This window comes from Haliotis rufescens, unplaced genomic scaffold (assembly GCF_023055435.1).
Source record: "Haliotis rufescens isolate VD_foot unplaced genomic scaffold, xgHalRufe1.0.p SCAF_17, whole genome shotgun sequence".
NCBI lineage: Eukaryota > Metazoa > Mollusca > Gastropoda > Lepetellida > Haliotidae > Haliotis > Haliotis rufescens.
In genome coordinates, this window is record NW_025963857.1 from 31906744 (window position 1) to 32050922 (window position 144179).

At 39.0% G+C, this 144179-nt stretch overlaps 7 protein-coding genes across 10 annotated transcripts; 2 read left to right on the top strand and 5 right to left on the bottom strand.

Moving 5' to 3' along the window:
- The first annotated feature begins 13171 nt into the window (after positions 1-13171).
- Positions 13172-15391, top strand: LOC124142542 (tubulin alpha-1A chain-like). Its single transcript, XM_046511086.2, has 3 exons — positions 13172-13282; positions 13533-13755; positions 14109-15391. Exons 1-3 carry the CDS (start codon positions 13280-13282, stop codon positions 15236-15238), a joined length of 1356 nt encoding a protein of 451 aa, XP_046367042.1. The 5' UTR covers positions 13172-13279; the 3' UTR covers positions 15239-15391.
- A 3330-nt stretch (positions 15392-18721) lies between these two features.
- On the top strand, positions 18722-21058 carry LOC124142543 (tubulin alpha-1A chain-like). The gene is made up of 3 exons (XM_046511087.2): positions 18722-18858; positions 19368-19590; positions 19804-21058. The coding sequence occupies exons 1-3, from the start codon at positions 18856-18858 to the stop codon at positions 20931-20933; spliced, it is 1356 nt and encodes a 451-aa protein (XP_046367043.1). The 5' UTR covers positions 18722-18855; the 3' UTR covers positions 20934-21058.
- A 7877-nt stretch (positions 21059-28935) lies between these two features.
- On the bottom strand, positions 28936-46199 carry LOC124142545 (sodium- and chloride-dependent glycine transporter 1-like). Of its 3 annotated transcripts, none has more exons than XM_046511091.2 (15): positions 45933-46199; positions 45023-45185; positions 44764-44895; positions 44187-44460; positions 43314-43446; positions 40352-40486; positions 38937-39040; positions 38654-38778; positions 37781-37893; positions 37425-37556; positions 37161-37260; positions 33185-33285; positions 31517-31684; positions 30311-30475; positions 28936-30001 (listed from the first exon to the last, which is right to left on the bottom strand). In XM_046511091.2, exons 2-14 carry the CDS (start codon positions 45171-45173, stop codon positions 30338-30340), a joined length of 1806 nt encoding a protein of 601 aa, XP_046367047.2. In that variant the 5' UTR covers positions 45174-45185; positions 45933-46199; the 3' UTR covers positions 28936-30001; positions 30311-30337. The 3 variants fall into 3 exon arrangements, with proteins under 3 accessions (XP_046367047.2, XP_048253843.1, XP_046367046.2); XM_048397886.1 differs by having other exon boundaries at positions 28936-29996; positions 30323-30475; positions 45897-46199; XM_046511090.2 differs by having other exon boundaries at positions 45897-46199.
- A 6883-nt stretch (positions 46200-53082) lies between these two features.
- LOC124142544 (sodium- and chloride-dependent glycine transporter 2-like) lies at positions 53083-79596 on the bottom strand. 2 transcript variants are annotated; one of them, XM_046511089.2, is made up of 14 exons: positions 79505-79596; positions 72501-72713; positions 72123-72254; positions 70194-70467; positions 68549-68681; positions 67644-67778; positions 66933-67036; positions 66673-66797; positions 66176-66288; positions 56849-56980; positions 56455-56554; positions 54316-54416; positions 53768-53935; positions 53083-53607 (listed from the first exon to the last, which is right to left on the bottom strand). In XM_046511089.2, exons 2-14 carry the CDS (start codon positions 72673-72675, stop codon positions 53467-53469), a joined length of 1833 nt encoding a protein of 610 aa, XP_046367045.2. In that variant the 5' UTR covers positions 72676-72713; positions 79505-79596; the 3' UTR covers positions 53083-53466. The 2 variants fall into 2 exon arrangements, with proteins under 2 accessions (XP_046367045.2, XP_046367044.2); XM_046511088.2 differs by lacking the exon at positions 79505-79596 and adding an exon at positions 73954-74025.
- A 1446-nt stretch (positions 79597-81042) lies between these two features.
- Positions 81043-98978, bottom strand: LOC124142596 (sodium- and chloride-dependent glycine transporter 2-like). Its single transcript, XM_046511170.2, has 13 exons — positions 98778-98978; positions 89844-89975; positions 88475-88754; positions 87305-87437; positions 86840-86974; positions 86521-86624; positions 86015-86139; positions 85128-85240; positions 84272-84403; positions 83612-83711; positions 83082-83182; positions 82308-82475; positions 81043-81774 (listed from the first exon to the last, which is right to left on the bottom strand). Exons 1-13 carry the CDS (start codon positions 98959-98961, stop codon positions 81631-81633), a joined length of 1851 nt encoding a protein of 616 aa, XP_046367126.2. The 5' UTR covers positions 98962-98978; the 3' UTR covers positions 81043-81630.
- A 4209-nt stretch (positions 98979-103187) lies between these two features.
- On the bottom strand, positions 103188-120122 carry LOC124142547 (sodium- and chloride-dependent glycine transporter 1-like). The gene is made up of 13 exons (XM_046511093.2): positions 119835-120122; positions 117927-118058; positions 116099-116369; positions 115237-115369; positions 114282-114416; positions 113727-113830; positions 113434-113558; positions 113050-113162; positions 112306-112437; positions 112019-112118; positions 106590-106690; positions 104318-104485; positions 103188-103500 (listed from the first exon to the last, which is right to left on the bottom strand). Exons 1-13 carry the CDS (start codon positions 119968-119970, stop codon positions 103381-103383), a joined length of 1770 nt encoding a protein of 589 aa, XP_046367049.2. The 5' UTR covers positions 119971-120122; the 3' UTR covers positions 103188-103380.
- Positions 120123-125562: 5440 nt separating this feature from the next.
- On the bottom strand, positions 125563-140636 carry LOC124142546 (sodium- and chloride-dependent glycine transporter 2-like). Its single transcript, XM_046511092.2, has 13 exons — positions 140395-140636; positions 136167-136298; positions 135037-135316; positions 134362-134494; positions 133840-133974; positions 133589-133692; positions 133088-133212; positions 132161-132273; positions 131165-131296; positions 130286-130385; positions 129768-129868; positions 126755-126922; positions 125563-126284 (listed from the first exon to the last, which is right to left on the bottom strand). The coding sequence occupies exons 1-13, from the start codon at positions 140576-140578 to the stop codon at positions 126141-126143; spliced, it is 1851 nt and encodes a 616-aa protein (XP_046367048.2). The 5' UTR covers positions 140579-140636; the 3' UTR covers positions 125563-126140.
- Positions 140637-144179: the final 3543 nt, after the last annotated feature.

Below are 144179 nucleotides of genomic sequence, written 5' to 3' on the forward strand. Positions count from 1 at the left end.
CAACTGAGGAGCAAGCTGCTCACCAACTATTCAGCAGAGATAATGCCGTCAACTGAGAAAAAGGAACTTCTAAACATCTCTGTCTTGTTTCGGCCATTTGCCATTCTAGGACTTGACTTTGCTAACTCGGTGTTTACATTTGCTTCAGTGGTTAGATCACAATGGATAGATCCTGATTTGACATGGGATATCGACGACTATGACGAGCTTGACGTGATTCTGATCTCTCCAAAAGATATCTGGACACCAAAACATATTATTATCAACGGTGTCAATTCAAAGACTTTGCTTGAAGGTGAAACATTTATGGGAGTGTTTAATAACGGTACTATTTACCAAAAGGTTGTTGGCACGTTTCAAACCAATTGCAAGGTTGATAGCACATCATTTCCATTTGACAGTCAGATTTGTCATCTGAACATGATACCTCCCGCTTTATGCCGAATACTACCAACTGTATCATTTGATGCGGTCACTGATGTGACGGTGATGGACAGCTCTTCGGAGTGGCGTCTTATGAATGTGTCTACAAAATCCGACTCTGGCGTGACATCTTTTACAATGCATATTACACGTCAGTCAACGTTTTATGTGACCACCATTTTGTTTCCCATGTGTCTGTTGTCTCTCCTGAACGCCTGCTCCTTCCTACTGCCCATCGACTCGGGAGAAAGGATGTCGTACCTCATCTCCATATGCATGTCCTATTCTGTGTTTCTTGTCTTCATTATTGATGTGATGCCCAGGTCGGGGCCCCTGTCTAGAATGGCTGTGTACCTGATCCTGGTTCTCAGTCAGAGTTGTCTCTCCATTATAACAACCCTGATAATCATAAACCTGCAACACTACAACCGTGGCGGACTATGTGTTTGTGCTCGAAATGTCACAACTACAAATACAGACCAAGCCCGTGTCTCACCGACAGGACGGATATGTCATGCTTGTCGTACTTATACTCATGACAGAGTGTGCTTTGTCGTTTTCCTTTTATGGTGGGCTCTGAGCATACTTGTATTTTTTATCTAATAATTATTGTATGATTTACACATTTAACAAGGTTGAGGACAAAAAAATGAAACTGTTGTAATGTATGTACATGAATTATTTTGTCTTAAAATTTACAATTATCATTGCACACATATTATCTCAAAAGAACAATAGTTTGAAATATTTTAAAAAGACATTATTAATGTTTTAATTCCTCAGGTTAATCAATACTGAACATATCTGTAAAGCTTTAAAATTTAGAATGATACATGTATGTTGGGCATTGGCCATGGATGCCAAAAGCCTGGGTTCGATTCCCCACATGGGTACAATGTGTGAAGCCCATTTCTGGTGTGCCCCGCCGTGATATTGCTGGAGTATTGCTAAAAGCGGCGTAATTTTGTCATTTTCTTGTAATGCAAATGCAAATGTTGCAATCGTTGATGTAACAATGTTTGCTGATCTGCATATGAGTCGGAATTTCTGCTCGGAATGGCAAAGTCAAAACAAGGTTATTTGACCAAGTAGTGTAACTTATATTACAGATTCAGGTATATTGATGATCTGATGTCCAATAACCATAAAATAGCCAATTCCCTTCCACTGATACCCATCTGAGCTAAACATAAAGGAGACCAGTAGGACCGTCCTATCTGTTTCATATTTAGTGCATGTATACATAAAGAATCAATGTGACAAAAGCCTCTCGACTGTATGACTAAAGAGCTCTACTACAACTTTCCAACAGTCAATTTTCCCTTTATGTCGAGCAATATTCCTGGCCTCAGTAAAGCATTCAATTTTTTTTATTGTAGACATGTGGAGGACATATCCAAATTTGATAGCAGGAAACGCTTACCTTTTCGTGAACACCTGGTACTATTTGATAGTGATCCATAAACACATGCTCATGATGCAGCATCGGAATCGAACAATCGACTCTGCTTTTGTCAGATATCTTATGAATATGGTAAGGGTATTGTAGCTCTTATTTATTACTGAAGATGTCACCTGTCACATGAAAAAGACAGAAAATATACTTCAGAAATAAAACTCACCAACTTTCGTTTAAATGTAATTACAATGTATAGTTATTTTTAAAAATGTAATGTTCGTCGTCTGGTTTCATTTTTTCTTCGTTTTCTGGTACTTTTACACTATATTTCATCCAAATGTTTGTTTCCTCATGGTAGTTATTTTATTATAATCTACGAAATTCTATGTTCACAGGGAGAACTAGACTATGCACCGCTCTTATTTGTTTTAAACATACTAACTTTAGAAATAAATAGAAATTTAAATAGAGCTTTGGTCCTTTACCAGTGCGTATGTGTTTTTGAGAGCTCTTGATGTGATCTGACCTTACTAGCAGTCACTGTGTAGATAAACATAATATGAAAGGAAAATGGCATCTTAAACCTCGTATTATCTTCACATATTGAAGTGAACTTAATTCGTTAATCGGTGAATACAGTATGTGTAATGAGTGCAGAACGTTTGAACGAGAATACTACTGACCTTGAACTGGCGAACCAGGTACTCTATGGTGCTTCACTCTGTTGTGTTACCCTCATTTGTCAATATGAGTGAATCATCGCACACATGTTGTAAGCAACATCCGATTTCACTGATTATGCCAAGCTGAATCAACTTAATGTTGATAAAAAGCTTACTGATGACTACAAAAATGTATAAAAGGATGTATTCCTGGACATGTTGTCAAAATCAAGTCCTGAGTCGTGGAAAATATCATGTATGCTCTAATAGTACAAGTGGAGAAAGGTTTACTGGCAACAATGGTGTGTGTGAAGATCAGATGAATAAGGATTTTATATGTTACATCGTGAGCAAACTTATCAAGTTTCACGATGATCTGAAAGAACAGATGAAGTTTATTAATGGTAGACTAGACGATTTTATTTTCAAGGTAGCTAATGGAGTGACTCAAGACAACTGATCATGATAACGGCATGGGAGGAGAGAAATGGCGAATTTACAATGCATGCAGTGGAAGTGCAGAAAAGAAACTCCCCTGTGGAACGACAGAGCAGTGAGATTACATCATTAAATGGTGAATTAAAGGACAAAAGCTGTGAAAATGTCCTATTGAAAGACAATCTGTTTGGGACAATGTCACCCATCAACAAGTGAACATGCGCAATTGATGGTAACATAGACTGCATGAATACGAGGGCTAAGCTACTCTTCTCAGAAGCGGAATATCCCGCCTTGAAATTGAGATAAATGTTGAAATCCTCGTCCTTGCGAGTCAGTCTCCATCTCACCCGAATGAACCTCCACAGATCGGTCACGGCGACAGCTTACAGATAACAATGGATCACCAGTCCATTTAGGGGCACAGTCAACTTCTCTCAAAAACGGAAACGTGCATTTTCATGGGCCTCACGTGTCAAAACTTAACGTTTGGTACTGTCATATATCAGTGCACATCAGACGTTTGATATTGTTCAAGATGCTATTACTAACCATGCCAAATAGAGAGGTTTAATTATTCATAAGGTTTCCCGGCTGAAACATTGGCAGATATATATTTTTCGACTTCTACAATATCAATCAGTGAATCTCTTCTGTTTGGGAAACTCATTCTTGATGATGATACGTTTGGATAAGGAAAGGCAAACTGCCGTGAGCGGATGCCAAGGAAACACTGGTATGGTCAAGACGACGATGGTTCTGCTTCATCCAATAATGCTCACAACCAGACTTAGCTCATGGAAAATACGAGGCATTGTTAAAAGCGAGCATAAACATTCCTCAAGATTAGACCACAGACATCTTAGTTTTGTGTGAAAAATGGCTCGATAGACTGAAGATTGAAGACCAATTTGTGGTGTTAACTAAATGTTTTATGTATTATATACCAGGTCAAAAAAGTGAAAGAGGCGTGGCGATATTCTTCTGGAAGTTTATACAGACCAAGGTCACACTACTGGATACACGTATGTTCGGGCTGAAAATTCAAACAGACGAAGATCTCATCTATGGTACACATCTGCCATCTGCCAATGTTCTGGATAGTGTGTATGAAGGAGCTATAGACTTTTCCATGGCGATGTATGTCCAATATCCACGCACAGGTGACACGATTCTCCTTGGGGATTTTAATGGAGATCTGCGCAAACATCTAACTGATCATGTGTTTGTACCTGAAGATTATCTCCCTTGTGTAACTGGTCAAATGATTAACTCTAGTGTACCAGTGAGTGTGTCTGATCACTTGCCTAAAAGAGTGTATTTTAATGACGTCGGGTCCAGTAAAATTCTATGGTGGTGACGGGAAGAAAGTAAGCGACGTTGACTTGGTAGCCTAGATGTTATTACTATTCAGGCATACATTGATAAACAAGCTCTGGTAAACTTATTTGGCAAACCATGTCTTTATGTTCGTGATGTCTATTTCAAGCAATTGTTTACTGGCAGACTTACACCAAAGTATTGACGAGAGCGATACACCTCAGGCATCTACTGACATCGGTATAGGATTCCGTTGATACCGGTTGGTTTGAAGCAGTTCAGTGTTTATTGTGCGACAAAAGTAGTAAGTATAACGCCTGTCTTTAAATGCAAACAATTCAGAGTAAATGTCGAGCGGTGAAGATCCGGGGTAGAATAGGTATTCAGCAACCTAGTATGCTTGCCATAAAAGGCGACTATGCTTGTCGTAAAAGGCGACTAACGAGATCGGGTGGTCAGGCTCGCTGACTTGGTTGATGCATGTCATCGGTCCCAATTGCGTGGATCGATGCTCATGATGTCAATCACTGGATTGTCTGATCCAGACTCGATTATTTAAAGACCGCTGTCATATAGCTTGAGTATTGCCGAGTGCGGCGTTAAACAACAAACACACAAGAGTAAATGTCATTGTGCCAATTCAAACCCTTTTTATGTTCATGATTGATGACCCTGGTAGAGAGTAAACAGCACTGGATACTGCTTTATCGAACGTATTTTGCACATTCATGAAGATATGGGTAGTGCTTAGTTAATTCCTGGTGTATATGCATTTTTATGTCTTAAATCATTACATATCTAATTGTAGTGTTCCCAGTAAATGTAAATGTTTTTAGATAATGCCATAGAGAACTGTAGCCCATGACAATCAAATGCATGTTTTTGTCAGGTACTCTTAATATGCAAGAAAGAAAGGAAATGTTTGAAAACATATTTGACATTACCGATGTGAAATGCTTTGACACGTGTCATCTGTTGTTCTGTTTACAATATGTCGTCACTCATGATGTGTTCAGATGTGCAGTAAATGTGTATTCATTTCCATGCTTATAATCTGGATATGTGTTTTGAACAAGAGTAAGCCACACTAATACACAAAAGACTAGTTAAGAAAGCCAACTCATTGTGTCATAAGAACGTGTTTTTGCTTTTTACCAAGGTTAAATTGCCTAATGGTCCAACTCAAATCACTTTGATTTGAACCACTGTTTTATCAGCATCAAACACAAGCACAAACGATATCGATTGCGTTGAATGGCTTCAAATGCACTCCTGGAATCAGAGGTACATTATCGTAAATTCTAATTACTGATTAACAAGTAAGAATCTAGAATGATCCAAAAACACAAACATGTACATGTACATAATTTCAGTTTCGGTGTATTGTGTAGTTTAAAAACAAATCAATATTGACTTTAATTCACTAATATCCCGAACCAAATTAAGTTTACTCTGATCTAGAAGACATGTATTTTACCAGGAACTTTGTTCATTCTGCTGATGTAAATATTATCAGAATAGGCATCCGCCCTCCTCGTGTCTAATGTAAGACTTCGAATTTGGTGTATTTTGTCAGTCCAGCAATATATTTATATACATGTCTGCATATTCATGTTCGCACTTCTCATGCCATAAAAGCATCAAACAAAAAGAATGCCATTATTCTATTTGCATGTTATATCGAATCATATCTCGAAGTATGAAATACTAAGATGAGTCGAAAGACATGCTTTTGACAATCGCGTCCTTTGCAGTGGCAAAAATATTACGCAATCTTGAAACTGAAGGTAGAATATGTCAAATGTGAACCCGTCGCAAAATTATAAATTCATCTAATGAGTCTTCCCCGCCACCCCCCTCCCCTGAATCGTTGCATTAAGATCGCTTTTTGGAACGAGGCTTTGACAGTCAATATGCGATTGTTTAGACGCAAGGAACTAATTATGACGCGTCTTTATGCATGTTTCCCCTTCGGAGGGAAAGCTGCATCAGTTAACGTCAATATGTTGCATACATGTATATCACATTTAGGTTGTTGTGAAGATTACGGGTGAAGCGCATCTACATTAGTCAATCAAATTTTCAAAAAACAATAACCACCTTTGATTTAAGGATCGCATCACCGCGGAAGCAACCATCAGTGAGAAATACTTAAAATATTTCTTTCTGAATCATTGTCGGTAGAAAGTTTAAAATAATGATGTGTACATGTAGTTACAAAACGCAGAGTTGCGTTTAATTCAGTATTGAAAGTACGTGTGAACCGCTTTTTGTGCAGAAAACGAGAGAGTGTATTTGAAGTTCAGGGGAGAAAATTAAGAAAGCCTTTCTGGACTGTGTCTATATGTTGCTTAGGTACATTTTCGCATTACATTATCACAGAAAACGATTTATGCCTCGTAGGTCATAAAGTCAATAATCATGTCTGCTAAGATGCGTTAATGAACTTATTCAGGGAGACCGGTGTATGTACTGCACTTCATGGACGTATTATATTAGTTGATGGCGTTATGCAGGAGAGTGGTAATCAAACAATGTTAACTTGGTAAAACACTTCCCAAAATAAACATGATTTATTGCTCTTAGGGTATGTGAACAGATAAGTGGAACTTGGTGTCAGACTATCATTACAACGTGTTGGTCCCAGTAGTCGAATGGTATAAAGTGAAAACCATGAAAACGTTTGTTACAGTTGTAACAATGCTCATTTTTATCAGCAACTTTCCATCAGCCGATACCATCAATCGGCAAACTCACCAACAACTGAGAAGCAAACTGCTCACCAACTATTCAGCAGAGATAATGCCGTCAACTGAGAAACTGGAACGTCTTAACATCTCTGTCTTGTTTCGGCCATTTGCCATTCTAGGACTTGACTTTGCTAACTCGGTGTTTACATTTGCTTCAGTGTTTACATCACAATGGATAGATCCTGATTTGACATGGGATATCGACGACTATGACAAGCTCGACATAATTCTTCTCTCTCCAAAAGATATCTGGACTCCAAAACTATTTCTAGTCAACAGTGTGAATTCAAACACTATACTTGAAGGTGAAACAGTTGTGGGAGTGTTAAAAAACGGCACTATTGTCCAAAGTGTCGTAAGCACGTTCCAAACCAGTTGCAAAGTTGATAGCACATCGTTTCCATTTGACAGTCAGATTTGTCATCTGAATATGATACCTCCCGCTTTATGCCGAATACAACCAACTGTATCATTTGATCTGGCGACTGATATAATGGACATCTCGTCGGAGTGGCTTTATATGAATGTGTCTACAAAGTCCGACCCTGGCTTGACATCTTTTACAATGCATATTACACGTCAGTCAACGTTTTATGTGACCACCATTTTGTTTCCGATGTGTCTGTTGTCTCTCCTGAACGCCTGCTCCTTCCTACTGCCCATCGACTCGGGAGAAAGGATGTCGTACCTCATCTCCATATGCATGTCCTATTCTGTGTTTCTGGTGTTCACCATCGACGTGATGCCCAGGTCGGGGTCCCTGTCTAGAATGGCTGTGTACCTGATCCTGGTTCTCAGTCAGAGTTGTCTCTCCATCATAACAACCCTGATAATCATAAACCTGCAACACTACAACCGTGGCGGACTATGTGTTTGTGCTCGAAATGTCACAACTACAACTACAGAGCAAGCCCGTGTCTCACCGACAGGACGGAGATGTCATGCTTGTCGTACTTATACTCTTGACAGAGTGTGCTTTGTCGTTTTCCTTTTATGGTGGGGTCTGAGCGTACTTGTATTTTTTATCTAATAATTATTGTATGATTTGCACTTATAACCAGATGCAGGGGCAAATAATGAAACTATTTTAATGTCTTAAATCTCCTTTCACTTCTGTTCAATTACTGCCAAACATATATTTTCACCCTGTGATATCATGTGTGCCGTTGTTTTGAATTGCATATTTCACATTTTCTTGTATACAAATGTTATGATAGTTGATGTAAGAAGGGTTTATTGAAGATTATAGATCTAATCTGTCATATTTGAAAGAGTTATAGAAATAACTCACCAGATTTGTTTAAAAAGTAATTGTGTTGATATTTTGAAATAGAAGTGAATTTGGTGGCGTGTATTAATACGACTCAATACGTTCAAAAGGTGCTTGATAGGGTTTTTAGCATTCAATGCCTCACTAAATCCTTTATGGAAGAGCTTGATGGTAGACAAGTGTGAGACATTTCTAAATTTGACGCATCAGCGACCAAAATGATGTCTGATACAAATCTGTATTTGTGACTGTTGCTGGTATGTCCCATGCTTTGTTTAAGCGGACACTAGCCTCGTCCTTACATGCGGTTGCAACCAGTGGGGCAGGATATGCGCACCTTTTCGCGGACACCTGGTATCGTTACCACAGTGATTCATAAATACGCATATGATAAAGTCGAAATCGTACAATGGGGTAGGCTTTAACAGAGGTTTCTCATGATTATGGTAACCATTTTGTCACTTTTATTTACAATGTTCGTCACTCACATGGTTGTTTACACAGCACATAGTCTTTGTTTCTAATAATCTATAGAATAGAATACTCGAGTGTAATGTTAATGAGAGACACACAACTCGACCGTGCACTGCTCTTTTATTTTTCAATATTTACCCCAAATGCATTGAAATGGTGACGTTGAGAATAGTATTACGTTTTAAATATTACCACGCAATAATGATTTGACAGATAGTTCTATCTCGACACCAGTTCCAATGACAATCGACTCTGTTTGTACAGAGATTTCTTAAGAATATGGAAAGGGTTTTGTCGCTTTTACTTGTCATTTTTAATTCCGTGTAATATTTCATGTTGGACTCGTGTCCTATGTTGTCCTGTTTCCAATATATTATATATGTTTGTTTACATTATCACATGGTCTTTGTTTCTAATAATGGACTTTGCTTTTACTGAGAGGTTTCTTATTATTATGGGAAATGGTTTTCACTTTTATTTACAATGTTCTTCTGGTTGTTTACATTAGCTCACGGACTATTTATCTAAGAAAATGTACGTTCACAAAGAATTCTTGAGTGTGATGTTAATGAAGGACACATCACAACTCAACTATGCACTGCTATTTTATTTTCCAATACATTAAAATGGTGACGTTAGGAATACGTATTCATTATCACTTAATAAAAATAGTATGACGGCTTTCGCTTTTATTTGTCATTTATAATTACGTGTAATGTCTTCATGTCGTCCTCTGTTGATCTGTTTCCAAACGAATCCAGGTTCGCCCCGATTATGTTTCTAGGTTTATCAGCACCATATCCGTGCTTGTGGGTTTCACCGAAGTGGTAAACATCTGAGACCTGTATCACTTCGGGCTTTCCTCCCACATTAAGCTGACACGCCGTGATATAACTGGAATACTGCGGCGTTAAACCCAACTCACTCACTCACTCTGTTTCCAAAATGCATGTTATCACGTATGTCGTGTCCAGATGTGCAGTAGATGTGTGTTACACCCTACACTAAATACGTAGATATGGTTTTTGTAGAAGAGAGTATGTTACATTAAACACACTAGTGTTTTGCTCAACATTAAAATAGTTACATGTCATTACAACTCGGTTTTGTTTTCAAACCAAAGATGTGTGAAACTTGCTTTGCTTTTTTATAATAAGTTCATGTTGCCTTCACTACGATTAATGTTTCTAATTCGCTCCGATTATGAACGCTGTTGTGTCAGCAACATATATGTGCACGTCGGTTTCATCAAACCCGTAAAATGTCTTATACACTCTTTCCTCCAGAATTACGCTGACCCGCACTTAAATGACTATCAACTACAAATACCTAATACTATTTTTCAAACTAGCGGAAACCACAATCTTGAAAATTAAGTGTAGAAACAAGATTGTTAATGCATGCATTATCTGGTGTCAAAGCCGGGAACAAGATCTTAAGGTAATGGATGTGTACTGATGTATGGTGTCACAGTTTGATACAGTACCTTCTGATGATGCATGGAAACAGGTGCGTGGTGTCAAACCGGAACAGGATCTCCAGATGTTGAATGCAAACAGGTGTTTGATGTCACAAACCGGAACAAGGTCTTCAGCCGCCCGATTTGATTGATACTCGATGTCCGTGTAGAAAATGATCGCCAGATGCTAGATGTTTACTGCTGATTGATTTCACGGTTTGATACTTGATCTTGGGATGCTGAATAATTACTGGTGCGTGGTGTCACTATCTGGTACTTGATATACAGATGCTGCATGTGTACTGTTGCGTGGTGTAACATTCCAATACATGGTCTTCAGATATGCTGCATGTTCACCTATGCGTGGTTTCCCAGCCTGGTAAGGATATTTAGACACTCAATCTTTACTGGTGTTGGGTAGATACACAAACAGATACAGGATCTTTAGAAATGCTGCATGCTCACTTATGCGTGGTGTTCCAACCTGGTAAGGATATTCAGACATTCAATCTTTACTGGTGTTGGGTAGATACACAAACAGATACAGGATCTTAAGATGCTGCATGCTCACTTATGCGTGGTTTTCCAGTCTGGTAAGGATATTCAGACATTCAATCTTTACTGGTGTTGGGTAGATACACAGACAGATACAGGATCTTCAGATGCTGCATGGAAATAAGTACGTCGTGTCACTTTGTGGAACAAGATCTCCAAATGCTGCATAAACAGATTCGTTATGTCACAGTCAGGAAGAATACTTTCCGATACTGTATGTTTACTGTGTATCAACTATGTAGCACCGAATGATGCTACTTAACTGTATGTACATACACTGCACTAGATATTGGTGAAATACTCAATTACTTTAGATGTTCCAAGTGTGAAATACATCTTAGAAAATGAAAATAATCACTACACCAACATAAGAGGGTGTGCATAACCCACATGTAGCCATCTCTGTTCAGAAAACACAGGGTGGACCCACATTTGGAGGAAACTAATATTCACGAGGTTTTTATTTCATTGGCAAGAACAGTTTTTAATTTGCTACAAGTTATGGATTAAAAAACGAACATGAATAAAATGCAGTAAACTACGGTTATAACGAACTCAAATTAACCACTAATTTTATATCGTTATAACCGTAGTTCGTTATGAGCATTTAATTTTGGTGTGAAAGTATTAATAAAATAACTTTCTTTTATCTTTCTCAGTGCATCATTGTCACATTTGTAAAACGGGAATATCACAAAATTTGGTGTTTTATTCCCAGCACACTGATCAATGTGTTGACTGAGTGGGATACACCGGCAAGAGGGGTCCCTTATTTGTTGTCGGTGGACCCTCACTCTCGCTCTTAGGGTGTCCCCTGTCTGTCCAATGTATTTGGCCTTGAATCCAACACATTGTATGACATAAATCAAGTTTTTTGAATCACAATTCATATTTTTACGGACATAGAAAGTTTTTCCGTCTTTGAATGTAAAAGAATAACATTGTAAAACATGAGGGCAAGTACAACAATTTGGTGTGTAACACTTTTGTGCTGTTTTCATTCTTGTTTTCCATTTGAGAAAGAAGCCCTAATAAGAATCTGTTTCAGATTTTGGCTCTGTCTTTCACTTTTTATAAGTTTATTTTGTGATAATTTTTGTTTTAGTTCTTTACACTTATTTAAGGAATACAGTGTTTCCCGAACACTTCCAAATATTTCCGGGTTTTGGGGATTAAAGGTTGTAACAAAAGGGAGAATATTTATATACAGCTCATCTTTGGACATTTGTATTATGCTATTTTATTTATGTGGCCGTCCCAACAGTCATTTATACGCGCGTCGCTGACTTCCTGACAAGCCGCCCTTCATGACAGCAGAACCATTTTACTCTCATGACGCTATAAGCAGTGTAAAGGATACATGGACGTATTAAACATAAACAAAATATTCTTTCATACGTAGATGTGTATGTTCATTATGTACACAAATATAAAAATGATTTTCTGGAGGACGCATACATAAGTAATTTGTACTCATTGGGTATTATTGGGTTAAGGGCAATTTTAATATACTCAGTTATTTCACGCACAATTTTGAGAGTTATAACATATTTTCCTGTTTCATTTGTATTAAATATATTACACATAGCATGCACACTCACACACACACGCGCGAAAACTCAACGAAAAGGAGGGTCCACTGCACGACTCTGACATTATCACATGCATGCGCCCAGGCGGTCGTGTCAAGCGAGGGTACTCCGCCCCGCCACAGTGTCTACTACAGTTGTTCTGGTCGTTAAATGAAAACCCTGACATGTTCTTGACTTTAAAGCACGTTTCTTTCTTTGTTACAAGGCGGGTGAAGTGGATGCATATGCCGACTTCATTGTTTGATGACTTCAATGACGTGGAGAAATTCGAGTTTAGATGCGGATGATGTTTAAGTGTTTTATCAAGTGCATGTTTGACGTTTCGTTTTCGGTGTTGGTAACAGCTATCGCAAATCTATCGTATGTTTAGAAAGATTTCATTATGTACTCCGGTTACCACACTAAAATATCACCATACACATATTACTTTCTATAAACCAGTCTCTCTATGGGGAGTCATAACACAGACATAAAAGTAGAACTAGCATATCAAAAAGCCTTTGAATTTTTGCAACGGAATTTCATTTATTGATGTCAGGTCACTGTGATATGAGCTATATATATAAATGTGTGCAATTGTTTGTTTTCATATGACTAGCAACGCGCACCTGTCACCTCTGCACTCTTGCTCTGAAACATTGTTGTGTAACTGTTATGCATGAATATTTTGTCAGGATTTTGAATAAGATTCAATGACAGTTTTCTTTCAATGAATAAAGCCTTTTGTAAGTTTCTAAATCTGTGCAGTTGATATGTGCATCAGTTTAGCGTCACTAGCAACACCGTACATGGCCAGTAATGTGCAAGTATTTGTCGTCACATGACTAGCAACGTCTCTCTATATGAACAGCTTGTGTGTATCAAACACTCATTCGTCTTGTCTCCCTGGACTCGTAATCGTCTCAGAGAGTGCAGCGTCATAAAATTCTAAATCATCATGGTAAGTTGAAGTTTCATATTTGTGTACGCAATGTAATGTTGATATTGGGCGACAAGAAAACATTTTTGAATCATACATTTTGTGTTCTTGCTGCAATTGTAACTAACTTGAGGACTTTTATCATTTTGTGTATATTTTACCCTCAGTTGAAACTATCGATTACTATTAGGTGGGTCAGTTTTATGATTTAATATTTGGACGGTGTACAGTAACTGGGTCCATGCGATCATGAGTTCATTTTCGTTTTTAGAGGGAATGCGTCTCCATCCATGTTGGTCAAGCCGGTGTCCAGATGGGCAATGCCTGCTGGGAGTTGTACTGTTTGGAGCACGGTATCCAGCCTGATGGTCAGATGCCCTCTGACAAGACCATCGGGGGTGGTGACGATTCCTTCAACACCTTCTTCAGCGAGACTGGAGCAGGGAAACATGTCCCCAGGGCTGTCTTCGTTGATCTCGAGCCAACTGTTATTGGTAAGGACTTTCATTGCACATAAGATAGACTTTTTAAGTCATGTTTAACCCTTTTCGAAATACTTTTTGACGTTTATAGCCAAGACCTTAAATTATTATATTGTAATTTGTTCCAACGATATCAGTAAATGTGCTATCGTGTCTGTGGTTTTTAAGTGATCCATTCATATAATTTTCACCGCTATTTTGCCTTTTACGCCAAATTGAATCTGTTTCGGCGGATAAGCTAGACTGTTTATTCTCTGGTGTTAAAACCATCAAGTCATTTCTGAAGTCAGTAATACATAGTACATCATGTGTGCGTAATACTTATTTGTTAATAAAGTCTTAACCTTCATTTTTTCTTTCTAAAGATGAGGTCCGTACCGGAACCTATCGTCAGCTGTTCCATCCAGAACAGCTGATTACTGGGAAGGAGGACGCCGCCAACAACTACGCCCGTGGTCACTACACCATCGGCAAGGAGATTGTCGACCTCGTCCTTGACCGCCTCAGGAAACTGGCTGACCAATGCACTGGACTCCAGGGCTTCCTCATCTTCCACAGCTTCGGTGGTGGCACTGGCTCAGGTTTCACCTCTCTGTTGATGGAGCGTCTGAGTGTTGACTACGGAAAGAAGTCCAAGCTGGAGTTCGCCATCTACCCTGCTCCTCAGATCTCCACTGCTGTGGTCGAGCCTTACAACTCCATCCTGACCACCCATACCACTCTGGAGCACTCGGACTGCGCCTTCATGGTCGACAACGAGGCCATCTACGACATCTGCCGTCGTAACCTCGACATCGAGCGTCCAACTTACACCAACTTGAACCGTCTGATTGGTCAGATCGTCAGCTCCATCACTGCGTCTCTCCGTTTTGACGGTGCCCTGAACGTGGATATAACAGAGTTCCAGACCAACTTGGTGCCCTACCCACGTATCCACTTCCCTCTGGCTACCTACGCCCCTGTCATCTCTGCAGAGAAGGCCTACCATGAGCAACTGTCAGTTGCTGAAATCACCAACGCCACTTTCGAGCCCGCCAACCAGATGGTCAAGTGTGATCCCCGTCACGGCAAGTACATGGCATGCTGCATGCTGTACCGTGGTGACGTCGTCCCTAAGGATGTCAACGCTGCCATCTGTACCATCAAAACCAAGAGAACCATCCAGTTTGTGGACTGGTGTCCCACTGGTTTCAAGGTCGGAATCAACTACCAGCCACCGACTGTTGTTCCCGGTGGTGACTTGGCCAAGGTCCAGAGAGCTGTGTGCATGTTGAGCAACACAACTGCCATCGCTGAGGCATGGGCTCGTCTTGACCACAAGTTCGATCTGATGTACGCCAAGCGTGCCTTCGTCCACTGGTACGTTGGTGAGGGTATGGAGGAGGGCGAGTTCTCCGAGGCCCGTGAGGACTTGGCAGCTCTGGAGAAGGACTACGAGGAGGTCGGTGTTGACTCCGTCGATGGAGAAGGCGAGCAAGAGGGCGAGGAATATTGAAAGTGAAATGACTTTCTTATAAATAACTTATTTGGTGACATTTTTGGAAGAGGGAAATCATAACCATTAAAGTAAAAGAAATGTCAATGTGACAATACTCATCCATGTTAAAATAAATGAATAAATGTAATAAACGTTTTAAGTTGCCTTCAATTGATCCTCTTATTGACGTTAAATCATTATTGATTGTGGGGATACATTTCTCATAATGGGACAGGAAGTCGAACATATATATGGTTAGAATGGCAAATGACCACTCCATGGGCTTTGTATAATTTGCATATTATTTTTGTTGTGATCAAACTTATGATGTACCTTTCCGTACCTTCAGCTGTAAGAATTGCAACTGAAGGACTGTTACTGAAGATTATTTTCCAAAGAAATCCTAAAGTTTCTCTCTGCACACTGTTAGAAGAACTTTCTGAATTAGAAACTCGCCAGACTAATGTGATTCGTGAGGTTGAAAACAATGAAGCTATTGATTCATTTGTTTATCAATGTAGCTCGAAGTACCTAGTTTCATCAGTTCATGGGTCGTTTTGATTCACTGTGGTGGTTAATAGTTTCCTTTTTAGAGTGGGTTGTTATCCCCTACAAAATCAATAGTGCTAGCCTTGGATGTCCCTACCTTAACATCATGGACTATGGGATGCTTGATTTACCGTATGGCATCCAGTCAAAATAATCCTTCTGTGAATCCTTTATACAACGGGAAATGCCCCAAACAGACGTTCACTGTACAATTCTTGTCAGAACTAGTATTACCTTCAGTGCTGGTTGAATCTCTAGTGAATCGTTTCCCTCTTTTGTCGTCATTTTGACAGTCACCATGGGAACTACCAAACATTCTCTTTAACCGTAGGGTATAACTATTGCCTGCATTAAGCCGGACTTCATTAATTTTACATTTGAAGTCATACATTTGATGAGGCAGATTTGCAATTGATTGGTGTTCAATTTATAGCAATAAAGTAATGATTGGGGACTGTTTCTGGCCAAAAAGAAAGTCACTTGATATACTAAGTGTTTACAAATTATATATTTTAATACATTTCTCAATTTTCAGACCCGTGAAGATTCCGGGGTAGAATAGGTCTTCAGCAACCCATGCTTGCCGTAAATGGCGACTATGCTTGTCGTAAAAGGCGACTAACGGGATCGGGTGGTCAGGCTCGCTGACTTGGTTGATACATGTCATCTATCCCAATTGCGTGGATCGATGCTCATGATGTCTATCACTGGATTGTCTGGTGCAGACTCGATTATTTTCAGACCGCCGTCATATAGCTGGAATATTGCTAAGTGCGGCGTTAAACAACAAACCAACCAACCAAATCTCAATTTTCACTCAAATACTAGTATACGAGAGATTAACTCGCAAATGTAAGCACTAAGATCTGATACTCCTGACGTTAATTATGAGATGATACACATTTTCATCCCAAGGATGCAAATGCTGCTACTTCAATAATCAGCACCAAGATGACCATACACTTTCGAATGATCTTTTTAGTACCATTTTCCTGGACTCAGTGGATGCACTATGCATCAATACAAAACAAATGAATCACAAAAAGGGGAAAAATATTTCTTTCATCCTTCAAACTATCGGTCTAATTTTGAAACGGTGAAGCGCCCATAATGAAATAATCAAAAAGTGCGGAACCCACTTGTTTGTAAGTCTTTGGTATGCATTTTATAACTTGGATGTTTCACTCTTCCTGTCAGTGCTTCGGCGATAACGACCATCAGACCCCTTGACGTGAAATCTATGAGCGAAGTTTCGAATTCCGGTTCGCCTTGATTGTGTTTCGTAGTTTGTCAGCACTTACTGGTGCTCGTTGGTTTAAACCAAAGGGACGCGCAAGACCTGAATAATTTTAGGTTTACCTCCCGCATCAAGCTGACACGCCGTGATTAAACTGAAATACTGTTCAAAGCGATGTTAAAGCTAGCTCACTCACTCACTCACTCACTCACTCACTCACTCACTCCATGAATCTAAATAACGCACCAAGACACAACACACAATACTTACAACAACTCACTTTCTACTTAAGGTGATACTATCAACCTAATATTACCGATGAAACTTTTAATTCACTTGCAAACAAACAACAAACACAATCATATGACAGGACAAAGAAAACTCACCAATAATCTCATAAAAAAACTCTATACTCCCTCAAGCAGATGACACCCCAAGTATCTTCCTAATACAATATATATATATATATAAATATATATGCCAAGTACTGAATTGTAATTTTCCCTTCCCGGAAACATTACATGCTATCATTATATTTTGGGTTCATCATGGTTGGTGATTGAGTGAATGTTTGAGTTAATGTTTGCGTGAGTATTTGAGTGCTTTAGTGAGTGAGTTGGTTGATGCGTAGGCGGGTTGGTGGGTGGGTGACTGAGCGGTTGAGTGAGTGTGTGTGTAAGTGAAAGAGTGTGTGAGTGTGTGGATTGCGAGGTGGGTGCGTGAATGCGTGAATGCGTGAGCCAGTGAATGAGTTAAATATTGAGGGAAAGTCATTTGATTATTATCATTAGGTTGGGGGTGGGGTGGGGGTGGGGGTGGGGTGGGGTGGGGTGGGGGGTGGGGGGGGTGGGGGTATCATGGTTGCTGGTTCGACTGAGTGTTTGAGTGAGTGAGTGTGAGTGTGGATGGATGGGTTGGTGACTGATAGTTGTGTGAGCGGGTGTTTGTGTGGACAGGTGTTAGGGTGTTTGGTAGAGGGGTTGATAGGTGGGTGGTGGGTGCGTGCGTGAGTCAGTTAGTCAGTGAATGGGAGAGATATTGAGAGAGAGACAATCAATTTGTAAACAATTTTCAAAGTTTCTTCTCTGTGAAATGACAGTTTGTTTCTTTATATGTAAGTTGACATACATATGAATACACTTATACAATGCTCACGCAATATAACATTAGTTAACAATCTATACAAAATGAAATGTAAAGACAACGTTCCATAGGACCCGCTGATTTATCCTAACTGACACATTTATAATTGTCTAGATTTATAACAAGTTCATTGTGCATCTCGATCACTAGTTATTTTCTAGAAATATAATTTGTGGTTAATTCGAACAAACGAACTGATCATTGCATGCTGACTAACTCGTGGTCCAATACCATTGTACAAATGCAAACATTGCCTAAGTCTTAAAATCGAAGGAGACACATATTATGATATGAGTTGACTTGTTGCAAAACGCATTTCGATAAAGCGGTTCGAGTGGCTAAATACGAACTATGTGCTCACGTGTTTGGAAGTAACATCGACGGTGGCTTTCTGTTCACTTCAATACATATATATGCTGTAGGGTGTTATGAATACGTTTCAATAACGTTTCGGTTCTCTGAAAAGACGCTTTCAAAATGTGTAAAGTCATTACAAATGTACTGTTATAATGTGTATGTGAGTAGCGTCCTTGGTAACACAACTCTGCCCAGTATGTGCACGTGTTTGTGGTCACATGGTTAGCAACGCGCTCCGGGTCTCCCTTTATATATACACAGTTTGTCTGCCAAACATTCTACACGTCGTCTCCCTAGACTCCTAAACGTCCCAGTGAGTACAGCGTCATCGTCAACTAAAAAAGGCACCATGGTGAGTTGATTTTTGAAGCACTTGTGACTTATTTTCATGATGATACCAAATTTGAATGCTATGGGTGAAGCATCCCTTTAAACCGAATTCGCTATTTACAAACCATACATGTTGCCCCGATAATGTGCCGTGAAGTGTGTGTGGTATATACAATACAAAACGAGCTCCCGTTTCATAAAATTGGTATTGCACAGGAGAGAGTTTATTATTTTATTTAATACTTGCCACTTATAACTTTCTATAATCTCATGATCGACCTATGGGAGTTCCTTCATAAACTAAGTCAAGCGTGTGTAAATAGCCCGTGAGACATAGACACGATCCACAGCATAATGAGTGTCACAGAATGCTGCAATTGTAACTAACTTGAGGACTTTTATCATTTTGTGTATATTTTACCCTACGTTGAAAATATCGATTACTATTAGGTGGGTCAGTTTTATGATTTAATATTTGGACGGTGTACAGTAACTGGGTCCATGCGATCATGAGTTCATTTTCGTTTTTAGAGGGAATGCGTCTCCATCCATGTTGGTCAAGCCGGTGTCCAGATGGGCAATGCCTGCTGGGAGTTGTACTGTTTGGAGCACGGTATCCAGCCTGATGGTCAGATGCCCTCTGACAAGACCATCGGGGGTGGTGACGATTCCTTCAACACCTTCTTCAGCGAGACTGGAGCAGGGAAACACGTCCCCAGGGCTGTCTTCGTTGATCTCGAGCCAACTGTTATTGGTAAGGACTTTCATTGCACATAAAATAGTCTTTTTAATTCTCTAACATTATACTGTGTTAACTACGTCTTGGTAAGATTCTTTAAAATGCAAACTGATTTTCTTTTTGTGATTTTTGTATTGACTGTTTATTTAATATGAAACATATGGTTGGAGTGTATTGAATATACACATTGAATGAACACAATCTTAACTTAATGCTTGTTTCCTACAGATGAGGTCCGTACCGGAACCTATCGTCAGCTGTTCCACCCAGAACAGCTGATTACTGGGAAGGAGGACGCCGCCAACAACTACGCCCGTGGTCACTACACCATCGGCAAGGAGATCGTCGACCTCGTCCTTGACCGCCTCAGGAAACTGGCTGACCAATGCACTGGACTCCAGGGCTTCCTCATCTTCCACAGCTTCGGTGGTGGCACTGGCTCAGGTTTCACCTCTCTGTTGATGGAGCGTCTGAGTGTTGACTACGGAAAGAAGTCCAAGCTGGAGTTCGCCATCTACCCTGCTCCTCAGATCTCCACTGCTGTGGTCGAGCCTTACAACTCCATCCTGACCACCCATACCACTCTGGAGCACTCGGACTGCGCCTTCATGGTCGACAACGAGGCCATCTACGACATCTGCCGTCGTAACCTCGACATCGAGCGTCCAACTTACACCAACTTGAACCGTCTGATTGGTCAGATCGTCAGCTCCATCACTGCGTCTCTCCGCTTTGACGGTGCCCTGAACGTTGACCTGACAGAGTTCCAGACCAACTTGGTGCCCTACCCACGTATCCACTTCCCTCTGGCTACCTACGCCCCTGTCATCTCTGCAGAGAAGGCCTACCACGAGCAGCTTACAGTTGCTGATATTACCAACGCCACTTTCGAGCCCGCCAACCAGATGGTCAAGTGTGATCCCCGTCACGGCAAGTACATGGCATGCTGCATGCTGTACCGTGGTGACGTCGTCCCTAAGGATGTCAACGCTGCCATCGCTACCATCAAAACCAAGAGAACCATCCAGTTTGTGGACTGGTGTCCCACTGGTTTCAAGGTCGGAATCAACTATCAGCCACCGACTGTTGTTCCCGGCGGTGACTTGGCCAAGGTCCAGAGAGCTGTGTGCATGTTGAGCAACACCACTGCCATCGCTGAGGCATGGGCTCGTCTTGACCACAAGTTCGATCTGATGTACGCCAAGCGTGCCTTCGTCCATTGGTACGTTGGTGAGGGTATGGAGGAGGGCGAGTTCTCCGAGGCCCGTGAGGACTTGGCAGCTCTGGAGAAGGACTACGAGGAGGTCGGAGTTGACTCCGTCGAGGGAGAAGGCGAGGAAGAGGGCGAGGAATATTAAATGACTTTCATTGCATAACCTATGACAGAAATCATGCAACTTGATTTAGTGTTATTGTTGAAAGAATAAAATTATTACCAGTGAAACTGAACTAAAACAAAATGGCTGAATAAATTTATCAAAATTATCCTCTTTTCTTCATTTGTTTTGCTGCAAGGATTATGTATGTGCAATTAATTACAGTCGAACCTAGTCGTTTTGAATTCTCGAGTACCTGGAAAAAAGTACGAGTTATCCGTGGTACGAGGCATCAGGGGACTTTTAGGCTTAATTTGGACTCTCCAAAATGAATTCGAAACAACCAGGAATTCTACACATTCAAGTTCGACATAATGAAGTTCGACTGTATTGCTATTATTTATGGTATACATTTGCTGTCACTTTCGTTCCGGGCCATATAAGCTGGTTCCTTTTTATTGTGCAGAAACTGTTGGTGGTCTTCTTTGAAAACCGTGCAAATGAATTGATCGTGTTTTGTTAACGCCGAGGTCAAAGCCATATTGCAGCTTTTAGTGGACGGTAAAATATCAAGCCTGAACGAGCAATTCATTTATGTAACTGAATACACAACATCAAGACGACGTTTTGAGTTTGTAAAGAGATCTCGAAATAGATCGACACGTCGGTCGGTCCTGTCAAAACATATGTTATTCTCAACTTTCCACTTCAGCATTAGCTTTCACACATACAATGTATCGTTTGTCACAAATAATTTCTCAGTGGCTGTACAAAGCTCCTCGTTTCATATAAATTTAACAGTCACGATGTTGTATAAGTGTTTTAGACCTCTATTTGGATATAGTGACACTGATACCATGATACATGTAATCCCTTATCGCCGGTCTAGTCAGACAAAATATCAATCGATACACGTGACCAATGTGATATATTACAAACGTGTTTTATCTCCTGGGTAGCTTATTGGTTAGGGGGTTCACTCGATACTCAGGGGCCCTTGTTCTATACAGATGCACGAAGCCTTTCTGCTGGAATGTTGATAAAAGAAAAGCGCAAAACCATACTCACTCACTCTAAAGTACTGATGGAAATGTTAGAAAAATGCTTTTTGCCCGGTAAAACAAGATTGAATGTTTCACAGAGTGTTGCTATTGAAATAACGAGTAACTACCGATTTACCTGCCTGTGGTTTTAAGTATTTAGATTACAAGGAGTCTTATCGACTACTTTACAGTGAAGAAATTAAACCCAAACAGCAAGTTCTGAAACGGACTATAGAAATATACGCATGCGACTCCGTCATAATACAGGTTGTGCGAATGCGTGAGGTAATCTCTTTAGGAGAGGTGTTAAGCAATAATATTATTATTACCCCAGGTTTCAGGCTGTTTCATACATGCATGACAACACACGAATATTTCTGTGGTGGTCATAATTATATTTGTAAAAGTACCTTTTTAGGCTTATCACAATGTCAGTGAAGGTAGGCTAAAATAAGTAGATTTGTGTTATTTTTATATATGATATTTTCATAGCCCTATGATTAGTATTTAAGTAATGAAGCCAGAAAAGCATTTTTTTAATATTTCCGTAGGTACGATAGTTCAACCCTCTGCATGATGTAGTGGATGGGGCGTCTGCCAGGAGATGGACAGTGTTCCGATCCCCTGACAGCGTCCCCGTTATACTAAAAAACGTTTAATAATAATAATGTAGTATGTTCTAGGCAGTTAAATGATCTGATAGAGGATTTTGATATTCTGGACCCTTCTCTTTTATCGTTAATATTCACATTATTACCCTTGCAATCAAATCCTGTATAGGCTATTTTAACCTATAAAGTAGTCATCAGTTTCAGTTTGCATTTCGATCTCTGTAATTGCCGCGACAATTCATAAGCACAATCAACGATATTGGTGGTGTAATTGTAGGAAGGACAGGATAGGTCAACATGACTGTTTTTGTAAGTACGTTAGGACTTATTATCCGACGTATTGATTCCGCTTCATGTGGTGAGGACACTGAATCTTGTTCAACATCGCACTCCGTACTCTTCTTTGCTGTATCACAGAGGTCTGTAAATAATCGAAGTACGGGGGGGGGGGGGGGGTATTTTACCCCGTTATCCGTCACTTGTTTACCCTGCAGCGGTGCTATTACCAAGCCCACTTAAGTCGTATCAGATTGCAAATACTCGTTGGGGGCTACATTAAAAGTTACAATATCCACATTGTTTTATTATTCATTAACACCCCCGCGGGGATTCCGAGTTAATTCCGAGGAATACTGCTGAATTGCGCGTTCAAAACAAACGTTTATTAATGTTTTAGTGAGGGATTTGCAGTTTTACTTATAATTGGCATCTCCTTAACGACCCGATCAATTATGTCAAGAACAAGTCATATGAATTATAAGGTTACTGATTTTGTTTTTGACAATATGTGGGTACACAAGTTCAGGACTTTGGAATGTAACATGCTATCAAAAATTGTGGTTGTGTTGCACGAAACTTAAGATATTCAGAAAACACTTAATGGCTTCCATTTTCTGTACATAACGGATGTGGGTGTACTCAGGGGTGACGAAAGCAAAATAACACCAGCGACAAAATCCAACAACGATATCTCCTTACAGTATTTAACATATGATTGCAGAAAGCACAGACAGAATAGAGACACATTTTCACTTCACAACAACGGGTAACCAAGCATTAACGTTTCTGTAGGCGATATAAAGTGTGCTCTTTCAATAGGGTTTATGCAAATATTGCAAGTGTTGAAAGACATTATTCCGCTAACACTATTGACACCACACGATATCAAGCGAAAGCCATTAGAGTCCGTACTACACTCAGCTGAGTGAGTACAACGCAGACAACGCCAATAACAATATCTGAAGCGTGGATAATAAACGGGGCCTGGTGAAGTATTGCATGAATATGCAAGTTTTGTGTTTGGGTTATCGGGTTCCGTTCAGGGATAGTCATACTTCTGTTTTGAACTTCAGAATCAAAGTATGTTATTATGAATATAATAAGGTTGTTTCTTGAATATCAGAAACTTACACTTTTGGTCTCAAATGTATAATTTACATTTTTCAAATTAAAGATAACATACCTCAAAATTCGGTCATATCCAGTCTGCCATGACTGTGGAATGAGAGTTGTAATACCAAGCGATACATGTGAATATATATCAGTAATTCATACAGTGAGTGAGAGTGAGTGAGTAAGTGAGTATGGTTTTACGCCTCTTTTAGCAGTATTCAAGCTCTTTTAAAGCATTACAGTAATTAGAACAGATATGTTTAAAGAGACCGGGTATGTTTATTGATATCGGTTGCTAAAACGGGTATGTACAAACAACGGTTGTGTTTAAATATACCCACGGAAAAAAATAAAACGTTTTAAAAATGAAGCAAAGAAGAAATGGTTATTCGATGGTGATGTGTGAATTTGATACGCGTATCATTGAGTTTTGAACCTTAAGTTTGCAGTGTTTCGGCCAGTGTGTTCAGTAAAGTAACGTTTTTACAGAGTTTGCATTTGTTTTAGTCAATTCCAATTTTAAAATGTATACTTTTTGTGTCCCGGCAGTTCAGGGTAGCAAATAAGATAAACAATTATGGTTAAACACATCAGTAATTATACGGATTTGTTGGAAGCTGTCATTTGTGAAAAAAACTTGAAAGTTTAATAATACCAATTATAAAAACGATAATTAGAATACTTAATTACAACAGCCGTTAAAGAGTCAGTAATTAGAAAACACATGTGTTTTATAAATCAGGTATAAAAACCCGATATATTTTAAGCGATTGGTAAAAAGGATATGTTGAAAGAGGTCAGTAATAAGAAAACGGGTATGTTTCACAATACCACTAATTAAATGAATGGTTATATTTAAAAGATATCTGTAATTAAAACAAGGCATATATTTGAAGAGATCAGTAAATAGACAAACGGACATTTTGAAATAGGTCAGTAATTAGAACGGGTATGTTAAATAATATCAGAAATCGAAATAACGAATATGTTTAATAATGTAAGTATACAGAACAACGTGTTCAATAGAACAACGGGTATGTTTAGAATAAGGGGAATGAGGGGAATGTTTACAGAGATTGGTCAACAGAACGGGTATATTTCAATATATCAGAAATTATAATAACGTGCATATTTAAAGAGATTAGAACAAGGATAGTAAGAAATATCAGCAGTTAGAACAACAGGTATTGTAAATAATATGAGTAAGTTGAACAACAAATTTTTTAAATAATCTCAGCAACTAGAACAACATGTATGGTAAATAATATTAGTAAGTATACCATTAGGAAGGGTAAACAGGAATGGTAAATAGTATCAGTAATTAGAACAATGGGAACGGTGAGTAATATAAGCAATTACAACAAAGATAATCTCACCCGAGTGTCTTTTGATATTAACTATATCAACACGAGTTTAAAAAGGTTAAAAAATCAAAGGCTTTCTATTAATGATCCCAAATCCTTCATCCAACTTGTTGGCAGATTAGTGCACCCGTTAAGGTCCGGGTTAGAATGGGTCTTTAGCAAACCTTGCTTGTCTTACGAAGCGACTAACGTGATCGGATAGTCAGGCTCGCTGATTAGGTAGATGCATGTCATAAAATCCCATTTGCGTAGATCGATGCTCATGAGGTCAATCACGGGATTGTCTGGTCCAGATTCGATTTTAATGTGATCTCATGGTAACCGATGACGTCACAATGATCAGCAAGGCATTTGGGTGCAATTTCATGCTAGTAATATCTCATATGAGGTTTTGCGTGATCTCGCGATATATCTTGTGTAAGCCACTTTTGAATGATAATCATATATTAATATTTAAGTATTACATTAATTTGCATAGGGGGTATGTAGAACAACGGGTATGTTTAATAATATCAGTAATTAGATAAGCAGGTATGTTTATAGAAATCAGTCTTAACATAAATGTAGAACGGTTATGTTAAAAGAAAGAACAAGTAGAACACCGTTCTAATAATGTATCAGTATAGTCACAGTCAATAGGATTTATAACCACATTTTGTTAATATGTCGGTAGAGTTATCCAAAGACACACATTCTACAAAGTAGCATGACATAAAGGTGGTGTTAGACCCGTGCTAAATGAGCGAAGTAAGTAAAAAACAACGTAGTATTAAGAGCTCATACTTGAAACGCCACAAACCTATATATATTGATTTGTTTATATGGTGTTTTGCCAATACAACCTCAACCGAGTAATTCTATAGGCAACGTATTCAGAACTGTATCTGTGTATATAAGCTATGTTTATTCAGACCCTTTCACAGTTTCCAATGACAATGATATGCCAAGATCAATATGGACTTCTGTTGGGCTCGCAGAACGATCGGTAGCTATGTCCCTAAGTATTTTGGCGATTAAGGATCACAAAGTATAGATATCTTTCTTCAAAGTATCTGGCTTTCAGTCTCGTGATCCCGCCACATAGCCAGTATGTTTGAACTGTAGAACCTGTCCTATTCAATGTTCTACTTCACGAACGACGCCCAACATATAGCGTCACCTCTTTGTCCACAATGTTTACACACTGTGTTCTTTGCGTTACAACAAATGCGCCGTGGACAAATGGAATGGATGACGAGAATATCAACCTTCAGGAATGACTAACCTGGTGTAGAAGGTGTGTTTTCCTGACGACCAGCCTTTACATATTATGTTGTAGGTGGGGTGCTTCCACCACGGCATGGACACAAATACCTGCAGCACGCAATACACGCTGCTTGGGAACCATGCATGAAGCAGGGGTTATGTTAGTCCCCATTGTCCCCTGGTAAATTGCGAACCTTTGTTTGTTGGCAAACTAGAGCATGAAGTGTATATTGCATCGTTGTTTAATAGTTACATCCTTTGGAATACTCTATCTTGTTTTAAATGCTAGTCTGTTATATACTGACGTTACTGACTATTTTACTTTTCTTTGTCCACAGGCTTTTATACATGAAAAGGTATGGAATGTTCCTGTCTCAATATGGCTGAAATACTGCTAGCGTGATCATAAAGTTGACTCACCCACTCATTAATTCGTACAGTGAAGTAATTAATATTCAGTAGTAGGGGTTTTATTTTTTATTACTTCGTGCATGGCTCTGCCGACTTTAAAACAACATTTGAATTCATATAATTCACTTCTTATTACCACGAACCTGATATTGCTACCACAAACCCCGTGTGACATCGTTCCAATGTAAACACTTTAAAGAATTGAACATTACGTTTTTTGTCATCCTACCGACGCAAAATAAGAAAAACAATAAAAATTGACCCTTCTAGTGTTTGTTTGTTTGTTGTTTAACGCCTCACTCAGCAATGTTCCAGCTATATGACGTCGGTCTGTAAATAATGGAGTCTGGACTAGATAATTCAGTGACTGACATCATAAGCATCGATTTACGCAATTGGGATCGATGACATACATCAACCAAGTCAGCGAACCTGACCACCCGATCCCGTTAGTCACCCCTAACAAGCATAGTCGCCTTTTACGGCAAGCATGGGTTGATGAAGACCTCGGATCTTCACGTGTCGACCATTCTAGTGATATATGAATGTTGCATATGAATATAATGTTAATAAAAGCACAGTTTAAACATAAAAGTAATATTCAAAGATTTTCAAGTTGGTATTTTCGTGTCTTTTATTTCTCTGACAAATGTAATATTAAAGTAATGTTCTACATGCAAGATGGATTTCTTGGCAACAAATCTTAAAAACTCCGGGGAATAATAATAATGTACTTCAATATTCTACCTGTGATTCTAATCAAAGGCAAATACTGAACGCAAATGAAAAGGTGCGCGTTTCAAATACTGGCCTGGTGGGTTTTGGGGTAGGAATGGTTTCCGTGATCCGTCCAAACTGTAGTAAGAGGTGAGATTATCTGACATCGAGCTCAATGCGGCGTTCAAGATTATTTCCCTTATATAGCGAACATAAAAATATGTTAGGAACGGTAAGCGAGTGTGAATAATACCTGTACGCCTAAAGTTATCTACGTAGCAACTCCCCGATCACAACTAACATCATGATACTAGCATTGAGGGAAATCATGCAGATAATGACGCGTCATCACACTGTGACGTCGTTCCTTTTACGTGCGCTTCTCTTAATAAAGAAAACGGTGTTGTCGCGCCCGGGGGTTTGTAATACATGAGCAAAATGCGAAACAACAGTTACAACACTATCACGACAACATATTGAATGAACAGTACATTTGACCATGACGTTGACATTAAGGAAATATCCATGTCTTTGCGATGTTTCCTGTACGATGTACTAAGGGTAAACGTACAACTACATTGTAACTAACTCATTTGGTAATATGGTAAACGTTAACGCCAGAGATTATCCACCGAAACAGATTCCACTTGGCGTAAAAGGGAAAAGAGTGGTTTTTAAAAGAGTAAGTGTTTGTTTGTTGCCTGATCATGACACCGCACAGCGGTTCTTCTGCCAATCGAGGGCGGCTTCTAAACCAACAAGATAATCAAGAGATGACACACATGATTGTATGTTAAGTTCTGTCCTCTCTGTATCCGCCATTTGCTTGAAATATGCATGACCGCTCCATGTGCGACAGCACAAACCCTGCTGCTGGCTAAAACGGTCCAATATTTCGCTGACGGAAACGGACCCACTCATCATTGGCAAATATGGACCATGGAAAAGCAAGAAATAACATATCGGACACGGTTATGTACGGGATTTATACTAATATTTTTTCCAGGCGTAAAGGCCATTGCCCCTACTTTCGTTGTTAAGTGTTAGGCATATTCACACAAGAACAGTTAAACGCATTAGAAAGGGTGTTTGAGTACTTTATCATCCAAAACTGGCCCCCACAGGAGATATCGCTTGGGTGAGATCAAGAGATATACATTGTAGATATCGGTGCAATGAAATTGCTTTACAATGCTTTGCAGACCATTATGACGTCAATTTTACCATGACGTCACAATCAAATGACATCACTAATGGCTCTGCTACTGAGGCTGTTAGCAGTACTTTTTACACTGAAGACTCTGCTTATTACTGTCTACAAACTGAAAAACATAAAGAATGGTGTTTGATGATAAACAGAATCTCACCTTTGTGTCTTTTGATATCAAATATATCAACACGCGTCGATAAAAGTTTAAACCTCCTCGGCAAGCCTCGGAGTTTTAAACTTTTGATTGACTCGTGTAGATATATTTGATATCAAAAGACACTTGGGCGAGATTCTCCATATAATATCCAATTCCCGTGAGTTAACATTTATTCACTGTTCATATATATATAGAGAGAAATACCTGAAACCATAAAGAGTTTCCAATAACTGAATGTTGATTACGTGACTAATGACACGCATAAGGACAAATTGGCTACTGTCAAACTCATCCTTGAGGCTATTATGGTGACATCTTCATAAGAATACTAAATCTACATCCCCCGATTACCAGCTGGTTACCCACAGACACCGTGCGTCCAGCTTTGTGCGGACGGGTTGCGATGCGTCTGCTACAGAATGGAGGTCATATAGTGAGGATAACTTGTCATGTGTAATTTGATTATCAACAGTTAGATCTCGCTGACCAACATATGGATAGTACTTGTTCCTCTACGGAGTTCCGGGGGCAGAACGACAATACTCTTTTCACTGATTTGCCAATCGGATTTCGTATCCATGGTCGTAATGTCAACTCATTCTGGTGGCACTGATCGGAATTAAACTCTGGGATTCTATGAAAGCATTTATGTAAATAATCTTCTCACAACAAGAGATGTTATTATTGTGAATCATATGTTAATATACACCTACGGTTTGGAAAAAAACCATACCAAAGGTGGTGGGGTACAAAAACACCCTGACTTCATGAGAATCAGAGAAACCATGCTTTAAGACGACTGAATGCTGACGAGACTGCACGAATGATTACCAATGTTATTAAAGTCTACGTGAGAACCATCTACAGATTACAGCAACGGTACCAGGTCACCAACAGCATGCAGTTCTCCGAAAAAAAGATCAGTGTTTAGTTTGGAGACTTGCCATCATTTTCTCTGAAAGGAAGAACAATTTAAAATTTTTTTCTCCCATGTCACAATACATTTGAAAACATCAAGAATGTGCAGTAAACGATTTCTGCTTTATTTCCTGTCGGACCAGATTATATTCTTAAAATATCACAGCGCTCTCCCCACCCCTCCCTAATACACACACTGTATTTAATATTATTAGGAGTAGATATTGTAGAATTTCCTTATTACTTACTTGCCCTAAAAGGACAAGGGTTAGGTTCCCAGACTTCGAAGATACCCATTGATCTCTCCTCATCAGTAACAAGACTAGTCACGTGAATGTATGTATATCTCAGCAAATTATGTACCCAAATTAGATTGGTCTACTCCAGGCACGCAGGGTCCATGGCCACCGGCACCATAAGCACCCCATGTTGATGATCTCTTTCCAGATACAGTTTCCTGTGTTCGGTCCGAGCAGGGCCCCAGGCAAGAGAAGGCACAGTTGCGAGTTTGAGACGCTGGATAACAGAAAAATATCATTTACATAGATTCCAATATGATGAAAACAAATGATTAGAAAATATATCAGTGATAGTTATCAAGAGTAATAGTAGAGTACTAGTAGTACAAGAGTATATGGTTCTTGCTAGATTTAGCAAGCAAGAAGGTATTAAAACCAGCAGCAAATGAAACTAAACCTCTTAGTTGTTTTTATCGTAACTATGTTTTTTTCCCATTTGAAAATATCTTAAGTAAGCGACATTACATCCAGTCAGCACTCAACGAATACTTCTACATGGTTTTATTTATCAGAATATATTTTGATATAAACCTATCAAAAGTTACAAAAAAACCAAGAGCTTTTCGCATTGTCCACAACTGCTAATGAGTATCTTTGTCATCTGATCTTTGACAATCAATAATTTGTTTGTCTTTTCGGCACAAATTTACAACATTTCAAACATGGCAGGGGTTGCTGTGATGGCAAATTCATTTCTTACTACAGTCTTCATTGAACTAGTATAATTTTACACTAATTACCAAGCTACAGATTACATTTTACAAACTGTTGCGGGAATGAGAGATAGTTAAATAGACATAATCAAATAGTCATAATCAAATTTAACAAAATATCTTTTAATTTTCAATAACATAATAAAAAGCCTCGGTATACTCGGGAAAACATAACTTTAACGCAAATGAATGTGCTGAATGTGCTGAAAACAAATCAATGTAAACAAGATGTATTTAATGTGTGCTCACATTGAGTAAAGACGAACAGAACGGTACTGATGAAGTACGCAAGATAAGGCACACTTGCACTTTCAACTGTGATGCATCCTTTTCCTTATCTTCCTATTATGTTTATGCAATGAAACGTGTGCATCGTGGAAACGACCACCATGTTAGTTACAACAATTTGTTTTAGATAGATTTATCTCCTGACAGCAAATTATGTTTATCACAACTTAATATACAACGTTTCGTGCTATTGCCTCCACATAGTGCTCATATTGTGCTCATTAAACTTTGCACACCGCCTACCAAGGTCAACATACCTGTATGATGGTCCCGTCCCTCTTAACGATCTGGTAGATCATCATGAACAGTATCGGTAAAGTCATGACAACTGCCATAAGGATTCCAACAACTTTGGCGTAATCTGGATATACGTATGCCCCGTAGCTGGGCGGGTCGTACATGAAGAGAGACAGGATTAGGGCCGCCTGTTGAACATAAAGTAACTGACGTAGCTGGGCGGGTCGTACATGAAGAGAGACAGGATCAGGGCCGCCTGTTGAAAATAAAGTAACTGACGTAGCTGGGCGGGTCGTACATGAAGAGAGACAGGATCAGGGCCGCATGTTGAACATAAAGTAACTGACGTAGCTGGGCGGGTCGTACATGAAGAGAGACAGGATTAGGGCCGCCTGTTGAACATAAGGTAACTGACGTAGCTGGGCGGGTCGTACATGAAGAGAGACAGGATCAGAGCCGCATGTTGAACATAAAGTAACTGACGTAGCTGGGCGGGTCGTACATGAAGAGAGACGGGATTAGGGCCGCCTGTTGAACATAAAGTAACTGACGTAGCTGGGCAGGTCGTACATGAAGAGAGACAGGATCAGAGCCGCCTGTTGAACATAAAGTAACTGACGTAGCTGGGCGGGTCGTACATGAAGAGAGACAGGATCAGCGCCGCCTGTTGAACATAAAGTAACTGACGTAGCTGGGCGGGTCGTACATGAAGAGAGACAGGATCAGGGCCGCCTGTTGAACATAAAGTAACTGACGTAGCTGGGCGGGTCGTACATGAAGAGAGACAGGATCAGGGCCGCCTGTTGAACATAAGGTAACTGACGTAGCTGGGCGGGTCGTACATGAAGAGAGACGGGATCAGAGCCGCATGTTGAACATAAAGTAACTGACGTAGCTGGGCGGGTCGTACATGAAGAGAGACAGGATTAGGGCCGCCTGTTGAATATAAGGTAACTGACGTAGCTGGGCGGATCGTACATGAGGAGAGACGGGATCAGAGCCGCCTGTGGAACAAGGACTGACTGACCTAGCTAAGCTAGCTTAGCAGGTCGTACATAAAGGATAAAACACTCCGAGGTTTGGGTTGAAAATGTAAAAACGGAGGCAAAATATATCTTGCTGGCGTACATATTCATGAAAAATAGAGGTTACATGTACGTTTAATTGGAGCAGTGAGACTGAACACAAGTCGTCGGGTATTGATTTACCCGTGCACTTCGCAGTTTTGACCACAATAACTTACTATAGCTATCAAGACATTGTAAAAGGAATGGGTGTTTGTATGACGATCAGATTGCCGATCCATTTAGTCGCCTCCTACGACAAACATAGGCTGACTGGTACCTGTAACCTTTCCCGGAGTTCACGGAGTTGTTTTGTGGTTGACCTCAAATGTTAAGTCAAAATCACATGATATGAATTCAATGATGGTCGTCTTGAATTGACATACACTAATATTGATCTATCCCTAACTGTTAAGTTCCGGATTAGTGTTGGTCTTCAGCAACTCAGGGTTCAGGTGGTCACGCGCCCTGACTTGGTGGATGCATGGTATTGTATCCCTTTGGTGTAGCTGGAATATTGCTGAGTGCGGCGTTAGAGAGTAGCTATAACATGCTGTAAATTAGCAGTAGTGATTGTGTTAATCATTTAATAACGCCCCATGTCAGTAGTCTAGGTTTACTTACAAACAGAATGACAGGAGTGATGTAGGATAACATAATGCTCAGCACTAACGGGGTTCGTCGCCCAAGCATCATTTCCACGTCAAGAGTGAACCGTTTAGAACCTGAAATAGATTTTCATTGATCTATTGCTGGTATAGATATCATAGTCAAGGTGTAAAATGGCTGAAATTTTCACTTGCAGTTTACAAAACACAAAAATATTTCAGTTATTTTACAATTATTTTTCCATTTATAATATTATCCTTAACGAATTCGAAACCTGTTAATGTTATATTTCATCACACAATGACTGAAAATTATATGATTAAAAGAAAACAAAATTCAATGTATATTTGTTTTATTTTATGTCTTCTAATCCTTGCATAATTAGTCAAATGTGATGTTTTGTCAAATGTGATGAAGCGCTTTTGAACTTCTTAGTAACTTGTAGTCAATCTGACGGAAACAAAAATGCAAAATCTTTTGGCGTTTTGTAAATTGCCAAAGTGAAAATTTCAGTAATTTGACTGTGACATATATAATATTCTCCGTTAGGTGAAATCATTTCTGATGATTATTTGGACGCACTCTCTATTTTGACTGGATGTTGAAGGTCTGATGTTAACTCTTGTAGGCACATGGTATGTGTCTGGATCAATAACAGTTGACCTTCTTTTGACGAGTGACGTCCAACTTGGTTTCGAAAATATTTACCCTGAGCCTCCAAAAGTTAATATAATGATATAGACTGAAGAGCAGTAGAAACTCTTCCTCTCAGTTCATTTAAAAGAAAAATATAACCATATAATCTGAGGAGAAAAAGAAAACGATATATCTCAGTTGATGTTACCATATGTTTAATTTTCAATTGAAAATATCTCAAGTTAGCGATATTATCCAAAACATGAAATGTACTGGCGCCTAGTCATCACTTAAACATACTTCTGCATGGTCTTATTAAAAAAGAATTGATAGAAAACTTTTATAAATTTAAAACATATTTGCTAAATACACAACTGCTGGTGGGTATATTACTAGGCATCTCATCGTTGAAAATTAATATTTTTTCTTTTTTGTTCAGCACAGCGGTTGAAACATTATAGGGGTCATGTGGATAGAACTTCATTTCTTACCCCGGTCTTCATTAGACAAATGGGGGCGGTCGGGTAGCCTAGTGGTTAAAGCGTTCGCTCGTCACACCAAGAACTCGGGTTCGATTCCCGACATGGGTACAATGTGTGAAGCCTATTTCTGATGTCCCCTGCCGTGTTATTGCTGGAATATTGCTAAAGGCGGCGTAAAACCATACTCACCCACCCATAATGTATTTGTAAAATATCCCAGGTTACTTTTTACAAACTCTTGCAGGAATGAGTGATGTTTAAATAGACATAATCAAATTTGACAAAAGTTTTGACTGTATATTTAATTTTCAATGACATAAAAAAGAAGCTCGTTATGCTTTCTGTTGCCCCTCGGTCTTTGTTAAGTTATCGTTTATCGCTGATGAAACAATGCTTGTAAATATACATAATGATATATATACCCATACATTGTTAGGTAAAGGTATCCGCACACATCCGGAATGATGTTCACCACAAGCCATATCGGATGTGATCTAACAGCTCTGTAGTTACAGCTAGACAAGTGGATGGTAATAATATCATAATATCTTATGACAATAAATCTATAACAACAATCTGTCTGCATGCCCATCCGGTCCTAAATTACCATTCAGCTAGGTCTGACCTGATCGTTTTGAAATGACCCGAAATAGTATGTCTTCAGATCTTTGTCTAGCGATAGCGAGCACAAAGATCTGATTCTAATGACATTGCGAGAAGACATCCTTCCCTTCCTGTGTCACCCGTCACAAACACATGCAAAGGCAAGTCAACTGTTCATCTGAACAACTGGGAACAAATGGTACAAGTCAAAATATGGAATTGAATCGGACATTACTAACATTATATATTCTGATGCATCACTGTTAATTAAACAAAGGCTACAAACACCATTTACATTATCATAAGGGTCCATTTTACGATTCCGACCATATCATAAGAATATGTTTATTAACCACTATCAAATACTGATAATGACAGGTATTCGCGAGAGGTGCCTCTATCCTGCCCCACCGGTGGCACCCTCGTTAACTTGCAGTACGTGGGATCTCTAACTTATCTGTTTGTCGATATTAGACTATAGTGCCGGGGACATACATTTACATTGTCTTCAAGAATATGATATATAAAGGGGTTCGAGATAACAATTTTTGATGAAGCCGAGTTATTGATGACTGAAGTGTCACAAGTAATTGATGACTGAAGTGTCACAAGCAATCACGAGACAAAGAAAACTCAAAACGTGCAGGCAGATTATAAGACACATAATACTTATAAATAGTTTATATATATGATAATGTGTATTTAAATTATAATGGGAATATGTTGATTCAAGGTACACACATGTATCTATTGTTTGTAGTTTTCTAAACGTGCACAGGGAAGGTGTATAAGCATGAGCAGAAGCCTGTACTGACAATGTTTACCGTCATACATTTTCAGGTATGCTGCAAACAAATTGTAACAATAGGTACTTCCACATTTGAATAGTTTTAATTATGTTACTCGCCCATATTTGTTAAGAATAATAAATTCCTGTCTTATGTATTGAAATCAGTAATCGTTCGCATTTCAAGCTTCGACTCATTTTCTACATTTAGAAAACATTAGGGCAATTTAAATGCAAAACGATTAACGAAACAAATACTATTTTTTCAAGCATCTGTTTTGTTTTCTCCGCCGTATTTTATGTTATTGATAGAAAACATATTTCACACAATGCACAAATTAAATTGATAACTATATTAAAAAACCTAATCTATGTATGTCTGATCCTAATTTTAGCTATTTAAAAAAATCCCAGCAGCCTTGGTTCTAGGATGACTGTATGTTGAGGCATGCAGTCCAAATCTGTACTCCTGAGGTCACGCATTCATTTTTGTTCTTCTTTTTCTGAGGAGTAATTTGACAGACTGAACCTTCTGGATATCTTTACTTTGAAAATGATAATAAATCTATTTTTACGATTCTGTATAAAACGCTTGTAAATTTACATAATGTGAAACATGTTCGAGATAAAGTGATAGATTAATTAACATTGGTCTTGTAATAACTGACCGGCAACCTTTTTTAACACTTATCCTATGCAATTGCTTCATTAATGTTTTATATCATCATCCAAAATATTTGTCCTACCAGCAATTCATCCCCAGATTTATGAATAATTTCAGCAGCAGAATGCATTTTCCTGGTTGAAATTCTACCATGAAGTTGGGAAATACTAGATTCTGATGGGTCAGTCAGAGGCATTTTGAAAGAACGATATGCACACTTACAGGTTACATAATGCAGACTTGCAGTTACTATAATATACACTACATGTATGCGTGGCAATACATTTTGGGCGGAAAATACGATACAATACACAACTTACTGTGTATCTTTCTGCAGGGTATCTAGGGTAGGATACGATACGGAAAAGAGATTGTATTTCAAGTTTTAGGGACACCGGAGAGTTTGATATTTGGTGTTTTCTGTATCTGCGTGTGACGCCACGTCTTGTACGTCACCATGAGTGGCGTTACGACGTAAAAGTGACCTTGGGAGTAGAACGAAACCGTGTAAAGCTTGATTAGTTCCCTTTAGGGGTGTCCACATTAATGGTGGCTAACGAAGTAGCTGTGCTACAGAGTGTCAATGCCTATCATATATTCGAGTGAAATATTAGAAAGTACATTACATTGTTTGAGAATATACAGCGTCTTACTTTGTCAGTGTTTCTTTAATTCAGATCGACAAACCACTTGTCACGCAAGGTCCCAAATTCCATTAAGCGCGGTTAAATCTTCAATCTCAAAATTGAAAACACAATATGTTTATCTCCTAAAGAAATATAAAACAAAAACAAGCAGCTCCGTAACACTATTCCATACCATAGATCCAGCTGATGACCAAGCACTCCAGGCATCCAATAAACAGAACGTTAAAGGAGGAGGCATACCAGTCCAGCAGTTGGAACAGATAGACTCCGCCCTGGGTAGAATGGAAATGGAATGAATGATTCCCGAGGCATGTTACTCCATGTTACTCCGTTACCAAAAAATAATAAACACTTTTAATATCATGACAGCTAACAGAAATAATCATTTAGATCTTTATCCGTGACGATTAACATGGTAGGAGTTACTAAAACATACCTGTGTCGCGTAAGGAATAGAAAGCAGAAAAATGCACAGACAAACGCCTGCAGTGACAAGAATTCTTCTCTTCATAAGATGCTTTGGGAACGCTTCTGATATTCCGGCTATGATGGTTTCCATTGCTCCAAACTGTAATAAAGGAACAAAATCCAAAGTGGATACAAACAAGCATCCACATATGGTGGTCTAGGGCGCCCAAATCAAAGCTCTCTATGTAGCTGTGATGGTCATTGTAGCGTATGATATGAACGACGGTCCTCAATGTCATTGGAGTAATATTTGTGTGACAAATTAAATAGTAATCTTGAACAGATGTTGAACTATGAAAAATGGTTTAAGGACGTTTTATTTACCAAAGTGTCGATCCCCAAAGAAAGCAGCGTGAGGAAGAACAGGACAGACCACAGTTGAGGCACAGGCAGTTTGGCTATAGCTTCAGGGTAGATGATAAAACCAAGCCCCGCTCCTGTTATTTGGGAAATAAGACAATCTCAGTTACTTGGACACAGATGGCTAAATATGAGAGAAGATATTCAAAACGGACAAAATGTTCAAAGAATCAATCAAATTCCATAAGCCTTATAAATGCATTTGTAACCTACAAACAGTGTGACGTGTTGCACACATGATGTATTTTTCTACTGTGGTTGAATGTTGAAGACATTCTACATAAACTCTCTCAGCGCTAGACTTCATGTTGATATCTTCAAAAGTGCATATACATAATTGTCAGTTCATTTACATCGTCATGTTGTGAGTTCATATACATAGTCATGTTGTCAGTTCATATACATAGTCATGTTGTCAGTTCATATACACAGTCATGTTGTCAGTTCATATGCATAGTCATGTTGTCAGTTCATATACATAGTCATGTTGTCAGTTCTTTTACATGGGCGGGTTTATCAGGTCATATACATAGTCATGTTGTCAGTTCATATACACAGTCGTGTTGTCAGTTCATGTACATAGTCATGTTGTCAGTTCATATACATAGTCATGTTGTCAGTTCATATACATAGTCGTGTTGTCAGTTCATATACATAGTCATGTTGTCACTTCATATACATAGTCATGTTGTCTTACATTGACTTACAAAACAGGAATCAATAAACGTTATCCAACATGGACAGTCTGAGAGGTTCGGGTATCAATGAAAACTGCTGGACGAACAGCTTCGTGCTTCACAAGACAATCGCCAAAATGGAGCGGTAAGCTAAGCGAACCTGAAGACACCACATCCGACATAGGGATCTGAGCCTCGTGAGCCATGAATCCTAGAGTAGAGAACACAACCAATCCACTGAAAATACTGCTGGCTTCTCCGCTGATGGTCAACATTGCCACATCTCTGAAACACAAAATATGAAAGAAATACAGGTGCATCTGAAGAAGCACACATATATAAACATATATGATAGGAACATGTACAATGCACACGTCGCTGTTAGCACATTTGCTGTTGCTTGAAATATAACAGATAAATGTCTCCCTTTTAACGAGACTTACCTAAGACAGTTGTTATGGAATTTGTTGTAGCTGCTAACAGTGTTGAGTGTCCCGAAAGTTGTACCCATGGAATAAAACGCTTGGAGGAGTGCTTCTAGCCATACCTGTAATGGACATGTCTAGTGGCAGTGTGAAGAGGTCTCTCAAATGTAACCGCTTTGTCACGATGATCAAATGCAATATATTTCAAAAGATGGTTCACAATACCTAAATATTATTCATGTAACAAAACTAGAACCGGTGTATATATCACGAATGGTCATCATTTGATAGGTAGATTTGTTAATGCCAGATTAAATTCCTGATTTGCCACATGACCAAACTTAGATTACTATGTTAATCGACAGAACCTGAGGACACGTTCTTTGTTTGTTGATGAGCTCTGAGCATAGATGAATAATCATAATTAATCCACACGAAGACATTATCTTGCTTCAGTAGATTTATCTTGAACCTTTAATGTCAAAAGACACAATCCGAATTAATATAACCTGATGTTCTCACCACCAGATGGTTATTCCAATAATATAATATGTACCAAATCAAATATTATGATCTCTTCAAAAGTGATCTGGCACGACAATCATAAAAGTGGTGTCCATATATATGGTAACATGCCTATCTTCAAAGTTTAGGACAATTTGTCACAAATGAAATGTCATCTGAAATACACCGAGAAAATGTGAATTATTGAAATACTGGCCGAAGCCTTCATAGATTCATAGATGAATATTTAAGAAGAACGAGGTGCTCCCCTGCTTACTGACCAGTTTCTTTATACATATAAGTCGGACTTTCCGCTCGGATTGACTGATTTACTGACCTGGTGTCTAAATTTTAAGGTGCAATCAAGCACGTAGTAAAGTTTTTAAAAAGTGTTCTGGTAGACATGTGTAGGACATTTACAAATTTGACGCTTCAGTCATCGATCCACTGGCCGCGTCATAGCAAAAGACCAGAGAGTTTTATATTTGGTGGTTTCCTTATCTGACTGTGACGCCACGCCTTGTACATCAACATGAGCAGTGTTACGTCGTAATAGTGACCATGGGAGTTAAACCGTGTACAGCTTGATTAGTTTTGAGGTATCCGACCGCCTCCGAGGTCTGGGTTTCGATCCCCGGCCGCGACATACCAAAATAAGTTAAAAGATGGTACTTGTTGCGGTGTTCAAGCCGTGTAAGTGCAATGAACTATTGTCAATGAAAACGTTGTCAATCGTTAACTGATCTGTGGATATAGTCCTTTTGTCCATGACGAAACGGTGTAGTTTTTGTGCGTCATACCAAGCTGTGGTAGCACAGAGCATGACACAGATTCTTAAAAATGAATAACTAGTTGATGACATCTGAAGTGTTTACTCTGCTTTATGGTTTAGTTAATAAAAATAATATCCATAATAGAAAATATCCAACCTGAACCGATCCAAGACGCGAGAAGTCTGGACGAAGAAAATAAAGTAATCCATCGACCGATCCTGGCATCATGCACGACCTGATCAACAGCACCGTTAGGAGAATGTACGGCATCACAGCGGTCACGTACACGACCTGTCACATAGATTTTGTAGCTTTCAAATGTATTCTTGAGAAAATCCTAACAATCCATAGATACTGTATCAATTGGTAAACGCGGTTTTAAAGAAACATCTCACTCTAATAATTTGCCCTGTGAAAGATAATTCCCCATTTACATTGCCTGGCTGCTTAGCTATACTATAGAATCTTTTTGCAAGGTACTAAGGGCAGTATGAAGTACCAAATATCCATCTCTCTGCAAGATACCAGACACAGGATACAGTAACCACTGTGTATCTCTCTGTGGGGTATCTAGGGTATGATACAGTACCCACTGTGTATCTCTTTGCAGGGTATCTCGGGTAGGGTACAGTACCCACTGTGTATCTCTCTGTAGGGTATCTAGGGTAAGATACAGTACCAACTGTGTATCTCTCTGCAGGGCACATAGGGTAGGATACAGTACCCACTGTGTATCCCTCTGCAGGGTATCTCGGGTAGGGTACAGTACCCACTGTGTATCTCTCTGTTTGGTAGCTGGGTAGGATACAGTACCGACTGTGTATCTCTGTGGGGTATCTAGGGTAAGATACAGTACCCACTGTGTATCTCTCTGTAGGGTATCTAGGGTAAGATACAGAACCAACTGTGTATCTCTCTGCAGGGCACAAAGGGTAGGATACAGTACCAACTGTGTATCGCTCTGCAGGGTATCTAGGGTAGGGTACAATACCCACTGTGTATCTCTCTGTGGGGTATCTAGGTTAGGATACAGTACCCACTGTGTATCTCTCTGCAGGGTATCAAGGGTAGGATACAGTACCCATTGTGCATCCCTCTGCAGGACACATATGGTAGGGTACAGTACCCACTGTGTATCTCTCTGCAGGGCACATATGGTAGGATACAGTACCCACAGTGTATCTCTCTATGGGGTATCCAATGTAGGATACAGTACCCACTGTGTCTCTCGCTGCAGGGCACATAGGGTAGGATACAGTACCAACTGTGTATCTCTCTATGGGGTATCTAGGGTAGGATACAGTACCCATTGTGTATCTCTTTGCAGGGCACATAGGGTAGGGTACAGTACCCACTGTGTATCTCTCTGCAGGGCACATAGGGTAGGATACAGAACCCACTGTGTATCTCTCTGCAGGGCACATAGGGTAGGATACAGAACCCACTGTGTATCTCTCTGTAGGGTATCTAGGGTAGGATACAGTACCCACGGTGTATCTCTCTGCAAGGCACATGGGGTAGGATACAGTACCAACTGTGTATCTCTCTGTAGGGTATCTAGGGTAGGATACAGTACCCACGGTGTATCTCTCTGAAGGGTATCTAGGGTAGGATACAGTACCCACTGTGTATCTCTCTGCAGGGTATCAAGGGTAGGATACAGTACCCATTGTGCATCCCTCTGCAGGACACATATGGTAGGATACAGTACCCACAGTGTATCTCTCTGTGGGGTATCCAATGTAGGATACAGTACCCACTGTGTCTCTCGCTGCAGGGCACATAGGGTAGGATACAGTACCAACTGTTTATCTCTCTATGGGGTATCTAGGGTAGGATACAGTACCCATTGTGTATCTCTCTGCAGGGCACATAGGGTAGGATACAGAACCCACTGTGTATCTCTCTGCAGGGCACATAGGGTAGGGTACAGTACCCACTGTGTATCTCTCTGCAGGGCACATAGGGTAGGATACAGAACCCACTGTGTATCTCTCTGCAGGGCACGTAGGGTAGGATACAGAACCCACTGTGTATCTCTCTGCAGGGTATCTAGGGTAGGATACAGTACCAACGGTGTATCTCTCTGCAAGGCACATGGGGTAGGATACAGTACCAACTGTGTATCTCTCTGTAGGGTATCTAGGGTAGGATACAGTACCCACGGTGTATCTCTCTGCAGGGTATCTAGGGTAGGATACAGTACCCACTGTGTATCTCTCTGCGGGGCACATATGGTAGGATACAGTACCCACGGTGTATCTCTCTGTAGGGTATCTAGGGTAGGATACAGTACCCACTGTGTATCTCTCTGCAGGGCACATAGGGTAGGATACAGAACCCACTGTGTATCTCTCTGCAGGGTATTTAGGGTAGGATACAGTACCCACAGTGTATCTCTCTGCAAGGCACATAGGGTAGGATACAGAACCCACTGTGTATCTCTCTGCAGGGTATTTAGGGTAGGATACAGAACCCACAGTGTATCTCTCTGCAAGGCACATAGGGTAGGATACAGAACCCACTGTGTATCTCTCTGCAGGGTATTTAGGGTAGGATACAGTACCCACTGTGTATCTCTCTGCGGGGCACATATGGTAGGATACAGTATCCTCGGTGTTTCTCTCTGTAGGGCACCTAGGTTAGGGTACAGTAAGCACTGTGTATCTCTCTGCAAGGTACGCAATATATGTCTCTCTCTGCAAGGTACACGGGATAGGATACGCCCACAGTAGTTATTGTTTGTCTCAGAGATGGACCAAGGCCGAGTACATCATGAAATACCCCATATGTGTCTTTCTTCAATGCACTAAAGAATGCAACAAGAACAATGGATGATCATACCATCCAAGCATCAAATACTTTTTCTTTTCCTTGGTAGATTTATGATGGGTAATGCGCCTAATAATGCAGTTTATCTTTATATACTTCACAGTGTGAGGAAACAAGTACGCCCCATAAAAAACACACATGTCTCCCTGCAAATAACAGAACAGTATCTCGTGGGAATTCTCCTGTCGAGATTTCATAACGCCTACTGCCTCAACCTCTTTTTGTCTTTATCAGGCTTGAGGTAATTTTCCCAGAAACAACTGGCGTAGAAACCAAACTGACCTACCTTCCCTACCGACCGCACTCCTCTCATCAAACACAGAAACACAATGGTCCAGGAACACAGGAGACTGAGAAGCATGTGGGGCTGAACGGTCCCAAATTTGTCTATTCCAGTTGAAACTCGAAGGGCGTTGAACCTTTGAGTATAATATAGTATTGTTGTAACAATGTACACACACTTTGAAATACAAATATAGGACCGAGGCCGATGCCCGCGAGGAAGAGTGGTAATACAACAGACAAAAACATCACTCTGATGGAAAGTACAGCCGATATGTGCAGCCAATATATGCAGTATCTGTTTAAACACCATTTGATATATGTTTTCATATATATATATGAATGTTCCAGGTATTTCAGTAATCACGTGACATAGTGACGTGAAACACGACTTACTTGGGCTAATTAAAGTGCTCTCGCCTTTGTCACTAGCGATACCTTCTGCTTTGATTCGCTTTTGCGTAGATACAAATAGACCAGTGACAATGCTAACTTTAGTCAATGCTTACAATTTATGTGTACATTCCTTCTCCGTGTAATTTATGACATAATATGCCAATTCTTGAGCCTGGGAATGTATGATTTGGCCATGCTTACCTAGCTTTGACATGATGATTCTTTGAAATTACTTTCTGTAAAGCGACTTTTAGAGAATTCTGGTATCGTCTTGTCACACCTAGCAACACGTGTTTCCACGAGAGCGTAGTTAATTTCATCGTGTGAACTGCACCTGCACAACATGCGTACATCTTCTCTACCTGTTACAAACCAAATATGTTTTCCCATTTTCCTCTGCACCGCCTACTTTCCTCAAATCCGATTTGTGAGATAATTAAACTTATCCTGGATTACCAGAAGATTACATTAGTAAACATACTGCCAGTACTCCTCCGAGGCAGTCAATGTTGAATTTGGCTTTCTCCATACAGCGTTGTGGAGAAGTTGATGTTCCACAGTACTGTTGAAGAAGACATAAGATGAATCATTGGTGAGTCTTTTGATACACACAGGAGTATTCCACCAGTTGTCACACGTTGTCCAGGGCAATACAGATCTGAAAGATTGGCTCAGATAGTAAATTACCCAGGTCATGATGAGAGCATCCGGTATGACTCCAAAAATAGTTCTGAGTATCTGGGAGATGCCAATTCCTGAAACATAGGTGGAATATGCAATGAATGGTCTATTTTGCTGCTAGCTTGTGAGACAATGATCATATGAATAATGAATAATGAATAATTAGGCTATGGTATAGTTAACTGTAAACTGGGTCGCAGATAGGAACCTAGATAAGTGGAATGGCTGTATAACAACTGCATATTCTCAATATCACATCTAGCAAAAAGGTTTACACCGTAAAGTACAGTACAATCTGGTTATAATGCCATACTTTCCAATGTACAAAAGGTGGCATTATAACTAGGTTGCACTGTACATAAAAGCTAAAAGGTTACCTTTAAATAAAGGACAAAGAACCCAGACATGAGTGGCACTCCTGCTGGAAAACTGACTGATGGACACCTCCAGGAAGAACAACGGAACACTGCATGCGATGATTGCAGTGAAATATGGGATGAGGAAGGCACCTAGTAAAAGATTAAAATACCAAAAGAACCATTGATTATGCGTTGTATCTAAAGATCATGACTACCCTTATGTTATTAATATTGATCAAAACTAAAGCTGAAGTTAAATTGTCAACATTGCACTTACCGCCACCATTTCTGTTGCACAGGTAGGGGAATCTCAGGAGTGTGCCAAATCCTACACTGTAGCCAAGCATAGACAAAATATATTCTCTCTTATGCGCCCAAGTTTCTCTTTTATCGCCAATACTTTCCTTTGCATTGACGTGGCCCTCCATTATTAACTTCTCCTGAAATGAATATGTAATACGCTAAGTAATATGTATGTATGTATGTATGTTTGTATGTATGTATGTATGTATGTATGTATGTATGTATGTATGTATGTATGTATGCATGCATGCATGTATGTATGCATGTATGTTATGTGCGTGTGCGTGTGCGTGTGCGTGTGCGTGTGCGTGTGTGAATGTCTGCGTCTGTGTGTGTGTTTGCACACATGTTTTGGAGTAGGTATTATGTGTACCGGTTCTATTTTTACATGCTATGGCTAGATTTACTTGTTGCATTACTAATAACACCTTTTGATTAATATTAATGATTATGACAAGCCTGTGTTTTAAACAAACGAGTACTTACAACATTAATAATTACAAACATGACTTCTATATTTCTACAATAACAGGACACAAGCTGGCTGGTTGAATCTCATAATGAGACACCAAAACGTACAGTAACTGTTTTAGAACAAACGTAAACCAAAAATAAGTTACTCTTCTCCGACGGTGTGACTGACTACCAACCTAGATATACACAAAGACTAATCATTATAATGATACAACTAAACGAGGATAAGGTAAACAGAACTTTTCGCCACAACACCCAAGTAAATGTCCAAAAGATCTCTCCAGTGTCAGCGCAAAACGTACAGAGTCGGACAATTTCTACACATGTAAACAACAAGGTCAAAATCGAAGGGGAACATATTCTTTAAATCCTACCTCAAAAGATATGATCCCGGCGGTCGAAATACGTACATGTAAGTCCTATCTAGAGCCGGCCTGCTGGTAATAATGTCAAGCATGAAACGCGTCACGTCTGGTTGATGCGCGGAACAAACTGTCAATGAATAGCAGACATTGCTCCAATAGGCATATATGGCGGACATGCTAACGTAAACTATGATGCTATGTGACAGCTGCATGTTCAACCACTCTCAATCCTTGTGCTCCCAATATGATAACATTAAAGTTTATGAACAATGGAAACTTTTGCTTTCAACCATTGTCTGAGGTCACTCATCGTAACGGTCATATTCTATAATTGATGTTTAGGATACTTGAAGGAATTAGGCTGCCGTGCTTCGTTTTTCTTCTCCTTTGCATGATCTGCAATACCGACCATGTTGATGTATTCGCAGTCAGGTACACTTCTCGATTTCAACCCCTGGGTCATCTGTACATGTCTCTCATTTTCAGATATATGTTGCATTTAAAACCAACACATGTGCCCCCCTGTGTACTGACAAAACACCTGCATGAGTCATATCATTACCTTCCTGTAATGTTCAGCTTGTATACGTAGACATCCTATTTCAGACTGACTCCAATCAGAGCAGATTGCACACGATTTCTTTCTCAACTGTGTATTTCTGACTGGCAAATAAGGGTTATAATATTTATTAACTTTCGTGGTCTACGAATGATCCAGTCAGCTCATATACAGTTAGAAAAACCATTTCAAGGGTTATTCTTAGTCATGACGTTATTACTTCATCTACCAATAATAATTTCCGTTTGAAATGTATTAATTATACATTTTTTTAAAACTTTGGACGGACATGTTTTCCAGTTCATTATGATTGTACTTCACATGATAGTTAAATTTACTCATTAGCGACCGTTTGCGATTGACTACTATATCCTACCTTTACACATTGATACCACATTACAGATCGGTTCGTAATTTTCTATTCCAAGTTATCACACTCCTTGAAGTCGGTAGGATGTAATTAAACTGTGAACAGTATTTTATGTACAAGAAGACCATGCCATTGGTGAAAAGAGAATCAGAACAGGGAATGCTAAAGTGTTCTACCTGCAGAAATGAAACAAACGGTACAGTGTGATTGTGATGTAGAGAGAAAGGTATCACTTGCTGAGTATAGTCAATCCACATACTTAATGAAAGTTAATATTCTCCTGGGCACAACGTAAACAGTCAGCTACAGCATCACAGTGTTACAAATTTAATCAGTGGTTGGTTGGTTTAGCCTCAGTCACACAGACAATGCGACCGCGATGCAACCTCCTGGCGACCAAAATATTTGACAATCGCAATAAGGTTTCAGGGGTCTCGGAAAGGTTTCACTGAGGTCACCACAGGGTTCAGAGCTGTCCCAGAGCAAAACCCATTCGGTCGCAACCAGTCTTTTAAACATGCACAAAAGACTGGCTGCAACCGATTTGGTCGCTCGGAGGTTTCATTGGTCACATAGGGGTCCCCAAGTGGTGTTTTTTCTAATACACAAGGGCGTTGACGCTTTGCAACCTAGTGGCGAACTATAGGTGATTGTATCAGTGATTGACTGGTTGTCGATCGGTTGCAAATGGTTTCCAAGCGTGCGTCGATCATTCGCCGTTGGGTTTGCAACATGTCACCGTCTAGATAAAAAGTGCATTACAGCATCATTTTGTACTCAGATAGTTCACATCAAGTATTTCCATTCATCACAATGGTCCGTAAAGACAGGAACACAAACGAAGATAGAAGATACAATAGAGACAACTGCTGTGGTGCACAGGTCTGCTACAATTGAGCCAGAGCCAACAATTTCTCTACAAAAGAAGAGGCGGATACCTGATGAGGAGGAAGACCCAGAGATGTCCGATGTTGACAGGTTCCATTCTGAGCTAGCCCATGAAATCACCACGACTTTCTCTCTCCAACTCTACCATCAGATTCTCCTAGTCTCCTAGTTGTGGCCTTCTCGCGATCCAAGATCACAGCCAATACTGCCTTCATCTTCTCCTTCTCATTCTTCTGTACATCATCATGGCAGCAACTGCAGCATTTTGATTTATTCTTTGCATGCGGAGCAACTGCAACTGTTCTGCTGTTAACATCTGGACAACTTGCAAAGAAATGATTTGATTAAGAAAAGCACTCTTTTGATACGCATTCTGTTTTGATCGGTAATCGATCGACAACTAGTCACCGACCAGTCCCCGTTCAGCTGCAACAAGTCACCGAAGATTCGCTGACTAATCACTGATCCGTGTGTGACTGTAGCTTTAGATGATGTGTAATGTGTTTATCATTAAGTAAAAATAACACACCACACATGACCGAACACACATGCCGATAGTTTCTATCATTTTATTTACATGTAGTAAACAGAGCGACGAAACCTTTTCCATATTATTTATTTTAAGAACAAAATTTGTAACAAATGCAAATATGTACCTGACAACAAGTAATGCATGCGCACGATATGCACATGCACACACACACGCAAGTTCCTGAAAAGTGTAAATGAAATAGAAAAGAATATACATTATTATGGCCTGTACAACCGCACATGTTAATTAGGGGGACATGACATTCTAGGTTACGAGGGGGCACGGGTGGCCCAGTCGAAACGATTCGCTGTGTAGAGCGCCAGAAACCCATGCTTGTGGGTTCAAATCCCGGTTCGCCCCGATTATGTTTCTAGGTTTGTCAGCACCATACCCGTACTCGTGTGTTTCACCGAAGATGTAAACGTCTGAGACCTGCATCACTTCGAGCTTTCCTCCCACATTAAGCTCGAAGTGATGCAGTGATGCACATTAAACCCAACTCACTCACACTAGTTCTATATTTAAAACACCGAGTTTGTATCTCTTAATTTGTGCGAATTATATAGACTGGTAGAATTTAAAAGTAAACGCGAGAGAATAATATGTATCTAGTCTCTGCCGAAACAGATTCCATTATGTTTAAAAGGCAACATAGTGATGCAAATTATAGGAATGGATCACTAAAAACAATGGCACCATGTTTTCGCGAAAAGGGTATGTCCCGGTCTTACGGTAGAGAGAGAAGTATGTTTCAGAAAAAAGAAAACTATACACAGGATTGGATAGCCTGTTTGTTTCCGCCTTTGCTTAAGGTACTGTCAGAAATGTGTCGCATTTTACGGCTCGTACCATTATAATGTTCGCATTATATCATGATAGAAAAGATATTGCATTGTAGGTTATTGGAACATTATAGAACATGTCTACAGAATGAGGTTAATGAGTTTAAAGGGTGTACATCTCTGTACCTCATATCATGGACGTATTTGTTGAAGGTATTATTATTAGGAGTGTGGTCACTGCCCTCGCTAAACATGACAAAGATGAATTTAAACCGATCAGTAGGACAACCACATTTATCAGAGATTATTTTGGGTCGATTTTCCATCGACTGCAAAACTGGAAGATTTGAACATCTTTTTCTTGTTTACGCCATTTGCCATGCTAGGGCTTGACTTTGCTGTCGGCTGTGTTTACATTTGCTGTTGTGTTCACACCACAGAGGCTACGGCAGAAAAAAAGCAGACGGCTTGCATACAAAATGGAAGAAATAGAAAATTTGAGGGTGACGATACCTGAATTGAAACGACCCCATATTGATTTACAAATGATACCCCAGTGGAACAAGATGAGAACTTCGAAAAACACTCTATCATTATGGGCAGAGCTCACATGATGAATCCCTCCAAAACCGTCAAACAATGACCACAACTGGTTGTCTGTTGCTGACAACAACTATATTGTAGAAATAATAACGTGTCGCTATAATAATTATGTCCATTACGCCATACATCATATGTATCTTGTGTCAAAAGTCAAAGTCAAAATAAAGTCTGTCCGTCCGTGACTCATGCAACGAACTTGACTCGCTGTGGGTTAGACATATGTAACCAGCCTGTACATTTTCCATATTTAGATAACTATAGCTTGACTATGAACACAACTATATTTTTCATTCTGCAAAGGATTAATAACTTAAGAAAACGCATAGAGTTCCCTTTTCATCTACTGGGTGTTGAGAGGAAATATAAACAACAACATGTTCCAAAGCAACTCACAGCTTGTGAGTGAGTGGGTGTGTATGGTTTTACGCCGCTTTTAGCAATATCCCAGCAATATCACGGCGGGGAACACCAGAAATGGGCTTCACACATTGTACCCATGTCGGGAATCGAACCCGGGTCTTCGGCGTGACGAGCGAACGCTTTAACCACTAGGCTACCCGACCGCCCCTAGCTTGTCAACTGAGAGTAAAGTATTAATAACAAAGAAAATACTGGTATGGACTAACCCACATTTAATGTAAGGTATTCATTTTTCATAGTGAAGGCAAATGCATTGAAACAACTTTCGACACTGTAGGCAAAATGCACTGTAGGCAAACTGAGATGGAACACTTACTTCAAGTCAAGCCTAATTGACCCTAATATACTGATCAGCATATAAAAGTATACACCACATATTCAAACTTACATCAGCACACACAACAATATGTACAGACTGTTAAGCAAGTATTAAGAATAGTGTTATTTAGAACGCTTATCTGGAACACCACACGTCTTTTGATTTCAGAATATCAAATGGCCCATCCCTAAAAACATGTTTCACTATATCTACAATCTTGAGGGTCGGAATGTATCGATGTACAAGTAGAAGCGAATACCGTGAAGGAATATAAACCTTCAACTGAAACATTTGCAACAAACTAGGTGTGTGAATGACCGGGTGTGATCTGTGAATACATTGTGTGGTTTGTGTACGGTAGCCGTGGTGTGCTGGTGCTGGTGCTGGTGCTGGTGCTGGTGCCTGGTGCTGGTGCCTGGTGCTGGTGCTGGTGATGGTGCTGGTTCTGGTGCTGGTGCTGGTGCTGGTGCTGGTGCTGGTGCCTGGTGCTGGTGCTGGTGATGGTCTGTGACAGTGTTGTAGTGGAATTCTAGTTTTGTAATGGTAATATACTATTAGACTTGTAGTGGTAGTATATCGTCGTAATAGTATTATAGAGTACAGGTGTCATGATGGTTGGTTGGTTTGTTGTTTAACGCCGCACTCAGCAATATTCCAGCTATATGACGGTGGTCTGTAAATAATCGAATCTGGACAAGACAATCCAGTGATTGATATCATGAGCATCGATCCATTCAATTGGGACCGATGACATGCATCAACCAAGTCAGCGAGCCTGACCACACGATCCCGTTAGTCGCCTCTTACGACAAGCATAGTCGCCTTTTACGGCAGGCATGGGTAGCTGAAGACCTATTCTACCCCGGATCTTCGCGGGTCCAAGAGTTTTTGTGTTGTGCTGACATAACAAGAGACACAATCGCGACCTATATGGTATTCAAACTCACAAACATGGGTTTTCTGGCATTCCTGAACGCGTTTCCGACAACGGGGCCACTCATTCCCCGCCACCTATATCCAGAGTGTATTTGTATGTCAGCGAGCCTGACCACCCGATCCCGTTAGTCGCCTTTTACGACAAGCATCGTAGACCCATTTTACCCCGGATCTTCATGGTAGTATTGCGTTGTTATTTTAGAGAGAAAAAAATCAAACGTTGTCCTGTTAGTATTGCGATGGGATGGTAGGGTAGCATTGTAGTTTAATTGTAATGTTTCAGTGAATGTATATCTCGTCGAGTCTGGGCCAAGCAAACCAGCGTTGAGAGAATGACAATAACTCCCATTTGGATCGGTCATAACGAGTCGGAATGTCCACAGGGCTATACTATAATTAAATAAGTTAGTTGTAGTGCATGATTTCAAGGTATTGTTGTGAGGCCGCAGTGGTATAGAGGTACGGTGATGCAGTGGTGTATAGTGGTGTTACGTTACCACGGTAGTGTGATATCATATATAAGGTAAGTAAACCGTTGGTACATTTCCATGGTCCCAAAAATGGCACCAACCTAAAATGTTCCAAAATTGAACACGACGCTGGCCTTGAAGAGTACTCTTCCTTTTCACCTCCCTAGTGGCCATGGTTATGCTATACAAAGATATATGTTGATGTGGTGAATCAGAAAGCATGGATGATTGTGTGGTCCTATGGTTCCCATAGATGTTTGACAAGTCAATATGTCCATTAGGCTGCATCATCTCATTACAAAAGAAATACATGTATATAAATACATGCATGCATGTCCTTGCTTTATCCCTTTAATACCTAGCGCCAGGCAGGTAACAGCATGTACCATCTTTTTAATGTCTTTTGATATTCCCATCACAACCAACTAACACTCAATAATGCACGATGAGCGTTGAATCTATACTCATTCGCCATAGTATTTGTCAGGTAGGCTGCAAACCGGCAATACAACTGCAGCGTAATCTAATGTAGCTCAGTTTACGCGTGCTTTTCATGATAAAACGTGACATGTGGCATGGCATAGCTGAAGTTTACTATGGTAAAGAGGCGAAATCCTAACTGATCTAGTTATGACATTTGTGTGACTAGAACCCTATGCCTGGTACAACGATGTCGTTATCATCTAGGCTGTCCAATATGCTCATTCAGGATCACTCGTTTGGCTTAGTTCCCCTGAAGCCGTGACGAAAATATGGGTTGAAAATTTGTATTTGTTGCGATTGATATTTTGAGCAATGATCCACGCCATTGGATTACGTTGACACGCCAACCAATCATGTCAAAGTGCTTCGTACGTCCAGCACAGGTTGCTTGGGACCAATTATAACCCGGACTCCCCACAGATTCTGCCATATTATCAGGCTAAATAGGACATATATTTGATAGCTTCCCTGATGCTTTATAAAAAATGTTCACTTTCTACGTTGACAGTCACCCAGCCTTTCTACTAAAGGTATTATATTCAATTAATATGTGATGGTAAATCTGCAACCACATGATCATGTTGATATCTACCTTGAAAGTGTTATATGCATGTATTAACATTCTATGTCGTCTTATTCTATATATTGCTTTCGGATAAAATATGATGTGTATTGTAACATGACCTCTTTGTATTTTAAGTTGAGATACCTGCATCAGCAGAGTAACGGTTCCTTTTTTGGATAGAGACAAAGACAAAGGACAATATTTTGTAAAGGAATTTAGTATTATGTTCGTTATATAATACACGACTCCCTTAATTTATAAAGAACTGATATGACTAATTAAGACTTTCAGCTTTTGTGAATAATTCTTTTGTCTTCCTGTTGAATAGAATCCCAATGACATCACCGTGACGTATTTCTTAAAATACTAAATAGGAACGCATGATACCACGATTTGAAATATGTTTAATATTTATTTAACTTGAGGTATTCTAACATGCAGAAAATATATCTACAACTAACAATATTGATAAACCAAAAAAAAGATGATTATGGTATTCAGAAGGTACAGTTACCAAGCCGTTCTGAGTATAAAATTCATATGTACTTCCTTATTTGTAAAATATAGAACGTCCACGCTAGAGAAATTCCAACTATATATAATGTAGACCTAATGAGTAATCTACATCGCTCCATGGGATCTACTACGATCATCAGGGATCCATGGGATCTATTTTAGGCAATTGATCAATAATTATCTCTTGTGGTGTATGTTCTCTTTCAAGGAAGATTATCCTGTGTTCGGGTCGGGCGGGGCCCCATTCAGGAGACGGTAGACTTGCACTTTTGATACGCTGAATAACAGAAAATAACATTTATGTATGTTCGAAGGTCTTGATAAAAAATTATAAAGTTGATCCAGTTAAAAAGTACTTTGACATTGGGAATTCAAGTAACTCGTATACTCTGTCTTATCGGAAAACAATGGCACACTCCATAACAAGGTAAACATACCTCCATGATGGTTCCATCCCTCTGGGCGACCTGGTAGATCAGCATGACCAGTATCGGTGCAGTCATGAGAACAGCCATAAGGATTCCAACTACTTTTGCGTAGTCTGGATATACGTATGCCCCGTAGCTGGGCGGGTCATACATGAAGAGAGACAGGATCAGAGCCGCCTGTGAAACATAAGGTATGCATGTCATTTATGATGTAACGAACATACCTTTTTTACATCGTTATTTCGAAAACCCATTTCATTCCATTTATATATGATCGGGTGATGTTGTTCAGTCCACTCGGTTATTTTAAGTGTGGCAGGAATGAATTCACTGTGTTTCTATTATCAAATTATGAAATTACTGAAATACAGACAATGTTTACTTTGCAAATAAAGGTAATTTACTTTGTGAATAAAGGTAAGATTTAATGTTCCCTTATACTATATGTAAGCCCAGCCATTGTGTTGAACATGTTAGAAGAAAATAAAGTATACTGCGGGATAGTAGCAGTGTTTTAATAAATGATTTGATAACCTGTGTCAACTTGAGTTACTTACAAAAAGAATAACTGGAGTGATGTAGGATAACATGATACTCAGCACTACTGGGGTTCGTCGCCCAAGCATCATCTCCACGTCCCGATTGAACCTCTTAGAACCTGAAGTAAACATCCAATGCTATATGAAAACTAATGCTCATCCGTATAACTCAGTCGTCTAAGCTGGAAACATTCGCTGAGCGTCACTTAACGAGGGGTGATTGAAATGTTCAGACCTCAGTACAAAGATAATCTAATAATAATCTCAAAATAATCCCTGTCCTCATGAATACTTTAGCCAACAATGTTGGAGGGATGGTATCCAAGTTTCGTAAAAGTATTTCTCTTGGCAGTGGAAAAAGTACTCAACAGCTGCTATAACGTCATGAGGTCCATGTTTGGGAACAGAATGAAGTCTGACGGAGCAAGATCTCAATCAGGGGAATAAAGTGGGTGCTGTGGAAGTTCAAAGCCACACTATTCGACTGTAGCCACTGTTTTGATTGTTGTTTGGACCTATGAAACCATAGTTACAAATCGTTGCAAGAACCTGTTCTGGATCCACTTCAAACAGAACTATATTATCACAATACATGTTGTGCCTGGTGCGTTTTTGTTCATATGTTTGGAACCCAATGATCAGATACGTTCTTCATTGCCAAAATTTCTGTGATAATGGAATGTACTCTCTTCTGGAAGATGCCTACAGAACTAGCAAAATGACGCCCAATCATTCACGGTCGTCATTACCATACTATAGGACGTAACAGGCCTTTCAGTACAGGGGTCGTCTTCAAGGCTCTTCCTTCCACACTTAAACTCTGCAGACAACCTCTTTATGAGACATATAAAGGCTGGTTCTTCCCTGGTGTTCTCATGCAAGTACTTGATCACTGCAAGATTGTGGGTTTGTTTTAGTGGATTTACTTCAGTGACATCATGTAATGTCCACAACAAAAGAGTTTACTATTACGCAACTCATTCTATGTGACGCTTAGAACTTATCAGTCGACAGTCGTATACGTGCTGGAGTCCTATGTTGTGGGTTGGAATACAAGATTTTTGGTTTGTCTACACCTGCCTAAGGGCGCGTTTCTCACCAAATTGGTACTACTAACAATAACAAGAAAATAGCTTCGTCACGAACCCCCGCCATGGGGCACATTCGATTTTTCTTTGCTCATATACAGTCCGTTTGACTCCAAATGAGAACGATGAATTGCAAAATAACTCGAAATCCAGAAAAGTGTATGAAACATCAATACGGTACTTGACCATGAATACCCTGTACCCAACATAATCTGAATTTTGTTTAATTTAAGACCAATGACGGATGAAGTTCTTTAAGAAACTATCATGTAATTTTGTATATAAATGTGTACATGACACGTAGGGGGACAAACCGTGGAAGGAACAGCGCAAGCACGCAGGCACTGCATGGTCTGTGGTAGGGGAAATGACAGAGCGTTAGAGGGGCCGTCTCACAGTTATATCTGAGAAAACTTGTTTCCATTGCAGACGCTATGCAATAAATAAAATAACAAGGAAGAAGGGCAGTAATTCTGTAAAAAATGTAATTTACGGGACCAATTTTCGAACTCAGTCTTGCCAAGTCAGTATGCACTAAGTTGTAAGGAATGGAGCAAGTGACATAACTCTCTAAAAATATTAAATGATGGGACCAATTTTCGAACTCATTTGAGATTATGACCAGTTACATCAGTGTTTATTTAATTTGTCTGACTTAAATAGTTTTTTGAGAACATGTTTCTCCTTTGAGAAGTGGACGGACGGAAAGATGGACAGACGGACCCGTTCCTATATCCCCCGTCCAAATTCGTGGTGTGTGTGTGTGTGTGTGTGTGTGTGTGTGATAATGAGCCTTTGTCATGGTTAGTTAAGGAATTGTCAGATGCCTATGACAGAATCTCTTTTGTAACACAGGGAAATGAAAAATATACATAAAAGGGATGACACTTTGGAGCTTTATTCAAACTGATCACATTTCGTTAGTTTTTAGGTTAGTTTTTCGACAGTCATCTTTTAAATGATTTTTCGCCTTTGAATTTTTTTCATCTCGTCGTAAACATTCGGTCGGTATGATTTTAAGAAACACGAGCAAAAAAAACCCCAACACAACATCTCCCTTATTCCATACCATAAATCCAGCAGATCACCACACACTCCAGGCAACCAATGAGCAGGACGCTAAAGGAGGAGGCATACCAGTCTAGAAGTTGGAAGAGGTAGACTCCACCCTGGGAAGAATGGAATGGGAAACCACAACTGCCAATGAAATCAATACAAATATGTCAATGGAATTGCATGTACCCGTCCATCTTTGGGCATGACCACATTTAACAAAAGCAAATATACACTAAAATATTTTTACTAGTATGGAAAAACAATTTGATTGATGTGATATTGCACTGCCAAAATGCAAAATAACAAATGTTAGTAACTGTGTGAAACGTGTGTCTTTAAATTGTATGCATCAAAAGGATATTGTAGCATGAAGTGCTTGTAAACACACAATGTTATCAATACTTTACCCTTGTCGTGTACGAAATAGAAAGCAGGAAGATACAAAGACAAACTCCAGCTGTGACATGAACTCTTTTCTTCTTCAGATACTGAGGGAAAGCTTCTGATATCCCCGCTATGATCGTCTCGATTGACCCAAACTGTAACAAAGGATCACAAAGAAGTTATGCATTCAAGGCAACTTAGCATGTAAGTGATTGGCTATAGTTCACACATCCATTTGAATTGACGTGTGGTTTTTTTAACGAATACCTATTGTGTACATGCAGTGGACAGAAATGCAGTCTTAAAACTTGGCTATGTAGCCAAAACGATTAAAAGAAATATATCGCAACATTCTATGGCAATAGTCGTCTCTGTATTTATTAAGGTCAAAATGAAAAACGAGGCTATGACCGCAAACTCTCAAAATGGCATCGGACCATTGTCGTGTCCCCGAATGCGTGTCCTTGCGAGATACGATAAATTGTTGAGATAAAACAATCTTGCCAAACAAAAGTTCCATCCTTGAGATGTAGGAAAGTTTTTCACCCCAGGTTTTCCTTAAAATTTTGCAAAAGTGATGAGCGACTGTTGCCTGCCAACTACTGATTTTATAAAAGATTACATGACATACTCAAAATTCTTCTTTAAACAATATTGATTTTTTTCTTGTCACATAGAGACAACATATAATATATATATCATATATTATTCGACTCAAAATAATCGTCTGGAACGTCTCAACAATATGACATATCAATTATGAAAATGCCAATCAAACAATCACATTAATTATGGTCAGAATTTACGAATTTCTAGATCACTATTATATGAACGTATCTATAAACATGAATAAATAATTTATAAAACTCTCTATATATACTTTTTATTAATTTATGCTATTGTATTATCACATCTTTACAATCTCAAATATATGTTGTGGACTTAGATAAAGGTTTTATCTCATTCTTAGATCAGCAAGAAGGCTACAAGTACACTCTGTGAGAAGAAACACTGAAACCAGGGACAGTTGCATCCATTTTTGCATGGACTGTGGCCACAACAACAAGGAAGGCCCCCCTCACACCTATAGGCCAGAACATAGTGTAAGAATTAACAACTATTTACAACTATAATAACATGTTTCATTCTGAAATTAATAATAAAATATCTGTATAGAATCAGAGGTTTGTTAAAGGCGTGTGTCGTTTCTTCCTCGTTATATGTTGTTTGTAGGTGTGAGGAGATTGAGGAGAACCTGTGTCCAGTAGGACGGGATGGACGTGAGGCTGAGGGGAGTGATTATACCATACAGACTTATTTCAAATCAGTGAGATGCAGGCTCGCACTGAACAACATGAACGAGAGAACCAACTACTCAATAACCAGCTCAGAAATTCAGAGACATTTTGTGTTTCAAGATTTCGTATTCACTTATTTTTCATTGTAATATTATACGTCATTTACAGATTATGATAGTTCAAGTAACTTTTAGATTTTGTTGACCCAGTGCCCCAAACACGTGAAGCATGTATCATGTTTGTTCTGACACTGTTTCTTTAGCTGGAAGACAAAGGACAATGCCGTTGATTGATGAAGTGTTCATGTGTTTTGTAAGACTAAAGCTTGGTAACCCCTACAACATTTGGCTGTTAGATTTAATTGTCATCTTTCAACTGTAAGTATGAAAATCATCACTTGGGCCAATTTGTTTTATCTTGTGCTGGGATCTCAGCCCATATGACATTCACGAGATCAGGCCAATTGCCACATGCCTCAAGAGTTCCGACTAACCTATCCATCAACAAGAGTCATTCTGGAATACAATGGAATGATAATTCAAATCCCATCTGCCTTAGTACTGATAGATCATACACAATACATATCAATTTATAGTGTCATTTAAATATGCGGGGGCGGTCGGGTAGCCCAGTGGTTAAAGCGTTCCCCCGTCACGCCGAAGACCCGGGTTCGATTTCCGATATGGGTACAATGTGTGAAGCCCATTTCTGGTGTCCCCCGTCGTGATGTTGCTGGAATATTGCTAAAAGCGGCGTAAAACCATACTCACTCATTCACTAAAGATGCGTTTTGTTCATCATATTAAATCTGATCAACTTATCCTAAGTCAAAAGATATCAAATAATATCTAAATCTGCTAGAGGAATTGAAAATTTTTGAAAATGAAGACAACATGGATTGTCGTCATAACCAGGGGGCGCTTCATACTTGCTGAATTATATACAGCACTGATGCAATTGATCCTGAATAGATTTCTGTGGTGCTTTTTTATAAATTTACCAGATGATTATGATATTATGAGTATATATTGATATCATTGGAGATTTCAACCATATTGGCGGTCCAAATAACCTCCCTTTTCTTATTTAACTATGGTCAAGTTTCAACTGAAGTAGTAGGAGAAACACAAGCCATAGCATCCATTTAGTTGACTCTCCAATTTCTATTGCAGAATTTGGCACCATCAATCAGGCGTTGACGGGTGCTTGTGTACATGTAGCATCTAGTTTCCAAGGCCCACTCATAAAGAATTGTGCTAAAGCTCCTGTTAGGTAGATTTGTCAAAGAGTGCATCTCAGAGATAACAGTATCAAGTCGTTTGAAGCTGCAAATATTTTATTACACAATGTACATGCATGTACTTATACTGATGGAAGAAATAAGGGAACAATGTGTGTATTGAATACAAGTATCAAATATATATGTTATTATAATTGCTCTTTATTACTAACAAGGTTTATCGATTTAACTATATAAAACATACACCAGCGCCACATTTTAGAGAAAACTGTAACCATATATTTATGTCCGGATGCACTCAGTGGATGTAACATAAATTCAGATTTATGTCTGACTAACCCTTTCCTTTCCACACAACAACGATCTTTGAAGACACTTAATACCTCTAAGCTTTATGTACCATACTATATCACTAATCCCTGTGTATATACGAGTATGTATACATATGATTAAGTAATTCGTCATGCTTTCTTGGGCTCGATGTCATCGAACAGTTGGTACTTCAAGATTATGAGCACACGTTTTACAGCAATACAGGATTTATTTCTGTAAAATCATCACAGTCACGAGATCTGAGATTTTATTTATTTAGACATCTTAGTTTATACATCTGCGTTTCAACTTTGATAAATTTATGGGACCAGGGTGCAACCTGGTTTTGTCTTGTGCAACACTAGAATTTTATTTCAACATGCACCTGGAGTAGATGAATCAAGTTCCTTAGCCCCTGACTAACTAGATGAGTGTTTGGAGGACACTACATAAACATCCATGAAAACACAATACTTGAGGTAAATCCTGATTTATGAATGATACCAGAGAAGTCTTTGAATGACAAATTCTGTCATATTCTGGACATAATTGTTAATTTTAATTGTTTAACTTTTTTTCGCTTTGATATTACTCCAACTTTGAAAGCAGTAACTCAGTCTCTTCCTCTTGTTATCTGCAAACTGCAGCCTGGAAGCTATCTTAATCTACACTGCCTCCTCCTTGCTGACTGAGAGCGAGTCAAGCAGGGTAGCCTCCCACCTCTACCTCCTGAACTGACATTCCGTGAGTATTGTCTTTCCTTGGTATATGGCTTGTATTTGGCATGTATGTGGCATGGATGTCTTGGAAACGTCTTGAGGCATGGACCTCACTCCGATCTACTTGCAATGAGCAAAGTCACAGTAACGTGTCCATGGTACTGACAGAAACCAAAAGTACACGGCAAGCGGACTGACACTCACTGGCTCACAGTGGAGAATAATCTGCATATATGCAGAAATAAATCAATTAATACCAAGCATTACTTGTCTGCAACATAGCATCATGTGGTCACAATACCGAAATTAATACAATTCCATGGTAGTAATGGTATTATTATGGTGTTATTTCCATTGACAGCAATATTGAATACGTGTAATTAATTTCAAACGCTGAAAATTCCAATCCAGCAGACTAACTGGTTCCCAAATAGTGATAGTGTTAATAATTAATAGTCTTTTCACATTTTCAACCAAGGTGCAATCTTCGTGCACTCATGTCAAATAACGTTTGGCAACACGGTGACAGAGATAAACTCAGGCAATTTTGAGATTCATTCGTACTTGAATATCATGTTTTCGTTTTTTCCCGCTGTTCAAAGATTGCTTTCAAGCGGCAACAATTGTCATCACAGGAAGCTGAAAATTTGAACGACAAATTTAAATACATCATTCTATATCTACATATTGGTATGTAATGTTTATTGGCTTAATAAATTAAGAAGAATATTTAGTCCTAGGCCAAATGCAAGAAAAGGGCCTATCTTTTAGGATCCCACAGAAGCAGTAAAAGAGTTATCCAGTAATTTTGATGACACCTCCCACCCTCCCTCTCAATATGGAACTAGACACAGAATGTGTCAGGTTACTACAATAAACAAACAAGGTTTTCCCCATTACTTGACCCACACAGCCCGTTTGTTGAACATTTAGAGCACAGTCTATGTTGTAGTGGGGTTGTTGTTTTTATGTCTTCCAAGTTCTGTAGTTAATTGATGGTTACTTAATCTTAGTTTAGATAAGTGCCTTCGATATTTCCTTATTTTACAGTGACTGAGATAAGGTTCTAATTGTATTTTATTTTTAACTGCCCTGTATGCCCCAAGGTTATTTCCTTTGCCTTTGGTTGCATAAACATCTGAAGAGTTTCCTTGAAGAGGGAGTCTAATTTAGACTTTATCGTCTCTTTGAATGCTGGTGATATTAAATCTGAATTAGTTATAATATTGTGTGTTTTTCTAAGAATAGATTGAGTTGGTATACCCATCCTATTCGTTTTTTTACATTTTCCCGAGGCAAAAACTGACTATAAAAGTCCAGTTTCCACCCTTGCCAAACTAGACTTGAATTCTAGACTCGATAGTAGCGCAACCAATGGCTTTTACGAGTTATGCCCCTTCTATGTCCCTCTTATTTACCGATCAGATTCCACCTTTCATATCACTTGCAATTGTTTCAAACAAAATGGCGACGCCAAGTCAAGACGATCTGATCGATAATACGTAGATCCGACCGGAAGCCATTTAACCAATAGGGCGGCACCTCGTCCCCCAAGCACTAACGTTATCCAAGGCCTTTACATGACATGTACATATATTGGTTTTGTGGCACGAAGGCGACTTTTTTTAAAATTTTAGGTATTCGCATGAAGGCGAATCGCGGTGAACTTTGGGGTTTCGTGAATATGGACGAGGTCTGAAAAGGGTTCAAAACACTCAAGGATGCTCTGGCACACGCCAATTTCGTAGCGGCGATGTAAGCGCATGCGGTGCCTAACTTTTGACGGCATTTTGAGGTAACCATTTGAGAATTCGATTATGGAAGAGGTCGAAAATGGATAAAGAACACCCTGGGTCTCGCGAATTTGATAGGAGCGATGTACTGCAAGCAGTGGCATACTATTGATGACGTTGGTACTAGCAAACCGTTGGGGATTTGAATATGGCCGAATATGTTTTCGTACGTTCGTACGCGCGACACTTGGAACCTGCCATTGCTGCTTAATCTATATTTTAATTTAGATATATAATTTGCTGAAGTTATGTGCATCACATTCTAGATTTCTTCCCACGCCCCGATGGTGGTTTCATGTATACAATCAGCAATCTAAGGTCAAGAAAGGTTTATTGTATTGGAGATGCGGGATCCACTACGAAACATTGAAAAGGAACCTTGAGAACTGTCAGCGACATACCGACGCAACAGGGAGCAAACCATACATGTCAGTTACCTATTCACCACGACTAGTGTTATTTTACGTGTAAGGTTGTATGGGCCTTACCTCGCGAAGATATCAAATCGCCCGAGCACTTTAATTAAGAACATGAAAAGATTTGCAAAATATCTGTCGACGCCCAGTTGGCGGTAAACATGGGTATATTTTAGTTAAGAATGGAGACTGAAGATTGTGGTAGGCCTTAGGGCCTTTTTCAGGAGAGGTTTAGCACTATTTTTAAATTTGCCATTTGCTTCAAATGTAATTCCTAAGTAATTATATCTATCCGTAACTAGTATTTTTGTATCACAAAAATATATTTTGTCACCATTTATCTTTAGTTAATTTGTTGCTCAAAATATACTTCCATCAAGTGACACTTGTAGTGTGTGTTTTTTTAATCGGTCAGTAGTACTTAGTCATCGACAAACAACAGTGTTATACTATAACTTTCAGAGTTGATATGAAGTGGAAGATCATTGAGGAATATATTAAATAATGTGGGAGACAAAATGCATCCTTGTTCTTACCCCGATGTTGGAGTTAAAGGATTGTGAAATGCCCTTGTCGGTTTTCACTTCATCAGAGATATCATTATATAGTGATAATATTATGTTTAATACATTTCCTCAGATTTTATTTGATCATATCTTTGTTAGGAGTAGTGATCTGTCAACTGAATCAACTGTATATTCTTTTCTGTTTACTTTTTGTAGAATATATAAATGTTCCAAGAACAAACATATATATTATCTGATGTTCGGTATCCCCTTCTAAATCCAGACTGACACTGGTCTTGTAATACAGGAGCTGGCTAGACTTGCTTTTGTATACATATCTAGATTTTTTCTTTTTTTTCATAAAATATATATGTTCCACAGTCATGGTTAATGACTAAGCTCTATAGGAAGTGACTACTATTTAAGACATTAACCAACTGGCCTATCAATGTACAATATATTGATTTTAAACATTAATTCCTTAATTCCTCTTCGCCTGGAGTTTGTTTGTTTTGAATTGTTTTATTAAAGTGAGAATTCCATGAGATGTTATTTGTTTTTTAAGACTGTCACATATGCAAATCTCTTTGTTTAAATTTTGTACATATTCCTTAAGTGGTTAGTTAGCTTCTCATGATCAAGATACATCAATTCTAATATTAGTTAATAGTTTCCAGGATTGGTTCCTGTTTTGATGAGGTTCCCATTTGTTCCAGCTGAGTTTGTTTATATACACGTTGTTTTCATCTCAGGAACTATTCTATTTTTCTGTTGCCAAATTAGACCCCTATTATTAAATGATATATTGTTTTCTTGTTGAACCCATGATATTTTCCCCCCATGTTACGTTTTGCCTCTTAACATTCAACTTCATACCATTGGTTGTTTTTTTTACATTTGATTTATTTTTGTAAGGCGTTGTTGATAATTTGTTAACGGTTTGTAAAATATCAGAGAATGCACCAACGAGTGCTTCACATTCAGAGCTATCTTGTGAGCTGGAGGTTAACATCAAATTGTTTATGACAGTTTGAATAATTAAGCTAGAAGTAGCATGTTCAACACATATGTGACTGTTAGAATTTTAGCGTCTTCTACCCCTGTATTTAGTGTAGGTTACATTTTTGGCCTTATAAAAAATATGCACATTATATGAAAACATATATTTAAAGCAGTTAATGCAGAATAGAACATATAAATAGTATGATTGTACTGTTAATAGATATTTTAACTTTTCATATGTTTCATTCACATTGTGAATATATCATATAACTACCATTCTTTCTTCTCCTCACTTCGTTTAAAAAGAGCAAACCAAACTCATGGAGCCTCTTACTCTGTGCAGGGGGCACTGGTGGCCCAGTCGTCTAAGGCGCCGCGATTCGCTGTGACACGCCAGAAACCTATGATTGTGGGTTCGAATCCCGGTTCACCCCGATTATGTTTCTAGGTTTGTCAGCACCATACCCATGCTCGTGGGTTTCACCGAAGTGGTAAACGTCTAAGACCTGCATCACTTCGGGCCTTCCTCCCACATTAAGCTGGCACGCCGTGATATAAGTGGAATACTGTTAAAAGCGGCGTTAAACCCAACTCACGCACTCACTCACTCTTACTCTGTGCTGACCATCAGCATTAATTTAAACCATGTGGTCTCATTGAGGCTGACAGGCACTGGTGCTCTATATGGTCCAGCTATGCCGTGTGGGTGATATGGCAGGAGGTATCATATTACCTGATTTTGATATTATAGATATATTTTGCGCAGAAGTATATTCTTGTGATACGTTTATGGGTACAGTTGACATCATTTTGTTTTAATCATCAACTCAGTATACTTCGTCATGCATGCAAGGGTAACTGTGCGACCTTCAACATGCACGGAAGCCGGTACTCGTGATATGTATAGGACTTTGAATTTTTGAATATGTTACAACTTACAATTGACCATAATAATATTTATTATACGTCTTTGAGTTCATGTAAGTATCAGCACTTGCAAGCATATGAATCTAACGTGGTCATTGTAACCAGTCAAAGTAAAGTGATCGTCAAATTGGTAGACATGAATGGAAAACGTACACTTCAGATATGATATGTATTCGATCCATTTTTCAGTTGAGAAGTTCCTGAACTCCTGGCGTTATCGTGAACAAAGTTCTCCACCAATGCAAAGGTGGTGTGCGGTACGCGATTGACGTCGCTTCCGGGAATTTGTTTTGCCGCCATAGTTGTTGAATGTGGGATAAGCCTCGTTTGGGAATGCTCGTTAACATTCATGAATAAATATTAATAGAGGTCTATATTCAAAGGATGAAAGTTTCGAAATTAACAGTCACTCAAAACGTTTGAATGAGCATGCATTCCAAGGCTTTTATTTCCTTATAAATGATTGTGATTAAGTGACCGTGTGCACACATACACTTCCCTACATTAGTGTTGACAAGGTACCAAGTGGACAACATGTGTGGCGCCTGTAACACCATGTAACATTTAGGCTTCCCAGAAGTGCGAAAGGGTGAAACGGTATAGATAATGATATTCATATTGAGTCCATGTGATTGCCCCGTATAGACCCGGGGTAGAATGTGTCCCCAGCACTCCATTGCTAGTCATCAATGGCATCGCAATTGAGGACCTGTGGGAATTCCGGCTCATAATAGGTCTCTGGTCGTAAGAGACAACTTAATGAATAGGTTAATCAGGCTCGGTGGTTTGGTTAAAGACGTGTCATCGTCCTCAGACGGCGTTTACCTTTGCTTACAATGCCATTATCTCGTTTGTTTGGTCAAGACTCGATTATTTTACAGATCGACGTCAAATGGCTGGAATATTGCTGATTGCTGAGTTAAACAATAAGTAAACAAGCAATATTTGCGGATGGGTAACAGACAATTACGAACATACTGTGAAGTTTATCCTGAAGCAAACACACACAAACATAAGTGAATTAACATAAGTGAATTTGAATGATAGTGTTGTGACAAGTAGAACATTTACCCTCAACATGTGCTGGAAATTACAAAATGAAGAAATATGAATATTGTTGAGGGAACCTATATTTACCAGTGTGTCTATCCCCAAAGACAGCAGTGTGAGGAAAAATAGCACTGACCACAGTTGAGGCAAGGGTAGTTGGGCTATAGCTTCAGGGTAGATGATAAAACCAAGTCCTGCTCCTGTCAGTAGGGAAATAAGACCTTTACATTCAGTAACTTTTATAAGAAAAAAGTTTTAGGTATGTCTAAATTATAAACATAAAAAATAATTCAATAGTATAAATATCTACGTATCCACGTCCAAAGTTTTTATTTTCTAAAATAACTACACCACAATATTTATTTAGAATATGCTTCACTCACATAGGTATGTTATAATGGGAATGTGTTTCGGGTTTGCCTATTTTATGACATAAAGACTCGAAATGCTGCCCTGTGTTATGTTCAAATCCATGTTAACATCCCTTATTTTTACAAATTACTTCGCAGTCAACATTGCACTATCCACTACAGCAAATTGTTAAAATAAAGTGTACACTGTATCGCTATACATAATCCTCTGACCTGACGATACTACCTCCGATATAGGTATTTGAGCCTCGTGAGCCATGAATCCTATGGTCGAGAAGACTACCAATCCGCAAAATATACTGCTGGCTTCTCCAAGGATGGTCAACAGTGCCACGTCTCTAAAGTATATTAATATGCGTTATATCATACGATAAGAAGGATGACGTATGTTTAGTACACATCGACACATAACATATAAACAGGTGCACATTGTGGTGACTTAAGAAAAATATTTCCATTTTTTCGAATATCACCTGAGACAGTTGTTATGGAATTTGTTGTAGCTGCTGATAGTGATGAGTGTGCCGAACGTTGGGCCCATGGAATAAAAGGCTTGTAGGAGAGCTTCAAGCCATACCTGCCATGAAAACATACAGGGAAGTATTGATGGTCTGCTGCTATGGCAAAGGGTGCTAATTCTTTCAGTTCTTGGTCCAAACTTGTACTTCAAGAGGATGGACGTGTATGATAGACAGTGCTTTATATTGGCATGTGTCTCAAATCAGATTTCCAATAAGGGTTTAAAATGGTTTATTCTGATATTTGGTTTCATGTTTTGTGAACATTTTACCTGTACTAATTCGATTTCAAAATGTATACTGCTTATGAAATGTAATCGTAGCAATATTTCGCAATAATGAGGTTTCCTCTTTTTCGTTTCCTCCACAATTCCTCTGCTTTGAGCAGAGAATTCGTATGACTATGGTTCGAATTTCTCGCGTTCATTTATATATTTCCACGCATAGTAAATATAATGAGGTCCTATAGTAACCGATGAAAGCACGATGTAATGACTTGTGGTTAACAAAATACATTGTAGTTGACAGGATTCCACATGCCTCACATGCTCTCATAAGGACTCAAAGATTTATGTGTGATACCATGTTAATTGAAGAACAACAGTAAACGGAAAGCGCGCAGTTCGTAATAAATATCATGTTCAATGTCCTCGAACAATATCCAACCTGAACTGATCCAAGTCGTGAGAAATCGGGACGAAGGAAATAAAGAAGTCCATCGCCAGACCCCGGCATCATGCACGACCTTACCAGTAACACCGTCAGGAGAATGTACGGCATCACAGCGGTCACGTACACAACCTATGAAAGATATTTATAGCGCACACGTGAAATTCATATACCAACTATTCTTTTTTCTACACAAAATCCGTTATTGGGATTTTACGGGCAAATTATTCCTGTACCAATGTTTGTTCACAAAATAATACCTTGTGCAAAACAGTACTAACACACAGACGTTACAAAGAGCAGAATACACACACAAACACCCTTCGTGATATATTCCTGTCATCCTAAGAGTCTGTATTACCCACCACACTACGAGGCAACTGATACAGAAACATTATTTTAGCCATCCCACAAGCCGCCAGTGATATAGAAGATGTTCGCCTCTCCATATGCAGGAGACCTCTAAAACCTTAAGCTTGCCATTCCACATGCACCTGATGCAAAACACATACATTTGTCCATATGCTTGTCATCCTTTAAGGCACCTGATGCAAACGACGTAAACAGACAGAATCTTATGGCACATGATGCAAAACACGTACACCTCTCAATTTGCTTGCCATCCAGCAAGGAATTTCGGTCAGAATCGGGCCACCCGATCTTCACCTGCATGTATCAAAATGCAATATAACCTCCAAATCATACTTGAATCACTAAGATTACCCCCAATTCCTTTCCCAGGAATTACTAGTATATCACGAAAGGAAGAAAACGATTATGTTGCCGTGTTGCAGGAATGATAATGTCTTCGATGTTCCAACAATCAGCCAAACCTAAATCAGTCACCCATTGACATTTGTTCGGTACCAGACAATCAGCCTTTAAGTGGTATCGTTACCCACCTTCCCTACAGACCGCACACCTTTCATCAAGCACAGAAACACTAAAGTCCATGAACACAGGAGACTAAGAAGCAAGTGTGGCTGCACAGACCCAAAATCGTCGATCCCAGTTGACACTCGAAGGGCGTTGAACCTTGCAAGACAGCCAGAGAGTATACATGTCAGTACATTGGAAGCATTCTATAACACACAAAGATCTGATAAGAATACTGAATTTATCATGAACTCATTAAATAAACTTGAGGCTCACTGGAGTATAAATATATTTCGAGCAATGTTTATCCCTGTAGTAATCAGGTTTTCACGTAGCTGTAGCTTGTTCAGTGGTTTACAATAGTAGATTTAGTATGTATACTAACGGAAAAAAATAACTGTGCTTCTTATAAAGAGGAGTAAATGCATGCTATTGAAAATAACATCATATTCTGTCATTCCTCTTAACAATGTGTTATCATAACAAATGTATTGACGAAAGCCACACCTGGTAGAGGAAGCAGAGCAACACACCCAGAAAGAGGGGTGGTGTAACGTACGAACGCAATTCTCAATGTCAATATCGGTTGTGATCACCATTTGCGTTGATACAGACGAGACATCGGCGACGCATTGAAAACCGCCTGGGTAATGTTGTTCTCACTGACAACCAATGATTGGCCTAACTGACCTAACGTTACCGGCTTGTTATGGTCCTGTCGTAGGCGTCGACCTATGATATCCTAGAGAAATCTTGAAAACCAGTCGGACATGGCAGTACAGCAATGCTTTGCTGCCTCAAAATGTGGACGGGAATTATCCTGTAGCCACGTAAAGTTTCGTTCCTACATTCGCACAAAAGGTAGAGCATGATCTCGAACGATGTCGCCCCAAATTGCCATTCACAATGATGAGTTGTGTTCTCCCATGAGTTGTAATGCCACCATATACCATTACATTTGCACCCCCACATTGACGACTTTGAGTAACGCAAGAGCCGCTAAAACGTTCACCTTGAAGCCTGTGCACCTTTGTACGATGGTCAGAGCTGTCCGGATGAACCCTAGACTCACCTGTGAACAGTATAGTGTCTCAGTCTTGCTTTTAGGAACTTCAGGTGCTGTGTACACCATGCAAAATTGGAAGCAAAATTTGGCACATCGCTGAACATTGGGGCCGGATGTTCGGCTCCATACGGTTCTGCCACTAATTGGTCTCAACCCTGATTGGTCCGAGCTGTTTAAGTGGCTGTTTGGTATCGATTCCGTAGATGCACCTACCGAATATGGTTGTCTTGGACGGCATGTCCGTGGAAAGTCATGAGTGTTGCCCTGCTTTGTTTTTCAGCAAGCTGTGGCATTGCGTAAGCGTTATTTATGGTTAAGTGTTTTATGAGCCCCTGATAGATAAACAAACATTATGTGCTGTTCACATTAGAAATGCCAAATGTGCGAGTATCATGCTCCCAACAAACACGCAAACATCCAAATTGTGAGCCATGCATCAACGTGCACATGTAAACTGTGACTCACGACCTTAAAGTCGAGGAGATGTCTTCAGGAATATGTTAAAGATGCATTTTTTAATTTCTGAATAAATATATTTTTATTGAACTTTATATGAAGCACAGTTACGTTTTGTCGTTAGTATATACATGTATTAGAAAACCAACTGCCAAAACTCCTCCGACGCCGTCAATGTCGTGTTGGGCTTTCTCCATACGGCGTTGTGCAGAAGTTGTTGTTCCACAGTGCTGTTGAAGTAGACGGCAGATGAGCCATTGGTTACCTTATTGATACACACTGGGGTATTCCACCAGTTGTCACACGTTGTCCAGGGCAATAAAGACCTGAAGGATTGACCCAGATAGTATATTGCCCAAGCCGTTATGAGAGCGTACGGCATAATTCCAATTATGCTTGTTAACAATTGGGAGATGCCAATTCCTGAAACAACAAAAGTAAGTAAGAAAAGGCATAGCTGAAAATATTAAATTTCGTGTCTTGGGTATACTATATACTATATGTTATCCCCGGAATGTCTGCTGTTCGATGTGATTTACTTTGCAATCAGAAGTGATGCCATTAAAATGAAACTGCATATAAATTTGTTAGATATGTGACTTTCTGTTTTAAGTTGTATTCAAGGGGAAGTGCATGTAAAAGTGTTCTTAAAGTAGCTCGAACTGAAACTGGGCACCCTCTGTCGTACTGCATCAAACATGTTAGATATATCTTTTCCCACACCGGAAGTCGTATGACATTGAGTCTTGTTATTAAGGATGCTAGAGGGATCTGATATGAATATAGATACATTGGTACGGTCAGATGTCATTTGGTTCAATAATGCCTTTGGGTGGAAGGTTTTGGTGAATTCAGGAAATGCGTTTGTGTGTGTGTGTGTTATCACATGTAACTGTGGAGACATACATTTGAGTGACTTCATGCCCCGTAGCCACCAGATTAGAACACAGGATCTCTGTTGCCAAATATGACATGGAACACCTCATAAAAAATGATGACCACGATACTGGCTGACAACGAAGCAAAATTCTCCATAATCGCTACTGGCTTCCTTGTTATATTGTCATCTTTGTACATTAATCCTACCTTGGATAAACATATCATAATTTACGTATGTTAACTCGATATGCTTACTCAGTATTAACCAAATGAAGGGTCGAGAATTTAGCCGTGAAACGTCGTTGCAAACAATATAGAAGTTGTTGTCCATATTGAGTGGCGGGTGCTACCGGTATAACAGGACACCTGGTGTGACCACTGGTTTTCAGTGATCCATTCATAAAGTTGCCATTACTATTCTGCCTCATAGGCCCACTAGTATCTGTTTCGGCATATAATCGAGACTCGAGATTATTTTCTGTCGTTGACGTTATATTTTCAAAATCACGAATATGTGGGACGTAACACTTGAGGACTCCCACTGTTTACTTTGTGTCAAGTTACTGTCACTTCTTACATATTCATATCTATTCAGCACATACAACTCCGCCAAGCAATACCTACACTCTTGTGGCACGGCACGTCCATAATCCCTGCAAAAAACTGAACTGTGCAACTTATTCATTTGACTTTCAGTTTTTCTTCTGTGTGTATCAGAAATCTCCATATTCCTTAATGAGGTTTTAAAGTTTTACAATAATGCTCTTACAGTTAAATAACATCAATTCAGGTTTGGACAAATACATCCAAAATCCCATGCCTCGAGCTTTGTTCGTTTGTTTTTTAACGCCACAATATTACAGCTATGAGCTGACGGCCTGTAAATAATCGATTCTGGACCAAATCTGGAAAAACCAGTGGTTGATATGAGCAGCATCACACGCCGTCGGAGAACAATGACATGCAATATACAGTCACCGAGTCTGGACACCTCATTCATTAAGTCGCCTTGTGTGGCTAATAGCGCAAAGTTTGCTGTTGATGACACCACCTCGGGTGTAGATGTTCTGACAACATTCACTCAGAGGTAAAGGCTTGACAAGGGTTGTATGAGCAATGCCATCGTCGTGTACAGTTGGTAAGAACGTAAAATGTCAAACAGGGTCATTGTAAACCAATATCAAGAAGAACAGAGTTACCTTTAAGTAAAGGACATAGAACCCAAACATGAGTAGCACTCCTGCTGGAGAACTGGCTGATGGACACCTCCAGGAAGAACAACGGAACACCGCATGCGATGATTGCAGTGAAATATGGGATGAGGAAGGCACCTGGTCAATGCATTAAATATTATTATACTGTGTGAAACAAATACATGATAATAATAAGAGTAATATTACTATTTCAGGTTTTCAAGGAGAGGCTATCTGAACGAACCCTACATCGAGTTTATCTGGGTAATGCAGAAGGCTGCAGTGTTGTAGAGTCTTCACATTCTCCGAAATTTTGACTGGGCATAATTTGTCTGTGAAGATAATAGTTCAAGATCATTTTTACATTATTGTTATTGTACTTACCACCACCGTTTCTGTTGCAAAGATACGGGAATCTCCAGAGCGAACCAAATCCAACACTGTAGCCAAGCATGGACAAAATATACTCTCTCTTCTCAGCCCAAGTTTCCCTCTTCGACCTATCTTCCCCCTCCTCTTTCACATTGTCCTCCGTGGATAACCCTGCATTCTCCGGCATCGTGATACAAGCTCTACTCAAAACGACAATCCAAAGACCTGAAAAGTAGGATCTGTGAGGTTATTTACATTTATCTGCTTTCAAACAGACGCGGGCAAGCATAAATAAACTTGCTCTCTCTACCGATGCTCTCTGTACTTATGGCATTTAGAAGTGATACACATTAGGAAGAGAACTTATGGATGTCAACTGCTTCATTAGGAAACACAACGTTTCGGGGTATATACTTACTCCTTCATCAGGTAAATAAATGCTATGAAGCAGAGAACATATATATGTACTTGGAAGAACAACAAAGGTAATGAGCCCCGTGAAGATGCTTGCCGTAAAAGGCGACTATGCTTGTCGTAAGAGGCGACTAACGGGATCGGTTGATCAGGCTCGCTAACTTGGTTGATGCATGTCATCGTATCCCAATTGCGTGGATCGATGTTTACGATGTCAATCACTGGATTGCCTGGTCTAGACGCGATTATTTACAGACCGCCGTCATATAGCTGAAATATTACTGAGTGCGGCGTTAAACAACACACAAACAAAGGTAATAAGATCACAAAGGTGGAAACTTAACAAGGGAGGCAAACAGTTAAAGCCGACATACACTAGATTTTTAAACACGTTTTGTTTGGAAGGTACCCGGAAGGTATCCGGACCAGAAACATTCCGGATCCAAAATGTGAAGGTATCCATCCGGAAGGTTTCACGCTGTGGCATGAATAGCGTTTTGTTGATGATTGTATCGGCTTAAAATCTGCTGAGAAGCAGAGTACATTGTACGATTCCGATTTTATCATAATTATGTGTTTATGAATCATTATCAAATAGCTATAGTGGTGATATCAGGCTTTTGCGAAAAGGTGTGCATATCCTTGCCCATCGGCAGCACTCGTTACAAACAAGCACTCGTTACAACAAATTGTTCAGCTGAACAAACACGGGCACATATAAGAATTAGTCAATATATCGAATTGGTTAAGACATCAAAGGCATACGGTGATTACTGTTCTAAATTCAAGTTACTATATACGAAAGTTTGAATGAAAGACTGAACATTAAACACAATAAGATAACACAATGTCTTCCAAAATAAGGATTTTTTTGGGTCTGCATGTCTACCAAATCACAATTTGAATCTGTTGAGTTTGGGAAGGCTAAGCACGTGTTGCCTCCGAGGAGGAAACTTGGCATTGAAACATGTAAATAATCCATTTATTGCATAGGTGTTGTTTTTAGTTAAAACAAGTTTAAGGTTAGGTTTTTAGAAGTTCGTTTACTTACAGTGAAGAGGGAGACCCACCAATGCATGAAACTATAATACAATGCTGTCACACAGTGGCGGCGAAGGTCTTGTTTAACTTGCTTATACTGTGTACATAAGGATTTGAATACATATCTCATCCGTGAGTAAAGCTGACCTGGATCTTTGGTATTGACATAGAAAACTGTCATGTCAGCAAGAAATGATTTATTAAAGATGATTGTTGTAAAGGGCGACATAATAGGATTAATTTAATCACTATTTCTGACGTCGTCACTCTGCTATCAAATACAAATACACACTGGATAGGTGGCTGGGGAATGTGTCGCCCCGTTGTCTGAAACGCGTTCAGGAATACCAGAAAACCCATGTTTGTGAGTCTGAATACCATATAGGTCGGGACTGTGTCTCTAGTCATGTCAGCACAACACCAGAGCTCGTGGACCCGTGAAGATCAGGGGTAGAATAGGTCTTCAGCAACCCATGCTTGCCGTAAAAGGCGGCTATGCTTGTCGTATAAGACGACTATCGGGATCGGGTGGTCAGGCTCGCTGACTTGGTTGATGCATGTCATCGTATCCCAACTGCGTTGATCGAAGCTCATGATATCAATCACTGGATTGTCTTGTCCAGACTCGATTATTTACAGACCGCCTTAATATAACTGGAATATTGCTGAGAGCGGGGTTAAACAACAAACCAACCAACCAACCAGAGCTCGTGGGGTTCATCACAGTGATACAATCTAAGACCTGCATCGCTTAAACAAAACTAACGGCGTTAAACCAAACTAACTCATTCACTTGAGTAGCTAATGTTCATTTTGAATGTGTATATAATTTGGAATGTGATTTACTTTCAGAAAAGTCAAGTTTGTCAATATCGTGCGTAATAAATGATTAAGTGGTTGAGTATGATTTTACGCCTATTTTAGCAGGATTCAAGCAATATGTCTGTATTAAATTTTGACCTCACACATTGTACCCATGTAACGACCAAAACTTGACGCTTCGGCGGAAGTCCCTCGCCCTCTGTATACACATATGTTACGAATTATATCAATTTATTATTACAAGTATTTAAGAGCTTATGGCAATGGTATCTTCCTAGTATTTAGGCATATATGTTAAGACACTCAGCTCAAAAAGTAATATTTATGTCAGTACATGATTGGTGCGCAGTTATAGTGCGCTTTTAGCATGATACTAGCATGGGAAAAGGGCAAAAACAAATGGACTGTTATTGTTATTATTATCCTTATTATTTATCCCCTTCTTCTGTGATGTGACACAAACCCACATGTACATAAACATCTTTTTGAACCCTTTTGTGAGTTAAAATGCATCGAGTAAACATGGTTACCTGAGCTAATGCAATTTGATCTAACATACACATACCCTTCTGCTAGGTACATGTAGGCCCTGTGTGTAGTAATGCCATTATGTATAGTGGCAGCCACATAAAGTAAATATTTACTAGCCAGTGTTTTGTTTGTTTGTTTTTTAACATCGCGCCGAGCAATTCTTCAGATGCTAGTATGTGACAACGGCCTGTAATAATATGTTTCATATATATCGGTCATATCCTACATAATTCATAACAACCTTATGCTGATATATGATGTAGTTCTATATTTTCAAACGTAGTGTGTTTAACTTTTATATTGTTATCTGTGATGTTAATAATTAGGGGCGCAAATACACATTACATGTTATCCGAATCACTTCGAATGATTGGGAGAGCGTATTATGACATTATATTAATGAAAGTTACATGTCAACAAGTATCATATATATTGTTCGACCCGTGAAGATCCGGGTTAGAATTGGTCTAATGTTTGTCGTATGATGCGACTAACGGGATCGGGTGGTCAGGCTTGGTTGATGCATGTCATCGTTTCCCAATTGCGTTGGTCGATGCTCATGTTATCAGTCACTGGATTGTCTGGTCTAGCCTCGATTATTTACAGGCCGCCGTCATATAGCTGGAAAATTGCGGCGTTAAACAACAAACAAATATATATATTCTTCAGGAAAAACTGAGTTGGTGAGTGAATATGGTTTTACGTCGCTTTTATCACTTTTCACGAAGGAGGAAACAAAATAGGCTCACATGGTATCCAAGTGGGGTATCGATACATTGCCTTTGTAGTGACAAGAGAAGCCATTAAGCCAATAGGTGACCCTATTTAAACTGGGACCTCAGGCCTATCCACAACGATCAAGAACTATTGTAACCCCACGCGCAGTATCGTATGCCTTCTGACCTTGTACTGCCTTTGACACGAAAATAAAATATTCTCCTAAGTCTTCTATATGTGGTGCAAGTTTATAGTTCATTTTAATAGTAGCTTTAGAGTGTACACGAATGCTTTCCACACGTATATGTACTTTTCTCACTTGAACAAACTGTCTCCTTCTGACCCGTTTTGCCAGATAAACAACGCATGCTCATGTAATACGACGAGTACTGCATGGAGAATGCTCAAGGTCGACGTCGCAACAACCGCCATACAAAAAGGCGCTGTAAATGTCAATCTTGCCAATCATCGATGTACTCGCAGCTACACATATGATTAAGTCTTAACCATATGATTAAGTAGACTTTAGTGTAATTTCCTATCATGGTGTGGGTTTTCAAGAGCTTTCCTCTATAAGGGGGTCATATCTCTTCCTCGGCCTTAATAGGCGGTTCACTGGTCAGTATCCAGCCTTACATGTATGAAGACTTGTGTCCCGGGCCAATTTCAATTTACTAGTAGGTACCATCTTATACTATAGGTTTTGAGGTAATGAAAGTATAAACATTTGTGTTGGCCCTCACATACATGATTTGCAAAATGTCGACAGTCGTTTATTTGAATATGTAAACAATGCAGGGGTGTAAGTTTGAGCAATGTCGAACAATCTCAATCACATCATGCCTATAGTGTCACAATCATATTCCATTGAATATAGCACTCTGCTGTCATCGGGTGATGTCATCGGGAGGCCAAACTAGTGACCATGAATTAATTTAAAATATGTATTGTTATTGGTTTTGAGGTTTACAGATTTGTTCATTTCACAGTCGAACATATATTTAGGGTGATATTATCTAGGTAGCATCAATCATACTTGGAATTAACCAATGACCCGCTCCTTTTCTGATATATGAATAAAATCCCCTGGCCCGTGTTTGACTATAAAACCTTTCAATACAGATAGACATATTGGAACACATTGATCAACTATACATTATGTAACTCTTACAGCGCTTTCGGGTCCATATATACATCCCAGTTCTAGCATTCAAACGTTAGCCCAACGTTGGTAATGGTTGGCAATGCCGCCGTCGTATTTACTACGTTGCCCCAACGTTTTGACAACGCCGGGGAACACTTCAGAAATTTTATTCAAGGGACTCCACATTGACAGCTCCTCCTAGTTAGCGATGTTCAGACAACGCGATATCAGAAGACACAAGCACGGTCACGGACACAAGTAGTGCTTTCTTTAATATGGCGGTAACTTTTTAATTAATGCGTTTCTATAACATTTCCAAACAGTACCCGGGAAAAAGCAAATGTTCACTTTGAAATATAACCATGAGTCATGATCATTTATTTATAGAAAATTGTAAACACCACGTTCACTTACTTCATAACTGAGCCGACAGACAACATGTCAACCTAACAAATACTGACTGGTATATTGAAATAAACATTGGTTGTTTATAATCTCGCGTATGGTTGAAGACAATGATCTCATTTGAAAAGGTCAACTTCGCTTTTACTTGTCACGGCGGTCAGTGGACGTGGGATGGTTTTTGTTGTTATTTTAGATGGGTCGATGGCACATTCGCTTGCAATTACTTGTATATTTTTAGCAATTATTAACTCCCGCGGTGAGTTATGGTTAATACTAAGGGTACATGTACGTACTAGATGAAGTAAATTGGGTATAAAATGGTAATGAAATGTCTGGCTGTCCAGATCTGTTTCGGTTTCGTCTCTAAGACCCTCTAAGATATCTCATATTTTCCCAACATAAATACTTTTCCCAACATTAATACCATTGTAAATATTAGAACATATAAAATATCCTGGTATAGTAATACAGAAAATGTGAATAGTAGTATGTTTAAATGCTAAATTATCAACCAAAGTGTACAGACAAAGAAAAAAGTCTAAAAGGAGGAGGCAACAAATTAAAACAAATCTAAGGTCATGTCATTAGATTGTACTTGTGTCATTGTTTTACTCAGTGGCCAAGGCACATGGGTCCATTGATACAGTTGAATGTTTTTTTTTTCTGACTGAACAAATAGTATTCATTTGACGATTAAAAGGCTCCTCGGCCACTCATCCCAAGATCTGACTTCAGCTTTAACAATAAAATAAAGGGTCGGCGCAACCAGAATTATATATTGCTAATATGTTGCTGTGATATTCACTTTTATTGTTTTTTTATGGATCATGGGGAATCAAATACATTAACTATTCTGGTCTTAATCTTGACCTCAATACTGAACGTATGAGGTAAGGCCAAGAACAATTCAGCTGCAAGTTTTTAGGAAAATCAAATATCATTTAATTGTACTGACATATTGATACATATAATCTCGATTCATCGATATACTCGTAGCTTGTTACAAATTATCTTTAGCCATCGATATACTCTTAGCTTGATGCATATAATATATGGTCATCGATAAAGTCGTAGCTTGTTACATGTTATCTTTGGTCATCGATATACTCGTAGCTGGTTACATATTATCTTTAGCCATCGATATACTCTTAGCTTGATGCATATAATATATGGTCATCGATAAAGTCGTAGCTTGTTACATGTTATCTTTAGCCATCGATATACTCGTAGCTTGTTACATGTTATCTTGGTAATCGATATACTCGCAGCTTGATACATTTCACCTTTGGTCATTGATATACTCGTAGCTGGTTACATATTATCTTGGTCATCGATATCCTCTCAGCTTGATACATTTCACCTTTGGTCATCGATATACTCGTAGCTTGTTACATATCATCTCGGTTCATCGATATACTCGTAGCTTGTTACATATCATCTTGGTCATCGATATACTCTCAACTTCAGACATATCATCTCGGGTCATCGATTTACTCGTAGCTTGATACATATCGTCTTCGGTCATCTCTTTACGAGAAGCTTGATAGATGGCTTGGGTCATCGATTTACTCAAAGTTATTCGCGTATCATGTTGGGTCGCTGATTTACTCACAGCTTCTTTTTTACACTTTCGCTTCATTGTTTGACATCAGGGTACTGTCCATAACCGCTTATGTAGGTAGTACATTACCCGCTGGGAATACCGTTCACAACAGAGCGACGCGCATTAAGTGGGTCTACAATGACACATCGTTAATTCTCGACGCCAACATGTGTACGCCAATGGGAAAGTTCTCATAATCCACGTCTTTGTCTTATTCAAACAGAGGGACTATTCCACTATGTAATCATATGGCATCCAGGTGAGAAAAGAAACGAACGTGGATTCATTCCAATATGATTCCTGACCTATACCAAACATGCAACCAGTGACGTTACTTACAAGCACCAGTGCAGCTCCTCGTTCATTGTCAAGCAAGATATATGTAGGACATCACATATAGTGTAGTTAAGCACTTCTAACCTCACTGTATAACTGTATGTACATGCACGTCTGCATAATATCTGTGTGTCAAAGGCCCCATTTAAGGTCAGTCATTGTGTACTTTCCTCATTTCTATGCACGTAAGTTAATGAAGTCTACAGTTGCTGGGGTTACCAACCATGATGGCATCTATTGTTAAGTTACATGACGTGTATATTCTTTCTGTTATATAATACATGTAGTTCCTGATATATATTTGTTATATGATATCACGTGTTCTTTATGGACACTTTATAATAATCGTCCATACTTGAGAAACGGGCTATCCAAAAATACATTTCCCGACCCAAAATCAAAATTTGATACAGGGATTCCTAAAAAGGAACCGTAAAGTAAGTATATATTCCCGCATAAACATTTTATCTCCCAAAGCGCTGTAAAAGCTGGATATTTACCTTCTCTTGGTTTTCTACAAAATATCCACAGAGCATCTGTGAACTAAAGACACGTTGAGAACAAAATCAACGAATGTCGAGACTTCTTCCACGCATATAGAAATTTTATTGAAAACACGTCTGTCTATTATGAATGCAAGGAATTCGTAAAGGACTTGCGTGAGGTGCTGGATAAACGGTGAGGGCGAAATTCCTTTCGTACTGGGCCTTCTGAACTTCAGGGAAATCCGAGTTTTGTTGAGTGTGAATTCAGAGCACGTATCGGCATCTCTTCAGTATAACTGCTCATATTTTAAATCATTTTAGAAAGCTGAATATAATGCTTCTAAGTTAAGTACTGACCACGTATTGCGACTAGCGACGTCGAGTGTTTTCAAAAACAAGAAGAATGGACAGTCTGCTGATTGTGAAGGTGGATTGAATCTTCTTTGAAAAGGATGTACTTGTCCTAATGAGATCAAGGGGCGATAGGGGTCGCCTAGATCGCCCCTCACATCAAAAGCCGGCGTTCGATTACCCACATTGGTACAATGCATGAAGCCCATTTCTGGTTTCCCCGCATTGATTGTGCTGAAATGTTGAAACCTTTCCTTGTTACGTGATCTGAAATCATTAGATTTTCCGCGGTTTCCAATCACAACAACAATCTCTGACAGCTGCATCACAGTAGAAGCTGAAATGTCTCTCAATTAGGTGCGGTAGTCAGTGTAAAGGAAATGTAGAAATGTAATAGGAACTCGTCAGTTAAAAATGGAAAGCCAGAAGTTTCTAGATTTTCATCCAGAATTCAAATATCTAGTAATGAATTTGTTACGACCTTACTGAGAAAATTCAAAGCCTGCGTATGGAATGCATAATGGTTGTTAAACGTAACCTGAAAAACATAAAATCCAATATTGTAAACACTCAAATTTTTAGACTTCACATGTCATAAGTTGATTTGAATATTAAAACGTAAGAAACCTTCGGATTGGTGGTTGTAGACCGGGTCAGTCTTGAAAAACTACACTGTTTAATATCATATAAAACTTTATTCCAGTCAGAAAGCCTTATATATTGTGACAAGATAATCAACACTGTATTTCTAATACATAGAGCATCCGTGATATACTGAGCACATCAAATATTGGCAATTTAGCTGAAGCGAGCCATACATCATATAGGTTAGTACAACTTTTCTAATAACAACAAAGCAGGATTGAGTATCGTAACACGACAAACATGGAGGAACCAATACTATGCACTTTTCATCACCGGTGCCTAAAGATTGAATACCATCATTAGTTCATGTACAACGAATGTATGAAATGATAGATTTGTAATTGCTTAAACGTAACTCCAGTCGTAGAGGAGCTGTATACATTACTTCATTAACTCAAAGGGAAAGGTTGATGATGAAATGATTTATAATGTTAATGTTTACTTCTGTCACGAAACTGTTAACATCGATACTTAAACGATCTGCAGTTGTAAATAATTGCTGACGGTGGCGTAAAACAATATTAAGTCACTCACTTACTACGTTAAAGCTGATTCTGAAAAATACTAATAACATACTTGGCAAACATAATAACTAGAAATGCTTCAATATTATCCTGAGCATATAAATCGTCGTTGTTGTTTTGTGCGTCATGCAGGTTGTTTGTTTTTCGAGTGTAATAGTCGCATAATAAGACTTTCTGGTTGCTGGTGCATCTCCTCAAGATATCGTTCTTTGTCTTCAGAACGCGAAGGACCCCAGTCAGTGGCCGGAGAGCTTGCGAGGCGGAGACGCTGTTAAAGACATAAAACTCACTTTCAGTGGTGTATAAATGAATCCAATTAGGTATAAGGACACGTTCTACATAAATTATATAAAAGCGACACGTCCTTTTTCATAATTATAAGTTTTGGTTTGGTTTGTTTGTGGTTTAACGCCGGACTCAGCAATATTCCAGCTATATGACGGCGGTCTGTAAATAATCGAGTCTGGACCAGACAATCCAGTGGTTGATATCATGAGCATCGATCCACGCAATTGGGTAATCTCAGCTGAAACTTTTGTTCGATTCCGAATGTATCACGAGAACTTGTTTATGAATCACTATCAAAGAGTAATAATGCCAGGTTTTCGCGAAAAGGTAAGCGTATCCTGCCCCACCCGTGGCAAGGGTCACAAAAGTCAAGTGTTCAAAAACATGTTGCAACTCTGATCAAACAACAATGTGAATGACCTATTTACGACCCTTTTGCAATATATGTGACGTTCAGTCGAATGTTGTTATTCATATCTCGTATATCATGGTTCGTTTGATATGTACACCTACCTCAAGAAATGTTCCTTTCTTCTTGACAAGCTGGTATACCAACATGACAGGTATTGGCAATGACATCACTACTGCCATTAAGATTCCAATCACCCTTGCGTATTCAGGGTAGATGTACTCGCCATAGCTTGGGGGGTCATAGAGAAACAGAGAAAATACCAGCGACGCCTGTGATGGAAAAGAAGAAATAATATTATTGGCTTTAACGCCAATTTGAACAGTATGACAGTAATATTAGAGTGTCCGCTTGATATGAGAGAAATGCCCGAAGTGATTCATATCCGTGACGTTTACCAATTTTGTGAAAGCCATGAGTTCGATTGTGGTGCTAACAAACCATGAAACATAATCAGGGCGAACCGGGTTTCGAACACACGATCACATGTTTCAAAGGGGCGCAACTCTGCACAACGAATTGTGAGCCCTAGATGACTGGGCAACCCATTCCCTCAGTTATTAAAAGAGTGCTACTTGGGATTTATGTTGCCAGAGAGTCTGGTTCGATATATCCTAAGAACTTACTTACCCTCAATATCGGAACAATATCGTTGTCTGACTTTCTATTTTGTGTACTTGTTCCAATATTTTCAAAGGTAACGAATCACATAAGTACTCAAATTAGCATGACCAAATTTAAGTTATAACAAAGAATGAACAAATGCAGCTCAGTATAGGAAACATAACACGTTTTGAACCAGACACTCCAGAAGGACGTTCGATAGCTGTATTGGATGGCGGCACTACCTTAAAGTGGCTCTGTGAGGCTAAACTTACAAAAAGAATGACCGGGGTGAAGTAGGAAGACAAGACTTTAAGCACCATCGGGAAACGTCTTCCCATCATCATTTCAACATCGTTGCTAAATCTGTCAGAACCTATAAAATTTCAATTACATAATAAAATTGACAATGGATGTTAAAATCAACATCATAGGAAAACATACATAGAATGTATCATCTGTAATTTGTCGTAGGCAATAACTCCTGAAAGTACGAAATGACGGTTTCCAGATAATAATTACCCATAAGAACACCTGTAAGCAAATAATTTCCTGTCATTTGCAAGCACAGTTTAGAAGATATCACATTTGATGTTCTTATTGAGTACAGGATTCCAGGAAATAGCATAGTAGTCGCAGTGAAAAGTCAGAAATACGTCTAGGATTCAATTATATTCATCATCGTTTGCCAACCAAATTGCAGCACACGTTTCAGTCACATTTATTTTCGTTTTCCTGCATGTACAATGTACGCGTGTTCAATATTTGCAATATTTGGTAAACTGCTCCCGCAGACCTGACGTACCATAGATCCAATTAATTGCGACACACTCCAGACAACCGATGAGCAGTGTGTTGAACGAGGATGCATACCAATCTAACAGCTGAAAGAGGTATACGCCACCCTGTAATAAGAACATATAAATTGTACGTTCAGTCATTAAAAGTCATAACTGACATGAGATGATATCAGTATTTTGGGGCGGAGGTTAAATTCATGTCCAATCAGAAGTAATTTCAGGTCATTAATTTGTAAAGACAACAAGAATATGAGAATGTTTCGGAATTTAAAACGAGGATGACTTGTGAATCATGTAATACAAAATTCAAAATCTGAGTAAAGTAGTACCAGAAAAAAATCTTGAAATAGAATAGAAATTTTAAGTAAACTGAAAAACCTTAATATGAAAATCTGCATATTTGTTTTTAAAACATTTGAATCAAAACATATAAAAATATCAAACAACATGTACATGACAACATGCACAGCTCCTATTATAGTACATATTAGGAATAGGAATAACTTATGCATTCCTGTTCATATCTCTGATACGATGGGGTTCTAATAACATCATGCTTTATTTATTTGAACTTGCGACAAAGAGATAACTTTTAGGAAGTGTACTATAACGAGAAGTAGGGAGTTGACATATAATGCATGATGTTTGTATGAACATGTTCTCACATTGGTTGCATAGGGAATGGAAATTCCAAAGCTTAGCAGACACACTCCAGCGGTGACATGCATTCTTCGATGTTGAAGGTATTTTGGGCACGCTTCTATTATGCCTGCTATAACCGTTTCCATGGGACCAAACTGTAAGACAATGTATATTAATATTCTGTCGTGATGTACAATGAATACGACAAACAAATGTTTATCTGTATTAACGAACTTGTTATCATTAATATTTATAACAAATGTTATGACATGAACTAGATTGCTTTGCAAACTGTGTCAGCCTCTGGCGGTCAAACACCACCTCTTGTAAGGAGAAGACCAATATACATTTAGTTTATGTATACCAATGTACCGTTCTGGAGTCAACAAGAAATCGCAAGCCTCATGGCACCACACATGCATCTTTTACAAAGAACAGCAAAATTCCTTTGAACATATAAAAAAAAACCTCCAGGGAAAATATTTGGCGAAAATCGAATTTCCTCTATAATACTGTAGGCCAGTATAATCAGTTGATGACGGCATTCCGGAGTGTCTTGTTAATGAGTAACCAAACTCTATCGGTAAAAGTGTATAGACAAAAACATATAAACCGTCACATAATGTAAAAATAGCATACGATAGTCTACAAAAATTACTGTACCAAATGTATGGTAAGAAATACACGTATGTGATATCTACGAAAATACCCATTAAAATCAGATCTCCATGACGAAGTCTTATTTGAATTTTGGACATTTGAAATAGTCATTAAAAGCAAAAGTTTGCGAAGTAAGTTCTACAGCTAAAGTATAGTTCTAGTCTATAACTACTGGTCTTTGCACACGCTTGTGTATTAAATTCCACAATACATATTTACCAGAGAATCTATTCCCATTGTTAACAGCATGATGAAGAACAGCACTGCCCACAGCTGTGACACCGGTAGTTGGGAAATTGCTTCTGGATATATGATGAACCCTAGCCCAGCACCTAGTAACAATAATTGCTGATACAGTAAATGGAGTATAACACATATAACGATGGAGATCAACAAATGGCTTCACCCATTCTTCCTTGAATCGAACTGGGTCTTCGGCGTGAAGAGCCAACAGTTGTGCCACAACTACGCTGCATCCCCATTTTGAGTCCTTAACTTGATCAGAGGTGACTTATACGTTATGTCATGATCACAAATCAGTCGCAGTGAGGCAATGTGTTGAGCTCAACATGTTCGACTTTCGGCTCACCCAAGACTTTTTACAGTGCAGTGTTTCCACAGACAAAAATCTTCTGTTCAAATAGCAGAGAACGACCCAAGGTAGTATGATGTCGTGTTGGGAGTATTCATTTCTGATGTTCTGTGATCCATTCATATAACTTTCACCCTATTTTACGCCAAAGTTGTATATTTCGAATGTACCCACCCTACTAAATTCAAAACGTCAACGCCAGAGAATAACCAATCCCTATTATCTTCCAAAACAGATTCCAGAGGGAGTAAAAGGCACATAACGTTATATGAATCGATCACTTAAAACCAGTAATGACACCTGGTGTTCGCATGTCCTGTTCTGCCGGAAGCAGCCGCAACTAACACACTTTTCCTAAAAAACTACAATGTGTGTTGCCCAACGCCGCACCCATCAATACTCGTGTCATAGTAGAGCGGCCTGTAAACAATCGATCCTGTAGCAGGCAATCAAGTGATCACTCTCATGTGCAAGTATCCACAGCAACAGCAATATAATATCCATGATTGTTTACCAGATGACACAACTTCTGATATAGGTATCTGAGCCTGTTGCGCCATGAAGCCCAGTGTAGAGAAGACCACAAGACCACAGAAAATACTGCTGGCTTCACCGATCACAGTAATTAACACTACGTCTCTGAAATAAAAATTGATAAACATTATTGCAGATCATATCTGGAAAAGCTACAGTCATATCATCATGCTTGGCCTATCAATGAACGTAAATCACAGATGTAAACATCATATACATCTGTAACATATTCAACGCGTTAGATCCGTTAGAATAACAGGTTTTGATTTCTTTAGATGATACTTACTATAAGCAGCATTATTTGTTAATATATCTGGCAAATGGTTGGCTTCCAATCTTATAATGTTTCGGATTCAAACAGGATCATGATGGTACTCTTTATCATTCTAGGGAATTTTCTATTATCGGCACATTATATACGTGTATTTTCTTTATGTCTAATTTCTGATGTATCATATGTGGTCCTCCTCTTGAAGACATGTTAACCTGAAGCAGTTGTTGTGGAAGTTGTTGTAGCTGCTCATGGTGATGAGGCCTCCGAATGTTGTACTCATAGAATAAAACCCTTGTAGCAAAGCTTCCAGCCAAACCTTTTGGTGAAATAAGAAATAAGAACACATTTTAATCTTCTATGGTTACATGAGAACAATAGTTGATATTCGTATATCCGGTACCGGTAAGGTTTTGTCATCCCTAGCATAAACTATATGTCGGCGACATATCAGTGATAGTTAGAGTATGGAGCTGTACCTGATAATCAATTTACACTAAACGTTCTGTTATTAATTATACTTGAGCATCTAACCTGTACATTGCCGAGGCGAGAAAAGTCTGGACGGAGGAAATACAATATACCCTCCGCAGCACCCGGCATCATGCACGATCTGATCAGTAGCACCGCCAGGAGAACGTAGGGAAGAAGGGCAGTCACGTACACAATCTGTTTCATAGAAATGTAATCAATATCACTTCCGCCTGTCTGTAAATAATCGAATGGGTGGATAGTTGACACAAAACCAGCAAAGTCACAAAGCCTGACCTTTCAACAAGCACGAATTGTGGGTGCCCCTGGTCTCCACAGGGTTAACCAGCTCAATGAACATTGGTCGGCGAACCATAAAGGGCACTTCATTGATAATTCACAAATGTTCACAAAAAGGAAGATGTCATGCAGGCGGTGCTTTCTATATCTTCTTATTAACATCAATGTCCTTTTCGTAAAGGTACAAGAGAAGCGTTTGGTCTGAAGCGTATGGTATTGGTATCCTACCTTTCCAACAGACTTTACACCTTTCATCACACAAAGGAACACAATGACCCAAGAGACAAGGATGCAGAGGAGGAGATGAACCTGAACTGTTCCGACATTGTCAATACCGCTTGACACTCTCAGTGTGTTGTATCTGTCAAATCAGTGATACTTTATCAAGACAGATCATTACGACATTGGATATATCGCTGGAGCTAGTTCATGAACTTTTAATGATTCAGTCATAACATCTTTTTCTGTAGATAATCAAATGATTATTATTTAAATATGACTTTATTCTCACTATTGTTTTCCTCTTTTGATGTCTAATATACGATCATATAAATTCTTCTTGATTAATATTTAGGGCGATGACGTAGTTAACATACGGGACGAGGAATGAAGATTATATACTAGAGTATTTTGTCATACATCAACCACGTCAGCGAGCTTCATCACCCTTACCCGTTAGTCGTGTCTTACCACAAGTATGGGTTGCTGAAGACAAATGAAAACCATAACTAGAGATACAGATTATCTATTCAGAGTGAATTACTCTTGCGCCTCAGCGAGAGACTTTCAAATGACTCAAGAGGGACGGATAGAGACAGTCTTAGTTAGCTTAATCAATATATTCCCAATATTAATGTTTCTGAGAATGTAGAACAATGTATTGGGTTTTCCGATCAAAAATTTCACATAAGCTCAAATCAATCTATTGTTGAAAAGAAGTCTCATTATACTGTCTGAGACACAATGGATGAAGTCGCGTTTGAGAACACGTCACGTTGCTATGGACCGCTTTGCCAACAACGAAAACAAATGAACAATTGGAGGAAATTAACATGAAACAAAAATGATAATGTTCAGTAAGAATTACTAAACATAATTACACCGAGATCATTGCCCTTACAGGTAAAATATAACTATTTGAGCTACTGTCAATGAGAATGGGAGTTCTGTTTGTTCTTGTGCTCACGCCTTGGTGGCGAGGCTGTCCTTGGAATGTTGGGCTGTGGAAATGGGTTCGGGATGGGGATGTACATGTACATTGCTCGGAATTTATTTATGATCATAAGATAATATTGAAGAAAATACGACTTTGAATGTCTAGTTGTGCCAGTTAAATAACAGGTCTGGCTTAGATCTTTGTCAACATACTTATAATATCACTAAAACACCTTATCTTACTGCCAAAACTCCTCTGACGCCGTCAACGTTTCATTCGGCGATCGCCATGCAGAGTTGAGCAGCAGATGATCATCCGTGTTGTTATTTAGGTAGGCGTCAGTGATAGATGAACTGTTGCTAAGCTTAGTGACGCAGAGGGGCGTGTTCCACCAGTTGTCACACGTTGTCCATGGCAACACTGACCAGAAAGACCGGTACAAGTAGTAAATAGACCAGGCAATGATGACATTGTAAGGCAGGGATCCAATGAAAGAGCCTGCAACCTGGGAGATACCAATACCTGAAAATACCGTCAGTGAATGAGTTTGGTTTAACGTTGGTTTGAACAGTATTCCAATTATATCTCGGCCTGTTTTTGAGACAAGTCCCTGATATCAACAGTCTCAGTGTCAATTACTGCCATACATCGAGATTATGAAATTGCTAACTGTAAATGTAATATACATATTGTCTTACTAAATGCCTTATTAACAACGGATGAAAACAAATAAAATAATTATGTTTTATTTTGTTAAGATAAACATGATAATGGGCAAGACTGGTCTGTATCATAATTTCTCATCGAAAACAGTTTGTCTCACAGGGCCAGGTGCATATATTCTCCCCCCCCAATCAACTATTTTATATTAGAACAATCAACTCAAACAACGTCGCATCACGCGTAAGGGATCCATTTGTAAAACAGGTTGTAAACACATTTACCAACAATTATTTTTCAAAGAGCACACCATGTAATATTAAAACGTAACATGTGAGATTCTGGGTTAGAATTGGCTCACTGCACGATTGCGTGCCACGGTACCCCGATGACGTGGATTTTTGTTCTTAATATCAGTCACTTGTCTGGTACAGACTCTATTTAAAACAGGCCACCATCTTTTGGCTTGATTACCGCAGAGTCTGGCGTCAAACAACAAACACACAGTTGCTTGAAGTGGAGATTTGAACCAAGACATGGAAAGAGGTGTTCTCTGGTTGATGAAAAAATGTTACAGAAAATGGGGACGGCAAAACATGATACAAACCTGAGAGGATACAGCCCCCTCCCCCACCTGTTATAAAGAAACCGTCCCGAAGAAAAATGTCATTTAAATAAGTGATTCATTGATAGTCCAGATACCATATTAGATACGATACAACTATCATAAATGAGTGAGTTTAGTTACAAGCCGCTTCCATGGGTGTGGTCCTGACAAACCAAGAATCAAAATCAGGGACCTATTCTGGCACGCCTCAGGAATGCAACTTTCCATACCTGGTGTATGTTATAATAAGTGTAGCGTTGTAAGAAGCATTATGATAGGAAATCCATTCAAGTCGTAGGGCATTTGCTTATAAAATGGCCTGAGCAGAAAGGTGTATAACTAACCTTTAAACAAAGGACAAATGGCCCAAACATGTGATGCACTCTTGCTCGAGAACTGGCCAATGGAAACCTCGAGGAAGAAGAGTGGAACAGCACACGTGAAAATCCCAGCAAAGTAGGGAATGAGAAACGCACCTGGGAAATAGAAAGAGTTTATTAATCTTTACAACTTATAGAGCTAAAATGCAATGGACTAACATTAGAACTACGTTTGTTTGAGTTTCAATTGGTTGTATGAAAGTGATGAGTTTTATTGTCTGATATTCATATCAGTATATGTGCCATGGACCTTCAGCGGGAAAATGACATGTGATCAAGGTTTTATTTAACATATTGTGTAGTGATCAATGGATAAGGTGAAATGGGTTTTAACGTTGCGTTCAAAATTATTGCACTAATATAGCGACCTATGCGTGTGCATGTGTGCGTGCGTGCGTCTATTTGTATGTGTGCTTGTATTAGTCCGGACTTATGCCGGTGATATGGTGCTAGGCCACTGAGGGAGCGCAACGAAGTGTAACAAGGACAGATCACTCAGACATGGTATACTGACCGACCTGTCCTTGTCCTATCTCCTTCATGCCGAGCGCCTGGCAGGGTGACACGAATTACCATCGTTTAACGACATTTGATTTGACGCGGCTGGGGACAGAACCCCCAACCTTCAGATAACCTTCAGATAACCTTCAGAAAAACTCCCCTCTATGTGTTATATTATAAATCTATTATCTCAGAAAAAAATGTTTTAAACAGACATTTTGTTATATCATCAACTTTGCGGAGTAAATTAGAAACAGGTGTTGTTTGTTTAAAAAGGTGGAAATGTCAGCATATTTCCCATGTGTATGAAGTAATTGACGAAGGGTGTGGACATCTGGGGTCTTTCCCACATGATTGTTACATTACCTGTTTGTTATTATTGGGATTGAGAGCGTAGTTTTTTAGACATGGAAATATGGTGTAAATTTTCTGTCCCTTTTGACACATGTGATTGACGAGATTCAGGAAAAACATGGCAAATATGCGGACCTCGCTTTCGAAATGACAAGCTTGCGTCCCAAGTACCAAGATGTCCAACTCCCCTTTGTCCGCGGTGCGGTTTGGTACGTCGCCGTCTGTTGACTGACATTTAGCGAGTACCCGGGTTTGCTGCCAGGAACACAGCCCTTCTGGCAATCTGGGTAATGCAGAAGGCTGCAGTGTTGATGAGTCTTCACATTCTCTGAAATGTTCTGGCTGGGTTCGATAAGGCAGCGCTTTCTGGGAGAAGTCCAATTCGCTGTCGGGGTTGCGTGTAGACGGGGCAGGGCCTGAGCTGATGATGAGACTCTGCCAGGATCACCCAAACCCTCTTTGCTGCACTGGTCACTGGTTTCGTCATCAACATTAACATCATCATCAGATGCAGATTCATCTGTAATATCTACATGAGATGACTAGCTTCAAGAGGTCTTTTATCTTCTCTTTGAGCACTGGTTGATCTGTGGTGGAATACAGGTCGCTCAAGCTATCGAGTATAAAACGAAACAATGGTAACTCTGAGAAATAAATAGTAAAGTTTGAGGATTCATTTCAATGAATTCACAAACTTGTCATCCCATGATCCTTCAGTTTCCTATCAATCCCCATATTTCTGTGTAAGTATGACGTACCCTCTATAAATATAATATACACGATCCCACAAGCGACTTCTTGAATGAGAATGCAGAGCAATGTCACGTGACTCCTTACCTCTCGGTCACAGGTTTTGCAACAGCTGAACTCTAATCACATTTATGTCATGAGAGATACGTGTAAACAGTTAAGAGATGCGTTGATCATCTTTTCTTTCGGACATCATGTCATCTGATACAATCCTATTGTTGTCCCGGACGTGCTGAGTATTTTATGATATGCATAATAGCTGAAAGGAAGCTTTGATGTACGTCATAGTAGCCACAAAATAAGTAGGATTCAAGTAATATATTAAGATGACATAAAACTAAATTATATTCGCTGCTATTATATCAAAGTTTGCTGAATTGTTATAAAGTGTTTTCAGCCAGGGTAAGGCTGCCCATTCTCAACGTGTTGTGCTAGACACACTATTAAGGTGCATTGTGGGGTCAGGCTGGACACGGATGGTTGGACAACTGCAGGGGGCTGAAGGCAGTTAAGTCGATTCTACAGACAGATACAACAGATCCTTTTACAATTGTAAGCCTTTATTCCACAAAGTAGACAGAACAAAGACAGTTATTTCTAGTCTCGTGCTGACTCTCGAGGATATATATGTAATAAAACATTCTCCCCAATTTCATTCTCATCTCCTTCTTAGCTTTCGCTGGCCACATTCAGTGTCCAGCTTTAAAATGAAGAGTTTTATGGATCCTTCATATCCGAGGTGGTTGGGGTCCAAAGTGTCGCACATGAATGTTTTAGCGACGACCCCAGGTACATGTGCACTTTTCGTCAACAGGAGTATCGACAGAGGGGATTAAATTAGGATCGGGTAATCACAATGTGCGACCTGGTAGATTGTGTGTCTTCAAACCACGCAGCACTGGTCTATGACTGACAGTGGCATAAACACACTCACTCATTCATTTATTCATCTATTTACTAATGTTCACCTTAATTGTTATCAATATATACGTAACATATACTAGTATAGCTATGTGTACTTCGTTTTCGCAACCGTCTGTAGGTTTACTGGACGGAACCAGTTTGTGGAAAAACACATTTGGACACTAAGGCTCGTGAACTGATATTGGTGAAACGAATATATGTGATGATTATTACCAATGATTATGATAATGTCATCAAAAAACGTAAAGACGGTAATATATGATAATGTCATCCGAAAAATAAAGACTGTAATATTTGCGCTTCTCTTTTGCTTGAGAAGTGTTGTTGATATTTTGTTTTATACATAACTGGTAGGTCAATTCAATGCCATTAAATTAACTTAAATATTACTGATTGGCACAGTAGCAAACACATCAAACTTCAAATATTATTTATACCTTCAAAACAGAAATGATTGAAAATATGCAAATCATCCATGAACTCTTTCAAGATTTAATAAGGTTGTTCAGATTGCAAGGTACTCGCAAAACGTAAGCGAACGTTCATCGTTAGGTAGCCGTTAAGCGTCAGCACTTCGACTTAACTTCTCTCAAAAGAAAATAATAGAACATATTTCGTAAGTAGGATAGAAGCAAGGGATTTGTATTACATAACTGACATCTAGACTTGATAATCTATTATAGACTTGCGTATAGGTTTCCTTTTCATCGTTTTTTGTTCAAGGATTGTAAGACAGACTAGTCACATCGGGTAACCGGGCAAGGCTACGTGTACATTAAGGTTATGAAAATGAGAGAGAGAGAGAGAGAGAGAGAGAGAGAGAGAGAGAGAGAGAGAGAGAGAGAGAGAGAGAGAGAGAGAGAGAGCGAGCATAATATAATTGGGCGGAAATACAAATTAGAAAGAAAAATCTCAAGTCAATGTACTCGGGCTACATACATCACAACCTTAAAATTATTGATAGGTTTCCTTTTATCGTTTTTTGTTCAAGGATGGTAAGACAGACTAGTCACATCGGGTAACCGGGCAAGGCTACGTGTACATTAAGGTTATGCAAATGAGAGAGAGAGAGAGTGTGAGAGAGAGAGAGAGAGAGAGAGAGAGAGAGAGAGAGAGAGAGAGAGAGAGCATAATATAATTGGGCGGAAATACAAATTAGAAAGAAAATGTACTCGGGCTACATACATCACAACCTTAAAATTATTGATAAACATAGTTTCCTCAATTCCAAGCAATATCAGAACCAATATATACTATCTATGGTATATATAGTATCTGGCAATATAGACCAAGGTCACCTTCTAATAAGATAAATTCTTCAGTATAGTTTGATATTAGTTTATACATTTGTTGATAATGTGATTACGAAAGTAATAAATTCCATTTTCTATACTTTAACAGATCCTGCGCGGTGCTCTCTCCTAATTATTTTGAATCAAATTGCCACCGTTATCATTGTGTTAGTTAGTGGGAAATGCGCATGACAGTTTACAGCAGTGTAAGATCACGTACGTGCTGTAAATAAAAACGACAAAACCCTTTCCAAAAGCTGACGATTCCGACCACATTATTAGCATCATGTGTTTATGAATTACTATCAAATAGTGACAATACTAAATCTAGTAAACAATCCTCGAAATTGCGCATGCACAGAACGGAAAATCTGGATAAGGCATTAAAATATCCGTATGCGTGGAACGTTTGAATTCAGCACTTCCGCTAAGCTTCCGTTATTTGGACGGAAAACGGATAGTTGAAAGCCTCAAATAAGAATTGTTGTTTCGTCCAAAGGGATTAAAATAATGTTGTCGTGTATGTACTGTAAGGGGAAGGTTTGTTTGTTTGTTGTTTTACGCCGAACTAAGCAATATTCCAGCTACATGACGGCGGTCTGTAAATAATCGTGTCTGGACCCGACAATCCAGTGATTGATATCGATAACATGCATCAACCAAGTCAGTCAGGGGAATGACATTCTAAGCAGTAGTGTACATAATTCACAGATCTCCAAAAGCAGCTGTCGTATGTGGACACGAATTGTCGTCGCATCTTCTCTCCATCAGCCTGACGAGGTCAAGTGTACATGTGTTCACCTACTTTCATTCATAAGGCTGAAAGACGCATTGTCCCTAAACAAGGCCTATGGGTGAAAGCCCCTCGTTTCTATAGGTGAGAAGACCGTCATGTTTTTTTATTTTATAACTTATGATATACAATGGGGTTTTCACGTATAAGTTATGATATACAATGGGGTTTTCACGTTTAAATTGAGGACTGTAAACATAGTTTCACTTCGTAAGGGCTGTTTAGAAAACATGGAATATTTCATGGAAAATGCATCGTGGATTTAAAAACAGTTCTGATGAGCATTGACACTTGTAACAATTCATGATGATGTCTCATGACATGTTTATACGTGGGACACATGTTATAATTGAAAAACATGTGCACCCCTTGGATATACTAAACGAATAATATGTGTCTTATGGTGAATGGCACTTGGATTGGAATAAGTACTGGTGGGTTTCTGCATTCATGTATCAGTACATGAGGGATTCTCGTGAGATTTTAAATTAAGGACAGATTTAAAAACGAAAAATTCAGTGTTTGGTCATTGAAAGCCATGAACCTCAGATGGGGTTTATGGTGAATACTCATGAAACTTTGATATATTTATGTTGTTTATTAACCTACGTTCTTCACATTTAAAAAGGTCATTTACAATATTTAAGATATTAATATTATTATAATATATATAGAACAGTTTTTCACGTCACCTATAGCTGTCCATCATTTATCTGCTGACCATGTGTTCACTCAAGACATTTTGTCTTTTTACCTGGTACGTTATAAGAAGAGAAGGGGAACGAGCATGGTCCTGCTAATCTGCTTTGCTAGAACAGCTGGACATTTACCTGGCATTGTTCATTTATGATCATCAAGGGTTCTTGCGTTCAATGTATATTATTCTATTTACAGTATAGTTGGCTACTTTGATGTTTTCGTAGTTTCAATGAAAAGTAAAACCACGTGCTCTTAACACATACATGTCATTACAAACTCCAAAATAATTGATAAAACATTATACTATACGAAGGCAGTTTTATCATAGCAGAGGCTCTGGTTATGTTGTTCGGATCGAGTCAAATGTAATGGCTCAAGCCAGTTAGCCTATTCAGTCTATGACAGATAGCGGAACTAACTGCAATTATTGTTTTAACCAAGCCCGGGCTGGGGCATGGTCTTGATATCTAGTAAAACGTGAGCAATGGTTTCAGCCTGATTGCAAGATGAACAAACCTTGTCATAGTGCTTTTTGTGAACGAGTCTGAGGCGTGAGATAGCATTTTCAATTTTCTTTCATTTGAGTATGAGTTTGGTTTTTGTTGGACCTTGGGTTGAATTTTGTATAGCCATCTGCCGATCGTACTTGCGTCCCATTTGGCTTGCCATCTTTCTGCTACGGAGGCTTTGAATTTGCTTTTTATCTCTAGTTTACTAAAGGGAATAGGCTGTATATCCGCTTTGACTAAAGCTAGCTTCGCCATCCTTGTTACGTACTGTTATTAAAGACATTCCTTTCCGTGTGAGTGATGGTTTGATCATTGTAAACACGCCCATATATTTGAAATGTATTACTCTCCGTTGTTCCACTCCATTTAACGGGGTGTGTTCTCACCGAGCTCAAAACTGAAACTCGGGGGATTAGGGATGGGAGAGTATAGTCTGTTCTTTAAATCTGTTCGCCTTGAGCTTGTGTTCAATATGGAGATCTGTATTTTATCCATTATTTCTGTGTTCCCCTGGAGGTAACAATACACAACTATGACACATGAAGTATAGAACACTTGGGTAATTTTTGTGGTAATATGCGAGAGATTGGTGATTAGTTTGTTTGTTCGTTTGTCGCCACACTCAGCAATATTCAAGCTGTAAATAATCGAGGATGGACCAGACAATCAAGTAATTGATGTCATGAGCATCGATCCACGCAGATGGGATACGATGACATGCATATCAACAAAGTCAGCCAGCCTGACCACCCGGCCCCGTCATGTAATATGTATCGGTATCTTTGATTAAGGAAATATATTTCATATATATTAAGTGCTGGTCGTTTCGTATTAAAACATGTTAAAAAGGGCATATTAAACAAGTTTTGTGGTAAAGTTATCGTTCTGAATCACATAGTTGGCTATATGTTAGCCACAGATCTGAAGTTAGATATGGACTATAGCTAAATTGGCTATGGAAATGTCAGTTAACTGCTTCGTGAACACGGCTGACATTGAGGTGCAGTGAAACGATGTTTTAGCTCGATGAGAAGGTTGAACGACTAATTATAATTTCTTGAATGCATTAAAACAAGGCCATGTGAATAACCTCCTTGATTTGTGATGTTTTACTGCAATAAATTTGGCCTGCCTTTCTCATGACTTTATATCACATTTTCCACATCCATAAAACTACGTTCTCAAAACCAATGATAACAAACAGATGATATAACGATGATGTGTGAAAGATCCCGATTGTCAAAGCCCTTCATCAATTACTTCATACACATGGGAAATATGCTGACATTTCCCCCTACAGACACTTTCCTCCTTTTAAAACAAACAGCACGTGTTTCTAAATTAATCCTCAAAGTTGCTGATATAACCACATTTGACCCGTGCTTGCTGTATAAGCGACTATGCTGGTCGTAAGAGGCGACTAACGGGATCGGGTGGTCAGGCTCGCTGACTTGGTTTATGCATGTCATTGTATCCCAATTACGTGGATCGATGCTCATGATGTCAATCATTGGATTGTCTGGTCCAGCCTCGATTACTTACAGACCGCCGTCATACTGCTGCGTGCGGCGTTAAACAACAAACACATATAACCACATTTGTCATTTTCAAAAATACCATCACAATGACTTCTATTTTAAGACCTATTCCAGATAAAAATATTCCAGCACGTCCATATTTTTTAAATCGGCGTTCACCCGCTTCATCCTACTCTTGAATCCTTAAGGTGTTATCGAAAACTGTTCAAATAAACGGAGGATGGTGATAATATGAGGGTAACGCTATTTTTCAGGGCATTATCATTTGCAGAAACCCGAGGGCAGTTAATGGAAGACCTCGGGCTTCTGCAAATGAAAATGCCCTGGAAAATAGCGTTACCCTTATGTTATATTATATTAAATCACTGACCCACTTTTACACATATGATAATGGCCCGTCGTCAAGCAATATGAGGGCATTATCAAGTTACAGTGACCCGCTCATTTCTGAAAACGTGCGGGCGGTTTAATGATAATTCTGTCTATTTTAGCTATAATGGCTATTATGTTACATGTTTGTTGAATTTATGCCACCCACATACGTACACCACGTGGATTATGTACACGATGAAGTTTAAACAATAATGCAAATCCCGAGTCAAGGCTTACTCCCCACTCATCTGAAGATAATCGTCCAACTTAGGCAAGTGCGCATACAGGACAGTTACAGAGAAAACAAGCCTACTGAAACAGTGGACAAAACACACTCTGGTGACGCAATAAGAAATCCTGACCTACAAACGTCTTCGGGAGATTGTGTGACATCAAAGATAACGGAGTCTTGTGGAAAGGATGAGCATCATATAAAAATATGAAACTGAACGTTATCATATTACGACGAAAGAGAATTGGTACTAAAAAGACACAATGACATTTGTGTTGGTAGGCTCAAAGAGCCTGAAACAACATTAATATTTGCATTATATCTCATGTACATGGACACACGCACGCACGCACGCACGCACGCACGCACGCACGCACGCACACACACACACACACATATATATATAAATATGTATATAGTCCGAAGTAAACACAATAACCGCATATAAAACAGGTGTCCATAAACAAAGAAATCTCTATATCTATATCTGGTATGTTATTTAAGAGCCGAGGTTTAGGTAAGTGACTAAGTTCTTCAGACTTCAGAGTGAACACTGCTGAGAGACAGACCAGAACCACTCTAACATAAGCCTTTGTCCAAGCAATAGCGGACAAATCAGATATGTATTTAGCTTTTATTAACGCGGGTCATATTATATTTATCATCTGGATGATACGTTATGTCAAAACAACATCCGTTATGTCAAAAAGCTATGACATATTGTTGAAAAGTTTAGAATCAGTCATACCCTCTTCTATAACTTTTTCATTTTTGTCACATTCAGTATTATTCCCGATACATATATATGATGGCCCTTCAATACAAAAACCATGGATACCTCTAACCTTCACCACGTCATCAGTATATAGTAACAGATACTCCAAATATTAATTGTTCCTCATCAACACGTTAATTATTAGTTGGTCACACTTACCACCACCATTTCTGTTGCAAAGATAGGGAAATCTCCAAAGTGAGCCAAGGCCAACTGAGTACCCAAGGAGTGACAGAATGTACTCTCTCTTCCTGGACCATACCTCTCTGGTTCTTACTCGATCATCCTTCACATTCGTGGACTTTTGACAGTCAGCGTTCAGAAACACGTCAGGCTCCGACATGGCAGATAGCTCTTTATGACAGCCCATGCAAAACATTGACACATAAATCGCGGCCTCGTACTGCGCTGAACAGTTCTTTGGTTTCTGACATTTTACGCTTTACTAAGTCGTATACATATGGGTTGACTGTACACACACTACAATGCCGAATTTATTACCCTTAGTCTCCTGGACAACAGTTGACTTATGATTAAGAGGGGGGGGGGGGGGGGGGGGGGGGGGGCGCACGGGTGGCCCAGCCGCGATTCGCTGTGCAGAGTTGCGTCCCTTGGGCACGCCAGAAACCTATGATTGTGGGTTCGAATCCCGTTTCGCTCCGATTATGTTTCATGGTTTGTCAGCTCCATACCCGTGCTCGTGGGTTTCACCGAAGTGGTAAACGTCTGAGACCTGCATCACTTCGGGCTTTCCTCCCATATTAAGCTGACACGCCGCGATATAACTGGAATACTGTTAAAAGCGGCGTTAAACCCAACTCACTCACTCACTATGATTAAGGTGTTATGTATATAACATTTATCGGATCATTAAGAGTCATTAAGATCGAAAACTACCAAAGAAATGTTCGGACCGAGACATTAAACCTACCAAACACTGTGTTGCAAAACGAACATATTCTTCAATGTTTTTTATTTACATAAGTAGGAGAATCTCTGCACGTGCACATAGAAGATCACGCATTGACGGTTTAGATTGGGAAGTGACTGGTCCCGAGCAGCAAATAGAAAGCCTTCTGATTTACTATGCGGGATCTATTGTCTGACATGCATCTTCTTGTGAGGGTGTCGTTCAATCAACAACACCAAAAGAATACGAAAGGACAGCTACTGCATAAGTATGTGTGGCTTTGATTTCATTGCGAGCGCTCAGCTCTGAACTTTCTTTAGCCTACATTTGCACTCGGCCCGAAGTTGATATGGGCATTCTGGAGTTTGTCTCATCCACGAGATGGCCAATAACGCATCCCCCAAGTAAACTGACTGATCCTCCCTCTTCTTCTTTTATGTAGCGATATAGTGGTTGTAAAAGTTATATGCCGCTTACTTAGTTCCCTTTACACCGGTCCCCAGAAGTTCAAAGATTGAGCTGAAATTTCAAGAGGCCGCAATTTTTCAGACATAAAAAAGGCAGAAAACAGCGTTCTGGTACTGAAGACTGTCCGCTGAGTTTATGCCAAAAAGTGTTGGGTCAAGGAAGGAGTTTCTTAAAGGCTGTAATGGATGGCGTGAGTCAGTCAATCCCCAAATCATTGTGTGAAAAGTAGTTGCTTGCCATCATATATTTATGCTTATGCCGAGAAGAAACTTTTGCACACTGTTTCTTGGTATGATTAATATGTTCCAATGTTTTAGGAGGCGTGTAAGCGTATGTAAATTACCATTTGAAAAAGTGGAGAAAAATATCTAATATGTTTATAAATTGTAACCATTCATGATAAATCTATGACTAAGTTGTCTTTATATGATTAGAATGTTCTGCATGCGGCCTGTTGTGTCAAATAAAATGAAACAAAGATAAATAATAAAATTCAAATGGTCTTTCATGAGATAAAATCATCTGAATTCGAGCTATTCATCTTTTTTCAGATTTATAGTATCCATTGCATCCTGTGTGAGGTTTCACTTTTACGTTCAAGAAATGATATCATTTTCGGGTAAAATAACAATTCCTGTCATGTTCCTACACTGTCATGCAGAAAAGACTATGCTAAAGGTCTTCAGCAACCCATGCTTGCCGGAAAAGGCGACTATGCTTGTTGTAAGGGGCGACTGACGGGATCGGCTGGTCAGGCTCGCTAACTTGGTTGATGCATGTCATCGTATCCAAGTTGCGTAGATCTAGTGTCACTGTGAAGGGTAGGGATAGTGATGCTCTAGTTAACCTATTCAAGGGAGAATAAGACATTCCTCCCCACCTCACCTCTTTTGTGATTCTGTTTTCCCACAACACAAGCGTCACCTAAATGTAACTGGCCCCGCATGATGAACAGACAGAGACGACTGAGGCTTAAAGGAGAGTATTCCCCGGGAAATCAGCAGTCCTAGCAAATTTGATTCAAGCCGTTCAAACATTACTAAGTCTAAATATATGAAAATGTAACAATTGACAGTTACTCCAACTGAACAAAGACAAGTTCGCATTTCACACAAATCACTAAACACAAAGTCTAGACTTTGAAATGAAACTGTTTGATTGGCAATCTCGAAGTTGGTGAAAATAAGCAAGAAAACGTACAACTTTATGGAAAACAACTTCTGACTTATTACATACAGCGACGTCTCGAAGTTGCTTCTGTCACCGTTTTCAAATTGGAGTGAAGGTATAAATGCATGACAAGTTGTGATAAGCAGCAGATTAACGTTGTTTGTTTGTTTGTTATTAAACGCCGCAATATTCCAGCTACATGACGGAGGTCTGTTAATAATCGAGTCTGGACCAGACACTCCAGTGATTGACATCATGAGCATCGATCCACGCAATTGGGATCGATGACATGCATCAACAAAGTCAGCGAGCCTGACCATCCGATCCCGTTAGTCGCCTCTTACGACAAGCATAGTCGCCTTTTACGGCAAGCATGGGTTGCTGAAGACCTATTCTACCTCGGGTCTTCACGGGAGATTAAGATTGACAACAACATGTTATATACAACAAGTAGCATCAGATGATTGAATGAACCCATATGTACATTTAGAATAACAAACACCACACAGAAATGGAGTCAAATGTACAGTAAGGGTAGGGATTAAAAGGATTAACCAGTTGTGACAAGCTGGATTTGAATTTTGGATTTGGGCAAATATAGAATTCTATGCCACATGTCCTGATTATGTCCATTGTGAAGGTCATTGTATTGAACGTGCTCACTGATGTGTGTGGTTTTGCTTTCTTCAAAAGTGTGAATGCTTTTTTAAAACAAAAATGTAGTATCCTTGTCAGTTTCTAAGGCACTCACCCCCTTCCCCGCCATGAAACTTGATTTATGCATACATGCTTGCAGGGCGTTAGTCCCATCATTACATGTGTCAAATATCATTTGAATATATGATTACTGACAGTAATTTATTTTGACTGACTAAGGAGGTGAATAACGGAAACAAGGTAATATATTTCTGTTGTCAGTTTTCTGTTCTACAATTGCGGTATTAAGTATCGGTACACACGCCCTCACGGAATTGCACATGGGCTGTCACACCACTCATCACAAGTTTAAGGTTGAATGAGGAAGACATATGTTCTTAGAATCAGATAGAAACCCAACCAGTCAAACCATTGATGTTTTCGGCGAACAATTGTCAGGGGTGCCAAATATGATCAAGGGTACACTCACCTTTTTGCGAACACCTGGTATCATCACTATTTGATAGTGATTCATAAACACATGGTTAAGATATAGCTGGAATCGTACAATGGATTTTGCTTTTAGCAGAGATTTCGCATGATTATGGAAAGGGTTTTGTCGCTTTTCGTTAAGGGTTCATCAGGGTGTCTTTTGTGTGGTAGGCGAGTTGTAGTTCCAAGATGCACGTGCAGAATAAGGTAGCTATGGGTAAAACCCGAAAGAAAAACATCGAGAAAACCTTTGAGGCACCAACACGCAGTAAGGATCTGCATTTTGCCGGATGTATCGTAGCATCGCATGAATACACGGCTTCCATTCATGGAACCTGTGGTCTCCCAAAATATTGGTGAAGGCAGGGGTAATGGCGTCACAGCGCAGCGCTACATTTACCAAGTCCTCAGATCTTACGTGTTTCCCTTTTTCGCTCGTCACCAACGGCAGCATATTCCAGCCAGAGAACGCTCGTCCTCATACAGCTGGAACCACAGGAGACATCCTACAGCAGCATAACATCATCACCATGCCTTAGCATGTATATTGATTCAGATCCCCATGGCCTTCATTAACCGCCTTGTGCACTCGCTGCACAGAAGATGTGTCGCCATCATTAACACTCGTCCATCCAACATGGTATATGACACACACACACACACACACACACACACACACACACACACACACACACACACACCTGTGTTCACTAGTATTTGAAAATACGCATGTTCCGATACCTGATAAACCTCGCCTTTCTTTTGCGGTTGAGCATACATATAACCCCGAGTAAATGTTTGGAACCTGATTCCTTCATTCCTTAATTTATCTTCATGAAAGATACTCTCAATTTCACATTTTTAAATTATTTAATAAATGTAACAGTCTTATTAACACTTTGTATATTCATATTCTGATGTGTCTCAAATATGACGTGATAACTAAAAATATAGCCGTCTGGTCATGTTGAATAGTGATGCGTCCGTTCTTACGGCAGCAAAATATACTTAAATATACATTTAGGGAAGTGTCTTTCCCTATCCATGGCATCTGTAACCGCGACGACGAGGCTCCGCGGGGTCGAATTAGGCCATTGGTTTCATAAATATCTGTTGTTGAGTACGCTCTCTTTCAAGATAGATTAATCTGTTCTCAGTTCGAGCGGGGCCCCAGTCGGGTGACGGTTCACTTGCAAGTTTGAGACGCTGAATAACAAAAAAAAGAACATTCGTGTAGGTTCGAAGGTGTTGAAAACATCATCTGAATAGAAACAGATAGAGCTGAACATTGTTGCCTTTTACCACAAATACGCTGAATACGTACCGAGCGAAAGTAATTTATTCAAAACGTGTTGTTCAGCCATGCAAAACTGGGAGCACATTCAACTGGCCACTATCTCAAGAAGGGATACAGTTTCCTCAACATACATAAATCACGGGGGTTCACGGATGGCCCAGCCGTCTAAGGCGCCGCAACTTTCGCTGTGCACTTAAGTGTGCCAGAAACCTGTGGTCGTAGGTTTGAATCCAATATTCGCCCTGATTATATATGTAGATTTATTAGCACCGTGGCCTTGCTCATTGGTTTCCCCAAAGGTTACATACACGCCAGGATATAACTGAATAAAGTGATCGGGGATCGAACCCCGGACCTTCTCAGGGCGGACGCTCTACCGCTAGACCACGGAGGTGCCCTGACGTGGGGTAAACCAACTACAAAATATATCGTGACCTAAACAGAATCTGATATTTATGCTGTATATGTGATCTTTAGTTATTGACAATAATTAAAACCAACAGCATTACTGGTTTCAAAGGTTTCAATTAGCTTATATATAATCCCGATTATTAAGCCGTGGCATCTACTACATGTATAGTAAAATCTGAATCAAGCTACCAACACAATGTATACATCAGTGTTGCATCTGAAACGTATTTTACCACCTCTGACTTGTTAGACTTGCTTTCTTTAATACACTTCCATACCAAACCTATGACACATCGTATCACACAGTAAACATACCTGCATGATGGTCCCGTCCCTCTGGGCGACCTGGTAGATCATCATGACCAGTATCGGTAAAGTCATGAGAACCGCCATAAGGATTCCAACGACTTTGGCGTAAAATGGATACACGTATGCCCCGTAGCTTGGCGGGTCGTACATGAAGAGGGACAGGATCAGAGCCACCTGTGGAGCATAAAGTAATTGACGTAGCTGGGCGGGTGGAAGATGAAGAGAGACAAAACGAGAGCCTCCCGTGGAGCACACGGAAATTGACGTAGCTGGGCGGGTGGAAAATGAAGAGAGACAAGATAAGATCATCCAGTGGAACATACGGTAAGCGACGCAGCTGGTCGGGTCGTACATGCAGACAGGGCTACGTATGGAACGTATGGTAATTGGCGTAGCTGGTAGTATTTGACGAGAGACAGGATGAAAGCCGCCTGCGGAGCATAAGGTATTTGACGTAGCTGGGCGGGTCATACATGAAGAGAGACAGGATCAGGACCGTCTTTGGAACATAAGCTAACTGACGTAACTCGGCGGATAGAACACAAAGAGAGACAAGAGACGCCGGTGGAACATAGTGTGGACCATGTTTACTTATAAACAGATGACAGGAATAACTACAGTATGCTGTACATTATAACGTCCCATGTGTGTAGACTATGTTTACTTACAAATAGAATGAGAGGAGTAACTACAGTATGCTGTACATTATAACGTCCCATGTGTGTGGACTATGTTTACTTACAAACAGAATGACAGGAGTAACTACAGTATGTTGTACATTATAACGTCCCATGTGTGTGGACAGTGTTTTCTTACAAAGAGAATGACAGGAGTAACTACAGTATGTTGTACATTATACCGTCCCTGTGTGTGACTATGTTTACTTACAAACAGAATGACAGGAGTAACAACAGTATGCTGTACATTATAACGCCCCATGTGTGTGGACTATGTTTACTTACAAACAGAATGACAGGAGTAACTACAGTATGTTGCATTATAACGTCCCATGTGTGTGGACAGTGTTTTCTTACAAAGAGAATGACAGGAGTAACTACAGTATGTTGTACATTATACCGTCCCTGTGTGTGACTATGTTTACTTACAAACAGAATGACAGGAGTAACAACAGTATGCTGTACATTATAACGTCCCATGTGTGTGGACTATGTTGACTTATAAACAGATGACAGGAATAACTACAGTATGCTGTACATTATACCGTCCCATGTGTGTGACTATGTTTACTTACAAACAGAATGACAGGAGTAACTACAGTATGCTGTACATTATAACGTCCCATGTGTGTGGACTATGTTTACTTACAAACAGAATGAGAGGAGTAACTACAGTATGTTGTACATTATAACGTCCCATGTGTGTGGACAGTGTTTTCTTACAAAGAGAATGACAGGAGTAACTACAGTACGTTGTACATTATACCGTCCCTGTGTGTGACTATGTTTACTTACAAACAGAATGACAGGAGTAACAACAGTATGCTGTACATTATAACGCCCCATGTGTGTGGACTATGTTTACTTACAAACAGAATGACAGGAGTAACTACAGTATGTTGCATTATAACGTCCCATGTGTGTGGACAGTGTTTTCTTACAAAGAGAATGACAGGAGTAACTACAGTATGTTGTACATTATACCGTCCCTGTGTGTGACTATGTTTACTTACAAACAGAATGACAGGAGTAACAACAGTATGCTGTACATTATAACGCCCCATGTGTGTGGACTATGTTTACTTACAAACAGAATGACAGGAGTAACTACAGTATGTTGCATTATAACGTCCCATGTGTGTGGACAGTGTTTTCTTACAAAGAGAATGACAGGAGTAACAACAGTATGCTGTACATTATAACGTCCCATGTGTGTGGACTATGTTTACTTACAAACAGAATGACAGGAGTAACTACAGTATGTTGCATTATAACGTCCCATGTGTGTGGACTATGTTTACTTACAAACAGAATGACAGGAGTAACTACAGTATGTTGTACATTATACCGTCCCATGTGTGTGGACTATGTTTACTTACAAACAGAATGAGAGGAGTAACTACAGTATGCTGTACATTATACCGTCCCATGTGTGTGGACTATGTTTACTTACAAACAGAATGAGAGGAGTAACTACAGTATGCTGTACATTATAACGTCCCATGTGTGTGGACAGTGTTTACTTACAAACGGAGTGACTTGAGTAGCTACAGTATGCTGTACATTATAAAGTCCCACGTGTTTCAACTTCTTATACTTACACACAGTATGACAGGAGTGATGTAGGATAACATAATGCTCAGCACTAGCGGGGTTCTTCGCCCAATCATCATCTCTACGTCTTGACTGAACTGCTTGGAACCTGAAATAAGTATTCATTAAGCATTGAGGATATCATGTGTGATATTGTGTTATGCTACAGATACTGGGCCATGAAGCAAACAGACAATACAAAATGAGATTTGGTATATGTCTTCGTATTTATCGCAGAATCCCAAGACACGTACGTGGTCTTAACTGATTTTATTTCCTTTTAATAAATCAAATTCACTTCTATTAGGCAAGTATGTTAACTGGACCTTACATACTAAATAAACTGTCTGTTTGTCTGTCTGTCTGTATGATAACTGAGGGAGAAATATGCCAACTTTCAACTGTCAACTTTTGGCTTGACTCTAAAACCTAAAAAACATGTCCAGCCTCTTTTGTTTTGGATTCCAAAGCTCTTTAAAATTTGGTTTGGTCTGGTTTGTTGTTTAACGCCGTACTCAGCAACATTCCAGCTATATGACGGCGGTCTGTAAATAATCGAGTCTTGACCAGACAATCCAGTGATTATTATCATGATCCACGCAATTGGGATCGATGACATGAATCAACCAAGTCACCCGATCCCGTTAGTCGCCTTTTACGACAAGCATAGTCATCTTTTACAGCAAGCATGGGTTGCTGAAGACCTATTCTACACCGGAATCTTCACGGGTCAGCTCCATAACATCCGTTCAAAGAGAGATAATGCTGGGACGAGCAATTGTACCACCAAATCCCTGTCTCAACGATTATCCCTAATCCTTAATACAATCCAAGAAAGGACTTTCTCTATTTCTTTATTCACAGAAAGTATTTGAGACAATGAATTTGCACCATGTGCATTCTCAAAAACGTAAAGGATTTGCTTGACTTTTTACAATCTCAAAGAAGAACCAGGTTCACTTCTGTCAAAGTATTTAATTTATATTTCAACTTTGTACCCCACGATCCCAAATGACAAACTTTAGGATCCATGGGGCTTTGTTATTAAACGTGGGGACCATCGATACAGTTACATAGCTATCTTAAGGGGGTCGAGGTTAATTTGGCAAAAATGTAACGAAGGCCATCGGAGGTTTACTGATGAAACAATATTATGTGAAATGCTGGACTTCCTCATTGATAACATCAACGAATAATTTGGAGGTGAGACATTTAAATGAAGGCATTCCAATTTGCATCAGTTGTCCTCCTCTTCTTGCAGGTCTGTTTATTTATGCATATTAATCTGAATTTCTGCTCGGATTGGCAAAATCAAAATAAGATAATTTTGCCAAGAATTTTAATTTATACATTGATGGTACATTGATAATCTGATATCGTTAAATAACCATCAAATAGCCAATTCCCTTCCACTGATTAACCCATCTGAACAAGAAATAAGGGAGACCAGTGAGACCGCCTCATCTGTTTCATATTAAGATCCATGCATAAAGAATCAGAATGACAAAACACTGAATAAGACTGTATGACAAGAGGGATGACTTCAACTTTCCAATTGTCAAATTTCCCTTGATGTGGAGCAATATTCCTGCAGCTCCAGCCATTGCATATTGCTGTCATTTCATAGCTTCTGATGTACAATCGAGCATGCTCTCTCTATCAAGAGATAGCTTTCAAAAGGTTTTAAGATAGACATGTGGAGGACATTTCCAAATTTGACGCATCAGTGACCAAATGAATGATTCATTTCCCTATTTTGACAACTGGTATCATCACTTTGATAGTGATTCATTAACACATGCATATGCTGTTGTCAGAATCGTACAATGAACCCTTAGATTTCATATGGTTATGGAATGGGTTTTGTTGCAAAATATGTCAGATTCAATTCCCTATTTTGATTCACTATATGTTCCCGTGTTTTGTTTTGTGTGTGTGTGAACAATTGACTTGACTTTGCATGTGTTTGTGACGTGTGCCACCAGTGGGGCAGGATTCGCTCATCTCTTCATGAACACCTGGTGTCATTACTATTTGAAAGGGATTCTAAACACATGCTCATTATAATAGTAGGAATGGAACAGTGGAATCAATTTGGAAAGGGTTTTGTCGCTTTTACTTTACTTTACTTAGGCAGGAAAGTCTCTGCACTTGTGCATTGCATACGTGATTTGGAATTGGCACGTCTTTTTTTGGTTTCTTGTGATTGTGGAAAGGGTTTGTCGCTTTGCCTCCATTGCATTGGATCAGTGGTCTAGGGAAAGTAACCCCCTCTTCCACCCAAAGTGCAGTGATGAGCACAACATAGAAAAGTGGTCAGAAAATATATCCAGATGTTAAAATTGTGGAGGCATCCACAGTGCTGCCTTCAAGGGATGTGATAAATGCAAGAAGGCATTATATGTGCACAAGGTAATAGTAGAGAATAAAATCTATTAGGCTGAAGCAACTGATATGGTTAAGTCGACTACAACTCCACTGTTGCTACTCAGAATTCAAAATCCAATTCTTTACAAACAGTTAAACCCCACCCGGTTCTTATTACCTCTGGTTCTGGATCTAACCCAATCTGTGTTTGTGAATATCAGTCACAAGTGTCAGATCAAGTCAACACTCCACAAGTAGCCAGTCCCATCCTTGGTACTTACCCTCAAACGTTTCTAGCGTTCCTGTCTGAGGTGATTGCCTGATGCTTTAATGCCATTATCAAGGAAGATCAGACCAATCGCCATGTCTTGGAGGCAAAAGCACATCTCCAATTCGATGCCCATTAGGACTTTATTGGTATTTTGTTTTTTCTCTTTTAAAAGTTGCAATTAAGTCGTAATTACCATAAAAGAGGCGTTATTACGACTTTTCAAAACTTGTTATAACGAGAAAAAAAGTTGTAATTACGAGAAAAAAAGTCGTTATTACGACTTTTACAATGATGATGAAAATCACCGTGATATAATTACAAAGCAATAAATAAAATGTTATTATAAACTATTTTTTCTCGTAATTGTAAAGTCTTAATTACGTCTTTGTTTCGTGATTGCAACTTTTAAAAGAGAAATAACAAAATACCAATATGGTCCGACAGGGCAAAAAACAGGAAAAGATCACTATTAATGCTGCACACTTTGCAGATGATTGATCCTTCGAACGGATCCTTTGGGTAATGTTCGGTTTGCTTCCGTAAAATCAGTAACTTGTGTTCAAAATGGGAGTTCAGTGGCAATGATGATCAAAAGACGAAAAAAATCATCATATCAATCTTTGTCTAGGGTATAATAAATTGGAAAAAGTGTGAGTGTCTAAATTTCGTAGTGTTTCTTTTTATAAAAGCTTAACATGATCACATCATATAACATATTTGCTTATCAAATGTCACATGATAATCAATCCATTAAACTATATTTCAATAACTAAGCAGAGTGCTGATAAATCAACTTTGTTATTTCTTAACAAGGCTATGGTATTGTCTGGACTTGTCTGTGTTTGCCAGGTGTCTAAATGCCATCTTAAAAAGCTTGACCATATCCAGTATAAATATTTGAGAATATGCACAGGGGCCTATGCAACAATTCCAATATCAGCTCTTCATGTTGAGTGTTCAGAAATGCCGCCTCTTCACCTTCGTAGACAACCGGTATCTACGAAATAATTTCTAGGAACGAAAACCAAGAACAAGAACCATGCAGCCACAGAGACTGTTAATGCCTGGGTGGAATATGTCATGTGTGACGGTCTCAAAGCAAAATTCCATTAAGATTGAGCATAAAGAGACCTTCCACTCAGCTTCGTCTTTACAATTGTAACCCAGTTGGTCCCATTGCTCAGCCTGTCACATCCTTGTGGTTTCCACTCATGTCTGGATTGAGTTCTGAACTCAGTTTAATTGTAGGTGAGAAAACATAAATTAAAGTAATAACTCAAAACTTTCTGTCTGAACGTTGTTCTAATTCCACACACATATACACTGATCCACCAAAGAATCATGCAAATGATCGTACTGCAGGGGATTTTTGAATACCCGATTTATCCATCTCTGAGGCGTTTAGATTCCCTGATTATCTTTCAGATTTTGAAGTTAACCTTTCGTCCATTGTTCAAGCCCTGAGATAGGTAGATGTACATAACCTTGAAGCAGTTATCTTCACAGATTCAAATGGCAGCAAATAAAGCTATCGAAGTTGGTGCAAATGGATCCAGTAATGACATTGTTTATGAGATACTAATTATGGAAACATTTCTAAACACGATGAAAATTGTATGCAATATTGTTTGGGTTCAAGCACGTTTGAATACATATGAATAAAATCGCAAATAATATGGAACAATCTGGATTACACTTCTTGTTGTTCTTGATATTAGATTTTCGACCAAGCCCCTAAGCTTTTGAAACTGTTTTGTCGAAATCTATTTCAATAAGTTGTCAACCAGTGTGGGGTGCTGGCTTTACCGACACGCCTAGTACAAACATAGACCATCTGTAAAATCTGGTCCTAAAAGTTGCCGTCAGAAAAGGCAGGATGAAGTCATTGGGACATAACTCCGACTTGGACACCGTTGGCAATAAGGCGGTCTCTTCTAAATGTGGCCATTGCAATTTGGACATGCCTGAAAATGTCAAACACTTTCCAATTAATTTGGGCCCAAACATCATGTACGGCGCAGTGCAAAGGAGAGTTTTAGATTTTGTTTCTTCAGCTGGAAAATAAGATGCAATTAAGATGCTCTCAAATGACTTAAACAGATTTAGTTCAATGATTATAAATCACTGTTGCATTCTATCATGTTGATCTTCTACTCTTTTTTTTGGAACGAGTATTTCAAGTTTCAGAAATGAAAGTGTCTGCTTAAGGTTTTAACCCATAACATGGAGCAAAGGTTATTCGTCTGTCTTTTCTTTTCTTTTCCCCCATTATTAATTTTCATGTGTACTGTGTGAGTGTATCATATATCTTATGCTGGCGTCTCCGTTATGTTAGCTGAAAGATTTCGTGTTATTTTTTTCAATATGATACTTTGTGATTCTTATTCAGTTAAGTCAATGTGTTGGGCGCACAAGGCCTTCCGTTGACCTACGTCGCCCTTAAACTAAACACCACCGTCGTATCACAGTTCATGGCAAGGGACCAAACTCTAAACACTTTAAAGTTACGGATGCGCTCTGCTTTAGACATTTTCCTTTTCAAAACCCACTCATCCCTACCTTAACTACTGTTTGTTTTAAATTTTATACTTCATTTAAACATGCATACTTTGGGTGTTATATCTTTGGTCGAGACACTGTACTTGTCCTTTGTCCTTTGACAGGTTTAAACCACCATACTTAGGAAAGACTTGTATATCAGAGTGGTGTGGTGACAGAGAAATATCTTTCTATGGCTACCATAGGAAGATCATTTCCTGTTTTGGTTAGCACCAATCATTAATGACATATATTCCATACCATATATCCAGCTGATGACCATACACTCCAAACAGCCAATCAGCAGAACACTAAAGGAGGAGGCATACCAGTCAAGCAGTTGGACAAGGTAGACTCCACCCTGGGGAGAATGGAATAGGAATTCATGTTAACCCAGATAGATATGTTCGCAGAATAGTTGTCCATTTCGATGAATAACGTGACCGGGTGAACGATAAAGCGTTTTACAGAAACAAATTTAGTACTGTATAGTTTTGGTCAAAGTAGAAGGTACTTTCTTTAAAGAAACAACTGGATTAATAGCTTACCCTCGTAGTGTAAGGAATAGAAAGGAGGAAACAAAAGAGACATATTCCTCCTGTGACATGAACTCTTCTGAACTTAAGACGATGAGGGAATGCTTCTGAAAGTCCTGCTACGAGGGTCTCGAGTGCACCAAACTGTAACAAAGGAACAAAATGTGTTTTGAAAAAAAGCTACGCATACTAACTCTACTGATGGTTTTATCCCATAATACAATTGCTCTCAGGACATGCTGGAAGTTATGAAAATATATCAGTTGCGAAAACAATATTTTCGGCTCCTTCTTTCGCAGAAAAACAACAACATTGTGTGTTTTGTTGTAGTGACTGAATATAATGCAGATGTGATTAAAAGTGTACACGAATTGGCTATATATATAAATATATATATCTGAAAGAGTGTCATGTAACAATGATGCACTGTCATCAATATTGTGACATAATTAACTAAACGTCAACAATGGTCTTTGCAATAATGCTGTAAAACGTTTGATCTCACTACAAAACATGTGCTTCGTGTGGATTTATAACAACTAACTTAAAGTTAAATATTGCTCAAAAGTTGTTTCAGCATTTAACCCTGTCCAGGGGTATACTAAGCTCGATGGTCACACGATACCATTATCCATTTCAAGAACATCTGGTGTCATATTTTGATCTTCATTTACGTAACAAGTAGTAATTTTACTATTAACTTGAAAATATACAAAAAGATTAATAATGAATAATGTTGAGGAAACCTTTATTTACCACAGTGTCGATCCCCAGAGACAGCAGTGTGAGGAAGAACAGGACTGACCACAGTTGAGGCACAGGCAGCTGGGCTATAGCTTCAGGGAAGATGATAAAACCAAGTCCTACTCCTGGTAATAAGAAATTAAGACAAAGATCGGTAAAATTAACAATTAAAACAAAGATCGGTAAAATTAATACACAACAACATCTCACGAACATAGTTTAAATGCTTTATCTCAGATGAATCGGTTATTAGAAACCGTTTTATAAGAAATACATACAATCGTGATGTCCCCAAAAAGTTTGTAATAAACATAAATATGTACATCACTAAATATCCGCTCAATCGCAAACATCCAGTGTAGACTTACATATACAGTTTGGTTATGATAGGTGTACCTGAAGACACTATCTCCGATATAGGTATCTGTGCCTTGTGAGCCATGAATCCTAAAGAGGAGAATACAACCAATCCACAAAATATAGTGCTCGCTTCCCCGACGATTGTCAACAGTGTCACGTCTCTAAAATACGGAATAAAGAACAAACTATTGTGAAGCTTATGTTAGGAAGCATCCACATGATATGTTTTTATAATCAGAAATGATGTACATCACGCAAATACTGATTACGAAATGAACAGTTATACATTGTTGCTACTTCATCTAAACTTGGATATAATATAAAATCACCTGAGGCAGTTGTTATGAAATTTGTTATAGCTGCTGATAGTGATGAGTGAGCCGAACGTTGTACCCATGGAATAACATGCTTGGAGAAGAGCTTCTAGCCATACCTGTTATAGAAATATACACTAGTAAGTTTGATAAAATCTCAAGATCGAAGTTTTTCTCTGACTTTAGATAGGAAGGACAAGTTCTTCAGGTTATCTAGATGTAGCCTTCTTCACGTCAGCTGCTACAACTCCTGACTGTATGTTTCTGGTGACCATTGGGAGAAGAATGTCAATGTTTGCATACAATAATCTGGTTAGAATATGATCAAGAATACACAAAGTTGACTTTGCCCTTTTCAGAATAGAGATTATATCACTTTCAGTGAATGAATCTGGTGCAGTCAGTGGTTCTTGGTTGAATATAGTTGTGAAATGAATCTGTGAAGACGTTAAAGGTATCATTCAAATGCTACCAGTTACAGTCGCCAGTACTGCCTATACAAAACTACTACTGCCACATACTTAACATAGCTGATAAATATCATGTCTGCTTGTCAAGATAAAATCTTACCTGAACTGAGCCAAGTCGTGAGAAGTCGGGACGAATGAAATAAAGAAGTCCATCGCTAGATCCTGGCATCACGCACGACCTTACCAGCAGCACCGTCAGAAGAACGTACGGCATCAAGGCAGTCACGTACACAACCTGTAAAGCACATGTTAAAAGCAAATGTGAAATGAAAAATTACCTTGGTGATATTTTGTCCATTTCCGAAAGACGATTAGCATCCTAGAGCATCATTGTTTGTCTCCGGTTGTGTTCCCCAATGCAGAAGTTGTTTCCCGTACCTGGACCTTCTCACACAGTGATGAGTTTTGTGTCTGTCTGATGTCTAAATCTACACCATTAGCTGAGGACCTCGTGTCTTGACTGGTTATGAGTTTAATACATACAGACATGTAGTTGAAACTACCTGCCTGCCAGGAGAGTTATTGGCGCTGAGCCTCCAAATAGTTATGTCGAACACTGTCAGCCCATAAGGTACCCAGGGCAGGACACGTATGGGACCCGTGGACATCCGGGGTAGAATAGGTCTTCAGAAACCCATGCTTGCCGTAAAAGGCGACTATGCTTGTCGTAAAAGGCGACTAACGGGATCGGGTGGTCAGGCTCGCTGACTTGGTTGATGCATGTCATCGATCCCAACTGCATGGATCAATGTTCATGATGTAAATCACTGGATTGTCTGGTCCAGACTCGATTATTTACAGACAACCGTCAAATTGGAGAGTTCCCTGGAGTAAGGAGAAAAGGATAACATGCCCAAAATGTCTGTATATCAAGTAGGTTATAGGTGTGCCCCAGAGACTTGTTGTGACTATTACCCCAGGTGTGCACGCAACGTGTGACTTTTGTGATGATACATGCTTCCGCTGCTTGCTTTCTCGTGCTTCCATGTGACCCTACATTTCTATCATGCACTGTTGCGAGAGAGTGAAGGATCAGCATAATTTATGTAGCCTACCTTCCCTACTGACTGCACACCTTTCATCAAACACAGAAACAAAGCTGTCCAGGAACACAGGAGACTGAGGATGATGTGGGGCTGCACAGACCCAAAATTGTCAATCCCAGCTGATACTCGAAGGGCGTTGAACCTTTGCAATAAATAGGATTGGGTGGACGGAGAGATGAAGAGATAAGTAGTACTCCTCAAAACCTATCATAATTCTGAGGTATTTGACACAAGGAAGTTTCTAGTATCGTTATTCCGCTTGAAATACAATTGAATTATACATGCAGAAAATTATGTCCATTTGTACTTCGTTGGTACTGTAATTGGGAAAAGGCAGTTCAGTGAGGCCACCTAGGACACAGACAGACTTGAGGAGAACTTAGAGAATGACTTACTCGTATCCGCGAATTACAATTATCCGTCCTGAATGAATGAATTTTGAATTAAAGTACCTAGCCTTTGTGAAGACTTTTTAACGTTACTTCAAGAGGGACATATAATCCGTAATTCCGGTTACGAGTATGTTACCCATAGTCATTTTGTCTGAGACAAGATAGAAACATGTCGGATTCTCGATCTCAAATGCGATATCAGCTTAGTTTATGGACGCCATCATCTTCAAATTGCGTCAAAGCGTTTATGTTGGATCCTGTTTCCATGGGCCTCATTGCAAACAATGAAAACAGTGGGACACTTCAATGAGAATTGCGGAAAATATAGACCCTTGTGGGTAGTCAATATTGGATATCAAGTTAATAATCTCAAGTGTTTTTATATGTATTTCTAAAATGAAATCCCTTAATAGTTTGTAGATAAGCAATTGAAGCTTGTTTGAACAAAACTAGTGGGTATGACGTTAAAAAAAACATACTGCCAAAATTCCTCAGAAGCCGTCAATGTCGAGTTTGGCTTTCTCCATACGGCGTTCTGCAGAAGTTGTTGTTCCACGGTACTGTTGAAGACTTCAGATGAGCCATTGGTTACCTTATTGATACACACTGGGGTATTCCACCAGTTGTCACACGTTGTCCAGGGCAGGGATGACTTGAACGATTGGCTCATATAGTAAATTGCCCAGGCCATGGTGAGTGTGTACGGCATGATTCCGATGATGTTAGTTAACAGTTGGGAGATTCCGATTCCTGGAACGAAAGGGGAAATAAAAAAAAGAACTTTACGTTTTTATACATGCACGAATCGGTTGAGGCATGCTTTTGATGAGTCGACCAATGTCAGCTTGACTCATGTTTGTTCCACACATCGATCAGTGAGAACACGCAAAGTTCATTGAGATTGGTGGATGGATTTTGGTGTTGACGTATATGTCTGGCAATGACGACCCAGACGTTTTCAATGGGGAAAAGGCCAGGCATGGTATGACATAGATGTTGTGTTGTTGGAGGAATTGGGTCACAATCCAGCACAATGAGCACGTGCATTAGCACCATCAGAGTGACAGTTTCCAACCGATTTCTTTATGTCATCGTTTTGACTAATGTTTTGTCGGCTGGAATTGTTGTCCTTGGTCGCCCAGAGCGGCGTCAATCATTGATCATTTGTTGGTATCGGGCCCACAATCTGCTGACAGATTTTGGAAGATGCAGCGTTGGGTCAACACTATTCTGGCGTGTGCCTATGCTTCCTTAACAAATAAATGTGTTCAGTAAAGTGCCTTGAGCGTTTGGTGTCAAGAAAACAATGTGCGTCTGCTCAACAATTGTGTGACAATCGTAAATATGGCATACCGCCCCTTGCACTTGCTGTCCGAGGTAACGTGCTTCTTGACTGTAACAATGTTGTGTTTGGGAACTTAATTCTCAGCGGAAATGTTTTTGCCACATCTATCCCTTACTTTCATTGCCTGATTTGTATCTTTCTGTAATTTCAAAGCAAAATTTCCCCTGCTTATTTTGCATAGTATATATATATATATACTTTTCTGAGAAGACTAATTTATGACACACGTCTTCAGACTACACAAGTAAGTCGAAACATCCTACAAGTGCATTGTGGGGCCGGGCTAACAAATGTAAACATAGCCGAAGTTCTGGGTAACTGGTTCTTGTGAGTTGAGGTTTTGTAAAAGTTGTAACTTTGTTTCGACCACTAATGTTTGCAGACTGCAAGCCATGAAATACTTGGCTTACCGTGTTGGTTGCACATTATGATACCGTGACCGAAGTGAACCGACGGCCTGGGGCATGATATGGCGTCGTCGTTTGACGAACATGGCAGAGGAAGACTATAACAGCGGTCGTTTTGTTTTTTGCCCTACACTTAGCAACAGGTGTACATCCTCTTCAAGGATTGCTTATGTCTGTGGCACCAACGCCCGTCTAGGACAACTTTGTGGCTGTTGTGGCTGGAAACAGTGGTTCGAATATAGTTTAGAAAACCCTGCGGTATGGGAGATGGTTGGCAGATGTTATTCCTTCCCAGGTAATAACATTCTGTTATTCGACAAGTTTAAAGAAACTGTTTCCCCGATAATTGATGTGGATGCGCCATCTCGCTTGGCAGTAATGAAAGAACAATGTTACCAAGGATATGTTCGATCATGGGGGAGGTAATTTGAATAGCATCGTGACGTAAGCCCATTATGACGTAACTCAACAAGTGTACTTTATCGCAAGATAGAGTTCAGTCGGCACCTATGATTCTTTATTGAAGTATGTTAGAAATTAAAACAAAGAGGTTACCTTTAAAGAGTGGACACAGAACCCAGACATGAGAGGCACTCCTGCTGGAAAACTGACTGATGGACACCTCCAGGAAGAACAACGGAACACCGCATGCGATGATTGCAGTGAAATATGGGATAAGGAAGGCACCTGGAAAATGTGTTAACAACGTGGATACAGTGTCTGACGACGATTATAAAATAACCATAAGTTAAGCCTTTAATTCATCAGAAAGTGGAAATAGTCTAATATATCAATGATCCTTTGATGAAGATATCTCTGGTGTGTATATCTAAATAATTTCATACTTTTAACACTGTTTTTCATGCTGATTGGCTGAAGGGGTAGTCACGTGATCAGATATTTGGAGTTCACACACCTGTGAACGGACAAAAAAAGTTCACACGATGTCAACAATTTTTTTGTGAAATTGATCGTGTGAACTTTTGCCGGAACTATTTTCCGGGGTTTTCCCCGAACTCTCGATCGCTGTTTACGATCAACTCGTTTTTCTATTTTCTTCTTAATACCTGCATTTATCAGCAATAAAATTAATTTAGTATTTTTGCCTGGTCTTGTAACATTTCATCTGACTTATAAATAAATAAATGCTTTGGTTCTGGTGATTGATGTCATCTAGCTGCTACATGAAACAAAATGGATTGTCCTTGCGGTGATTTGGATATGGAATGGCTATTTTTCAATACTAATAACGCAAGTGAAGAAAATTAATTCTGTAAAATTACTGAGGTGAACGAAATTGACTTATTGAGCGATATTGACTTCGATGCCTTGTTTTCGGAAATGAGAGGAATCAAACACCAGTGAAAACAATGCCGTACCCTGCTCAGATGAGGCCGTTGACACACAGCAAACGCGACTGCTCCTGATCAATCCCAAATTAAAAAAAAATCTAAGATTTTGAGAAACAATAGAACATAAAAAGGTAAGGAAAGAAATTAAATTAAAAAAACCCTAAAAAACTTGCCTGCCTGTTTTATCGATTGGTTATCGGAGACAGGAAAATATCCGTAGACGAAATTAGAAATCTACTATTGGCCGACCTTCTCCGTGCATTCTAGGCCGAGAAGCGGCGGCACATGAGGAGTGACGGGGCACAGTAATGTAGCTGGCATAAGGTCATACAGTAGGTCCATCTCAGGTGCTAAGAAACACCAGCTAAGCAAAGTATTACAGCACACGCGACAAATCCCAAGTTACAAATATAACACACCCTGACATTAAAATTTAACACAAAACACACAAGTTTCGGAGCACTTGGTTCAATCCCCACCAGTCCATTCCACATCATCCGAATTGGTTTGCGATTATCCAAACACAAGCAACACATTCACAAATCGGTGATATTCCCAAATTGTTAGTGCCATGAGAGGGTTCACGCGTCGGGGTGTTTTCCATAACTGCTCCATAAACGTCATTTTCAACAGCAGTAAGTATAAATTTCATTCTCATGCTCCCGTTCGACTCGAAATGCACCTCTTTGCAAGCTTATGTGACGTCATATATATAAATCCGCGCTTTTAGGTTGACCTCGCCTCGGTGCATCGAGGTCATGTTTATATTTTTGTTCAACTTCCTGTAACCTATTTTAATTTTGCGTAACTGAGTATAAGTGGGGAAACGCATGTGACCGAGAGCCGGCAAATACCGACAAAATAACATTGTTGCAATGTTCTTCGGCGAGGACTTCAAATTTCAGCAAACATTGTTACGATATTATTCGGCGAGACCAGTAAACTACAACGTATGAAATTATAAGAATTGAACGCCAGTTCGGAGGTTCACATAGTTTAACCAGCGCTTTTAAATCGTTCACACTTCAATGAACCCATCCAATTCTTCTGACGTTCAATTCTTAAATGCCATGAGTGTCATGAATGATATTTTTCAACCAGTTTGACTTACCGCCACCATTTCTGTTACAAAGATAGGGGAATCTCCAGAACGAGCCAAATCCAACACTACAGCCAAGCATAGACAAAATATACTCTCTCTTCTGAAGCCAAGTTTCTCGCTTTGGTCCCTCCCTTTCCTCAGGCATCGTGAAATGGGTGAGCTCTACTCAAAACGCTGAAAATTTGTAAATTAAGGTAGAAAGCGTGTGTATTACTGTTTCGATTGACAAATATACGTCCAAATATACGTACAGCAACAATATACACCTTCAGTCAATCGAACCTTTTAGTGCGCCAGAAACAATGCAATGGTTGAAAGTACAATCAAGGTGGATACATATATTCAAACCTATTTTGTTATAATGAACGTTTACATATACATGTAATTGACATAAACAAATGATATTTCTTTGTCTCATTACCAATATATGCCATTAAAAAGACAATGAATCTAGATTGAAATATTTGAATACATTCATAGGCATAAGGATGTAAATCAATATAGATAACAATGCCATCATGATATTTACAATTCGATGATGTTGTACATGGTTGTTTTTACAGTATAACGCCACACTCAGCAATATTCAAGCTATATGACGGCGGTCTGTAACTAATCGAGTCTGGACCAGACAATCCAGTAATTGTTATCATGAGCATCATGAGGATACGACGACATGCATCAACCAAGTCAGCGAGCCTGACAACCCGATCCCGATAGTCGCCTCTTACGACAAGCATAGTCGCCCTTTACGGCAAGCATGGACTGCTGAAGACGTATTCCAACCTTGATCTTCACGGGTCTGTATTACATTTAGCATCACACAATGTAAACACAATTAGAAGACTACATCTTCAAATTATTAAATGCCAACGCTTAACACACACACACACACACACACACACACACACACACACACACACACACACACACACACAAAGATAGTTGTCCTCATTCTGCCCGTCTATCAATAATTGTCATAAATGAAGATGTGTGAAGCCCATTTATGGTGTCCCCCGCCGTGATATTGCTGGAATATTGCTAAAAGCGGCGTAAAACCATACTCATTCATTCAATTATTAACATCACTGCCAATAATCACCATTAGATATAGACATTAAGGAATTAAATTTAAACAGTTTTGGATGAATAACGAATTTGTTTGGAACATATCTATCTCGAAACGTATTGTATTCAGAACAAATCAATATAAAATGGTATTCATCCTCCACAATATTACTATTGCAGTACAGGCAAATCCTTTCAATATCTTGGAATATAATGATACCGTCCGGTTTCCATGCGGAGATTAAGGGAAATGCAACGGAACAGGGACAAAGCTACTTTCTTAATTTTGCAATTGTAATGTCTTTCAAATATAATTCAAGATTAAGAATTGCTTTAAAGGAGGAATAAATTTGTGTTTTAGAATTGTTTGGCAATGGGAAAGGCCAATCCTGTTCAAAAGCACATTTAAGTCTCATAAATTCTGAAATAAACGATTCTTTAAGTGACATTTTGAGCTTCCCATACATTTGCAAATCAAAAGATTTAACAAAGATTATAATTTGGTAGTCTTGTTAATCCTACCATGGCTTGTACTTTGAATTAACATATATATAGTAACTTTTTCTAGGGTATCGGGTTTCTTGCACTGCAGGTATCGTAAACCAGTATATTTTATAATTACAAGTTTAGCTACTAATAAGTAAAGGGGGAAGCGACCACATTCGCCAAGGACCCCCAAAATCTCTTACATGCCATTAACTGTACAGATTCCAATTGCTTAAATTTGTCTACCCGGCATATGTCCCTGCCATATAGTAGAACTGGTGCAACAAAATCTCAAAGAACAGGTCATAAGGGATTGGCTTTAATTTATATAGTGATATCAAACAAATGTACTATGTTTACATAGTAAAACGCATCCCATTAATTCTTTTCGGCAGAATATTCTTCATACGTGATCATTTTAACCCATTTGCAAAGATGCTGCTGAGTCTGTCTGCTTGGTGTCATCGATAGTTTTAATGGGATCCGGATGCCCCGCCATGTTCATCATTTTACTATCAAGTACAGAAAATATGTTGCCAAGTTTCTTCTTCATCTATTATGAACTTGCTATGTATGGTCTGTAACTATTGCTCAAAAGCCTGATAGAAACTTACATTTGAAAGGACAGAGTGTAATGCTTTTTGTGTTAGACAATGACAGTAACATATGTACACTGGGAACAAAGGATAATTTTAATACTTGAGATCATCACCAAACGTTTGCTCATTTGATATATATATGTACATAATCACATTCATGTGATTTGAAATGGAAACAGATGTATACAAGTTACGTCCGTTTTCTGTGACATCTAGTTATCATTTATATAGGAAATAATGTCAATACATACAGTATCATGTTAGATCTATGAATCATACCAACATCATAAAAATTAAATTGTATGGAAAATTATATAAATTCCCAACTGTGCTGTTGTGATTGGGCGGCCATTTTCTATAGCATCGGTCAGGTGATACCATCTTTTGCGTGTATTGCCGTTTTTAGCAGGGGAACTGCCGATCGCTGCGTTAGGCAACATGCAGACAAACAAACATTTCCTTTATATCAAAATTGTGCGAGTGGCGGATGCTTCTGGTAGAGTAGGACATACTTACCCTTTTCGCGAACACTTGGCGCCATCCCTGATTTTTATCACTATTTTGGTATTTTCGCCACTTTACTTTAGTGACAATGAGAATCAGATATGGATATTGAACAGGTATTTTACATTGTGCAACCAAAGTAAACATGCATACGCGTTATGCAGCTTGAATATGTGAAACACATTACGTCGAAAATGAAAAAAACACCATGCAGTCTGTGTATAGAAAAGTAGTTATTCTATATTATTGTTATAAGTGTCATATTGTATGAAGGGAATTTCATTTCCATAATCTAAAACACATTTCAGAGACCGGATAGGACGACATTATGCCGTGTAAAACCGTTACGGACGAGAAAACTTAGACCTCACAAAATGAAGAACGCAGCGACAATTCAGATGCCCAAGATACAATTTTATTTCAGCATGGTTAAGCCAGATCTATCTATCTATCTATCCATCCATCCATCCATCCATCCATCCGTCTAATTAATGTGTGTTTGTGTGTTTGAACTGGTGTCGCGATAGCCTCCTAAGATAGTATGACTCATTTTCACATCGATACCCACACTGAGACACAGTATATGCGCGTATTTCCTCATGAAAAGTATTGTAGCAAGACATACATGTAGCTGAAGTTTGCTAAATGAATATCAAAGACTGTGTGTCTACTGATGTTAACAGCCTATATAATGCAGTTTTGATTTTTTAGGTAAATGAAAGCATAAACATTTGTGTTAGCCCTCTCATAGATGATGTACCGGTATGGCAGGACATGCTTACCCTTTTCGTGAACACCTGGTGTCACCACAGTGGTCCATTCATGTAATTCCCACAGCTATTTGTTTCGGCAGAAAATCTACGCTGGTTATTCTCTTGCATTGACAATTACTATTTACCAAATGTCGACAGTCATTTGACTGTTGACTGTATAAACAATGCAGGGGTGTAAGTTTCTCAAACAATCTCCATCCCATCATGTCATAAGTGTTACAATCATATTCGGGCAATGTGGTAGATCTGTTATGATTTGATGATGTCTTCTTAGGAAGGTAAACAACTGACTTTTATATATGTATTTTTAGTCCTTTTTAGATTTAAAGATTTGTTAAGTTTAATAGTCGAAAATATATTTCAGGATGATATGATGTAGCCAACATCCACTGCATGGAATTGTGGTTTTCCATGTATGCCCTCGTATTTGGAATAAGGTGTAGCTTTGTTGTATTACATGCCCATAAGCGACATCATTTATGGAAAATGATATTGGCATATGGCTATGTCTTTGTATGCCAAATGTAAGGAGCGTATATTCATGAAACGAATTATTTCCATGTTGTCCAAACGGTGCTGAAACATAGCTGATGAATGCATGTTATGCGATCAGTTTTATATAGGTTTGAAATAAAAGTAAATAAAGAGTCTGTGCCTCAACTGTTTCCATAGCGTTTGTATTGAGGCTTTTAATGCAGCTACTTGGATTCCTTTGTTCTGGATAAGATGCATGTGCCTATTAATGACACAGTGTCTAAAGCAAGCGGAGCATTGTATATTTGGAAATATAAGGGATTTCAGTTTTTCATGTCTTACAGAATGCATTTCAGGGATTGAAACCTGAAATGTGTGTTTTACATTAATTAATGAAGTCATTGTACAACTTTGAATTGCCATTAAGAACTCATGGAATAAATGTATGAACATCCACATTTGCATAACATATGTGTCAACGGTCTCATTTAAGGTCAGCATAATTATCAACAATGATGACGTATATTTCAGTTGTATGACGTGTGCCTTCCTTTTTTTCGTACATTAGTTCATCTTTTTATTTGTTATATCTTATCACGTGTTCTTTATAGAAAGTTTACAACGATCGTCACAAGACTGAGAAACAGCCTATCCAAAATATGCCTTTCCCGACCTGAACTTAAAAAAAAATAACAGAAGGCTTCTTAAAAAGGGAAATGTAAAGTTAGTACATATTACCGCATATCCATGAAACGCATTAAAACCTTGATATACATTTCCTCTTGTTTTTTTTATTAACATCCTCGGAGCATCTGATGAAATGAAGACGAATCAACGAATGGCGACACTTCTTCCATGAATATATACTAAGTTCCAAAAGAAACGTATATCTCTTGTTGCAACTTGTGATCTCAATATTAAAAAAACAGTTCCAACAAAAGACACACGTTGATAGAATAACATGTCTGGAAAAGTTCCACTTATCGCTTTGGATGCAAACTCTGAACACTGACTCTTCATAGCTATGAAACAGACACCAACAGAACGTGCCAAGAACATGCACGCTTTTAATGAGCAACATTTACTTTTGGGTGTTGAAGGAACCCTTAATAGTGAAACTACGTGACAAACGTACGCCTGTTCCTTGATTGACACGGAATGCACCATGCCCGGATTTGGCTTCTGGATATGATTGAAGCTGGTATGACGGGAACACGAGTAGCGAGCGAGCTACAGGTCCACCCCACTACGATCTACGGTCTTATTGACAAACAGTGCGCAGGATTGCCCAAGGAGCGAGAACCCACGTGTAACGTCGTTACGTCAAGATAGGGTTATCGCCCGTTCTCACCTGCGTCAACGTCACCTACCTACTGCCAGTTGGTTTGGTTGGATGGTTTGTTGTTTAACGCCGCACTCAGCAATATTCCAGCTATATGATGGCGGTCTGTAAATAATCGAGTCTGGACCAGACAATCCAGTGATTGACAGCATTAGCATCGATCCACGCAATGGGGATCGATGACATGTATCAACCAAGTCAGCGAGCCTGACCACCCGAGTCCGTTAGTCGCCTTTTACGACAAGCATAGTCGCCTTTTACGGCAAGTATGGGTTGCTGAAGACCTATTCTATCCCGGAATCTTCACGGGTCACCTACTGCCAGACAAACAGTTGGAACCCACCACACACCTGTGTCAGCACACACGATGCATCAGTAGCACATCTCAGGCAATGGCGACCCTCCTTTGGATGTGAGATTCTTTTGCAAATGAGTATAGACAATACACATGTGAAGGACACAGATCTTAATAAAACACATTAAGCCATGAATATAAAAAAGTGTTTAATATGAATGCATGGAATCCGTGCGTGAGGTGCTGGATAAACAGCGGAGACGAAATTCTTGTTGTACTACAAATATATCCGGGTAACACATTTTGTATCAATCGATCCAGGTTACAAGTATCAGTAGTATTTAATCAGTATAACTGCTCATTTTCATTAATCATTTTAGAAAGCTGAATATAAAACTTCTGATGTTAGAGTTGACAACATGTCAACTTAATTGAAAAGAATAGCGACGTCATGCGTTCTCAAATAAACAACTGATCACTGTGTTGATTGTTTGGATTAGGATGCTTTGTTTCACAATCATGCAGGGCTATCGTCCAGTCAACACCTTTAACTAATGTAACGTTTCCCTGTAACGTGACAATATTATTTCTGCAATCATTTGGTTACAGGATCATGATTGGTAAGTCGGTGGTTTCCAAGCACACAATCATGCCTCTGGTGTGGCTGAAACGTCCCAGTAGAAGCTAACATTTACATTTATATTGTAACCATTAAAATTTTCAGATGACTTGAATTGTCATAAGTAAATTTGTTTTCTTTTGTTGTCTTGTGCGTCATGCAGGTTGTTTGTTTTTCGAGTGTAATAGTCGCATAATAAGACTTTCTGGTTGCTGGTGCATCTCCTCAAGATATCGTTCTTTGTCTTCAGGCCGCGAAGGACCCCAGTCAGTGGCCGGAGAGCTTGCAAGGCGGAGACGCTGTTAAATGCATGAAACTCATTTTCAAAGGTATATAAATTAATCCAAACAATCTGAGGACACATTGTTCATAAATAGAAGCGACAGACCCTTTCCATTATCATATCAAATGTCAATTTCCGACTATACCATAAGAATGTGTTTATGAATACTAGTGATGATATCTGAGCGTATCCTGCCCCACCAGTGGCACCCGTCACACAAGTCAAGTGTTCAGCTGAACAAACACAGAATCATGTCAAGGTAGATAATTGTATCGGACATCATTTTCATCACAGATATAATAAATGTGGAAATGTTCCCCACATTTCTATCAAAAAACGCTAAAACACTTCACTAGGGCCCTGATTGTTGCAACCCTGAACAAACAACAATGGAAATGCCCACTTACGACCATTTTGCAATATAAATGTGACGTATATGTTTATTCATATATCGTATATCATGGCTCGTTAGATGTGTAAACTTACCTCAAGAAATGTTCCTTTCTTCTTGATAAACTGGTATACCAACATGACAGGTATTGGCAATGACATCACTATTGCCATTAAGATTCCAATCACCTTTGCGTATTCAGGGTAGATGTACTCGCCATAGCGTGGAGGGTCATAGAGAAACAGGGAAAATATCAAGGACGCCTGTGAGGGAGCAATATTAGAACTGTGAAAGTGAGTCAGTGAGTTGGGTTTAACGCCAATTGGCAGTTATATCAAAGTGTCAGCTTGATGTAAGATGAAAGCCCGAAATGAGGCATGTCTGTGACATTTACTAATTTGGTGAGACCACCAGTTCGGATATGGCGCTGACAAACAAAGAAACATAATAAGGGCGGACCGAGTTTTGAACCCACGATAAAATGTTTCTTGTACTACAAAGGTATGCAACTCTGCACAGTGAATCGTGAAACCCAGATGACAAGGCCAGATGACAAGGCCGCCCATGCTGTTAAACGAGTGCTCCCTGTACTTGTTGACTGTATGCTACATGTTTGGGATAGAAATTAATGTTAACAGAGGGCCTGGTTCGATATATCCCGAAATTAAGACTCACATGATCTTCAATATCCGAGCAATATCGATTCGTGAGGCTGTATTTCTGATACTTGTACTTGTAGTGATAGTCACGTAACATTTGAATGATGTTGACACAGCATATTCAACGGAGAGTAAAAATGTGATTTCAAGATATTAAACTGAACTCAACCACCTCCGCCTTGTCTTCACTAACTTCAACAATTATCCTACCAGCCTAGTTGAACAAACAATCAACAGCATCCTCAGCCCCAGAGAGCGGCCTCCACGACAACAGACAGCCCCGTTTGTCATCAGTCTTCCCTACATAGGAACAGCCAGCCACCAGATCCGCAGACTGCTCAAACACCACGCCAACATTAATACAGTATTCCAGAGAGGCAGGACAATCCAGAACATCATCAGTGCTGACGGCAGGCCCCCTACATCAAAGAAACAAGACCCAACTGGTGCCGTATATCACATACAATGTGACTGTGGCGACTCCTATGTAGGGGAAAAATCCAGACCCCTACCCATTAGAATAAAAGAACACAAGACCTCAGTACAAAAGAAATGACTCAAAATCAGCCATCTCCGACCAAACCCAAACCCACACCGACCACAACACCCAGGGGAACAACATCAAGATCCTGGCCAACAATCAATCAGACTACAAAAAGACTTCACCCAGAGAGTGAGGGGGGTCGATCAAAGTTGTTTACCTTTATGATGAGAGCCAGACAAGAGAACAAAGTTGCTTATTTGAGCTACGATAAACTGGTAGATGATGGTTCGGTTTTTGTTCTGGGAGACGACGACACACAAATCAGACAAGTTGGACAGCACAGGAACTAGAAAAGATCATCACCCAATCCTACTGAGACATCATCGCCGTCTGTACCTGCTGCTGCGTCACCATCAACAACGTCTACATCAGCTTATTGTATGACAAATAGGATGGTGGTCGTTGCCTCAATGACACTCATGAAAATAACACTGATTCTACACTTAAAATATTGAATTTTGGTAAATTGGTCCATGAATATATTGTTGATATTATGATGCTATTGTTTGCTGATGATATTGTAATGTTTTCATTTGCATTTAGAGGTTTACAAATACAATTAAATGCACTACAATCATTTTGTTTGAAATGGGGACTGGAGGTAAATTTAAATAAAACAAACATAATGGTCTTTAGAAATGGTGGACTTATGGAAATGCTTCGGTTAAGGTTGAAACTTACTATAAATATTTGGGTATCATGGTATCATGTTTTCTTCTAAATTAATGTGGTCAGTTGCATGTAAACAACTTGCTATTCAGCTAAACAGCATGCAATATTTTTGATTGTAGAATTGCACCAACATTACTATATGGTTCGGAAATATGGGGAACAAAATATTATGCTGCCATCGAAGAAGTACATACCCCATACTTCAAACGTTTTTGGGTATTGGTAAATATGCCTCAAATAAAGCAATTCTTGGTGAAACTGAACGCTGCAATATGCTTGTACATAGCCAAGTAAGTGTACTTAAATACTGGATAAGGTTACTAAGAATGGAAGAATGTAGACATCCGCTTTAATGTTATATATGGTTAAAGCAGTTGTATGATAAATGTAAACAAAACTGGGTGTCTGAAATAAGAAATCTATTATTTACATGTGGTTTTTCTTTTGTGTGGATTGCACAGAATATTGGAACATTTAAGTATTTATCGGAATATTTAAGCAGCGAGTGAAAGATATATTTGCACAAAACTGGAACGAAACTGTTTCATTTTCGCATTATATTAGCAATTATAATAAACTAAAGACACATCTTCAACAGGAAATGTATTAATCTGTCTTACCAGGCAGGTCTTTAATAAGATCGTTTCATAAATTTAGAATCTCATTACACAATTTTAATGTAGATATGTGTCGTAAATCGAAAGATACTGATGCTGTTAACAGTGTTTGTACCAATTGTGACAGAGGTGAAGTTGAAGATGAATTCCATGTCTAATAAAGTGTAACAAGTACTCCAAGTTAAGATCTACATATCTCCCCTTCTTGAATAGTGACTATAAATCTGAAATGTTGATGATCAATATTATCAGCTCGCAAAATAAACATGTTATCTTTTCAGTAGCATGTTTTTTTCTATCAGATTCAAGAAGATGTAATTTCTGTATATGCACGTGACATCATATCATGAGTTAGTATCAATTGTACTTTAGGCCATATGGCCATAATACTGAATAAAATTGTTTTTCTGTCTATTTCATTACTTTCACAGGTACCGAATATCATAAGTACTAACATTTGCCTGTACTGAGCTACTATACGATAAAATAATGAACAGATGCAGGTCAGTGCCAGAAACATGACAACTTTGAGCCGAACACTCCAGAAAGACGTTCGATAGTTAGCATTATTGGAAGAAAGCACCACTTCAAAGTGGCGTGGTGAAGTTGAACTTACAAACAGAATGACAGGGGTGAGGTAGGAAGACAAGACTTTCAGTACCATCGGGAAACGTCTTCCGGTCATCATTTCAACATCGTTGCTAAATCTGTCAGAACCTATGGGACACCAATTACCAATTACATAGTAAAACTGGAATCATAGGAATCATAGTAAAATGTAGAATGTATCTATCTGTCATTTGCAATAAACAATACTTCCTGAATGTACGTACTTTCAGTTTCCAGATTAGTATGACCCATAATAACACAAAAAAGTCTGGAATTTGTTATGATGACATACACATGTAAGAAAATACACTGTAGTATACTAAGGAGATTAGCCGGTGGTATTGAGTATACGATTCCCGGAAATTTCATTTGCAACCGAAAAACTATCCAGGATACAATTCCATTTAACAACGTTTGTCAACCAATCAAATTGCAGTACACAAGACAGTCCCGTTTAATTTTAACATTGTATGTGTGTTCAGTATTTGCTATATTGGGTAAATCGGACCCTCAAGCCTGACTTACCATAGAACCAATTAATGGCGACACACTCCAGACAACCGATAAGCAGTGTGTTGAACGAGGATGCATACCAATCTAATAGCTGAAAGAGGTAGACGCCACCCTGTAATAAAAATATATAAATTGTAATCAATACTTGCAAATGACCTGTAATGAGATCAGTATTTTTGAAGGAAGTTAAAACTCATGCCCAATCAAAAATCATTTCAAGACAAAAAGAATATAAGAATGCATCGGAATGTACAACGGGGATGACTTGTGGATGATACACACATATGAATAAAGTAGTATCAGGAATAGAATAGAAACGATTAAGTCAACTGCAAAACACATACAGATATTGAAAACAGCACTTTTGTTGTTAGAACATTTGCATCAGAACTTATAAATAGATCAAACAACACGTACATGGTAATATAACCTCTTGTATTATAGTGAAGCCCATTAATTGCTAAAAGCGGCGTAAAACCATACTCACTCACTCACTCACTCTTGTATTGTAGCAAATGTTGGGAAAAGGAATATCCTATGCATCCCTAAACATATCACTGATATGATGCGGATCTATTTTTGAATTTATCACGTTTAATTTATTATAAATGGTGACAAAGCAATAACCTATAGGAAGTGTTACAGTAATAGACGATGGCTAACTTATAAGTTCTATGCCTGACATAAAAGTAATGGTTAAATGTTGTGAAATCTTTCCAAAGGTCACAGACCCCTGCTTATTTTACGGGACTTGTCACAGCGAAACCATTTGCTCTGTTGGCGCAAGGTTTTGTGGATTGACCCAAGTTGGCCCAAGATTCCATGGCGGAATACCTTCCACGTGAGGTTTCGAACTTATGATGTGTGGTATCTGTATACAAAGTGCCTCACTTCGGTTGCATAGGGAATGGAAACTCCAAAGCTGAATAGGCACACTCCAGCAGTGACATATATTCTCCGATTTTGAAGGTATTTTGGGCACGCTTCTATTATGCCCGCTATAACCGTTTCCAAGGGACCAAACTGTAACGAAATACCAAATTACATGCTGTCACTATTTACAATGACTTCTAATACTAATATGATATGAACAGGATTGCTTTGCAAATTGCGTCATCTACTGGCTTTGCACACACCACCTCTTGTTAAAACAGACCAACACAGCATGGTACCGTTTTAATGCATATTGAGGTAAATTAGAAAGCCGCACCTCACATTTATTTTCTTTTACTGTCACATTTCACCACACATATATCTTGTGCAAAGAACACCAAAGTGTTTTTTGAACATTTTGGAAACAATCTTAAGGAAGCCCAATTATCGGCACAACACTTTACATCTCAAAGGAAAATATATACTAGTATAAGGGCTATATGTTAGTTAAAACTCCAGATCTAGATACTGTATGTCATACAAGATCGTGACCACAACTACTTTTGCCTTTGCTTATTTCATTACAAATGAGATACAATGTAACCACAAAGACATCCGTTCTGACTGCTGACAATATCATGTTTGTGTATCTAGGAAGTGAGACGTCATATGTTTGATTTTCAAATTAACATTCTCATGGTCTTAAGTTGGTTGCAATATTCTGATTTACTGTATGCATCTCATGTGCTGCGTGAAACGGCATAATGAAGACACTTTCTTTACAGCACCTTTTCCTACGAAAATGGTTTAACCATTTAGATGCTGAAAATATACGTATCTGAGAAAAGGGCCAGTAAAATCAAATATTTATGATGATGCCTCTATTAACTTTTGAATATTCATGATCAAAACCAACAGTTTGTTAAGCAAGTTCTACTGATAAAATATATTTCAAGTTAACAACTACTGGTCTACGCACACGCTTATGTATTGTTATCTAAAGTATATATTTACCTCAGAATCTATTCCCATTGTTAACAGCATGATGAAGAACAGCACTGCCCACAGCTGTGACACCGGTAGTTGGGAAATTGCTTCTGGATATATGATGAACCCTAGCCCAGAACCTAGTAAAAGTAATTACTGACAAAGTGGATGGAATATTATACACATTATGAATCGAACTGGGTTTTCGGTGTGACGAACCAACGCTTTTGCTACTAAGCTATGCTCCATCCATATTTAGAGGCCTGAAATTTACGTTGCGTAATGATAAAACATCAGGGGCGGATTGGCAATGTTGAGATTGCGATCAACAAGTATGAGTTTCGGCTCAGCCCACAGAACACAATCTGTATAAAGTGCGATGATTCCACAGAAAAAACCCTTCTGTCCAAATAGCAGAGAACGATACAAGGTAGTATGAAGTGTTGTTGGTATTGTTAATCACTGATTTTCAGTGATTCGTTCCTGTAATGTTCACCACTATTTTGCTTTGTAACCAATTGAATCTGTTTCGTCGGATAATCGAGAATGATTAATTCTCTTGCGTTGACGTCTTATATTAACCTAATAGACAGCTTAAGTTATACCGCGTATGTACCTACCCTACAAAATTCAAAACGTCAATGTCAGAGAGTATCTATCTCGATTATCTGACGAAACAGATTCTGTAGGGCATGAAAGGCACAATGGTAACGACACTTGTATAAAGGTGCTCGTGAAAAGGATGCGCATGTATTGTTCATCCGGTAACAGCCGCCACTCATAACCTTTCATAAAAACGTAAAGTGTTGGAGCCAAACGCGATCCCTATCAATACCAATGCAACGGGACGGCGGCCTGTAAAAAAATCAAACCTGAACCAGACAATCCAGTGATCAGTATCATAAGCAGTTATCGGCATCGTCGAAGTAACATCAATATAATATCAATGACTACCAGATGACACAACTTCTGATATAGGTATCTGAGCCTGTTGCGCCATGAAGCCCAGTGTAGAGAAGACCACAAGACCACAGAAAATACTGCTGGCTTCACCGATCACAGTAATTAACACTACGTCTCTGAAATAAAAATTGATAAACATTATTGCAGATCATATCTGGAAAAGCTACAGTCATATCCTCATGCTTGGCCTATCAATGAACGTAAATCACAGAAGTAAACACCCTATACATCTGTGACATATTCAACGCGTTAGATCCGTTAGAATAACATGTTTTGATTTCTTCAGATGATAATTACTATAAGACGCATTTTTTGTTGACATACCTGGCAAATGGTCAGCTGAGAATCGTATAATGTTTCGGATTCAAATTTAATCATGATCGTTCTCTTATCATTCAAGTGAATTTTATATTATCGACACAATACATGCATTTTCTTTATGTCTAATTTCTTATGTATCTTATATAGTCCTCCTGTGGAAGACAAGTCAACCTGAAGCAGTTGTTGTGGAAGTTGTTGTAGCTGCTCATGGTGATGAGGCCTCCGAATGTTGTACTCATAGAATAAAACCCTTGTAGCAAAGCCTCGAGCCAAACCTTTTGATGAAGTAAGAAAAAAGAAAATATGTTAATGTTCTTTTGTAACATGAGCATAACAGCTGATATTCATATATCCGGAGGGGTTGTTTCCGATAATCAATTTACACTGAAACTTCTGTTATTTATTATACTTGAGCATCTAACCTGCACATTGCCCAGGCGAGAGAAGTCTGGACGTAGGAAATACAGTATACCCTCCCCAGCCCCCGGCATCATGCACGATCTGACCAGGAGCACCGCCAGGAGAACGTAGGGAAGCAGGGCAGTCACGTACACAACCTGTTTTATAGAAATTTGATCAATATCACCGCCTGAAAATAATCGAAACGGGCCAGGCACATCGTGGTTGAAAACATGATCAATGTCTAGCATCGTAGGGTTATGATGACACAAAAGCAACAGAGTCACAGAGCTTGACCACTTGACAAGCTTGATTTATTGGTGCTCTTATTTGACCCTGGTTATCACAGGGTTAACCGGTTGAATGAACATTGGTCGACCAACCATAAACAGGACATAATTGATAATTTACAACTGTTCACAAAATAGAAAGATGACAGACAGTATTTTCTGTCTCATCTTATGAACACCCTTGTCTTTTCTTTTCTTAAAGGTATTTCTAGAATAGAATTGTTTGGTCTGAAGCGTATGATATTGGTATCCTACCTTTCCAACAGACTTTACACCGTTCATCAGACAAAGGAACACAACGACCCAAGAGACAAGGATGCAGAGGAGGAGATGAACCTGAACTGTTCCGAAATTGTCAATACCGCTTGACACTCTCAGTGTGTTGTACCTGCGTTGTGTTGTCAAATCAGTATTACTTTATCAAGACAGATCATTGCGTCATTGGATATATCGCAAGAGCTACTTGATGAAATTGTAATTATTCAGTCATGCCATCTTTTTTCTATTTATTGAAGCCATGAGCATTGATCTACGCAATTGGGATACGATGGCATACATCAACCAAATCGAGACTTCACAACCATATCCCGTTATTCGACTATTACCACGCGCAAGGGTTGTTGATTACCAATTCTAAACCGAGAGGAGGACTACGGATGATTTGTTCAGAGTGAATTACTTTTGCGCCTCAGCGAGGGACGCCCAACACTGTTTCAAGAGGGAGAGATAACCATATGCTAGGAATGTTGGGCTGTGAATGGAAATAAGGTTTGGGATGGGGATGTACATGGCTCGGAATGTATTAATGAACTTAAGAAATATTGAATATTTATACGACTTTAAATGTCTAGTAGTGCCAGTCAGATGGAACAGATCTGGCTCAGATATTTGTAAACATACATATAATGTCACTAAAACCCCTTATCTTACTGCCAAAACTCCTCTGAAGCCGTCAACGTTACATTTGGCTTCCGCCATGCAGAGTTGAGCAGCTGATGATCCTCCGTGCTGTTATTTAGGTAGGCATCAGTGATTGATGAACTGTTGCTAAGCTTAGTGACGCAGAGGGGCGTGTTCCACCAGTTGTCACACGTTGTCCATGGCAACACTGACCAGAAAGACCGGTATAAGTAGTATATGGACCAGGCAATGATGACATTATATGGCAGGGATCCAATAAAAGAAGCTGCAACCTGGGAGATACCAATTCCTGAAAAAAGAGTGAGTGAGTGAGAGTGAATGAGTTGGCTTAACGCTGGTTTGAGCAGTTTTTCAATTATATCGCTGCGTGTTTTTGAGACAAGTTCTTGAAATCAACAGTCTCAGTCTCGATTACAGATATACATCGAGAGTTGGAAATCAGTGCTGACTGTAAGATTCATATACATATGTTGTCTTACTAAATACCTTATCAACACGGCGTGTATCACTCAAAATCATATTCATGACAGATAAAATAATTATGTATTATTTTCTAGTTAAGATAAAAACGATAATGGACAGGTCTGCACCGAACTGTATCATAATTTGTAATCGATAATACTTTGTTAAACAGGTCTAACAGCAAATGTTCTCTAAAGAAACATCAACAATTTGAGATAAGAACATGGTGAGGTTAAGGTCGCAGTCATGCACAAATGACACAGCCAACATTTCAACATAATTATTTTTTTATAAACCCGTCATGTGTATAAATATATATAGTTATGAACAAAATGTTACATAAAATGAAGAGGGGGAGGGGGCGGCAAAATATGATACAGTGCTGAGACCAAACACACCGCCCCCTAAATAAATGACCAATCCCAAAGAATTATTTTTTTTAATTACCTGATCCATTAATATGCCCGATACCATGTTATTATGTACCATAATAAATTCATTTAGATTCAAGCTGCTGTCATGGTGATGACAAACCAAGAATTTCAATCGGTGTGAATCAGCTATTCTGGTACGCCTCAGGGACGCAACTGTGTATGGCGCGCCTGGGATGACTGGGCCATCCGTGTCCGAAGGCATTTATTAATTGTATGGCTCCTGCAGAAAGGTGTTTGACTAACCTTTTAACAAAGGACAAATGGCCCAAACATGTGATGCACTCCTGCTTGAGAACTGGCCAATGGAAACCTCGAGGAAGAAGAGTGGAACAGCACACGTGAAAATCCCAGCAAAGTAGGGAATAAGAAACGCACCTTGGAAATAGAAAGAGAAACTGTTTTTAATGACAATACATGTATTGAGCTTTGGAGACATAATTTGCATTGTACTAAAATCAGAACTACATTTGTTAGAGTTTCCAGCGCGAGGTATGAAAGTGCACATTCATAGCACAATGCCATAGCAGGGAACGTAAATGTGATCAAGGTTTTATTTATGATATTGTGAAGTTGCCATTAGTTAAGGTGAAACGGGGTTTAACGTCGAGTTCAAGATAACTGCACTTATATAGCGACCTATGTGTGTGTGTGTGTGGTTGTGTGCGTGCTTGCGTGTGTCGATCTGCATGAAGGCTTGTATTAGTCCGGACTAATGCCGGTTTTATAATGTTAGCCCGCTGAGATATCACGTCGCAGTATAACATGGATAGCCCACTCAGACACAGTATACTGACTATGAGCCGACCAGTCCTTGTTTTATCTCTTTAATGCCGAGCACGAGGCAGGGTAACAAAAAGTGACAGCTTTTAACGTCTTTTGATTTTAACACGCTTCCGCTTACCAGGCAGACGCTTTATCCCCTACAGACAGTACTTATCATATTGTGATTGGAAGACTATTCTTTGAAAAAAACTCTCACAGTATGATACAATAAATCTATTACCTAAGAACATTACCGTACAGTATATGCTTTCGTTGTATGTATAAAGTAATCTATGTAGTCATAGATTATTATAATTCTGTAATGATCAACATTTTTGCGCATTTTTATGGGTTTAACATTAATGTTGAGACCAGAAACTGGCATATTGTGGCAACTTACGTGGAAGAGCAATTCCAACAGTTTCTATTTTTCAGTATTGAAATGTGTCAAATTCAATTTTTTTCTTTTGTGTTCTTCCAAAACCTCATGGTCAAATGTCTGTTTCCTCCATAGGAGATGTACAATGTGCAGCAGTTTGATATGGAGAAAACATATGGGGAGTTATCCTCGCCCATCTTTGCAAGCGTTTTGTGTACACAAACTGTCGAGTCACACAGTGACATTTGTCTCAAAGTAACACTTATTAACCTCGCTTTCCCGGAAAACCCTGTCTTCCGGGAACAAAGCCTTTCGGATTAACGGGGTTTCACTGTATCATACATGTAAATATTCAGTTCACAATACTTATGCTCTCAACATGGACACTGAGATGTGTAATGTACAATAAGGCTACGTCAAGCATCCTTGAAACCCCACCATGTGGTTGCACTGAAAAGATTAGCGCATCCCTCAAGGGTGATATGGATTTCAAGGTATAAAATTAGTCCGGACTAGTATAAGCGCACACACACACACACGCACGCACGCATGCATGCATGCACGCACGCACGCACGCACGCACGCACGCACGGACGCACACACAGAGTGATGTACGTCGCTATGAAAGTGCAATAATCTTGAACGCAACGTTAAATCCCATTGCACCTCATCTCACCACCTCTCCGCTCGAGAAAATATTAATATTGCTTTGGCAAAATACATCACATATGCATTTTATGTACAGTTATGGTCCAACATAAACTTGTTAACATATGGGTAAAAATACGTTTTCAGGGGATTGTGTGATATAAACGACACCGCAGTTTTGTGAAAAGAGTTTGTTTAAAATAGTTTGGTATTATTACTCTATGTGCGTCCTATTAGCCTGAAACAATCAATATTAATATTTGCAAAATACCTCACAGTTGCATTTAATGTTCTGTTATGGGCCAACATAAACTCGTTAACCTGTGAGTCAAAATACTAAAAATGTGGTCAGGGGATTTTGTGATATCAAAGAAAACGCTGTTTTGTGAAATGGATGAGCATCATATGAATGAATACTGAACCCGATCACATTACGACAAAAGTGAATCGTTTCTTAACATATTTTTGGAATTATTACCTTGAGTTCATCATCTTTTAGCCTGAGTAAATATTAATATGTTTTCTCACTCTTTCTCGCTCACACACACAGATTGATTTCTTCAGATATATTAGCATTAATTATACAAAATAAACAGAGTGAAGATATTTGCGGTTGTCAAAAACGTCTTCATGCACATATGCACACAAGATAGATGAATATGATCCGAAATAAGTGTTATCACTTGGGTCAGAATTAAAAAAAGGAAACGCATGTAAAACAGGCTCAATCACAGGCAGTGACATCAAATTATGTCATGATCTGAAACTAGACTGGCACAGTGGGGCCTTTGAAATATTGGGAATAAAGCTTGACTCGAACTTAAATAATCTGTGGGTAATCAATACAAAGAAGAGAATTGAAATTATTGACTAAATTTTAGGGAATCGGAGGAAAAGAAATTTAACATTGATAGGTAAAATTACTGTTGTAAAAACCTTGGCCCTATCAACCTTAGTACATATGTTTTCTTCTCTTTCAAACCTTCCAGGTGAATTTATTGATGAACTAAACAAAATATTGTACAGATTTATATGAAATGACAATAGGGACAAAATAAAACTAACATCTTTAATTAGAAAATATGTTGAAGGCGGACTGAGAATGATAGAGGTAAAGTCTTTTATAATTTCTCTAAAACTGTCAGTTCTCAAAAAACATCTCCAAAACAAAAACTGTAATTACCCTAGCATCTTTCCACTCAAAAACATATTCCTACTTAGGGCCAATTTTGAAAACTGTATGCACTTAGCTAACCCTTACTAGAGAGATGTTTTGTCTGCTTGGGAAACACTGTATAGAAGACACAAAACTAACTCCACAGACATTGAAGAAGTACTATCAGAACCTCTTTGGTGTAACAGTCAGTTTAAAAAAACCGATTTCATTATCAGAAATTGGTTTTTAAAGGAAATTTACACTATTAAAGACCTCTGTAATGAAGATGATATACTGCCCGTTAGTGAACTTAAAAGAAAATACCAAATTAAAGGCACACTTATTGACTATTACCAAGTTCTATTAAACATACCAACATCCTGGAAAGATAATATTAGAAATAATCACATTATCTTATATAATCAACATTTGAATACAACTTTGATGGACTTACTTGTAGCGCCTAAAGTCTCCAGACATTTTTATGATAAGACTATAACTACAGCAAATCTCCCAACAGTCTGTGAAAAAAGGGGTACCATTCCCGGCTTAGATATATCATTTATCAGATACAGAAAATGTACAAAAGATGTTAAATTACTTGATTTTCAATATAAATTTATTTATTGCATCATCTACACCAAGAAAGAATTGTTTAAAATGAAAATTCTCGGTGATGATCTGTGCTCTTTTTGTGAAACTGATACTGAATCCTTACTTCATGCATATTGGGATTGTAAGAATGTTAAAGAGTTTTGGGCTAATTTTCAAGAATACATATGGTGTATGATAGGTTTTAGCTCACTTACATTGGTCTTTGGGAATTCCACGAAAATAGCATGTACCTTTATTTTAATATTATCATTTTTATTTTCACAGAATGGTAACAGAGTAGAATAATGACTTTTGACAGATCGCGCGTTTTCTGAATGCAAAATGTTCAAACCAATTTACATTAACAAAATGCTCTGTTTTACTTGGGTACAACTCTAATATTCTGTTAAATAACATTATACTGGCATGCAAAAAATATATACATGTATCAAGTATTAAGACAAACAAATTGTCACTTGAAAAGTTTCTGAAGACTTTAATTGATATTTTTCGGATAGAGAAATCAATTGCACACGAAAACAATACAATAAGACAGTTTGACAGAAAATGGAAAGATTTGCCAAATGAATTGTCTAGTTAATATGTCTCTATTTTTTATATATATTTGTTTTAACATAAACAATTTCCACTCATGTGCTTCACACTTAGTTAATAACCATGGCAAATGTAGCCTGCCCGTTTCACCATTTGTAAACATTGTTGTACACCTGTAGCCAACTTAAACTTGCTGACTTGCTGTCCATGTATGTAACCTATACCTAAAAGGTATACCACAAGACGTGCTACTCCATGTGTAACTCTGTAATATTATATACTGAATTGAATACACAAATATTTAAAAAAGAAAAGAATAACGAACCTGGGAACATTTTGTCCCTGATCAACAAGTTAAATCAGTCGGTCACACTTACCACCACCATTTCTGTTACAAAGATAGGGAAATCTCCAAAGTGAGCCAAGGCCAACTGAGTACCCAAGGAGTGACAGAATGTACTCTCTCTTCCTGGACCATACCTCTCTGGTTCTTACTCGATCATCCTTTACGTTCGTGGACTTTTGACAGTCAGCGTTCAGAAACACGTCAGGCTCAGACATGGCAGAGAGCGTCTTATGTCAGTCTATGCAAAATCTTTGCATATAGATCGCGGACTCTTTCGTTCCGCGTTTGACTGTGGCCTACATTTTACTCTTTACTCAGTCGAATATATACACTACAATGCCAAGTTTATTACACTCTTTTCACGTTAAACTGCAGACTATTCCGAGGCTAATACATGGATATCAGTTGATTTATGATTATGTTGTTATATCTACGAACTGTTTAACAACACTAATGAGAAATCGTATTTGATCATTAAGGCTCACGAATATCGAAATTTTAAATGATGATACACTGTGGATTAAAGTTAACAAATATGTGAATAAAAAAAGTAAAAGTGTGTATGATAATCCTTCCAATATTACACTGTCTGAATATACTTCCTGACATGTCGTGCGCTCTGTGTGCACTGTTAAGGGGTCAATGATACTGTTTCAATAGCAGCGCATCTGATTGTGTCAGTGATTGTATTTTGTAAGTCAAATAATGCATATCAAGCAATAATGTGATAACTTATGCAATATGATCCGTATCTCTGTTAGTGAATACTGGTCTCATTCACATTATTATGTGTTCATCTAAGTTGTACAAACTACCTTTTGATTGCAAAATATACAGATGAATTAATCTCATTTGCCAACGTGCAGCAGCATACACTGGTAAGATTTGCTGACGTGTTTCCCATTAATTCTGGTTCTATATAATAATTCGTTAGCTTTAGCGTGCCTATTTTTTAAAAACAAATCAACTTCCATCTTTAGCTTTTGTTCATTTTAAATCAACCCAAATATGCATTCGTGACAGTGATTAGAATACCGCTATGTTTCACATAACCGGTTGTGCAAGTCATACAGGCAGGTTGCCCGATCATGGTTCTGGGACAATGGATTGGTTAGGCTCTTATTTCATCACGCGGAACGCCTAGATAAGATGAGTGCAATGCAAGTGTCTTTCTTTTCACAATGTCTCGCCACGTAATAAGGCTAGATTATTCCAGAAGCGAAGCAACACGCACCTTCATGCGACTGCATGGATTAAAAAAGTCATGTATCAACTGATTTCCATATGAGATAATTGGCTTAATTATTGGCCTTTGCTGGTAGGGTGGGGGGATTGGGGGTGTCAGCATGAATGCATGGCACATGACAAACCTCATCAAAACATCGCAACATCGCATGATCTGTCACAAGTCATCATTCTACTCTGTTACCATTCTGTGAAAATAAAAATGATAATATTAAAATAAAGGTACATGCTATTTTCGTGGAATTCCCAAAGACCAATGTAAGTAAGCGAAAACCTATCATACACCATATGTATTCTTAAAAATTGTACACAAACAAACAACTTTTTTCTATTTCACATTTGCTGCAAATGGCACATGCCTTTACAAATTTCATAGTCAGGTAGATGAAGATGTTGACAATTACAGTGAGTAAGTGACTGTAAGGTCTTATCTGTCTGTTTGTTTGTTTGTTGTTTAACGCCGCACTCAGCAATATTTCAGCTGTGTGACAGCGGTCTTTTAATAATCGAGTCAGGACCAGACAATCCAGTGCCTGACATCATGAGCATCGATCTACGCAATTAGGATACACTAACATGCATCAACCACATTAAACACAACTTGGGATGTGTGTGTTTAATTGGGATGTGTGAGGTAAGATTGGTGTAAAATTGCTTATGACATAGAGGATGAAATAATCAAACATCTCATACCTTTCTTTGCTCTGCTAAACTGTCAGGAAGGTTCAAATGCTCTCACACGCGGATTGTTGAAAATACCACTGACAACAAGAAAGGGTCTGAACCATGTTAAACCTGATCTGCATTCAATTTGAGATTACAACAGAGTAAACTCAATTGGAGGTATATTGGTGAGATTTCTGTAAATTTTTTGAGGATGTAGATGATGAGAAAACCGAGCATCAATAATCCTCTTTGTTTTACTAACTTGCTAGGAAGGTTAATATGCTCTACTCAGTGATAGTAACACGCATATTACTGTGCAAATATGATAGACTAAACAATTATTCCAAGCGAAGTGTTTAGGTTTCAGCTGGGGAAGGTTAACAATGGCGGTTAGGGAACCTGCCACTCGGTTGTCTGTTTCGCTGACATATATACATGTAGTTCTTGGTGAAAGTGCACGTGGCCCATACAACCACGGTTCATGCATATCTAGGATAGTGACAAAACTGTTTTTGAGTGACAACATTTGAAAACATTTCATAACACTTGGCATAGACGGACCATTTTATGTAATTGTTTAAACTCTTGAAATCGTTTTTTTAGAAACATTTAGAAAATATTTTTAAATTGTACCTACAGGTTGTACAAGCAGGTGCTGTCGGAATAACAGAGTAACATATTTGATATAAACATACATTCTGGTAATGGAAAGCAGATGGCAGCTGAACAGATAATGAAGTTGCAACTTGGCCAAAGGGATAATTGGTTTAGGCTATACATGTGATTATGTAATGAACTATTGTTTTTGACAAAGACACAACTGATGGCTGTCACCCACATATTACAGCTTGTGAAAAGGATTCCCTTTGGGATATGTAACTCAACACTGACCAAAGTGAAGTAGTTCAGAAGTAATAATTCATAAGATATACGTTATCCAGTGCTAAATGGTTTGTCACTATGTTACATGCATATGATTATGTTTATGAGGGACATACCGATAGGAGCTGAAATATATATGCATACATAAGGAAGAGAATGTATGGACGTCAACTTCTTTATTTTGAGGAATACAACGTTTCGGGGTATGTACTTACTCCTTCATCGGGTGAATAAATGCTTTGAGGCAGAGAATATATATATATATATGTACCTGTAAGAACAACAAAAGTAATAAGATTACAAAGGTGGATAATTGGGGCGATTAGGCGATTAGCAATGGAAAGCCCACACTTAACAGTAAATTAGCGCTGACAGTTGATAGCGATGGACAACTGGATATATAAATTATATATAGCTATATCTACGTCGATTTCGCTTTCGTTTAAATAAAAAGTAATTGAAATTCAAATGCATGATATTTGTATCAGCGACATTGTCTACCGGCGAGTAAGCGTTAGCTTTACTTAATATATCTGCAAGAAATTGTGTTTCCGAAGTCATCGTTTTTACGATCCATCACTTGTGTGCACTGGCGCTTTATAACAGCCTTGTTATTGGGTATTTCAGCAGTTAAAATTGCTGCTCTTGATATTGACAAAATATTGATACAACGCACATATACAGGTTATATGTGAGGATGATCTAGAATGGTAACAGGCGTTAATATGCGCGATATAATTATATATAAGATAACATAAATAAGACTCAGTATTACACCCAGTAGCTAATATGAAAGGGAAACATTACATAATTCCTTTGAAGTCATGTTCCTGACTTAAGTGAGTGAGTGAGAACGGTTTTCCGCCGCTTTTAGAAATATTCCAGCAATATCACGGCGGGGGAGACCAGAAATGGGCTTCACACACTGTACCAATGTCGGGAATCGAACCCGTGTCTTCGGCGTGACGAGCGAACGCTTTAACCACTAGGCTACCCGACCGCCCCTCCTGACTTAAAAATAAA

Coding starts and splice junctions, on each gene's coding strand:
- LOC124142545 (XM_046511091.2), bottom strand. CDS start 45,173: ATGGAGGGCCACGTCAATGCAAAGGAAAGTATTGGCGATAAAAGAGAA. Junction 40,487..43,313: donor GAGTGCGGTCGGTAGGGAAG/GTAGGTCAGTTT, acceptor TCTATGTGACAG/GTCGTGTACGTGACCGCTGT. Junction 31,685..33,184: donor TCACTCCTGTCATTCTGTTT/GTAAGTAAACCT, acceptor TATGTTCAACAG/GCGGCCCTAATCCTGTCTCT.
- LOC124142596 (XM_046511170.2), bottom strand. CDS start 98,961: ATGTCGGAGCCTGACGTGTTTCTGAACGCTGACTGTCAAAAGTCCACG. Junction 86,625..86,839: donor CTCGCCTCGGCAATGTACAG/GTTAGATGCTCA, acceptor TTTCACCAAAAG/GTTTGGCTGGAAGCTTTGCT. Junction 82,476..83,081: donor TCACCCCGGTCATTCTTTTT/GTAAGTTTAGCC, acceptor TTTCCATCACAG/GCGTCGCTGGTATTTTCTCT.
- LOC124142543 (XM_046511087.2), top strand. Junction 19,591..19,803: donor TCTCGAGCCAACTGTTATTG/GTAAGGACTTTC, acceptor TGTTTCCTACAG/ATGAGGTCCGTACCGGAACC.
- LOC124142546 (XM_046511092.2), bottom strand. CDS start 140,578: ATGTCTGAGCCTGACGTGTTTCTGAACGCTGACTGTCAAAAGTCCACG. Junction 130,386..131,164: donor CCATTCCCTATGCAACCGAA/GTGAGGCACTTT, acceptor TTTTTATTACAG/GGTGGCGTCTACCTCTTTCA. Junction 129,869..130,285: donor CGCCATTAATTGGTTCTATG/GTAAGTCAGGCT, acceptor GGTGTCCCATAG/GTTCTGACAGATTTAGCAAC.
- LOC124142544 (XM_046511089.2), bottom strand. CDS start 72,675: ATGCCGGAGAATGCAGGGTTATCCACGGAGGACAATGTGAAAGAGGAG. Junction 67,779..68,548: donor GTGTGCGGTCTGTAGGGAAG/GTGGGTAACGAT, acceptor TATCTTTCATAG/GTTGTGTACGTGACCGCTGT. Junction 56,555..56,848: donor CTATTTCGTACACGACAAGG/GTAAAGTATTGA, acceptor CATTCTTCCCAG/GGTGGAGTCTACCTCTTCCA.
- LOC124142542 (XM_046511086.2), top strand. Junction 13,756..14,108: donor TCTCGAGCCAACTGTTATTG/GTAAGGACTTTC, acceptor TTCTTTCTAAAG/ATGAGGTCCGTACCGGAACC.
- LOC124142547 (XM_046511093.2), bottom strand. CDS start 119,970: ATGCCTGAGGAAAGGGAGGGACCAAAGCGAGAAACTTGGCTTCAGAAG. Junction 113,831..114,281: donor CACGACTTGGCTCAGTTCAG/GTAAGATTTTAT, acceptor TTTCTATAACAG/GTATGGCTAGAAGCTCTTCT. Junction 112,438..113,049: donor CTCTGGGGATCGACACTGTG/GTAAATAAAGGT, acceptor CCTTTGTTACAG/TTTGGTGCACTCGAGACCCT.